Source organism: Thalassophryne amazonica, chromosome 20, assembly GCF_902500255.1.
Source record: "Thalassophryne amazonica chromosome 20, fThaAma1.1, whole genome shotgun sequence".
Taxonomy (NCBI): Eukaryota; Metazoa; Chordata; class Actinopteri; order Batrachoidiformes; family Batrachoididae; genus Thalassophryne; species Thalassophryne amazonica.
The window spans coordinates 28,095,985-28,240,163 of NC_047122.1; the positions used below are offsets into that span (position 1 = coordinate 28,095,985).

Genomic DNA, 144,179 nt, shown 5'->3' on the forward strand with positions numbered 1-144,179 from the left:
CTTATGTGTCCAACCTCGTACGTTGATCGTTAAAATTAAATTCGTTAGTCCTAAAAGCCATCATAATTATTTATAGGAAAACGTTCTATTTTTCTTTCTCAAACAAATGTTTGGGCCTGAAAACAGGTTGGTCTTATTTTTCTACTCAGGTTTGAACTTTGAGAGTGTTTACACATGAGAGAAAAGTGAGAAAATGTTCATGCCTGATTGAGAAAAGTGTATAAAGTGTGTAGTGAGGGGTTTTACAGCTTTAAAACGTGTATAATAATTGTAAAAAAATAACGCTGGCCACTTCGCGGATTTCGCATATCGCGGGCTATATTTAGAACGTAACTCCCGCAATAAACAAGGGACCACTGTACATGCTAAACCTTTAGGGGAGAGAATATGTTGCTATAAACACGTGGGGTGACCGTGGTTGAGTAAGCTGATTGGACAGTCCTTTCACGCAAAAGTTAGGGTGTCAATCTTTTGTGACTGCGGTGTGTCCAAATGTCCTTGAGCAGAACCCAAAACTGATCCTAGTGCACATCATCTCGTTTGAAATGCTTGTCCTTTTTTTTTTTTTTTTTTTTGTAGTGTGAATGTCAGTTGCTTTGGATTGAAGCATCTGATGAATAAAAAAATACCCAGCGTTTACCATTTCCTGTGTTTTCAGCGATTTCCCTTTGAGGATGGAGGTAGACAGGCAGCAGACACCGCAACTGAGTACCGCCATGCTAAAGAGCACTGTCACAGAGCTGGAGTCAAACTACCTCTGGTGAATCTGCGAACACGCCAACCCAAAGCCAACATCACTGTGCATCATTGCTGTGTTGTGGTCTAACAGCTGTTGTTCTGTCTGCAGGGCACTTTGAGCAGATCAGAGTGGGAAGCAGCCAGTAAGTGTCATCACACATCACGTTCTTAAAGCTGGTAACGTTAATGATTCTGATGATGATGTCCCTGATTACATGCACATAAAAATCCAGTTGATATCTGATTATTGCCCTTTACCGCTTATTAAGTAGTCATTTAAACTGCAAAAGCTGATATGCTTTATCCGATACTGACTGTTATCTGATTATGAGAAATGGAATTAACAGACCTGGATTTTTTCCCCAGTACTCTTATTGCTTTGGTACATGTATACCATGAATCAGATTTATTTAGTGCTTTAATATGTATAAAAGCAAACGGTAGTCACATTGCCAGAGGTACAGCGGGATGGACTGCTGTCTTGTCTCGCCTCATAACATCCTTCATCAGATCACAAAGTTCAGTCCGTTGTGTGTTCAAAAAAATAGCGCTTCAGTGGCACCATATTTTTTGTGTTCGGTCTTGCCCCAAGTGAAGTTCTCGAGTACCTCAGGGTCTTGTTCACAAGTGAGGGACAATTGAGCATGAGATTGGATGGGGAATCAGCGCAGCAGGGGCGGTGTTGCATTCGCTCTACCGTACTGTTGTGACGAAAAGGGAGCTGAGCCATCAGGTGAAGCTCTCAATCTACTGGTCAATCTTCATTCCTACTCTCACCTATGGTCATGACCGAAAGATTAGATTGCAGGTACAAGCAGCCGAAATGGGCTTCCTTAGGAGGGTGGCCGGTGTTTCCCTTAGAGATAAGATGAGAAGTTCGGTCATCCATTAGGAGCTCGGAGTAGAGCCGCTGCTCCTTGGCGTTGAAAGGAGCCAGCTGAGGTGGTTCAGGCATCTGGTAAGGATGCCCAGGAGGCAGGAGGGTGCTGATATTTTTCAAGAGTGGTAATAAATTATGCAAAGTTTCTGTAATGGTTTTAACTGAAAATGCAGAAAATTAAAATGAAAAAATGTTGTGAATAATTGTATTTATTATATGGTACATTTACTTTATGTTTTCCAACTGGCAAAGTTGCAAAATTAACTTTGATTTGCTGTTTATAGCACTTGAGGATAGACAAAAGAATGTATTTAGAAAGGTATGTCCATTAAAAGTCCAGACAGTGTCTCCCACAGCCGTGCAACAGCATGAACAGAGGAGACTTATGCTAAATTTTATTTGCTGTGAGAAATATCCCTTCTTGTAAAGATTATTTGAATTAAAACTACTGTATTGGTTTTTACAAGTCTTGTAATACTGAACATTTGCGTATGTGGAGTGTGTCCCGAAAAAACCCCCCAAAAAAACTTGGTCTATACAGCGGTCATAAATTCCCCCACCCCTGAGTCCTTATTAATCTTATCAACATTCCACTTTCACGACATTCATCCATGACCCAAAATACATAAGCATACAAAATGGCAAGTGCAGGGATGAGAATTTTCCGCAGATCTGCGGATTTCAGACATTTTCTGGGTTTCTGGGCCATTTCTGAGATCGGTGTAAATCCGTTGAGAAAAATTGTGTGGGGGTGGAGCAGTGCGGTGATCTGTGCATGTTAAACCTTTCCTCATATACAGTGGACCCATAATACCACTGCCAAAACTGTAAGCGAAAACCCGTAATATAATTGGTTATTTTTTCTACAACAGTGAACTTTCAGGCAATCAGAATCTCGGTAATAAAGTCACTGAAAGTATCCGGACATGGATTTTCTGCAAGTTTCAGTCTGTTGAGCTGTGTGTTTAGCAAGTAACACAGTGATAAACATACCACTGTCCCAGCTTTTTTGAAATGTGCTGCAGGCATCCATTTCAAAATGAGCAAATATTTGCATAAAAACAAAGTTTATCAGTTTGAACATTAAATGTCTTTGTGGTGTACGTATTCAATTGAATATAGGTTAAAGAGGATTTGCAAATGATTGTATTCTGTTTTTAATTTACATTTTACACAACGTCCCAACTTCATTGGAATTGGGGTTGTATAATGCTTGGATTTCAGTAGACACAAAATTTTGTCAGTTTTGTGAAATGTATGAAATTTGAAATTTGCCAAAATTACACCCCTCCACAACAAGTCAGACGGAAACTAGTAACTATAGGCCTGTCTCTATTTTGTCTGTCCCTAGAAAAATCTTTGCGAAAGTTGTTTGTAAGTAACAATCAATATCTGAAAGATCACAAGCTTCTCTATGAGCTCCAACCAGGATTCATGTACTGTTATTCCACATACATGACTGATACACCTTACAGACTTTATCAAGCTTGAACAAGACGAAGGTACAAATATAGTGTTTCTTGTTCTACAGAAAGCCTTTGACACTGTGGGGACCATAGTATCCTAATCTAAAAACTCTAGGCGATTGGCCTCGATGAGGCTGCTATCAACTGGTTTAAAGCCTACATATATGGAAGGCAGCAGTGCGTTGGGGTTGGTGAGGTTTACGCCTCACCTACAAAAGTGATCTGTGGTGTACCTCAAAGTTCTATATTACGACGACTTTTGTTCATACTCTATATGAATGCTATGCCAGCGGTCGTTAGCTGTAAGGTACTTATTTATGCAGATGACTCCACCCTCATAGTTTCAGGCAATAGCACTGTGGACATTGAACGGAAATTGTCTACTGAGCTGCAGTCCATTAGGGACTGGCTTATGAATCATAAACTGTCTTTATATTTAAGGAAGACAGAATCCGTTCTCTTTGGCTCTGAGAGAAGACTTGGCATAAATTTCGCAATGATGGGTAAGGCAGCTGCTGCCAGTGATGAATCTGAGAGCACAGTGATACAATGGAGGCAAGGACTGCAAACACGTGCTAGAAGCTTGGGACTCCGACGAGGGCGGTCGCATCTCCTCCACTCTCCCTTATCTCTCTGCCTTTAACCTTCAAGTCCCTACTTCACCAGACTGTGAATTCCTCAAAACTATATTGGATTCTGGATCTATTGGACTACTATTGGATTAACCATGGAATTGATCAGCTGGTCTCTGAACGCTATTGACACCATTTTTTTTTCTACAAGAAGGTCAGGACCGGGGGATCCTGCCTACCCAGATGGAACGTATCCTGTGGGCTATGTCCTCGACTCCTGGGGGTCTTGGCATGTTGCATGCTTGGCGCCTTTCTCCATTGAGGACGTCGAGGATTTATTCATTTTTGTTCTCATGGCAGCAGTGCTGGTACTTTTTGGCTTATGTGCTGCCCTGATCTACCGGAAAATTGGCAAGACGGCAGCATCAAGAACCACAGGCTCTCCCTTGTCCGTCATGATTAACGACGTTGGCAAGGCAGTGCATTCTCAGACTGCGTTGACTCTTGAACTCAGATGACACCTTGGAGCTGATGCGTGCCTTGCAGTTGAAGCTGAAGGTTTCAGAGGCCGGTGAATATTCTTAATTCATAATTGGGAATATTCTTAATTCATAATTGGGGTTTGGTTGTTCAAGTGGAACTGTTAAGTGTTTTTCACTGCTCAGCTACAACACTCCAGGCTTATCTAGCCTCAAGGACAAATTGCCCACTGTTTACCTCTAGAGGAATTTATTCAGGCCTTGGTGAGATTATTTGGCTCCATTCTTATCTCAACCCACAAAGACAATAAACTGACAGACTTACACATGGACTGAAGCATGCTCCAGCTTTCCCTTACCTCCCTTCCTGCCCCCCTGTGGCAGGCCCCCGTTCTTCCCAAGCTGGCAGGCGGTGCGACTCCAGTTGCAGCGGCTACCACACACTCACATAGCCTCAGTTTGGAAAACGGACTGTTTCAAGTTTAGTGCACACAAACAATGTCAAATGTACAACCCCTGGCAAAAATTATGGAATCACCAGCCTTGAGGATGTTCATTCTGTTGTTTAATTTTGTAGAAAAAAAGCAGATCACAGACATGACACAAAACTAAAGTCATTTCAAATGGCAACTTTCTGGCTTTAAGAAACACTATAAGAAATCGGGAAAAAAAATTGTGGCAGTCAGTAACGGTTACTTTTTAGACCAAGCAGATGGAAAAAAATATGGAATCACTCAATTCTGAGGAAAAAATTCTGGAATCATGAAAAACAAAAGAACGCTCCAACACATCACTAGTATTTTGTTGCACCACCTCTGGCTTTTATAATAGCTTGCAGTCTCTGAGGCATGGACTTAATGAGTGACAAACAGTACTCTTCATCAATCTGGCTCCAACTTTCTCTGATTGCTGTTGCCAGATCAGCTTTGCAGGTTGGAGCCTTGTCATGGACCATTTTCTTCAACTTCCACCAAAGATTTTCAATTGGATTAAGATCCGGACTATTTGCAGGCCATGACATTGACCCTATGTGTCTTTTTGCAAGGAATGTTTTCACAGTTTTTGCTCTATGGCAAGATGCATTATCATCTTGAAAAATGACTTCATCATCCCCAAACATCCTTTCAGTTGATGGGATAAGAAAATTGTCCAAATATCAACGTAAACTTGTGCATTTATTGATGATGTAATGATGTATATCTCCCCAGTGCCTTTACCTGACATGCAGCCCATATCATCAATGACTGCGGAAATTTACATGTTCTCTTCAGGCAGTCATCTTTATAAATCTCATTGAAACGGCACCAAACAAAAGTTCCAGCATCATCACCTTGCCCAATGCAGATTCGAGATTCATCACTGAATATGACTTTCATCCAGTCATCCACAGTCCATGATTGCTTTTCCTTAGCCCATTGTAACCTTGTTTTTTTTCTGTTTAGGTGTTAATGATGGCTTTCGTTTAGCTTTTCTGTATGTAAATCCCATTTCCTTTATTTGGGTTCTTACAATTCGGTCACAGACATTGACTCCAGTTTCCTCCCATTCGTTCCTCATTTGTTTTGTTGTGCATATTCGATTTTTGAGACATATTGCTTTAAGTTTTCTGTCTTGACGCTTTGATGTCTTCCTTGGTCTACCAGTATGTTTGCCTTTAACAACCTTCCCATGTTGTTTGTATTTGGTCCAGAGTTTAGACACAGCTGACTGTGAACAACCAACATCTTTTGCAACATTGCGTGATGATTTACCCTCTTTTAAGAGTTTGATAATCCTCTCCTTTGTTTCAATTGACATCTCTCGTGTTGGAGCCTTGATTCATGTCAGTCCACTTGGTGCAACAGCTCTCCAAGGTGTGATCACTCCTTTTTAGATGCAGACTAACGAGCAGATCTGATTTGATGCAGGTGTTAGTTTTGGGGATGAAAATTTACAGGGTGATTCCATAATTTATTCCTCAGAATTGAGTGAGTCCATATTTTTTCGCCTCTGCTTGGTCTAAAAAAGTAACCGTTACTGACTGCCACAATTTTTTTTTTCTTGATTTCTTATAGTGTTTCTTAAACCCAGAAAGTTGCCATTTGAAATGACTTTAGTTTTGTGTCATGTCTGTGATCTGCTTTTTTTCTACAAAATTAAACAACTGAATGAACATCCTCCGAGGCTGGTAATTCCATAATTATTGCCAGGGGTTGTATATGTGTTGTCTTAATTCTGATGTGTGCCATTATTACAGTAAACAAGTAATAATTGTGGATTAATTGCTGTTTGTCTGTGGAATGTGAGTGTGGCAATCTCGTTATGACAATGATAATAAAGCTATCTATCCATCCATCCAAGCACATAAATACACAGCATTGCCATAGTCCAATACAGGCATAAAAGTAGCATTTATCAAATGCTTCATGGGACAAACAGGACTTGTTTCTATAGAAGAACCCAAGCTCCTCAGCCCCCCGCCCTCACTCTCACTGCCTTTAAACTGTAAAATAAACCATAAACATTTGAGTATATCAGCATCTGCCGACACAGAAGCAACTCTGGATTATGAAACATTTTTCTGGAGGATTTTTTTCCCCCTTTAAGTCAGAGTGGAGTGCGTCTCTATCCGCTCTGATCTGCTTTCAGTGTTCTGTGGCTTCACAGAGCGCTGAAAGCAGCTGACTGCTGATCTCTCTGCTGTTTGCACTTAGATACAAAGAAAATGAGAAATATATTTCTTATTTCTTTAATTATTTGGTTGCAGTACTGGGCGGTACCTCCTGGTGTCGCCCACCGTAGCTAGAACCCTGAACTGGTATGCTCTCCAAAGAAACCGATGAATTTGAAAAGCGTTATTTTAGATCTTTCAACATTTAAGGCCAATTTCAGTTTCCATAGGTGAGACTGGACTACATCAAAGGCTAACTGCAAAAATTTGAATACCTGAATAATTGAGTTGGAACAACAACAAATTTCTGTGTCGTCAGCATAAAGATGGGAAGCATTTAATAAATATACACACAAGCCATTTATGTAAATTGTGAACAGAATTGGACCTAAAACCTTGAGGTACACCTTTTGTGACTTCCTGGAAGGAGGAACTAATGCCATCCATCTGACCACATTGCGTCGTACCCACCATATAATCTGCAAATCAAGCAAAGGCTTGGTTGGAAATACCTTTTCTTAAAAGAATTTCATGCAAGAGACTGTGATCCACAGTATTAAAAGGCTTTGATAGGTCAAAAAACAAAGCAGCACAAAACTTCCTTAAGTCTAATGCTTTGAATACGTCATTGAAAATTGCCTGTCCGCCTCAGATTTAGTTTTTCGCATGATTTTCGATGCCCAGGCATGATCTCTTTCTTTAAGAAGGTTCCAACCTCTATGGAAAACCAAGGATTACTCCGCCCCTTTACTCTAAACTTCGGTAATTGAGCATGTTTATTCACTAACTTCAAGAATTCCTCATGAAATAAATGCCAGGCCAACTCAACATTGCCTAGAATGGAGATTCCCTTCCACTCAACACTTAGCATATCCTGCAAAAAAGCCTGCTCCTGAAAATGTTTAAAATCTCTAAGTAAAATTCATGGTTTGGCTTTAGAAAGTTTGGCATTTCTGACCACTGCAACTGCACAGTGGTCACTCAGATCATTCCCAAAAACACCAACACTAATATATTTATGAGGGGCATTTGTTATTATTAAACAAGCAGTGATGATCGAGAAGAGCTTTGTTAGGCCGAGTTGGACTATCTATTAATTGTCCTAAATTTAATAAGTCACAGATAGACTTTAACCCATCAGAAGCTCATCACAACCAATCAAAATCAAAAAGTCCCCACCAGCATAAACTCACCAGATCCTAACCCTGAGATCTAGTCATTTAAGGAACTTGGGGCATCACTACGGGCTGAGGGAGGTCTGGAGCAGCCCATAACTGTGAGGGACTGTCCCTGTTGAAACTTGTATGTAAATAGCTACACCTCCACTTTTCCTGGGGCGATCACAAGGGAAAACATTGTAACCATGAATGGCAGTATCATGATCTGAGATTGACTTACTCAGCCAAGTCTCAGATAATACAAGAATATCAGGTTCCACTGTCTGTACCCAGATTTTCACTAAGTCAATTTTAGAGAGTAGGCTCCTGACATATATGCAAAATACCAAGACCTGATCTAACTCTAAAATTATCAGGAGTATCAGTATTCCTCAAGCAGGGGCCAGGGTTAGGCTGAACATTTCCAGATAATAAAAGCAAAAGAAGAATAAAATATTTCTGTTTTACATTAAAAAAAATTGACTCCTTGTGAACAAAATTAGAAATTTCCAGGTCTACAAGTGAGCTTTCTGTGAGAACAAAATTATCCTGCAAAACAGATAGGCATATCAAGGAAAGAAGTGTTCCAGCAGGAATGGTTCCCAGGTGGACTTGAGGAGCAATTTAAATAAATTGATTTGCTTAATCAAAATTTGTAAGGCACTGTGACTTTTTTTATTTTTCTGTTTGAGGTTGCAGGAAATGGCTTCCATTGGTATTTGAAAAAGGCAAAATACTAGAGCCTGTGCCAGACTGGTGTCCTGTCCACGGTGTGCCCCACCTCGCGCTGTGACTGCTGGGATAGGCTCCAGCCCCTGCGACCCTCAGTTGGACTAAGCGGTTGAAGATGAGAGTGAAATACTAGAGCTTTGTGCGGTGGCGGGTGCTGCTCACTCCACTGACCTCTGGCACCATCATGCTGTAAATTTCTGACCGGGGGGAAGACATGTACAGCTCATTTTAATAAAGAGACCATAATACATAGGGAATACTTTATTTTCCTTCTAACAGCATCTACAGGAGGAAGTGCGTGTGTGCATGCCTGAGGGTTATGTTTTTGTTTTTGTTTTTTTAATAAACACCCTTCAAATATCTTGTCAGTAACTTCAGAGGTGATACCTGGTTTTAAAAACAACATTTTTAGATTTAAAAGTTTTCTTGTTGGAGCGAGCAGCCATCTGACATCACGCTGCCTTTCTTTAATCTGATTAGTATCTGCAAGGTCTTTCCCAGCATCCCTGTTGCAGCTTAGGGGAAGCCCCACGTTATCGATGACATCGCTACCAAATGTAGGTCATTTCATCTGATTGCTTGAATTTCTACCCTTCAGTGGTCAAAAATTCTAAATTATTTCCAGACAGAGCGAATTTTGATCATATTGGCAATATCACATTTTGAATCCATTATTTAAAGGTTAAGGAATTAAATTCTTGCCAAAGACAATTATTTTTATGACTTACATCTTTAAAAAGCCCAAAGGCTGTGCAGCTTTATTTATTTATCTATTTGTTCCTGTCCTCAGGTTAACACCCAGAGGTTCAGTCGCTGTGAGATGGAATCTGTGAAGACAGAAAAAGAAGTTGAGAGCGTATATAGATCAGGAGTGAAGAGGAAACACAATGAAGAGGAGGATGAAGAGGAGGCGTCAACCACCAAAAACTGGTACGATGTTTTGATGTGATATCTGCTGGTAGATAAGTGTTGAACGGTTTATCAAATTTAAATTAAATCATCACAGTGAGTGACTAATGCAGTAAACATATTTTAAATGACATAATAAACTAGAGCAAGCTGATATGACTGAATGAATATCACTTATTTCAAACCTTTGCCTTGATTACAGTTGATGATTATTTTACAGGCTTTTTTTGTTTGCAGTTGTATCAAAGTTCTCTGACTATTAAAGCTGAGATGTGTTTCTAATAGAGTGTAAATCTTATCTATTGCTATTTATTAAACATTTCAAAGGAGGCATTCATTCTCCATTTATGTCTCCATGAAGACATTAAGCAGAAATGAAGTCCCTAGAGTGTACAAATCGTAAATGTTCTTAACTTTCCTGTTTAGGCCACTGATCACAGCGTGAAGGTCGCCCAACCTACAACAGCCTGCAGGAGGTCGGTCTGGCCGTTCGCAGTCAAAGCCGAATTTTCTACATGAGGAACTTCAATAACTGGCTGAAGAGTGTTCTGATCGGTACGACTCATTGACATGTATCACATCTCAACCAGTCCTGATCAGTACAGTGTTGTTGATAGATCACCTGATGACTAGCTTTTTAAATTCCGTGCATGTGGATAACTTTCAGGTGTCTGTTAGCTCTTGATTAGCTGAGCACACCTGAATGAGCAAATCCCAAGGACCACGTTTGACAGTTTAGCGTCCTGTCATCAAAACATAATCCTGACATTTTAAAGAAATATATTTGGTTTGCAAGTCCAGTTGCACAAGAAGTCTGGCGGCTCAGCACAGATCACCAGTATGGTGTTTGAATGTTGCATTTGCCAAGCTTAAGTGTGTCATGAACAAACGCTTAGTAGCACCTTGCTAATGCATGTAGTGGAATTAGGAAGAGCTTGCTGCAACATGTTAATGATGATGATAAAAAGCAAATCTGACCAAAGAAAAGTGTCACAGAGCCATACTGGATATGGAATATGAGACTGTTGGGCAGTATGTCTCTTGGCCTATTTGATAACTTCATATCTCTGGAACGCCATGATGCATACTGTTCTTTTGCTTACCAAGCTACGCAGACAAACACAGTTTTACTTTTACACATACCATTTCAGATAATACAGTGCAAGCAGTTGCCACATATAAATGTCATTGCAACATTTTCCAACCAATTGCATAACATTACTGATCCACGCTGAGGGCAACGGCCCACCCATGTGGGGGCAGAGCTGAGGGGCAGGCAGAAGAGACAGGCTGTGTGTGTGGTCAGCTTGTTCAGTGAAGGCATCTTTTCAATACAACATTTAAGATTGAAGTCTGTTTCCTGTCAGTTTTTGAGTGTTCTGAGTCAAGTCACTCACAACCTGCACATTAACCCTTGAAGACTGGTTTGTTTATCGTATGATGATGTCATCACACTGACATTTTCTGGTCAAATAACTCAAAGCACACACTTTGATATAGCATCTGAGTTATTTTGGTTTCTGCAGGATGCGTTATTATGGTTATTACTGACTGGATGGAGAGATGGAATGACTCAAGATCAAATCGGACTTACTTTTATTGATTGATCTTTATAGATTTAGCTTTTTTTATGTTCATCTGTGTATCATATGATTTTTTTTTTTTTTTGGCATTGATACAGACTACTAAATTTTTGTTATCATGACATCTCTACAAGTCTTGCACTGCTTTTTTTTTTTTCCTTCTCCTGAACAGGTGACATCCTGGAGAAGGTGAGGGGACTGGAGGTTTGCAAGGTGTCAGTGTTGGATCTTGGCTGTGGAAAAGGAGGAGATCTGCTCAAGTGGAGGAGAAGGAATCGATCATCTGGTCTGTGCAGGTAACTGATTACTGGACATCAGCCGGCTTGTGCAAGTAATCGGTTTTTCATCATCAGATAAGCTGAGCTTTGAAATACCATACATAGAATACATGCTACGAAATAGTACTGTATCTTTTCTTGGTTCCTCCCATTCGGGGTCGTTGTCACAGCAGACCATCAGTTTCCATCTCACCGGGTCCTCTGTATCACCTTTAAAATCAGAGCATCTTCAGCTTTGCCACCTCCAACTCCGACTCCTGTCTTTTTGTTAGCACCACTGTCTCTAACCCTTATACCATAGGTTGTCTAACTACCGTGTGTAATCTTTCCCTTTTTCCCTCTTGCAGTTATCTGTTATCACAGATCACTCCTGCCACCATTCTCTACCCACTCCACCCTGCCTGCATTCTCTTCTTCACCTCTCTACCACACTCTCCGTTACTTTGTTAACCCCAAGTATTATTACCCCAAGTGGTAATAAACACTCTGAACCATAATGACGCACCCCCCCACACCATTGTCAACGTTTCCTCATGTTTCAGTTAATAGATCAGAGACCGACTGTACAGAGACTTTATTTAATCACTTCCTGAACATGCAAGTTGTCTCCAAGAGTTTGCATCTTGTTTGGAGACTATCTCTCACTCATAGCCAATCTAGAGGCCGAAGAACATCACATGGCTAAACCTTGCTCGGGAAGAGTGGATCAGAGTATGTTAGTCCAGCTTTCTCCATAACAGTAGATGGGAATAAACCCTCAGTCACTCAAAAAAGAGCCTCGTCAACAACTGGAATACACTTGAATTTTTGTTGTCTTTCTCAAAAGGTAAAAACGTGGGAAAAAAAAAATTATATATATTTTTCCCCCCCATGTGGATACAGCAGCAGTAGCTTTACACTGATGCATCAGTGAACTGTGGACTTATTCTCTGACTTTACCACAGTGTCGAAACGGTCTTCTGCCAGCAGAGCTACGTTGGTGCTAATGGGTGCGCTAGCCACCCTGACACTAAGCTAATCTGGAGTGCCTGCAGAATCTGTCAACTGAAATTAGTTTACGGACACGACTCTCTCACGGAGCCAACCTGTATGTCAACATTGTGCAACTAAACAGACCTTTATGCAAGAAGCAACTCTAAACAGAGTGCAGGAAAACTAGCTAAATAAGCTATGCTAAGCACTCCTAGAGTACACAAGCAAATAGACTACTGAGGTTAGCAGTGTTAATAAATAACTAGCATGTTGCCTGTGGAGATCCACAGGGTTTATATTGGGTAGTGTTTATCAAATAGGTAGGTGACATTTTTCAAGGGTGGTAATAATTAAGCAAAGCTTTTATAATGAGTTGGAATGGTGTGTGAGTCCAGAATGTTTTAGAACTTTAGACCTCAACAATTTTTAGAAGAGGAACTCACCCTTTTATTCCTGTTAATTATATCATTTTTAATGTTAATTTTCTATCTTAATGTATGATAAATTGTTTAGGTTATCATATACACACTATTATTATTCTGATCAGTATTATTTCTATTATTATTTTATTATTTATTCTATTTTGACTTTTAATTTGTAAATGGACCACAATGGAAGTAAGTGTTTTCACTTTCTTGTGTCATCCATGTATTTTACTGTATTTACAATTATATTATGTACCTACATTGAACTTACTAAATAAAATCACGCAATCACGCTTTTAATATAAAGATGATTTGCCGCCCCCTGCTTGAATGGCGTGTGAGTCCACGCCATTCTGTAGCTTCTCCAAAAATATTTGGTCTATTAACGTTCTGTTTTGGTGGCGTTCATTGTTGACCCAAAAGACATAGCAAACAGCAAATGTCAGCTCTCTCCAGTTTATCTATGAACAAAGTTACATACACGCACGCACGGAGGGCTTTTTGTCTTTTCTGCATTCTGCTGCAAGCAGGTGCTTCTAATTGTAGTCATGCAGAAATGGAGACGGTGGTGGAAGACAACAAACGCAGTCCTCTTCTCACTTATGGTACCGGCAACATAAGACTTAACTAAACTGACTAAACCAATTGAACTACAAAAACACAATAAATCAATAACACTAGCAACACTGTTAAACTAACATGAACCACAATAACAACATTTAAAACCCGAACTCTCATGCTGCACCACAGCACAACATCCATTGTTTACTGGTTAGATAATTGCTAATTTCCCCAAAAATATTAGTTTTATCAGCTTTCCATTTTCACAGCATTCATCCTTGACTCAAAAATACATGAGCATACCAAACGGCAAATGTCAGCTCTCCCCAGTTACTGTATGATCGAAGCCGTATGCACGCACACAGGGACCACTTGGCTTTTATAATATAGATCTTGTGGGCTTTGAGAAGGACTGTCTGGGAGAAAGTAACATTTGATCACCTTTTTTTCTTTTTTTTTTTTCTTGCAGGACATAGCGCAAGTGTCAGTTGAACGTGTCAAAGTCGTTATGAAAGACATGCAGAACAGAAGTCAGTCAAATGAGAAACTCTTCAGTGCTCAGTTCATCACTGCAGACTGTACCAAGGTAGAACCACAGTGCCGCTATCGACTCATGAATGCAGTTATAGTAGTAGCACCTGGACTTGTTCCTGTCATTTTGACAACTCACATCTTTGTAGTAGAACTACAGTTCCTAAATCAGAACTGCAGATCAACTTTTTGGTTGCTGTGGAAATGATATAACTAGTTATTTTTGCTTCTCTCCACATTTGAGCTGTGTTGTGGGTAGAAGAATTGTTTTCAAACTGTGGCCAACTTGACCTTGTTAAGTTTTGACATCTGTTTGCAGGAGCTGTTGTCTGACCAGCTGGATGATCCACAGCTGATGTTTGACATTTGTAGCTGTCAGTTTGTTTATCATTACTCATTTGAGAGTGAGCAGAAGGCAGACATGATGCTGAGGAATGCCTGTGAACGCCTGAAGCCTGGAGGATTCTTTATAGGAACCACACCAGATGCCTTTGAACTCGTGTAAGACAGTTTGTCTTCTGAATGCCAAAAGTGTTCTTAGGCTGTTATCCTGCTTAATCTAATTAGTGTGATTCTCAGACTTTCTCCTCAGCCGATGATTTGAGACTGTGCTAGAAGGTCCTGAGGTGTTGCCTTTTAGTGGCTACAATGAGGTTTGATTCTTACTCTGAACTGAAACCTGTGGGCTTTCACTTATGGACAACCAAACCCAAAAGCCTTGTTTTCTCAAGTGATTTACTGCTTTAATTGTAAGTGAACTTTATGACTGTATTGACTGTGGTACAGTACGGTGCATACGGTGCATCCAGTAAGTATTCACAGCACTTCACTTTTTCCACATTTTGTTATGTTACAGCCTTATTCCAAAATGGATGAAATAAATTTTTTCCTCAAAATTCTCCACACAATACCCTGTAATGACAACATGAAAAAAGGTTGTTTTTGTTGTTGCTGTTTGTTTTGTTTTTTGAGATTTTTGCAAATTTATTTAAAAAGTTACATGCAAATAAGTATTCACAGCCTTTGCCATGAAGCTCAAAATTGAGCTGAGGTGTATCCTGTTTTCACTGATCATCCTAAAGCTTAATTGTAGTCTGAGGTAGATTCAGTTGATTGAACATGATTTGGAAAGGGGGACATGATGGTCCCACAGTTGACAGTGCATGTCAGAGCACTAAGCATGAAGTCAAAGGAATTGTCTGTAGACCCCAAGACAAGATCGTCTTGAGGCACAAATCTGGGGAAGGGTACAGAAACATTTCTGCTGCTTTGAAGGTCCCAGTAATTACAGTGGCCTCTATCATCTGTAAATGGAAGAAGTTTGAATCCACCAGGACCCTTCCTATAGCTGGCCAACGGTCTAAACTGAGCAATCGAGGGAGAAGGGCCTTAGTCAGGGAGGTGACCTAGAACCTGATGGTTACTTTGTCAGAGCTCCAGCATTCCTCTGTGGAGAGAGGAGGACCTTCCAGAAGGACACACACCTCTGCAGCAATCCACCAATCAGGCCTGTATGGTAGAGTGGCCAGACAGAAAACACTCTGTCAGGTTTGACCTCGCCTAGACATACAAGAAAGAACTCAGAGAGTTGAGATGTCTTTAGTGAGCTTTGCAAAGGGGAGACACAGCAGAGGCTGGCAGCTTGTGCAGTTCTCCAACTGTGTCATTCTGTGCGAGGCCCTTTTATTGAGTAAAAAAAACAAAGATAAGGGTGGGGGGCTACATGAGTTCACGGTTACAACATGTGCTATTAGTCATGTGCAAATACATTTGCAATCAACTGAATCATTCCAATCTTAGGTACAGAGTGAGCAGTTTTGCTGAAGCTTGCTAAATGTCAAACTGTAAACAGGCTGAGTTGGCTCCTGCAGCTGTGCTATCTATCTGGGAATATCTGAGAGAAACAGTTTGCAGAATTTAAAAGAGCAGATGTAATAATAAGATAATAAATGAATCATGTTTGTACAGTACATTTTATCTAACACACTCCTTAGTAAAAGGCACATGGCAGCACACCTGGAGTTTGCCAAAAGGCACCTGAAGGACTCTGACCATGAGAAACAAAATTCTCTGGTCTGATGAGACAAAGATTGAACACTTTGTCATGAATGGCAGGTGGAAACCAGGCACCATCCTTACAGTGAAGCATGGTGGTGGCAGCATCATGCTGTGGAGATGTTTTTCAGCGGTAGGAACTGGGAGACTAGTCAGGATTGAGGAGAAAGATGAATGCAGCAATGCATAGAGACATCCTGGATGAAAACCTGCTCTAGAGCGCTCTTGAACTCAGACTGGGGCAATGGTTCATCTTTCAGCAGGACAATGACCCTAAACACACAGCCAAGATATCAAAGGAGTGGCTTCAGGACAACTCTGTGAATGTCCTTGAGTGACCAAGCCAGAACCCAGACCTGAATCTGATTAAACATCTCTGGAGAGATCTGAAAATGGCTGTGCACCAATATTCCCCATCCAACCTGATGGAGCTTGGGAGGTGCTCCAAAAACTGCAAAACTACCCAAAGATTGGTGCGCCAAGCTTGTGGCATCATATTCAAGAAGACTTGAGGCTGTAATTGCTGCCAAAGGTGCATCAACAAAATATTGAACAAAGGGTGTGAATACTTACGTACACGTGATGTTAGTTTTTTATTTTTAATACATTTGCAAAAATACAAAAAAAAAAACTTTTTGATGTTCTCATTATGTCACCTATGGACTCTAAAATAGTTTAAAGGTATAATTTTGAGGGGGGAAAAATGATATTTTGAAATAAGGCTGTAACATAAAATGTGGAACAATGGAAATGCTGTGAATACTTTCCAGATGCACTGTAGTCATCTCAGTGTTGAGGAGACTGAAGACAGGCCCACATGACCTGACTGCAGTTGGTCACTTTCTGGATCTAGCGATGGACAGCTGGTGTGCCTGGGTCCTCTGTAGTTTGGTGGATTTGACAGTCTGCAGCTCTAACACTTGTTCTTAGAACAGATTGTGTTCTGTTGCAGTTCCCTGGTGTAGTATCACTGGGTGAAGTGAATGATGTTCATCTGAAAAATTGTGATTAATATCAGTGTCTTTGTCTTTTTATAATAATGCTGAATGTCACTTTTCTTTGCAGAAAACGTTTGGAGACGTCTCAGTCGCTGTCATTTGGCAACGAGATTTTCAGAGTTTGTTTTCAGTCCAAAGGTTCATATCCGTTGTTTGGCTGTCAGTATCACTTCAGTCTGGAGGATGTTGTCGACGTTCCAGAGTTTCTTGTCTACTTCCCACTTTTTGAACAGTAAGAATTCTTTTATTATTATTTTAAGTATGAATTAATCTTCTGACACATCTTCTTCCATTGTTTCTGTAGATAATCAGAATAATTGAAAATTGGAAACATGTTTTACAAATTTGTCAATCAGAATGAAAGAATGTGAATATAAATGCTCTCAAAATGACAAGGGTGGTGCAGTCCTACAATAGGACACCCCCCTGAAATACAAGTTAAAAAAGAAATCCATAGATTTTCTCATAAAGGAGTGAGGGAAGATACTCAAGCTTTAATCAAATCAAATCAAATCGTATCAATTTTATTTATATAGCGCCAAATCACAACAAACAGTTGCCCCAAGGCGCTTTATGGGTGATTCTTTAACTACGGGCACTATTGGCCTCGTAAATGTAATTTCCACCACACCATTTCCTTACAATATAAAGCGCCTTGGGGCAGTGATTTGGCGCTACATACATGTGCTCTGATGTCACTGTTTATCTCCATAGAAACTACCCAAACAATCTTTCATACAAACTGTTTAAAGGGACATTAGTGTTGTGGTGGAAATTACGGCAATAGTGTGGGAGAGAACCACATTTGTTTAAAAAAATCACAACAGTTGTATGACATTGAATACCCCAATTATGTTTTGATTATTTTACTGATATTTTATTCAGAGATATTTTAAAACATTAGAAAAAATGTTTCTTTACCATTCATTTTTATCATTGAAGATCAAAAGTCTGGGTGTGGGACAAGCACAAAACGGCAATATTTGCATATAATGATGCTGAAAAAAGGTGAAAAAGTCATCATAGACTACTAGAACAAATTTCTTAACACACTTTCATTGTAAAGATAACTATAAAAGTGTGAAATTTCCACTTTTTTCGGTTTTTCATACAATATGATCAAAGGACATAATAAGTGCCCGTAGTCTAAGAATCACCCTTATATTGTAAGGCAAAAGCCATACAATAATTACAGAAAAACCCCAACGGTCAAAACGACCCCCTCTGAGCAAGCACTTGGCGACAGTGGGAAGGAAAAACTCCCTTTTAACAGGAAGAAACTTCCAGCAGAACCAGGCTCAGGGAGGGGCAGTCTTCTGCTGGGACTGGTTGGGGCTGAGGGGAGAGAATCAGGAAAAACACATGCTGTGGAGGGGAGCAGAGATCAATCACTAATGATTAAATGCAGAGTGGTGCACACAGAGCAAAAAGAGGTGAATAAAAAGAAACACTCAGTGCATCATGGGAACCCCCCAGCAGTCTGTCTATAGCAGCATAACTAAGGGATGGTTCAGGGTCACCTGACCTAGCCCTAACTATAAACTTTAGCAAAAAGGAAAGTTTTAAGCTTAATCTTAAAAGTAGAGAGGGTGTCTGTCTCCCTAATCCGAATTGGGAGCTGGTTCCACAGGAGAGGAGCCTAAAAGCTGAAGGCTCTGCCTCCCATTCTACTCTTACAAACCCTAGGAACTACAAGTAAGCCTGCAGTCTGAGATAGAGTGAAGCGCTCTATTGGGGTGATATGGTACTATGAGGTCCCTAAGATAAGATGGGACCTGATTATTCAGAACCTTATAAGTAAGAAAGACGAATTTTGAATTCTATTCTGGAATTAACAGGGAGCCAATGAAGAGAGGCCAATATGGGTGAAATATGCTCTCTCCTTCTAGTCCCCATCAATACTCTAGCTGCAGCATTTTGAATTAACTGAAGGCTTTTCAGGGAACTTTTAGGACAACCTGATAATAATGAATTACAATAGTCCAGCCTAGAATAAATACATTTTTCAGCATCACTCTGAGACAAGACTTTTCTAATTTTAGAGATATTGCGCAAATGCAAAAAAGCAGTCCTACATATTTGCTTAATATGCGCATTGAAGGACATATCCTGATCAAATGACTCCAAGATTTCTCACAGTATTACTGGAGGTCAGGGTAATGCCATCCAGAGTAAGGATCTTTAAAGTAATTATTTTTTGTAACTATGGCTAGTCTGGTAGCTCTGAGTTTTAGGCTGTTTGGAAGGCAATTTGACCAGGACTTTGAATTAAAAAGAAAAAAAATTAAAATCCGGTGAATAAACATGTTAATGAGACTCGGGGTGCATATTTAGATAATATAATGAATGAGAAGAGGGTAAAGATGAAATCAGTTCCTTTGTGTTTAATTCGTATTTTTGGCTGAGATGTGCCTGTCATTCACTGCCCTCATGTGGAAGGGGCCTTTGTGTTTTTTCTGTGCTGAACACAAAGTGTACATGTGAGTGCCACCTGTGTTGTGATTGTCATCTGTGGACTTTAAAGTCACTTTCATGTGGAGGCTGTCTCAAATTCAAGAAAACTGATAAAGCGGATCCATCATCAATTCCATTAGTTAATTTTGTACTCACCCCGTGACACTCATGGTGCATGTGTACCCACTTTTTGTTGTGTTACGGCTGATAGGCTGCTAATCCTATGTCATGGCGCGTCGTCCATTTATTGTGATATCTCAGAACTGTCTAACTTTTTTGGTGCCTATTTTATGCCAGAAATGACCTATTTGGTGTTTGGACCCAATTTTCTCAAAACCTGTCCAAAAACATGTCTCTTAATTTAACAAGGACACAATATTGGTCATTGACATTGTTCCCGTCTCAAAATTATTTCCGTGGATTTCTTTGTTTGGAAATGGCTGCCATTTTTATGCAGAAAATGGCAATGTTTCCTTTGGCTTTAATTGACCCACTGGGCCCTTGGCACTCCAGGGTTTTTTTTTGTTTTTTTTTGTCTCTCAAATTTTTCTCTCTCTCTCTCTCTGCCTCTGTCTCTCTCTGTCTGTCTCTCTCTCTCTCTCCTCTCTCTCTCTCTCTCTCTCTCAAATTTCAACACCAGACATCTGATAAGGTATGTGGGGCACAAAAGTAGGCCAGACCAAATGTGGCCCCACGGAGCATTAGTTACAGAATTTTGAGAGGTTCTCTCCAAAACTGAGCTCATTTTATTGTAATTTAGATTCATTGAGTCTCCTTCCCAAGGTTGAGTAGGATTACTTTGAAAGAATACATGTGGATTACATGTATGTATGTACATACATTTGGATTACTTGTAATCTGATTACTTTTGGATTACATTTCAAAGTAATCCTACCCAACCCTGCTCCTTCCAACCGCACATCAGGCGTCAGTATCTCTACTCTTGTTAAAAGGAAAGATCCTCAAAATTGCTCCTCCTGCAATCCAGTAAGTCTCTTTAATGTTGATGTTAAGGTATTGGCTAAATGATGTCTCTGTCTCAATACTGTTGGACCCACTGAACAAACAACCATATTTTAATGTCAGTCATGTGCTTTATTGTATCTTTCCCACTTTAGGTGGGAACATTGTCAAAACCAAATTGCAGGGGACTAACAGGAGCTGCTTTCTGTGCATGTCAAATGAATACATCTATATAGTTTTTTTTTTTTTTTTTTACTGCACTGACATAGACACCTGCATGTTTACCAACTGGAATAATTCCTTTCTGACTGGAATGTATCCAAATGGGAACTCTTTGAATGTAGTTTCTGTAATTTCAATCACAAATGTTTCAAAGGTAAAATTTATTGGCTCTGATTCTGCCACCCTTTACTTCAGTACATAATAATAATAATAATAACTCCTGTCTGTCTGTCATGAAGTGCTTCAAGAGACTAGTTCTCTAGCACATCAAGGTCTATCTTCCACTGGACTTTGACCCTCACCAGTTTGCATACCGTGCGAACAGATCCACGGAGGATGCCATCGCCGTAGCTCTCCACTCTGCGCTGAGCCACCTAGACCAGCAGCAGAGCTACGTTTGGATGCTCTTTGTGGATTACAGTTCAGCCTTCAATACAATAATCCTGGACATTCTCACTACAAAACTGGCCATTCTCGGCCTTCCCCCTCCCACATGTGCCTGGATCAAGGACTTTCTGACCAACCGGCCCCAGACTGTGAGACTTGGCCCCGACCTCTCCTCGACCTGCGCACTGAGAATCGGCTCCCCACAGGGCTATGTGCTGAGGCCCCTCCTATACTGCCTCTACACCTACGGCTGCAGTTCGGCCTACCAAAACAACCTGGTGGTCAAGTTTGCTGATGACACCACTGTGGTCGGACTCATCTCTAAGGGTGATGAGACAGCTTATTGAGAGGAGGTCCTGAAGCTGGCAGCCTGGTGTTCAGAGAATAACCTCGCACTGAACACCAAGAAAACCAAAGAAATCATCATTGACTACAGGAAGCATCGACCCAGCCCTCCTTTTCATCAGTGGCGAGCGTGTGGAGAGGGTTCACACCTTCAAGTTTCTCGGCGTCCTCATCTCCGATGATATCTCCTGGTCTGTGAACATCACAGCAGTCACCAAGAAGGCTCAGCAGCGGCTACACTTCCTGAGAGTCCTCAGGAAACACAAGCTAGACTCCAAACTGCTGCTGACCTTCTATCGAACATCCATTCAGAGCCTGCTGACATACTGCATCACAGTATGGTACGGCAGCTGTACTGCTGCAGACAGGGAGAGGCTCCAGAGAGTCATAAAGACAGCCCAGAAGATCATTGGCTGCCCTCTCCTCTCCCTGATGGACATTTACAGCTTCCGCTGCCTTAGCAGAGCCCTAAACATCACTAAAGACAGCTCCCACCCTGGCTTTGAACTGTTTGAACTGATGCCCTCAGGGAGGCGCTACAGGTGTATTAAGACCAGAACAAACAGACTCAAAAACAGTTTCTTTCCCACAGCGGTAACCATCCTGAATTCCCGCATGCACCGACGATAATATGCAGCATTCCATCCCATAATGTGCATTATTATAATTTTTTTTTTAACAATGTATATAATAACATACTTATTCTGCAATGTACATACCATCCAGGACCGTGCACCTTACCTTCTAATGTTTACATCGTGTATATATATATATATATTTGATATTGCTGCTTTTTCTTCTTACTTGCTTGCACTGATTTTTGAGTTGTCTTTAATCTCGTTGTACATTGTATAATGACAATAAAAGGCATTCTATTCTATTCTATTCCATTAGAATGGCGAAGAGGTACAACATGCATCTGGTGATGAAACAGAGATTTTCTGAATTCTTTGATGAGAAAGTAAAGAAGGAACATCATCGAAGCCTCATGATGAAAATGACTGCTTTAAGAGGTAAATGTTACTCTTTCTCTCCCTCCGTCTGTTTATATTAGTGGTGTCCAAAGTATTCCAGAAAGGGCCGAGAAGGTGCAGGTTTTCTTTGCAGCCACTGACTTCAGCGGTGATTTCACTGATTAACATCACTTTGAGCAGGTGGGATGAGTTCATCAGTGAAATCACCTGCTGAAGTCAGTGGCTGCAAAGAAAACCTGCACCTTCTCGGCCCTTTCTGGAATACTTTGGACACCACTGGTTTATACCCTCCAGTATGAGTTGCAGCTCGCTCATATCTTTAAGAAAATAGACAGTTTTAATCTTGCAGCAGCACTTTGCTGCCTCCGTTTTACCTGTTAGACAAACGATGATGGTGGTGCTAAGAGTGACCCTAACAAACGATGGCAGAAACTCTCTGTAACCACCCATGATGCTTACATGATAAATTTTTAAAAAGAACATGTAATAGAAAGAAGTGCTCATGATGATGGCAAGCATACGACTCTGGTTTGTATACAGTGGTCCCTCGTTATAACGCGGTTCACCTTTCGCGTTTTTTTTTTTTAGTCCAATTTTGCATGCTTTTTTTTTACAGTGCATTGTGTTCCGCGGCCTCATCAAGCAGCCGGTCCCGACACCGCAAAGGGAGAGCACGCGCATTGTGTTCTGCGTGTCTGTTTATAAGAATCTTCTCGCCCAGAAGAAAAAAGAGCACCACAACTACCCATAACTGTTCTACACTCAGAAAAGACACCTGCAGCGAGGTGTGAGTCAGTGGAAAAGACGTGACAGCGCAGCAGCGCCAGGACGAAGAGGCGCGATCAGAGGAACTGTGAAATACTGGTCAGTCACTATTAATAATTTCTTATGTGTCCAACCTCGTACGTGATCGTTAAATTAAATTCGTTAGTCCTAAAAGCCATCATAATTATTTATAGGAAAACGTTCTATTGTTCTTTCTCAAACAAATGTTTGGGCCTGAAAACAGGTTGGTCTTATTTTCTACTCAGGTTTGAACTTTGAGAGTGTTTACACATGAGAGAAAAGTGAGGAAAAATGTTCATGCCTGATTGAGAAAAGTGTATAAGTGTGTAGTGAGGGGGTTTTACAGCTTTAAAAAAACGTGTATAATAATTGTAAAAAAATAACGCTGGCCACTTCGCGGATTTCGCATATCGCGGGCTATATTTAGAACGTAACTCCCGCAATAAACAAGGGACCACTGTACATGCTAAACCTTTAGGGGAGAGAATATGTTGCTATAAACACGTGGGGTGACCGTGGTTGAGTAAGCTGATTGGACAGTCCTTTCACGCAAAAGTTAGGGTGTCAATCTTTTGTGACTGCGTGTGTCCAAATGTCCTTGAGCAGAACCCAAAACTGATCCTAGTGCACATCATCTCGTTTGAAATGCTTGTCCTTTTTTTTTTTTTTTTGTAGTGTGAATGTCAGTTGCTTTGGATTGAAGCATCTGATGAATAAAAAAATACCCAGCGTTTACCATTTCCTGTGTTTTCAGCGATTTCCCTTTGAGGATGGAGGTAGACAGGCAGCAGACCCGCAACTGAGTACCGCCATGCTAAAGAGCACTGTCCAGAGCTGGAGTCAAACTACCTCTGGTGAATCTGCGAACACGCCAACCCAAAGCCAACATCACTGTGCATCATTGCTGTGTTGTGGTCTAACAGCTGTTGTTCTGTCTGCAGGGCACTTTGAGCAGATCAGAGTGGGAAGCAGCCAGTAAGTGTCATCACACATCACGTTCTTAAAGCTGGTAACGTTAATGATTCTGATGATGATGTCCCTGATTACATGCACATAAAAATCCAGTTGATATCTGATTATTGCCCTTTACCGCTATTAAGTAGTCATTTAAACTGCAAAAGCTGATATGCTTTATCCGTACTGACTGTTATCTGATTATGAGAAATGGAATTAACAGACCTGGATTTTTTCCCCAGTACTCTTATTGCTTTGGTACATGTATACCATGAATCAGATTTATTTAGTGCTTTAATATGTATAAAAGCAAACGGTAGTCACATTGCCAGAGGTACAGCGGGATGGACTGCTGTCTTGTCTCGCCTCATAACATCCTTCATCAGATCACAAAGTTCAGTCCGTTGTGTGTTCAAAAAAATAGCGCTTCAGTGGCACCATATGTTGTTTGTGTTCTACAGAGCAAATTTCTCAGCGATCTGTGCGGTTTATAGGCATATTTATTGAAGTTGACCGGAGTTTGCTCAAAGAATGTCACATTTCCTCAGTTTTTGTCCGTGAGGGCATCAAATCTACACACCTTTTTGCAGAGAGAGAAAGAGAGACTGTGCTCTTTATCTCTATACAGTCCATAGTTTCTCTTCAGGAGCTGCCCTTTCTTCTTTCTCCAATTCCAAAGAAATCCAACTAATGAACTGAAACCACATCAACCCAGTTTTTTCCATTTATCGATTATTGAAGTGTATGTAAACTCATCAGGTCGGTTTATTATGTCATGTAAACATGCTCAGTGTTGTTAAGAAAAGCTACAAAATTTTTTCATATGAAAACAATATATAGAACTTTTGCTCATACGTAGAATAACCTTGGGTCAGCCTCCTTTGAGTGCTGCGATATTGCAAGCTCAATATTGACAAGATCATTTTAACGGCATGCACTCGATTGTGTGTTCTAGAGCACTGTGCATAAACAAAGAAGCTCATGGATACGCTCTTTACACCTCGTTAGGTAGAGAAGCTTGAATCTTCGACTGGACTGGATTGCTTGACGCGAGGACGTTTCGCTTCAAATTGCAGAAGCTTCCTCAGCTAAAATTCTTGCCCTGGTAGTGTGACTTCTGTCTGACCCTTCTCCATATGGTGAATCATATTTCAGCAGCAACGCTCTTTTCTGCCACACAGTCCTGTGCACGGCGGTTTGTACACCCGTTTCAAAGTGTAACCAATCTTCTTTGGAAGTGTTTGTAATTCAGCTTCTGCAAATTTGTGTTCATACACAATGAATTATTCTTTTATGTGGGTAAATGTAGTCATGGTGAAGAGGTCTAAGAAACCTGTTGGATAAAAACACTCAGAACCTGGTGGTGAGATCAGGACCAGGATTGTGATTCTTGTGTGTGCTGATGCTGTGTGCTTTCTGTGCAGGTATCTACCTGGTTTTTGTATTTCAGAAGATGTCGTGAAGCTGCAGATCCGTCTGACTCCATCTGAACTCTGCACAGTCATCACCGATACTGCACGAATTCATGTGCACCACTTGTCTTTGTGTTTAGGTTTCTTTTCCCTGAGAGCCACCTGACAACTCAAACTTACCATCAGGTGTTTGTTTATAAGAATAAAATTACACACTCAAATGGAGTTATGTCCATAAGTATTGGACAGTAACAGTTTTTTTGTAGATTTGATTCTGTACACCATAACGGAGTTGCAAATAAACAGTTTGTTGTTGTAGTGTCAATTTTTCAACTTTGATTCAGACAGATTTTCTGTACAGTGTGCTTGTATTGGATAATTATTTATAGCTGCTACAGCACATCAATTTATATACGTATCTTATTTCAATCACACTTCCTGACACTCATTCAGTCAGGGGTGAAGTCAGACTTTCCTTCATGGAGAACCCAAATAAATTTTGATTTTGCACAGCTGGCACTTATGATTAATTTTAAAATTTTTAAAAATAACATGAGGAGAAATGGTTTAATTTGAGACATTATAAAGAACAAATTTGTATTTTGTGCAGATTGGTGAATCTCAATTATGGTGTTTGGAGGCCCTCTAGTGGCACAATTGGAGGACTACACTTTAAAAAAAATCTTTTTTTTTTTGTGGCGTGATTATGGTTTGTGGTGGTCAATCTCACACGAGTCGTGTCAGCTGGAAGGCCACCAAAAGACCCTCACTCCAAGTAAAAGTTACCACTACAGAAATTATACGCTAATATTTCATATGCAGTGGAACTAAGACCTCTTCCAGAGAACTGCAAGATAATAACAAAATAAGATGGATGAATGTGGCGCTAGAAGTGCTCCTTGTGACTGCAGCAGTGCCTCTGAGTAAATGAACTCCAGTCAACTCTACTCTGTTCTGGAAGAGAGCAGGAAGGACATCAAAGTTTAAGAAGATGCAGCTGCAGTGACTTTAGATGTACCAACGTTCACAGCATTCATCCTTGACTCAAAATACATAAACATGCCAAACTTGCTAATCAACCAGGTTAGTCTCATTGAGCTCAAGACCTCTTTTGCAATGGCGACCTGGGCAATTATAAAGTTTCCAGTTCAGCCAACTTGCGTGTCTTTAGATTTGGGAGGAAACCGGCTGCACCTGGAGGAAACCCACACAAACATGAGGAAAACATGCAAACTCTACACAGAAATGCCTCAGGTGGGAATCGAACCCACAACCTTATTGTGAGACAACAGTGCTAACCACTAAATCGCTGTGCTGCCATGTCAGTGCGCCACAGTTTCTCTGATCTGAGCCATATACATACACACAGATGCCACTTGGCTTTTAATATGACTACTAGTTAGGATGTAGATAGTCATTTCAGTCCAATTTTCACAGAACATGTTATCCCTGCTATGCACAATTTCAATTTATTTCCTTTATATAGTGCCAAATCACAACAGCGTTGCCCCAAGGCGCTTCACACAGGTAAGGTCTAACCTTGCCAACCCCCAGAGCAACAGTGGTACGGAAAAACTGCATTTTGGCACTAACTGGAAGATGGACAAACAGGCATAAAATTGGAGCCTCCATCCAGTTTTGGTGGTGTAGGTAAATCCATAACAGGAAAATGAGAGTGATTGAGGCGCTCTTGATTAAGATATAATGCCAATGTACACCAAATGGGCTTTTCAATATTAAATTCAAATGTCCACAATATCCACAATCTAAATCAGGTCCGGGTTGAACTTTGTCAGGTGATAGTGGGTGCCAGTCTGCACCTCATTTTCAAATATGAGTGTGATTGGGGCACATTTGATTAAGATATAATGTAAATTATACATTACATGTGGTTTTCAATGTTAAATTTAAATGGCCACAAAATCTAGAATCTGGATCTGATCCTGATCAAACTTTGTCAGTCAGTAAAGGATATCATTCTACATAACATTCAAATAAATTTGATCTTTTTGATAGTTATGAATTTTGGAAATTTGTTGAATGTTAGAGATAGGGATTTTTCCTGGCTTTGACCTTTGACCTTGAAAATTGAATCAGTACTTGCCGATAAGGATATGAATCCTCTGTAAAAAAAAAAAAAACGTTTTTGGCAGAGGTAAGAGCTGTTGAAAGTGTGTGACCAGGGGGTGGATAGTCTCCCTCCCTGATATTATACACGTGTTGTTTGAGGGCGGTATGTATAGGGTGTTTTGTTTCTCTTATACAAGCGAAGCGCCATGCAGAGGTGCAAAGCTCACTCTATGGTACAGGGAGTCCCAAACAGGAAGTGCCTAATTTTGAGACCACAGTGAAACAGCAAACGTCAGATGTTGAACACTTCCTGGCATTGGTGGAGCTAGAGTGGAGGCCAGGGTTGCACTGGACTCCCCTAAAATCTGATTGGACACAGATGATTGACATGTCACAGCACCATACATCTGGTTGAAAAGAGCTGCATTTTGAAATCAGTGAGTCAGCTAGGTTGCTAGGTTCCTCCTGTCCAGTAGTTGGTGGTGTGTACCACAACAAGTTCTAATCTACCTTGGTAGAAGAAGAAAAATGTTAGCCTCAGATTTGAACTGAACATGTTGAACCATGGACTAATAATGACACCAAAGTGATATTGGTGAGCAAACGACCATATTTTATGCCAGAAATGAGGTCCAGGTTGTTAAAAGCGACATTTCTCTCCTTTAATTCGGGTTGCCTTATGCATTTGTCTCCAGTGATTTTTAAATGAGAAGGCAGCTGTTGATTAAATGACCCCTTAGGTTTGCTCTCTGAGTGACACCAGGATGATGCATTTCACTTAAAAATACACATGCCACAGAGTGTTTCTCAACTGTACTCAAAAGTATTGGAGCACTTGGCATTTCACACATTTTAATTTATGTTATTTCAAATACAAATAAATAAAGTTATCTCCCTTAAACTCAAACTGAAAGCAAATGTCTACAACTTGATATAAATTAATTAAAAATATAAAATCCAGCTTCCTGATGAAGTGGGGTGGAGGAGGATTTCCTTCAAAGAAGACATGAATGTTTAGCTACAATTTGCCAGAAAGTACATTTGAGATGAAAGCCTAGATTTGATGTTTTGATGAAAGAAATTTTTGTATTTCTTCATGATTGTTGTGAATAAAGTCCAAGACATATTCAGTGACTTGGAAATGTTCATGTATCCATCCCCTGACTTGTCTGAAGAAAACTGGCAATAAAACTGATTATTATGTACAGGTATTATCAAGTTTTAGAGATTTGATTTCAGTTTGAGTTTGAGGAAGATCATTTTAGGATTTTTTTTTCTTTATATTTTTTGTATTTTTGTATTTAAAATGGCATAAACAAATTAAAATGTGTGAAATACCAAGTGTTCCAATACTTTTGGACGGCACAGTATCCTAACCTTATGGTGAGTTCAAAATGAGTGTGGTATTATTACTGTTTTGTTTAAGAATGTTTAAGTTTCACTGTTGCTGCACTTTGTGTGAAGTCATAGTCATATCGTATATATTGATATGACAATATTGAGATACGATAATTTGGCCATATTGTACAGCCCTGCTGTCAACTAGCTGAAAACTTTGAATATTAATTCAAGGTTAATTACACTTAATTAATTACATACCTACATTTTAAAAAAATGCTTAAAGTGGTAGGGGGTTACGAGGGCTGCAATTAGGGGGGTCTGGTCCCAGAAGATGAAAGGCAAAAAAAAAAAACAAAATTGCTTAAAAAAGGTAGGGAAGGGAGTATTAGCCGTACTCATGCTCCCCTGAAACATTTGCTCACAGTCTGAAGGACCTCAATGACATGTGAGATGCTGAAGAGCTTCACTCATTAACGTCTGGGACATTATGCATATTACAAGTAAATGAAAATGTGCCTAACAAATGGCAGGTAGCCCCCGCTGGAGCGGTTCTCAAAAAATTGAGATTTTTATTTATTTATTTTTGTGCATTGTTCATATTGTATGTGGGGGTGTACATATATTGACCAGACATTTGGATTCAATCAAAATATTGTGTTATGTGGGCCGCTGAAGAGGAGGTACTGCTTGCCCACCACCACCAGAGGGCGCCCTGCTTGGAGTGCGGGCTCCAAGCACGAGAGGGCGCCAGACCCAGAGGAAGTGACAGCTGTCACTCATCGCACCAGCTGTCCTCATCGCACCAGCTGTCACTCATCTACACCAATACATAAACCGGACTGCAACTCCACCTCCCCGCCGAGAAATCGACTACCAAGAGGTAATTTCTCTGCTGACACATACGGTTGTGTAATAATCTGAACTTCTGTTGCAGCCGTTTTCCTGGTGGTTTTCTTATCTGCGGAATTGGCGTTTGGTGTGACAGCGACGGCTTCGCCTCACACCCCAAACCAGATAAGTGGTTAATCAGGAGCTGCACGAGTGTGTGATTGGAGGTGGAGGTGCTCCCTCCTAACTGTGTACAGACTGTGGACTACTGAGTGTGCGGACTCACACTCATTCATCTTGTCCTCTGCTTCTGCCAGCAGTACCAGGGTCGACAGCCGAAGACAGAGGCCACCTGGGGACTCGGGACTTGGCGGCTCCGGTGTTCTTCAGACCGTTGGTGGTGGAAGCCGTGTGGGACGCGGCTTCTCTCTCGTCGGGGGTCTTCTATCTTCGAGCCTGCCCACACGTCACCTGGTGTTAACTGACTTTACAATTTTTGTGTGTTTAGTTGTGTGTTGTCACAACATTAAATTGTTACTTTTTGGCTTATTCATTGTCCGTTCTTTAGCGCCCCCTGCTGTGGGTTCCGTGCTACGACACCTTCCCAACATATTGTGCCATTGTATTTTTTTCCTTTTTCCCATGAGTGCTGTACACCTGAAGAATGGGATGTTGTGATCACGTGTGGAAAATTTATTCTTAATCTTCTGATGAAGTCCTGTGATTGTCTGGGAAAAGGGTTGGGACAGGGTTTGGGGTTGTGGCTGGGGGTTAAGGGTGAGTTTAGAGTTAAGGTTGGGGTTATGTTGGGGTTGGGGCTAGGTTTCAGGTACAGGGTTATGGGTTAGATGGGTTAGTGTCGTAGGTCAAGTTTTTGGGTAGGGGTCGGGTTAAGTCTATCCCAGTGCTACCAGTTGACTTACTTCTTACGATTTAAAGTTTTTCCTTCCTTCTATCCTCTGAATGATAGACAACCACTTCACGGTGGGTTATGATTATGGATCAGGGCTGAAGCTGAGTTACAGTGATGTCACATATATGATGTCACATATATGAGTTTGACATGCCAAATTTCAACATGCTAAAGGAGTCCAAAACCACACCCACTTTTAACTCCAATAAGGTTTTTCCAAAAAAAAAAAAAATGGATGGATGACTCACAGAAATAGGTTGAATTTGCTTGAACTTGTGATTGTGACATAACATCTGTAACATCTTCCTCCCAAACGCTGAGTACGAAGCTGTAATGTGAGAACTCACACAAGAGATAAAGGCAATTTATTGACATATACACAAAGTTCACAAAGCAGAATTATGAGCTTTAGCAAAAAAATATCTTCAGTAACATCTTAGTATGACATTGCTTTTACCCTTCAGTTACATAAAAGCATTAAGACATAAATACACGTAAAACGTGGAACGCTGTGTTGCACTCGACTTTGCTATAAGAATGGAAACACATTAGTACACAAAACCACAGTATGTAGGTAACAAGAAGCCGAACGATAAACTGGAATAACAGAGAACATGCCAAGAGAATCCACTTGAGTAAGGATTTTTATATTCTTATTGCTGTTCACCATCAACTGGTCTTTGGATTATTTTACATTCTTTCAGACTAATTTGACCAAGCGTGTTGCATAGCTTCCAGGTGTAAAAATAGTCAAGCTTTTCCAGAAACTGAGATGATTTCAATCTTTATTAAAAGTCAGTTTTCTCAAAAAAAAAAAAAAAAAAAAAAAATCAAGTTTGTCAATCCAAACATTATCAGTATGAAGTCTAATGTTGCTAAATATACTATAAAATGACACTATGAGTTTATAGATGCAAGTTATGATTCAATGGAAAATTAAAAATAAATTGGCTGTTCATGTGCAACTTTACCTCACATTCATGTTTTCATGAAATAACTAATACTAAAAGGTTAGAAGTTAAGTGTTAATTGGTGTGAATACATAAAAAATGTATTCAGTGTTATTACCTCCACCAACTAATGAAGGAGGGAGGGGTCTATGTGAGCACCTCTGCTTTTTATACAACATATATCATGGACAGATTTTTTGAAATTTTGTGGTGAGATGAAACATCTTACAAAATTTAAAAGTTTGCTGTTGTTCTTTATCCTTGCAAGAAATGAAATTTTGTAGTACAAAATTTTCTTCTGTAGAGATTCCTGTTGAGGCAGACTTGGGACTTCTTGGACATTGATTCCCTACACAAACACCTAACCCCAACTCCTAATCCTAATGTTGTAATAACCCCAACCCTTAGAGTAACAGCCCAACTAAAACAGTCTCAACTATGAACCCAAACACTTAAGACCAGGCTTTAATCTTAAAGTAACCCTAGTTCTAATCTGCAACCCATCATCTGTACACAATCCCAAATGCTAAACCTAACCCAAACAACTAACCCTAATCCTAATTTAATCCCACCACAATCCCAGCCTCAAACCTAAACCCACCCCTTATCCCAGCAACTAAACACAATCCCAGCTACTATTTCAAACCATTAAACCCAACTCCAAACCCTGTTCCCAACACCTTACTCCAACTGCCAACACTAAACCGGTGGGCAGCGAGGGCTGAGACACTGCAGGTTTTCCTTGCAACCAATCACCTCAGCAGGTGAGTTGCTGATGAGCTTCACCTCTGAGCATAAACACCTGATCGTCAATGAATCACCTGCTGAGGTGATTGGTAGTAAGAAAAACCTGCAGTGTTTCGGCCCTTCATGGCACGATTGCCCACCCCTGTACTAGAGCCAATTTTAAACAAGCCACAAGCATTGAACCTAACCCAAGCCCAAAAGTAACCCTTTTCACAACTCTAACCCCAGCCCTAAGAACTGTATCTCAACACATCACAAATATTAAACCCCAACTCCAATCCCAACACCTAATGAAACCCCAGTACAACCCAAAAACTAACATCTAAACCTAATGCCAATGACTATTCCTAATCCACCTGACCCAAACTCCAACCTCTATGTTTAAACCAAACCTGTAACAGCTAATCGTAACATATTTGAGACATTCACCTAAATCAAACATCATTCAAACATCAAGTGAATCAGTGCCCAAAAAGTCTTAATCGGACTAACTTAGTCATGGTTAACTTGTACTAAACAAACCTGTGTAAAGCGCACTAACTGTAAGCAAAATGAAGCTTAAACGGGTCATTTGGACTTCATTGTAATGATACACAGAAGACACATTGGAAATGCTCACTGTGAGACACGCCACTTTGCAGCACTGAGTGGGGAGGGGGACCAGCCACTGCTTTCCATTTAATGTCAGATACTTGAAGTGGGGTGTTTTTATGATGCAAAACATCTGCGTGTAAGGTACATCTGGAAAGAATTCACAGCACTTCACTTTTTCCACATTTTGTTATGTTACAACCATATTCCAAAATGGAGTAAATTCCTTTTTCCCCCTCAAAATTCTACTCACAACACCCCATAATGACAACATGAGAATGTTTTTTTTGTTTTGTTTTGGGTTTTTTTGCAAATTTGCTAAAACCGAGATCACTGTGCTCGTAAGGTACAAACCTCCTCCAACGCTAGTTTCCAATTCCACAAAATTTTACCTTGGAAAAAATTTTTCAAGCTGAAAGTCCTGTTAGAAGTGGTTTTTCATAAGATAAATTAGATGTGATCAAATGTCAGACATATGTATATAGTTCATGCACTTGAATCAAAGGGGTTTTTGGTGGGGTTTTTTCCATCTTTTTGGTTTCTGATTCTTTTTAGGGATAATTTTCACAGAACATTGGTTATCTCTGCTATGCACAATTTGTCATTGCTTTTTTGACACTTGGTTTCCAACTGATAACTGGAAGCTAAACAAACAGGCATAAAAATGGACCCTTCATCCATCCAATTTTGGTGGTGTAGGTAAATCCATAACAGTAAAAACGAGTGATTGAGGCACTTTTGTTTAAGATATAATGTAAAATATACATTAAATGGGTTTTCAATGTTAAATTTAATAGCCACAAAATCTGTAATCTGGATCAGATCTGGATCAAATTTTGTCAGTCAATAAAGGATACCATCCTACATAACACTCTCATATATGAAAGAAATCTGATAGTTTTTGACAGTTATGAATTTTTTAAATTTTGTTTGATGTTAAAGATGGGGATTTTTACAATTTTCCAAGATTTTTCCTGACTTTGACCATTGACCGATACCTTGAAAATTGAATCACTTCTTGCCTCAGGATATGAATCCTCCAAAAATGTCATAATGATGTATGAAAAATTGTGGGCTCCAGGCTGTTCACACACAGACAAACAAACAAACAGCGAAAACATAATCTCCAACTTTGTTGGCGAAGGTAAGAAAAAAAACTAAGAAATCACATGTACATAAGTATTCACACCCTTTGCTCAATGCTTTGTTGATGCACCTTTGGCAGCAATTACAGCCTCAAGTCTTCTTGATTATGATGCCACAAGCTTGGTGCACCTATCTTTGGACAGTTTTGTCCATTCCTCTTTGCAGCATCTCTCAAGCTCCATCAGGTTGGATGGGGAGCGTTGGTGCACAGCCATTTTCAGATCTCTCCAGAGATGTTCAATCAGATTCAAGTCTGGACTCTGGCTGGGCCACTCAAGGACATTCACACAGTTGTCCTGAAGTCACTCCTTTGATATCTTGGCTGTGTGTTTTGGGTCATTGTCCTGCTGAAAGATGAACTGTTACCCCAGTCTGAGGTTAAGAGTGCTCTGGAGCAGGTTTTCATCCAGGATGTCTCTGTAAGTTGCTGCATTTATCTTACCCTCAACCTGACTAGTCTCCCAGTTCTTGCTGCTGAAAAACATCCCCACCATGCATGATGCTGCCACAACAAAGAGTTCAATCTTTGCCTCATCACACCAGAGAATTTTGTTTCTCATGGTCTGAGAGTCCTTGAGGTGCCTTTTGGAAAACTCCAGGTGGGCTGCTATGTGCCTTTTACTAATAAGTGGCTTCCGTCTTGCCACTCTATCACACAGGTCTGATTGGTGAATTGCTGCAGAGATGGTTGTCCTTCTGTAAGGTTGCAGTTAATTTGGTTGTGTTTTGTATGAGGAACTCTCTGAACTACTGTTGCTGTTAATGTGGTTGTGTTTTGTAAGAGGAATTGCTCTGAACTACTGTTGCAGTTAATTTGGTTGTTTTGTATGACGAACTCTCTGAACTACTATTGCTGTTAATTTGGTTGTGTTTTCTATGAGGAATTGCTCTGAACTACTGTTGCAATTCCTTTGGTTTTGGTTGCAGGGGAACAACTCTGATCTACTGTTACAGTTACTTTGGTTGTGCTTGCAGGGACTGCTCTTACTACTGTTAAAGTTAATTGGTTGTGTTTTCAGTGGAACTGCTATGAACTACTGCTCTCTCCACAGAGGAATGCTGGAGCTTTGGACAGAGTGACCATGCGGGTTCTTGGTCACCTCCCTGATTAAGTCCCTTCTCCCCTGTTCATTTTGAACAAGAGGCCAACTCTGGAAGAGTCCTGGTGGATCCGAACTTCTTCCATTTAGGGATGATGGGGGCCACTGTGCTCATTGGACCTTCAAAGCAGCAGAAATGTTTCTGTACCCTTTCCCAGATTTGTGCCTCGAGACAATCCTGTCTCAGAGGTCTACAGACAATTCCTTTGACTTTATGCTTGGTTTGTACTCTGACATGTGCTGTCAACTATGGGACCTTACATGTATATAGGCCTTTCCAAATTATGTCCAATACACTGAATTTACCCCAGATGGACTCCAATTAAGCTGTAGAAACATCTCAAGGATGATCAGTGGAAACAGGATGCATCTGAGCTCAATTTTGAGCTTCATGGCAAAGGCTGTTACTGCTTATGCACACGTGATTTCTTATTTTTTTATTTGCATTTTTAATAAATTTGCAATTTTTTTTTTTCGTTTTAACTTTTTTCCCCCACATTGTCATTATGGGGTATTGTGTGTAGAATTTTCAGGGGAAAAATTTATTCCATCCATTTTGGAATAAGGCTGTAACATAAAATGTGGATAAAGTGCAGTGATGCGACTACTTTCTGGATGCACTGTACATCACAGTTCTGCTTTCAAATCCTAATATTGATTTTAAGAGACCTACTGGCTGACCTACATTAGCTTGCCAAAATATTTAACATGGTACATTTAATGAAATAATTTCACTGTAATACAAATAGTCAAAAACATGCAAAAGTGTCGCTCATCCCAGTGTGTTTATGTAGGATTGTTCAGCGTTTGTGGAGGCGTGTGTGGTCAGAGCCTCCGTCCAGTTCTCCAGTTACTCTTGTCAACAAATACAAGCAAAAATATGAGCCGTAACTTTGAATTCTGATGCTGAATGTGTGAAAATAAATGGTTTCCAGTCAAAGGCACTTTTCTATTAGCCGCATGTAAAAATCGAAGCGCTACATATATTGCATATACATAAGATGGAACTCAAACTCAGACACAGAACTGCTTACGCACAACAGCAAGAAAAAACAAAAAACAACCGACATACAAACCAACATTTGGTCCTCGAAAAGCAAACTTTCATTTGGTTGCTGCAAAAGTAATTTACATTATTTAAAAACTGTCCATCTGTGTTAATTTCTGAAAGTAGGCAACATACTATTTGAGAAACAAGGCACAAGGTTGGACCCGGGTCACTTTTGTTCTCTTCATATTTTTATTTATTTATTTTTTGTGGCTTCCAGCACTCTGCAGTCCAGGCGTGGGAGGCACAGCATCAATTTTACTTTGAGGTTTCCTCTTTGTGTGTCTGTTTTTGTGGTGGCAGGAATCTATGCGTGGCTTTGGACGGAGATGCTGGACAGGTCATTCCTGATGATCTCATTAACTGCAAAGGAGAAGAAGAGAGTTAAGAGTGATCAGAAGCTTCTGGAGTAAAAGCACTGTGATGAGAGCGTGCATGAATAATTTTAGACAGTTTAAAGGACATGTCGCACTGAAATTAGAACAATTTAGATTTAGGCTGTTCGTGGCCATCCGATGAGCCACCGGGATTACTTTGTACACTTCCGTTACCAGTTTCAAAGTATACGGCATTCGCAGCAAACAGCTACGTAGACTTCCAAAAACAAAGTACTCGTGAGTACTTGAGTGTTTCTGACAGGTGACGTTGTTACTGGAAGTGTCCCAGTGTGCACTTCAATGTAGCTGCTAATGTTAAGAACTGAGGCACAGATTAATTCCAAAGTTTACACAAGTGTGATGTCGTGTTATGAGGAATCATTTTTAAGCGATAACTGTTCATTTTGATGCAGTCACAGTAAAAGCTGCAGCTGTGAGAAGGTTTTGTGCACCTTAGTCATAAATGCAGCCTATTAAAAATGCTAATAAGTGTTGTATATAACTGTGAAAAATCTAATATATATTTGTGTCATCGCGGAGACATTTCACATTCATTAAGCGGCAATAAACAACTGACGTGTGGATTAAAACTGCATAACAGCCGTTTTAACCAGCATGTCAGCTGTTTTTTTTATTAAGGGATTATTCAACATCAATTCTCTTTTAAAATGTTCCTTATAGAGATTGACAGACAGTTACTGATTATATATATATATTGTTCAAATTCAGCCACAATTCCGTCTAAATTGGGGTTAAAACAGCTGCTGCGCGCGCGCGCACACACATACACACACACACGCATATTCTCAAAGTAAAAAGTACTTTCATTGAAAGCTCCATTAAAAAGAACACAAAACAAAAAATGAAAAAAAATTAACATTCCACTCACCCCAGTGTAAACATTTCCAAATTAGTCCACAACAAAAAGAAGCCCCCACACATGTCACACGCACGTGATCCTAACAGCAGTCACCAGCAATGGAACAGTCCACTTGTCCTCATAGATCCACAGCCAGTGATCAATTTCAAGCTCCACTCAGCCAGAGAGTAGTGTCCTGGTCCACTCGCTCTCAGGTTCTGATCAAGCGCCCGTGTGCGCGCATAATGTCCGATTGCAGCTCTGCCTTCAACTCAACTTCTGTCAGGATTGTTGCACATTAGAGAGTCAATTAGCTCCTGAAAATAGCGTCTTCTGGGTTTTTCCAATACGAGACATATATCTACGTGTCCAGGCACGTCCGCAGCAGTAAACCAGCAGCTGTGACACAAACAGCAGCACCACGACACTTTAAGTTCCAAAATCCGACAGACTCTGAAAAGGTTAAGAGGTTCGGGGTGAAGTGTGTCATCTCCTCTGTAAATCCGAGCCACTGGTTTCAAAGAAAAGCTCTGAAGCTTCGTTATCAGACAGAACCTCCCTCGTTTCCCTCTCTGTCTGTCTCTGTCGGGGATGTTTCCGCTTTGCTCTTAACTACGTCACACGCAGAGAAATGCCGAGAATTACTGAGCGAGACGTTTTCCAGAAATACACTTGTTTCCTCGCTTCGGGAGAGGAATAAAAAACACCAGAAACCACTAATTATGAGCGCTTGTGCCCAGGGAGACAATCATGAGTACTTTGATGTTGTGTTGCTAACTGGGACGTTAAAACACACGCAACGTGTCCTTTAAAATGAGCAGAAATGGAATATGTCATTCATAACAATGACCTACAACAACAAACTGATGTATTGTCAGCATCTTAGAATTACACCTTCATAGTACAAGGGTACTTCAAAAGGTTCTTGGCCGCCCCTCCCCCCATGAAGGCTGCCATGTTGCGCGGCCATCTTGATACGGTAGCCCAAAAAGGACATACTGTATTTATTCATCCATTCACATTTTGCAGTGTGGCCATAATCACTGAAGAAAACAGAAGCAGAATCACTGATTGGTTCATTGAACCCACTCTACTGGTGGATGCTAACTGATTCGAGAACCCTCATTTTTGTGAAACAAGGCAGCAGTTGGGTGAGGGGGATCATGTATATTGCTTATCACAAGAAGACGGCACACAAGAAGGAAAAGGGGCTTGAAATTTCAAATATCACAATCTGCAACCTCACCACTAGATGACACTAAGTCCTACAGACTGTAAAGCTCACTTTTGAAACCTTCCTCAGTTCACATTCAAGCTCTCAGACATGAGAAATGCAAGACGGGAAGAGGGAACACCCCGGAGCTGGTGGGCCGAGGAAGGAATTCCCTCTGAGTGGACACAGTCAGGTCTGGGAAGCTGAGATTCTGCTCCACACAATGGAGTGAACCATTCCCTCATCGAGCCAGCACTGGCACAGCCGTTTCCTGTCAAAACTCCAAGTCACTTCCTATCACCAAAAACATGACGGTGTGTACATGCCTCACAACCGTTCTTTCCAAAAGACACACACACACAGTTGTTTAGAAGTGGTGCTGGAGCTAAACTGTTGTGACACTGTTTATTTAAAGTTGTCCTTTTTTTTTGTGAGCTTTGCTCTGATATCAGATGTTTGCACATTTTTCAGGAGATGACTCTTACAGGAAAAATTCACTTTGTGCAGCCTGCACCATATCAAAACATGGACAGCAATCAGGCCTATGAATTCTCACATTTTATAACTGTTTGTGAGTATTTTGTAATTAAAAAAAAAAAAACTATTTAAGGAATGAATGAATGAAAGAAAATAAGTAGGCCATGATCCATCCCAGAAGTAACAACCAACCAACCATTCGTCAAAACAACAAAAATACACAGATAACCTCGTTCTGTAACCACTGGCATTTAGTGGTACAGTGACAGCTGAAGAAATATGACCAGTTTGGTGACGAGATGCAGCAGTTAGTGCGCTTGGTTCCGAGAAACAGAAGGTTCTTGGTTCAGAGCAACTTGCGCCCCAATATATTTATGCTTGTTTAACATCTGCGTTGTGTTTCCCCCTCTCAAGACACAAACTCACAATCTCCCGGACGGGAGGCAGACTCTCTAACCACGATGCTAAAACCCATGGGCTCTAGCGTCTGTCGCTAGAGCATCTTTAGGTGGTGGGGAGTGAGGTTTACAGACTTCAATTGCACAGTGACTCCTGCTGGTCGCGTCACACTTGTACATCTGGAGTCACATCAGGAAGGACATTCAACATAAAACTTGTTCCAAATCAGTACCCGGCTTCATGTCAGAGCAAAATGGAAGTAGTCAAAAGCAATTAGTAATAAGGATCAGGATTTAATAAAGATTTAAAATGTATATAGTGAACAATGTCTGAGCAAAATCTGGTGCTTTTGCCATAAAATGCACTATTTCACATATCTGCCCACTTACTTGTGTGAAGCGCCTTGAGGCAGCTTTGTTGTGATTTGGCGCTATATAAATTAAATAAATTGAAACTGAATGGAAAAAGTATACTAAAAAAACGAAGAAACAAAAAAGCAAAAAACCAAACTGGACGCTACACCATCGTCTCTCGCAGATGTACGGATGCCAGGGATGTCATACAGTGACATTTTCTGTGTTCTTACACACTGAATCTATTCCTACCACAATTTGGTTTGGTTTTAAATGGGGCTTGGAGCCCATAGAACGCACAACTGCAGTGATATTTTAGACCCCGTCACACATAGCAAGAATGAGCAGGAATCAAGCAGAATCAGCCGCAATGGGAAAAAAAACAATACATGTATAATGTATATGTATAATGTGGGCAGATCCAGTCCAGACTGAGTCATGCACACCTGCATAACCGCAGCCCAAACATTGTTGGACAACAGTACGCAGACATGGACTGTTGTCAGTCTGCACCTGAATCAATAATAAACCGCACAGACTACCAGACAGATGCGCCCAAATGCTGTCACTCACTCACTCACCCACTCCCTCAATGATTCACTTGTCCACTCGCTCCCTTGCCCACACTGACCTCTGAGCAGGGCATTGCGCTGCCAGGATGAACATGTGTGTCCCACACATGATGGACTGTCAGCACTGGGCTCATGGACACAGCACGGTGAGGGCAATGTGTTGACACATTGACACACGGAGTACACAGAGGGGCTGTGCGCAGCGCTGTCTAGTCGGATCTTCGGCGCGACATGGTATATATTTATGTCATGTTGGACGAGGCATTTGTGAGCTGACGTTTTCAGCACACGGTGCAGCCGGGGCGAGAGGGCCTAAACCACAGGCTGCAGTGCCTGGCCGGTGTCCGCCATGTGCTGTGACACGCGTCTGGGGCCATACAGGAGATGAGTTTACATGTTTATTTATGGTGTCATGGGCTGGTAGAACAGCTCCAATATCATTTGTCTGACAGAGTTAGATGGTGAACATGTCATAATGTGTGTATTATGAAGGTCCCGTTCAGCTATGTTGACTCACAGTGACATACATACATGTTGCATATCAACATTTTCTTTGCGCTCCCTAAACGGGATCCAGTGGAGGTGCCTGTACATGGCACAAACGGGACATGCCATCAGGATTTGACGCGCCCGATCCATTTTGAGGTTCCCACGACCACGTTCACATTGTTCCGAATGCTGTTATGATGCTGTATGAATATGTAGATTGCGATCAGACTGCGCATAGACTGCCATTCGAGGGGTGTCCCATCTGAACTGCGCCGTGAGTGTTTTTCACATGTGCAAAACATTTGAGGCAGCCACGCGAATGGGCCTGCCCGTGTCGACTCCTCTGAGGTTGTCCAATGCTTTCAGACCGCACCGCGACACTTTTCGGATGGTGGGTCGATTCGTCATTCGGATGCCATTCAGCCCCACTCGTGCTATGTCTGACAGAGGTCTTACATTTAGCTGCCCCACTACACACACAGCTACCAGTTAGTGGAAATCACCTTCTGAATAAGAATGCTTTTGTGGAGGATTTCTTTCACGGATTTGTGTATTTGTACAAAAAGCATATTAGGGCCATATTTGTAGGTTCAAAAATGTGGGGGAGGGGGTTAATATAAAATCATCACGTCACTTTTTAACACAGATGCCGTCGCTAACGTGTAGACACCACTGGAGACTCCAGTAGCAAGACACAGTCATATTCCTAATACATATCACAAATTCTTGTGAAGCTGATTACATAAGAATCCCAGGTTACTTTTTTGGCTTAGTTTTCTATGTTTTGGCAAGTATCTTGTGTATAATAAAGCGTAAAACATTCGCAAAATGCAACATGCCAAAAAATATCTTATGTTGTTTGTTCTTCTTTCTTCTTTATTGTTTATTTGATGAGGACAGTGCACATTAATGAACACTTTGTACATTTTCATGCCATAGTGTAAATATGCCAGATTTAGCTAAAAGTTACTTTCCATCTGTACTCCTCAGACACACAACAACAAACAATAATTACAATAAATACAAAACATTAAATTATGTACAGTGCATCCCATCTGTGTTGACAGGTTTGATTGTTTTGAGCCATTTTTAAGCTCATTTTTAAAAGCACTCAGGGTGGGACTGTCTCGTACAGTTGTTGGAAGGTTGTTCCAGTTTGTACAACCCTTCACAGAAATGCTGTTTTCTCCTGTGGCAGTTTGTCTAAAGGGCCCCTCACAGTCCCCGCTAGAAACAGACCTAGTCCTGAGGTTACGATCTCTATGTCTAATAAATTCCTCCAGAGGAGGAGGGGCGAGGCCATGGAGAGTTTTGTAAATGAGACAAGCACGCTTAAACATTATAAAATTGTTAAAACTTAAAAGATGGTATTTCTCTAGAATTTCACAGTAATGAGTAGAATATGGCTTTTTGGCAAACACGTTGATGGCTTTTTTATAAAGTTGCTCTAAAGGTTTTAGTACTGTCATACCAGCAATATGAGACAGGATCATACAATGAAGGTACGATCTAGCAGCATCAGTCGAAATACAAAGCCTGATTTGTTTAAAGTTTTGAAGGTTAAATTTTACAGCGTTGACAACTTTTTTCACGTTTTTTGAAGGAAAGATTTCACTACAAAGATGCTCATTCACTCTGAAAATAGATTCATCCATGAATTTGACCCATTTTAATCCAAAATACACCAAATAACATCTAACCTGCTCAGGGGGTTGGTAAGGTTAGACGTGACCCTTGTGAAGCACCTTGGGGCAACTTTGTTGTGATTTGACACTATATAAATAAATTGAACTAAGTCTACGGACTGGAGCTACAGCAAACAGCAAAACCGTCCTATACCAATGCAGCTGTTGCTAGTCTGAGTAATATTAGCAGCACAAATACTTGAACCTAAATAGTAAGATTCAGCTCCGTGCAGCCATGTGTGCCCCTCCCGGCACCGAATGAACTGCCTGACCTCCTCTGTCATCTGGCTTTGACCTTGTGCACATCTGGAGGTGGAAATGTGTCATCTTTAATGCTTGGGGCCTTTAGCACACCACATCACCCCAGTATGGTGAGTGTAAAATTAAGAAATTTTCTGATCTCCACATCACCTGTCTGGTGAAAATCATGGAGGAATTACAAAGTTTAAGTGTTCTTACTTTGATGACATTCATGTAATAAAAACGCTGACTTTTGGAGTGTCCTACAACTATTTACATGCAGTGTAACTGATTTTATGCACTGTAGTCTAAATGATTTTAGACAGGGCTACACAAAGAAAATTAAAGATGAAGAAAACTATGACCTGGTGTAAAAAGATCACAGCAGTAACACATCGTGTCATTGCAGTGATGCCAAAACATTTACTGTTTACATGTCTGTTGCCATGGCCCACTTTTCATTGTGCTGCCACATTTTATGTTGAGGATCTAATTGAAACAAACAAAGTCAATCTATTGATCTCCAAGTCTGTTTACAACAAAGTCCTAAAAATAGGTTCAACACCGGCGTGCCATTGGTGTCATGTGGCTCTGTTCAAATCAATTCAGTGAACGAGACAAATGAACAGAGAGGCGCTCCAAACAGAGTAAGCATGATAATAATAAATTTTAATAAACTCAGTTATCCATTCAGAACGAAAAGCTGATTCCAATTTGAATAAGAGAACATAAGATTACAGGAAAATTAACTTGTTGAAATGATAAAGTTGCAGAACAAAGACAGAAAATGAGTATAGAGAAAATGTTTTAGATCTTTGAGTTCAGCTCATGGAAAATGGGAGCAAAACAAAAGTGTTGCGTTTATATTTTTATTCAGTGTGCTTTTATTATGGATGTTGTGGCAGAAAAAGAAATCCTGTAAAGTATTACGAAATTCAATAAGAAAAGGTTAAGTCCAACCTGGGAGCAAAATCCTTAAATGTAGGAGAAGTGCAAGAAAATTTTAAATCTATTTTAAAAATTAACAATGCTCTAAATGCTATTTTACACAGAACTATAGCAGCAAACAACTATTTTCTCTATGTAAAGAGTTGATGGCATAATGGCATCCTGCAGAAAATGAAGCAACACTCCCTCTGTGCTCTGAGATGTTCCATCCCGTTTACATTATAGTTCTTGCTGTGCAACCATATATAGAGCAAGTTTTCCCCATGTACATATTTAGTGAATGGAGTTCCACCCTGTCAAACCGTTGTTTTTCCCACATTTACAAAGACACAGTAATGCTCACTGCAAACCTATTACATTTTTTTCCCCGAAGATGGTAGACAGTAGTGACTGCCTAGAAATTCCTCCAACAACTACATTCAGAGGCTCAAAATGTCTCTAATCAAGAACATGGACTGACTAGAATCCATATGTCTGGCTTTTTTGACATAGAAAGCCATTAGATCTTTTAAATGGTTCCCACTGGCATTCTTTCTGCTTAATGTTTAGCAAGGAAGCTTAGGGAGAAGTCGCAAAAGAGGGAACCATTGTTTTGGTCGTGAAATTTCAGTTAGTGCGACATTTAGTGGCCTAAAAAATCCATAGCACCTTGAAATGAATTTTATCTTCCTGTAAGACCAATTGTGGCCCTGCAACAGAGTGGCATCCTGTCCACGGTGTACCCCGTCTCACACCCTATGACTGCTGGGATTGGCTCCAGCCTCCTGTGACCCTTAATTGGAGTAAGTGGTTGAAGATGACTGAGTGAGTGAGACCAGTTGAGTTGTAATGACTCAGTGGAGAGCAGCACTATAGACAGCAAGGCTAAGGTAAGTGCCTAACTGGATAATCGGCCATTTTAAAACATTTTGTGACGTTTAGTGAGGGTAATATGCATGTTTACCTCTCCATGCTATCAGACAGTTCTAATGACATTCTTGCCTGTGACAAGAAATGTTTTACTGTGAGTGTTTCTAACCTGCCCTATGCCATTACACTATATAGGGAGTTAGTCAATGGTGTTTACATTTTAAATCAGTATAACACCGATTAATTTGCTCTCTGAGTGCAAAGATGAACCCCACAACATCTAAAAATGAAGCCCAGCTTGAGAAACATTGAACATCCCCATTTAAGAAATAGGGCAGACTGGAGCATAGCAAAAGTATGCACTTGAGTGAGTGCTATTTAAGTTTAACATAAAAAGACAAATGTGCTAAACACTCACGCCTCAAAACACTTTTGATTATCTTGACAGGGCTGTTATTAATTTCAAGGTAACGCATTGGTGCAGAGTTGTTATTCGAGTGTAGAGCTGATGGTGTTTGATATGAAGTGACACAAACTGTTTTGTTGCCGAGCGGAACAGCTGGAGCTGACTGATAATTCTCCCACCAGGAAACCCCTGACAAATGAGGAACTTCCAAACAATTAGCAGCACAACGCTGCTCGGCTCATTAAGGGCTCACATGCATCAACACGGTCCAGACTGAAACAACAGCCTTTTATAACACAGTGCAATCACATTACCAATACACCATTGAAATATTCAACAGTTTCTTTGAGCACTATGAATAAAACAGCCAAGGAACCACAAATAAGACCATAACAGAGAAAAACATGGATGAACAAAAATGCCTTAAACCCTTGTTTTACTGCTGTCAGGCCACAATCAATAAAAAGACTATATGTATAAACCAGACAAAATCCACTATATGTATAAACCAGACAAAATCCACTATATGTATAAACCAGACAAAATCCACTATATGTATAAACCAGACAAAATCCACTATATGTATAAACCGGACAAAATCCACCATATGTAACAAAATGGACAAAATCCACTATATATATAAATTGGACAAAATCCACTATATGTATAAACCGGACAAAATCCACTATATGTATAACATGGACAAAATCCACTATATATATATATAAAATGGACAAAATCCACTATATATATAAATTGGACAAAATCCACTATATGTATAAACCGGACAAAATCCACTATATGTATAACATGGACAAAATCCACTATATGTATAAACCGGACAAAATCCACTATATGTATAAAATGGACAAAATCCACTATATGTATAAAATGGACAAAATCCACTATATGTATAAAATGGACAAAATCCACTATATGTATAAAATGGACAAAATCCACTATATGTATAAACCGGACAAAATCCACCATATGTATAAAATGGACAAAATCCATTATCTGTATGTAATGGATTACGTAGTTACAGTCAGGAGGTGCCGAACGATCTATGGCAAATACCCAGCATCAATTATGCTTATGTATTTCCTTGAGTAAACACCTGACCTTGAATAGTGGCCTGTCTCATTTAATGGCCGGATCAAAACCTCATCTAAGAAAATAAACGCCTGCCATAAATAAGCACCAGGCATTATGTGCATTAAAAAGATTATATTTGCACGAGCTGCTCTTTTCTTGAAGTCCGCTACCTTAAAAGCCTAAAGCCTGATTTATGCTTCTACAACTCCATAACTCCATGGCCATGCATTGACGTCGATGTGCGCATGACCCTTTTAAAGTTCTCAGTTGCATGCTGAACTTCATTTCGTACCTGTGTTGTGACTGGGCACACTCAGACATCTCTGTTTGGTGCACGTGAGGGGTATTTAATGGAAATGCATTGCAATGGTGCTGGACGTGTTGTCCAAACTGAGCGAAAATCCATTATGCAACATCCAGTATATACAGTGTTTATTACATGGAAAACCCAACCCAGTCTCACTGCAGTTTGTGGGACTGGGTAACAAAAAGTACATTAATCTATGGGTTTGTGATGGGGTGAAGGTGGGGTCTGGAGGGGTCATGGTTAACGTTTGGGGAGGGTACACACTTATTGTGGTTATGGTTAGAGTTAGAAGGGGAAGTTTATAAATAGCAAAAAAAAAAAAAAAAAAAAAAGAGTCATGAAAAGCGTGATGGTGCATGAAAAAAAAAAGGTGAGACCAGGCTGGGAAAACCATACAAAAGCATTGGGACTTTTGCTTTTGTGAGTGAGTGCGAATATCCGGTTTAGGTGAGTTTTACTGTATTTGTGGGTATAGTGTGGTTTTACGGTTAATATCACATGCATTACCTCCACATCAAAATTTCAGGAATATGATGGCCCCAGAGCTGAAAACATTTCTTTAAAGGGTGTTCCCTGCAGTGGGAAACTACACTGGGATCTGGTGAGTCTCATGGAAAAAGTTGCATACGTTTGTCAGATTTTGGAGAAGTATGACCACAAAAAGTCAGAGAGAAAGTCATGAGAAAGTCAAGCTCTGATCGCGATCTCAATGGAAGAGCTGTGATGTGGACACCGGACTCGAAATGGCTACCAGCCATCCACAGCCAGTCATCATCCAACCCAAATGTGATCATGACTATCAGACTCTTACTGACCACCGGCATGTGGAACCCGTAGCACTTGCAAGTATCAAAGGGGACAAAGACTTTGTTTGCATACAAAGTCGTGTGACGCGCCAGACAGAAGAACGATATTCTACATACTAACACACGAGAAGTGAAATCAGAGGGATGTGGTTGGGTTTCAGGGTATGTATTTATTACTACTTTGTGCTTTCTGAATAAACCACAGGCTACAAAGGAGCTAGAACCAGAAATACGTTTGTTGGCGAACCTTGGAAAATTCAAGCAGAAACAAATAACGTGCTCTCCTGTGATAGTACGTAAGTACCTACTGTATATGCGGTAGGGAGAAATGTCAAGTTCTGACATTTATCAAAACCACAAGTTATAAAATGTCATCCATGAAGCCTTTTGGCTGAAAAATAATGGATATGCTTTGCTCGTGTTACTTCAGTACTGGCAGAAACCTGCAGACTACTGTGCACTATAACGTATGGCTTTGGCCGCCTCTGCCAGAGTGTCTCTGAGCCAAAGGGAAGCTCCGGTCCACAGCTTTTATAACGTGTGGCCGGACTCCATCTCCTACTACTCAGCCTGCAGCCGATATCTCGGGATTTACGCCAGACACCACGTTCCAACTTTCCATGAGCAAACGTGCTGTAACCTCCCAGAGGACACTGGGAAAATGTTGAGAAGAGGACAACCTGATGAATATCTGTGCAAACACGTGAAGAGATAACACTTCTGAATAAACGTGCAAGAGCAACAGCAGCTTTGTTCCTCTTTGTGATGTTTTAAAAATTGAATCAAGCAAATCAGATCGGCTTTGATTCTTTCAACAACAGTTACCCACATCATAAAGTCTCACATTTCGATAATGATTTGAGTCAATCACATCAGTTATGACACCATGATGGGTCATAAAACAGCCTGCTAAGGAGGGGCGGGCGGCTTTAGATCCATGAATATATGGATTTGCAATTTTCAATTAAAAAAATATATTTTTTGGAGCACTTTACTTTTTACTCCATTATTCAGCATATCATATTAAAGTAACGTTCATTGTCTCTACTTAACAGGTTCAATAAAATTAAACAAAAGCATTCAAATGTTGTACCTTACCTTATGACATGCACACTCTTAAGGCTATGAAATTGGGCTATTAGTAAAAAAGTAGAAAAGGGGGTGTTCACAATAATAGTAGCATCTGCTGTTGACGCTACAAACTCAAAACTATTATGTTCAAACTGCTTTTTTTTAGCAATCCTGTGAATCACTAAACTAGTATTTAGTTGTATAACCACAGTTTTTCATGATTTCTTCACATCTGCGAGGCATTAATTTTGTTGGTTTGAAACCAAGATTTTGCTCGTTTACTAGTGTGCTTGGGGTCATTGTCTTGTTGAAACACCCATTTCAAGGGCATGTTGTCTTCAGCATAAGGCAACATGACCTCTTCAAGTATTCTGACATGTCCAAACTGATCCATGATACCTGCTATGCGATATATAGGCCCAACACCATAGTAGGAGAAACATGCCCATATCATGATGCTTGCACCACCATGCTTCACTGTCTTCACTGTGAACTGTGGCTTGAATTCAGAGTTTGGGGGTCGTCTCACAAACTGTCTGTGGCCCTTGGACCCAAAAAGAACAATTTTACTCTCATCAGTCCACAAAATATTCCTCTATTTCTTTTTTGGCCAATTGATGTGTTCTTTGGCAAATTGTAACCTCTTCTGCACATGTCTTTTATATAACAGAAGGACTTTGCAGAGGATTCTTGCAAATAAATTAGCTTCACACAGGCATCTTCTAACTGTCACAGCACTTACAGGTAACTCCAGACTGCCTTTGATCATCCTGGAGCTGATCAATGGGTGAGTCTTTGCCATTCTGGTTATTCTTCTATCCATTTTGATGGTTGTTTTCCATTTTCTTCCATGCGTCTCTGTTTTTTTTTTGTCCGTTTTAAAGCCTTGGAGATCATTGTTGATGAACAGTCTATAATTTTTTGCACCTGCGTATAGGTTTTCCCCTCTCTCTCTTAATCAAACTACACTGTTCTTCTGAACAAAGTCTTGAACGTCCCATTTTCCTCAAGCTTTCAAAGAGAAAAGCATGTTCAACAGGTGCTGGCTTCATCCTTAAATAGGGGACACCTGATTCACACCTGTTTGTTCCACAAAACTGACGAACTCACTGACTGAATGCCACACTACTATTATTGTGAACACCCCCTTTTCTACTTTTTTTTTTTTTTTACTAATAGCCCAGTTTCATAGCCTTAAGAGTGTGCATATCATGAATGCTTGGTCTTGTTGGATTTGTGAGAATCTGCTGAATCTACTGGTACCTTGTTTCCCATGTAACAATAAGAAATATACTCAAAACATAGATTAATCTTTTTAGTCACATAGCACTACTATTATTCTGAACACTACTGTAGCTCCTCACGTCCTTCTTAACACACCACACATGGCAGGAATATCTGATAAGATTAGATTTAGCGTCATCACGATTGTCGGGCGTCCTTAAGATTGTCGGAAGGGGAAGATCGGGTCCGATATCGGCCTAATTATCTTGCCATGTGAACCAGGCTTGATGTTATGACGCCTCACGGAGCGACTGATTGATGCGTTATGACACCGCACCGAACATGTTTTCACTATTATTTGATTTCTTTGTGCGACTGACATCATTATTCAAGCATTCAAAAGGCAATTCCTATCACCACACAACTTCAACACACGAGAAAGTTTTTTTTGACAGTTCTTGTTATTGAAAGAAACCTCGTCTCCCTAACCGGATAGAGTTGTGATGTCATCACGCATGCGCTTAGGCGCTGTCTAGCGGGATCTTGAAAATTTCTTTCTTTTTTTAATACAAATGAAAAAATGACATATTTTACAAAAGCACATTTATTTGTAAACATCAACACGTTACATTGATTCACTTCTGTTGGTTTTTACATAGAATGAATGAATCAACCAATCAGTACGAGCGGAGGCTTAGTTACCCATAATCCCCTCTGGGCATCTGTGTGTTAATGTTCAAATCTTCAGAATTAGTGCATTATTTTAAAATTAACAGATATGTGTTATATATCACTTTGTACATTTTAAGAGTTTACATTAATGTAGTTATTCTATCCGGAATAATTTTATTTTTAAAGCAAAACCATAACTCAAACCTCCTTTCCATTTCAAGACCTCTGCCTCATTGCAGGACCACTGTACCCTGTCAGGGTAAATGATGTTCTCTTACAGCAGGGGGCAGAGTGCACAAAGACAATCATTGGCTGTTAGGTTTTGTGATCGCCATTGGTTCTATCAAAGTTTTGGCGGTGTTTAAACTCAAAATCAGTTTTTTAGTAGCTGAGAGTGTATGGGAGGCAAAATGTAAAGTTATTGGTTATCTGCAGCTTCCGATAAGTTTTTAGGCAGTTTATCGGTTTAGCGTTAAAAAATATAACTTTTCAGTTAGCTGATTACCAGTTATCGAAGCTAACTTTTTGGTTAGCTGTGCCCACCAATGCATACAGCCTATGCAAACATATCACCCAATCAGTGTCCCCTGAGAACATAAATTACAGGCTACTGCATGGGCTGCAATATGACACCTTACCACTAGATGTCATCAAAACTACCTTCAACATTATTAAATACCCCTTTAAATAAAAAAGCTGTTGCTTGCCACAACTCCTCTATAAAGACGTATGTGACATATGTCACCAAACGCTAAAACTGATCCCTTGGGAATACTCCCTCAGGGAAACTGAGGTTCCAGCAGCATTGTATAGCAGCACACAGGGTAAGAAGCACACAGAGTATCAAAAGTGAAAGTAAAAAAAGAAAAACAGTGTGCAAATGTAAATATATAAATACACAATATAAATACTAGATATCAGCCTGATCCCGTCAGCTCACAGAAGCTAAGCAGTGCAGGATCTGGTTAGTACTTAGATGGGAGACCTCTTCAGAACACCAGCATCTGTGTATGTTTCTCCAGGTAAAACTGGAGTTGCGTCAGGAAGGGCATCCGGCGTAAAACCTGTGCCAAATACCAATGCAGATCTGGTAGTATCCGTGTATCTGTGGCGACCCCGAACAAACGGAAGCAGCCGAATGGAAAACAATGACAACAACATAAATACTAGACATACTGATCAGTATTGGTTTACTGGCTACTACTGCTCCTCTCCTTCCTGTCCACTGTCTTCCTGTTACTCCTCCTCCCCCTGAGTGAGGAGTTGTACAGTCTGATAACCTGAAGGACAAAAGAGTTTTTCAGTCTGTTCTTCCTGCACTTGGGAAGGAGCAGTCATATTGTGTAAACTGATTTCCTGTAAGTACCTGTAGTTTAACCTCAAAAATAGTTTTGCGGAGATAAAGTAAATAATAATGATGGCTGAATGTGAACTAAAGCACATTGGTCGCTGTTCCGCCAACACAAACATACAGAACGGTATTTTCAGTGAAACCTTTCCCTGACAAAGCCTCTAAAATCTCAGCTTTTCACAAGTGCAGTCGACCCTGAATTACAAAAACGCCACACCTGAGTGAAACTATTTAGCAAATAGTCATATCAAACTCTGCCAAAGATTTTAACGAAGTGAGAAGCCACATTCCCTTTGGAACGCTGCGCAAAATCTCCTTCTGCCAAAGAAAACAAGTGTAACTGTGAGGCTGTCCGTTATGGTTGTGGTGGTGTACTTTAATGCTATGACTTTCTCCTTGACATTAACCATACCTTGGTTTAAAACCTAAAAAAAAATCTTCACTAGTTCAGCAGTTGTGGTAGAATGTCTGAACTTAATTACAAATCTCCACTGGCGGTGCTCGTGCCACTTAAATTCCCCTCCCGGACAGATTTAACAAGTCTTAATGTCATTATGCTGAATGACCACAGGAAATGGCACCACAGCAATCGGAGCTATGAAGTACGTGCACGGCACCGAGAATCACATGCATGGATCAGAGAAGTACATGCACGGCACCTGACATTACATGCATGTGGCACTGGGCGTTACGTGTGCACAGGACCGGACATTACGTGCTAACGACAGCGTGTCACTCACCATGGGCAGCTGAGCCAGACGATTCGGCGGGAGCTGACCGAGCCGCGCTCATATCTACTGGATAAAGTTTCCACAGGCGTGTTGCTGCTTATGACTTACTCTGGGCCGTGTGGAGGTTTTTTTTTTTTTTGGTTTGTCCCAAGAAACATCATTTATCCAATTTATTTCAAATCACAGCAGTGCAGAGCACACGGCCCCAGAACCACAGCGGCTCAGACCAGTGAGATCATCAAGTCTGTGCCTCTAAAATCCTGACCTTGCTTTCTCTCTGAGATAAATAGTATGGGTCACAAAAACTGCATACATTTTATCAGCAAGCTTCAAGAAGGCCTGGATGTTAAGACAAACACAGTATATCACACCACGGACCCCCAGGATGATCTAATTACCTCAGAAGGTGGACAATAAAGGCAGACAGCATGGGGGTGTGTGTGTGTGTCTAAAGAGCGATTAACTTATGATTTAAATATAAGGATGAGGTGGAGAGATTATATCTCCACACTGGCCTGGGAACACCTAGGGATCTCCCAGTCAGAGGTGGTGGGAAGTCTGGGTTCTCCTGCTGGAGCTGTTGCCCCCGTGTACCGATCCCGGATAAGTGGTTGAAGATGAGTGAGTGATGAGTGTGATTTAAATACAAGAAAAGTAGGGCAGCACGGTGGTGTAGTGGTTAGTACTGTTGCCTCACAGCAACACAGCAAGAAGGTCATGGGATCGATTCCCACCTGCGGCCTTTCTGTGTTGAGTGTTTGTGTGGGTTTCCTCCGGGTGCTCCGGCTTCCTCCCACATCCAAAGACATGCAGGTTAGGCGGATTAGAAACTTTAAATTGTCTGTAGGTGTGAATGTGTTTGTGGCTCTGCGACAGACTGGCATCCTGTCCAGTCCGTGTACCCCGCCTCATGCACTATGACTGCTGGGATAGGATCCAGCTCCCCCGTGACCCTTAATTGGAGTAAGCAGGTACAGAAGATGAATGGATGTATGAAAAGTACAAATTGCAACAGCAGTGATAAACAGTCTGGCAACATCACCAGCTGTTTAGCATAATAGAGCTAAAAGCAAACAAAGTATGAGCTCATACTGCAGACTGAGAAATATGCATTTTGCAGCCTAGAAAAACTCTGCAAAGCTGGTTAGTGTCAGTAAAAATGACCTTATCTTCAATGTCAAACAGCATGACACTGTTAATACACATCATTTCATAACTACAAGTGCAGATCTTCCTACATTAGCATTGTATTTAGAAGTGTACAAGGTTCCACTTTTTTGACAAAGTGTAGGCCAGTCCAAGATTTGCTCAGTCCTGTTAATGTTTGCTGATGTCATAATGCAGTGTCATGAGCTGGGAGGCCCCACGATGTGCGGTGATATTTTTGAAAATGTTCAAATCTTATTTGATGTCTTGCCGTTTAATCATTTAGCATCATGTTGTGATGATGCACCGGTGCAGCCGGTCGATGTCTTGGCAAACTCATGACTGCATCTTCCCCATTCTTGAGTCTTCCTGGTGATATGTGAGGAAAACAAATAGCCACAGTGCTATCCAGTCCAATCTCATGTTTTTTTTCGTCCTCCCGCCATGAAATGGGAATCATGGGAATAAAAACTTGGCTTGACATTAATAAATTATCACTTAACTTTGACAAAACTAATTTTATGATATTTAGTAATAGAGATAAAAGTATGAATACCCCAATTATTATAGATGGTGTAGAAATTAAAAGAGTGACGGAAACAAAATTTCTGGGTGTCATGATTGATGAGAACCTGAGTTGGAAATCACATATTAACTATACAAAGAATAAATTATTAAAAATGATTGCTATACTACACAAAGTAAAAGAGATGTTAGATGAGAAAGGACTATATATATTATACTGTTCTATGATTGTTCCACATCTGTCCTACTGTATTGAAATATGGGGAAATACCTGCAAAACATTTACACATTCACTTTTCATTTTACAGAAAAGAGCAATAAGGTTAATTATTCGGAGGCATTATAGAGAACACACGAGTCCAATATTCCTGCAGTTACATTTGTTGAAATTTCATGACCTGGTTGATTACACTATTCTCCAGACAATGTTTAAGGCTCACAAAAAAATACTACCAACTAACATCCAGAACAAATTCGACAAAAGAGAAAGCCAGTACAACTTAAAAGGAACAGAGATATTTAACAAACCAAGATTCAGAACTAAATTGAAGGAACGTTGCATTTCTATCAAGGGAGTCAGTTTATGGAATAATCTGAACAAGGAAATTAAACAAGCTAAATCAAGCAATATATTTAAAAAGGCAGTTAAAATTAATATGATTCAGAAATACGACCTGATGTAATAATGAAACCGCATGTATATTTTTACTGTTTATTTTTCTTTTCCTTTGTAGATATTGTGATTGTAATGTTAATAATGTGATTATTATTTAATTTGGAAGTTAATTTTCTGTAAAAAGGGGTAGATAATATAAGTTCGCTTCTTTCTACCCCTTTTCATTCAGGTGTATTGTTACGTTTGTTATGTTTTCTTTTGGAATGAGTTTTGGTTGTGTGGTTGGAACTGAATGAAATAAAATGAATGAAATGAAATGAAATGAAAAAATGAGTCAAATTTTTGTGACAGGTTTTTTTTTAACTCACTATTACTAACCCTACTCCTACCCCGAACCCTAACCTTAACCATAACCTAGTCTCCTTCCCCCAACCCTAACCATCTTGCTTATTTTAGAATTATGGTACACAGTACAAGCTGAGGACTTTCTGGATAAATCCACTGTTGTGTTCTGCATCCTTATCCATCTGACGATTTCTGTCATCCAAACTGCATCAAATAACATCCATGTGGTCCATAGCATGTTTATTTTTCCATCTTGCATACTTTTGGAATTTAAAAGTCCTTATGTGAAGTACAAACACATGCTGTGGTGTGCACATGTGCTACTTTGTTCCTGTACATTATTAAACTTGCCAACAGCAAAACAAAATGTTAAAAAGTGAGATCAACACACAGAATAAAGGTGCAACTTATATGTACTCCGAAGTGACTTATACTCCGGAAAGTACAGTATACATCGTACTGGAATCATAACATGTTTGTGATGTGTTGTGTTATTTTTTTGTAACAATTTGTGCTGATGTTTCTTTCACATCTAGGTGAGGTTGTGGCAGTGTCTTGTGCCGCTACTACGCTTCTCAGTGTTGTCACTACATGGTTGGTGGGTGGGAGGGACATTTGATCCAAACTGTTGAGAGCAGGGACAATCTGCAGTTTGACTTATAGATATTAATTTGTGAAAAAGGAAACCCCACTTTGCACATTTCACTTAATACCTGCAGCACTGAAACAGAAAATGGCACAACTACCTGTTACAGTACTTCACTTACCCTGCTTTTTGTTTTATAGGTTAAAAGGTTTATGTACTGAAATTTGTAGGTGAAATGCTGGTATTTGTTTTTTTCCTTAGTCATTGTTAAACAACCGTTTGTACTGACTGTTTTCTCCTAAAACAAACCTGCAAAATGTAATCTGACAGCCTCATGTGTTCGCTCTGGGTAAACTGACAGTCAGCAGTTTTCTCATCATGTCAAACATAGTAATCTTGGTGGAGAAGAAGTTAAAACCTTATTGTTTACTTAACGTTAGGATTAAATAGTTGGTTCATGTTTGAGCTACTCTGATGTACTTCAAGATTAGAAAAAAAATGCATTATTATGTGCAACGAAAAGTGCACCTGGTTGGTTAAATCAAAGGAGTGTGTGTGTGTGTGTGTGTGTGTGTGTGTGTGTGTGTGTGTGTGTGTGTGTGTGTGTGTGTGTGTGTGTGTGTGTGTGTGTGTGTGTGTGTGTGTGTGTGTGTGTGTGGGTCTGGGTCTGGGTCTGGCTTTTTTCACTCACCATCATCAAGGTACATCTGATCCAGCTCCTGTGGTTCCTGTTTGATGCTGACTGCCAGTGTTGTGGAGCCACTGTCCTCCTGCAGGTGGGAGCGTCTTCGCTCTGGCACCTTGGGATGCTGCTGGGCCCGCGGGCTGGTGCCGCCGCTGACCGGCTGAGCTGGTGTCAGGCAGTGAGCTGCAGAGAAGGCAGGCTCTGGGCCCGTGCTTGGGGTGGATGGCTGGGAGGCTGGCGAAGTGCTGGAGTTGCTGGGCGGGTAAAGACCGGAAGGCTGGTAGCGACCGGACACTTCCTGGATGATGGAGACGTGGGGTATCGGTGACTGTGGGCCTGGATGCTGGAGCGGGACGAGCGGGCTGACAGAGAGACACTTGGAGAAAGGTGTGGGCGACAGGTCATGCAGTTTGGGGCTGGTGCTGGGGGAGGAAGAGGAAGGTTTGGCTACTTTTCTCTGCTGGTTGACAGAGAAGGTCCCGCCCACGACACATGGTCTGAGGTCAGCGGTCATCATCGGGGTCACAACTTGCGGGGGGAAGTACGGTTTTGGGTGCAGAGAGAAGCTGGGGCTGTGCTGGGTGCAAACCAAAGGGGGGTCGTAGTCGTCATGCGGTTCCGTCTTTATTGTAGGAACTGAAAGAGAGAAGACAACAAAGGAGTAAATGCATATTCCTGCTTTCCTGTGAAAACAAGTGAGTGGGTTTGTGGCTAGGATACCCGCTGCTAAACAAACACTCTCATCAATGAGCATCTGTGTCTGGCCCTGAGTGCTCCCTGCTGAAAATATTCACAAAGCTTAAAAAAAAGGAGGGATGAGTCATCAACACATGAAATGCCCAGTTGATTTTCTAATAAAAGTCTTATTTTCTTTGGATCTGCTCTGGTGCTAATATGCGATATGAAATATGCTTCAGCAGGCGCAGCTTCACACACAGCAGGGTTGTGCGATTCTCAGTAAAATACTGTTCTCTGAGCGACAAAGTTGGATGTGAAGGCTGTTTTCTTTTTTCTTCTAATATTTAAGACAAAACGGCGGTAAGTCCAGCTCAGATAAAGTCTGCCTTGTTCTCTGATACTGAACCGTCCATCCAGAACACGTTAGGCTGTCAATCCGCTGAGATTTAGGACATGACATCAATCTTATATAACGAGCGCTGCAGTCCAGTAACAACCGCACAGCAGCACGACTCCGAACCGTCACCGCTTCAGCACGAAGACCCGCCTCCAGTCCAACTTTTTGTGGTGTCAGTGAAGCTGTTTCAAGTTAAAATGTGGTTTCTAAGTTGAAGGAATAAGTTTTTATTGGCATTCTCTTTACCTCCACCAACACAGTGAGGATTTCAGTGGCGGTTGTCTTTTTTTGATTGTCTGGTGGCATTATTATGCAAACATTTGCAGCCGATTGCCACAACATTTGGTGGAATGACTTCAACTTTATTGATGAACCTGTCAATCCTACATAATCCATGATGGAGAAGAAGGAGCACTTAGAGTCAGTGAAACCATAATATTTGTTTCTGTGTGGCTGCGATATTTAACCAGTTCTCTCCAAAAACTGAGTCACTCTATCCTTCCACTATTTTTAATCAATATTGGCTCCAAACCTATTAGAGTTAAACATTTATGACCTTGAGTTTGAGATCTCAAACCTCCCCACACCCCCTAAAGTCAAAGATCATGTGACCAATAGAAAGGTGATATACAACTTCATAGATGTAACTTTAGCCAATTCCTTGGAACAGTCCTTATAAATATTCCTTGTATATACGTAAGCAATTAACCCTAAATTCCACTTCGGATTTTTCTGAAGATCAAATCACTTTGTCCTTGGCTGATCATCAATCATTCCACCAACTTCAGTCCATATCTGACAAAAAATTCTTTGAGAGAGCACGTGTTGGTGCAGTGTCACTGCATCCACCACACCACAGAACTGCTTTGGGTCCTGATTGGGAACCACCCATGCAGACAACCGATCCATCCCTGCCTCTTGATAATCTATCTGCTGCAGCGAGGTGAAATGTGGGCATCAACTGGACCTTCTCCAGCTCCTGAGGTCCTGGGTCACGCACAGGAAAATGTGCCACATGGCCAAAATATCCAAGCTGACGTTCCCTCATAATGCAAGTGATCCTCATCATCGGAATCTCCCTAAGTAACTGTTCATTTGCCAAAAAGTCATTCCAGGATCCCCCGAAGAAACCTGATACCAAACACATCTATTGGGCAGCACAGTCTCATTTGAGGGCAGGCGCTAAAGGGGTAAAATATGACGCATATTACATAATTTCTCTACTTCCGGGGATACAAACACAGCACTTTCTCTGAGTTTTTGGGCAAATTACATGCAAACAAAGTGAAAATGCAAAGAAAAAGTGACAATGTGGTGCCAAGTGGACATGTGTCGCGGTTTGTTTCTGACCCGGAGTTCAAACATGTCAAGGCGGTTGTGCAGGCGGGAGAATGCAGCTACTCTGGTTAGCTGTGTAGGCTAACATTTACTGACACGACCGCTCCCATTTGCCTCATCTTTTCTTCTCCACTGGGAACCGAAAAAACTGCACTTTTTGCGACTGCTTCAGTGATTGCAGCCGAAAACAAAATTACACCATTTTCCTGTTAGAATTGATGCCGTTTGCTGTGAGAGACTAATCCCTGGGTGGAGTGTGGGAGTGTCAGCACAAACCATTTGGAGGATGGGGGTTTCAGCAGAAACCACCGGCAGGTCTGCTACGTGCGAGTATGCTTTTAAGTTACGGAGCTGGGTTGAATGGTTTGTGCTGAAACCCCCACACTCTGCCCGGGGATTCTTTGCCGTGACCGTGCTGGCTGTCCTCACATGTGGTCAAATCCCACGATATCACATAGGGGTTCAAACGAGACTGCGCTGCCCTATAGGCTTTAGGTTAGCATTCAAGTCTTCCAACCATACAGTAAAACAGGAAGCACCACAACCATAAAGATTTAGGCCTTCATTCTCCTGCAGAGAAATCTGTGACATATGTCACAGACAGCTGTGTTAGGCCTAAATGATGTTTACTACAGTGTAGTTTCTACATGTACAGACATACAACTGTGGAACTTTGAGGATGTTTAACATGAAACCTCAAACATATCTAACTGTAAAAAGTAGTTTAAATTATTTCTGCACAAAAACCCCTTTAAATATAAGTTATAACAGTGTTATTAATCCAAACAAAGTCTAAGGATGTTTCAGCCTTGGCTGCATTATGCGTTCTCACAGTTTCCGCGTGCACTCGGACATACTGGTTGTTTGATTTGGTGAGTTTTTGTTTTGTTGCACCTTAGTTAGTTGTTGTGTAGCTACACGGTCATGGCTTTGCTGCCATAAGCAGAGTCAAACAGGCTAAATAAGAAGTCAAAGCAGGCCACGTCACCCAGCTTGGAGTTTCACTGTCGCCTCCGCTGTCAGCGTCTGTATAAGCGGAACTGCAATGAGATAATTACACCAACCACACGACTAAAATAGTGTGCGCGCGACTATTTTTGGTTTGTTTGGAGGAAGTGTGCGCCTGTGTGAGTATCTATGCGTGCATAGAAACGACGAGATGTGCAGATGTTTGCTTTCTGCTTGCTAAAACTGTAATCTGGGTTGCAAAATAATGTGAATGTATCCTCTTGTTGACTTTAAATTCATGAAGAACATTTTCGACTCCAGTTGATCTACCTCTGCTTTTCCCTCCTCTGTGTTTTCACTCCATTCTGCGTTCTAGTTTTAAACTTGTCGCTTCTTTTTGCTTTGGCGTGGATGGGCAGATCGGGTCACTGGCACCGCCGGTTGTCACCCTGCAGGAGACAGTGACCAGACTAACTGCCCCTCAGTCTGGCTCCGCCCTTTCTCACCCAGCATCCTGAGGACAATGCTCCACTTTCACAACGGGGCACTCCATCGCCCACGTACAGGGTTGGGCCAGTTCAGTTGAATCAGAGCTTTGAACCACCCACTGGATGCTCGCCTCAAGCCCAGAGTGCAATTAGCAGCGGTTTTTACTTTTCAGTTGGTGGGTCAGTGTTTATATTTAGCTTGGCAGCAGGTTTCCTATTCGAATAACATGCTGTTTTTTTCCCATGGCTCTTTCTCCATCCCTATGTGTCCCGTCTGTTCTGTCCTCATGCAGTTACAGGTGAGGAAAGGAACCCACTCAATGTTTTTACTTTTCTTTCTTTCTTTTTTACAGTGGAGGAATAACGGCTTTGCTTTGTTCCTCCCCAACAAACCACCAGACAAAGACGAATAGAAATTATATTTTGTCTCCTCAGATGTCAAAAGCTGACTGTGCTGTTTCTAATTAGGTCAGGAAATGAAATGCAAACTCACAGTGAAGTGCTTAGAGATGACAGAAAATTTTTCATTTTCTATAGCACAATAGCACAGTGGGGCTTAGTCGCACCGCTTCATTAAAATATATATATATATATATATATATATATATATGACTAAAACATGTTTTGGCCCTTTGTCTTGTGGGGTCCAGTTTTTTTTTTTTTTTTTTTTTTTAATGAAGCGGTGCGACTAAGCCCCACTGTGCTATTGTGCTATAGAAAATGAAAATTTTCTGTCATCTCTAAGCACTTCACTGTGAGTTTGCATTTCATTTCCTGACCTAATTAGAAATATATATATATATATATATATATATATATATATATATAATATATATATATATATATATAATATATATATATATATATATATTATATATATATATATATATATATATATATATATATATATATATATATATATTATATATATATATATGCCCCCCCCCCAATAAATAAAAATAACATTTAAAGGAATAAAGTGTTTAAATGTGGTTATTCAGGCAGAGTTTGGAATCACTAGTAATACATAACTGTCTTCGCCATGTCTTGCTTCAACTATTAACTAACCCCACCTCCACAGTTTACGGCCATACTGCTCCATTTCATGTGCAACCCTAAGCTTTAAGAAAACGCACACAAATATGGATGAATGCAGAGTGGGGACAGAAATTTCACTGACCCCACCAGACTACTATGCTGTTTGAGCAGGACCAAGGTGTCAAGGAGCGATCAGCAGTCTTTTTTATCTGGATTCAGCTGCAGAAACCACTGCTTGACTGCAGTCAAACATTCATTCCAAGGGACAGAGCAATGAATGTCTTTAGTACTCAAGGAAAAATATAAGTGGGCAACATTAGTGTAAATATGAAAAGAAATAGCATGGTCTAGCACATACAAAGAAAAGAGAATAGGTCCAAGAACAGAACCCTGTGGAACTTATCATGACAAGCAGTGTTGCAAGAGTTACTTTGAAAAGTTATTTTATTAGTTACTTTATACAGTTACTTCATAAACACCTTTATACAGTTACTTGATTGGCAGCTGCCGACAATTTGTAACTAATAAGTAATGTAACTAATAAGGCAACTAGTAATCTAACTTGGTTACTTTTAAGATTGAGTAATCAGCAAAGTAACTAATTAGCAAAGTAACTAACAGTTACTTTTCTGAGTACTCAAATCTTAAGCATAATCAAGTTAGATTACTAGTCAGACATGAGATGAAAAGTCACTGTCAAGTCATTCTCAAGTCATGAATCAGCAAGTCCCAAGTCAAGTCCCAAGTCAATCCCTCATGACAAACTATACAGGGCTGGGGAGCACAATGAATTTATTAGATGAAGGACTATCATTTGGCATTATTATATTTTAGTGGCAATGAATATCACTATCCAGATTACTTCACTTAGCAAAAGCAAAGTGATGAGTCAGCAGTAAACTCAGCAGTGGTTAAGTTCTGGTTCAGTGCACATCACTGAACAAAGTACACAAGGTGCAAAACCCACTCCCAGGTGTTGATGAATCACGCCTAGGATCCAGAAAACCCAGAGGCTGACATCAGCACCTTACTGTCGCATATATTCTGCTTCGGTGCACTTCACTGAATATATAGAAGGTGCACTTCATTATGTAGCACATGCAACACTTAAAAATAGTTCTATTTCAGAATTTACTGTTATTTATTTAGAGAAGTGTTTCATAAATGTTAAAAAAAATCATATATTTGCAGTTTAGTTGAATAATAAATTGAATTTTGTCTCTTATTTGTTTTTGTCTATAAGCACATGCAATATCAATATCAGTGCTCAGATGACAGTAGCTTCTGGGAAAGGTGCAAGTTGCAATAAACTGTGATGCCAAGCACTAAGGATACATGCTATCCAGTCACAGCAGATGAAACTTTTTTTACTACTGAGCAAACATCATTGTTAGACTTTTTTAGGTTCAATGATTCCACGGTGTGTAGATGTTATGGTGTCAGTGACCCCATGGCCTTGGCAGAGGTTTGCACTCTCTGAGTGCTTCTAGTTACTTTATTAGTTATAGTCAGCAGCTGCCGACAAGTTGTCCACAGCTGCTAATGAAGTAACTGTATAAAGTAACTGTAAAAAGTCAAGTAACTTAAATAAAGTAACTTAAATAAATAAAGTAACTTTTCAAAGTAACAACACTGATGACAAGGCAGCACTGTCCAACAACAACACATTCAGAAGGACAGAAAATGTCCTGAATCAAAAGGTACATGAGCAATTATACAAAACACATCAAGAAACTCTCACCAACTGCTTCAGCCTTTCTAACATAATACCAATAAAGAAAAATGTTTAAGGCGTTATTAATAAAAGTAATTATTTACCACTGGCAGGGACGTAAGTGAATCGCTGGTACTGGCTTCTTTTCCTTTTTCCATTGCATACATAGAAGTTGACGTGGACAGGCGTGGATATTCTTTGGTTCCGATATGGGGGAATTTCAACGAGGAGGGAATTCTGTAGCAAAGAAAACAGAAAATCTTATTAAAATTATTCTTCTCATCCTACATAGCCTGAATGTAAGTTATGTGTTTTGAGGTAGGGGATAAAATCTGAAAATCTGGTTATAATCCATAAATGAGTGGACTGGACCACAGAGAGACCATGAAGTAGAAAACTTTGGTTGTTTTCACAGTGAGTAAGTCAGCTGATGTGAATAAATTCAAATGGAGAGTGTCGAGATAGTTTATTTCCTCAGCAGAGCTTCCTGCTTTCTGAAGGCCAGGAGCAACCGCGTTCCTGGGTTCAGCCTCAGGCCGTATCAGCTCCGTATGTGTGAAATTATAAACGCCTGCTCGGTAACCAGTGAGGATTATCATCTGAAGAAAAAAAAAAAAAAAAAACACACACACACACACACAGTGCTTCTGAGGTCGGCTGGCTCCGGCGTATACAGGTGGGAGGTGACGCACGTTATATAAAATCCCTACGGCCGTAAAGTCGAGTGAACCCAGATGAGGCTCGTCTTTTCTTTCTCGACTCATTCCATCATTAGTGAATCTGGAAACGGTTGATTACTTGCACGCTTTAGGTTTGGAAGGAAATTTATTTCCAGCATTTCAGAAGGAGTCTTGTCACTCCAAAAGAGAAAAGAAAAATATTCACCATTCACCCTATTGATGTATCCCATAATCCCTTGCACACCAGAGAGTTGCTGCAGTCAAAACAAAATAGAGAATCCACATGATGACAATTGTAAATGAATATTATACTAAAAAAATGTAATTTTTTATGCTTTTCGTCACATTAATAAGAGACTGCTGCATGATACCCTGAAAACTTGCTAGAACAATTAACAAATAATCCGTGTCTGCTACGTTTAATCTGCGTGGAATTTAATAAACACAAACCGAATTTCAGACATATTATATATATTAGTCTGGAACAAAGAGGACAAACAGTGTTGTAAAGGACAATAATCAAGACGTTAAAGAGCAAACTTCACTTTCCCCCAGAACGAAATGATCAGGAAGTGAGCGAAGCTCACAGCAGCTCCCATTGAAAATAACGGAGAGACAGACTGTGATTCTCACGTTTACATAAAACAAACACAATAAAGTCTCAGTGCAGATCTCAGTGTTACTGAGATCTTGCAGCACCGTGACCTCTTAGAAGTTTTGCGGGATTTGAAACCTTAATTGGGCGAATAGGAATCAAACACTTGCTTTCTGAATGGGGTTTTAAAAATGTGGCTATGGTGGCCAAGAGAGGACACAACTACTCCAAACTGAGACAGCACCAGCAAATGCAGAAAACACAAGTACAAACAGTAATAATAATAAATAAATAATTCTCCAATAGGGAGTTGCATAAAAAGTCATGCAAATTGAGACAAGACTTGCAAACACAAAGAGCACAAATATAACTTCCAGTGTAACAACTGGATTTGAAAATGTGTCTGCTGCAAATTCACATAACGCACATGAAAACACAAACGCACTGCGAAGCTCCACAGCACAATGGAAGTACTAACAACACAAAAAGAGGTTTCCTCCTGCAGGACTTTGCCGAAGGGCAGAAACCTCTTTTTGTCTTAGTACTTCTGTGCTGAAGGGCTGTTCTGTGCATTGCAGCCTTTATCTCAGAGATGAGTAAGTTTCTATATTCACGCTCACCAAGGACGTAATAAAATCATTGGCATCTATTTATTTGTCTGTCTGATTTTTAGCAGGATTACGTCAAAACGACTGCACGGATTTTGACGAAATTTTCACCACAGATAGATATTAGGACATGGAATAACCCATTAAATTTTGGAGGTGATCCAGATCCAGATCCGGATTCTGGATCAAGATTTCACTTTATATAGGCTTTGAACGACTGCTTCAAAACTACTTGATGATGCATTGAACAGTTCATTCGTAAAAGGTCCACCGGGCAGGAGCCTCTTTTTGTGTTGCTAGTACTTCCACTGTGTTGTGGCTATTTGCAGCACATCTGTGTTTTTGTGTGTATTGTGTGGTTTTGGAAATGATCAAATTACTGTAAATTCTTGCATGTGCTATTGTTCACTGTTTTTCGGTACTCTGGTTAAATAATTTCCTTCGGGATGAATAAAGCTGATCCTATCTTATCTTAGGGCAAATTTGAATAGGTTCCATGTGTTTGCAAGAATTTTCTCAATATGAATTTTTTGTATTTTCTATTTGGACGTGTAGACTTTCTTGGCCGCTGTACACGATGTCGGTTAAATCATCTCCTTTCAAAGACGACTGTTTACTTCTTCATTGTGCACTGACATGAGGATTTCACGTGACAACAGTCAATCTCGTACGGAGGAAGGTCAGCGAGTTATTTTGAATTTGTAGTTTGGTTTGTGCAATAACAGGTTCAATCTGCTCACAGTTCCAAATGGGGCGAATCCAGCAGACTCCGTTTGGGGGGGGGACCATTCAGACAGACAGATGTGTCCCAGCGGTCACAGATATTGTGATGTGTTCCAAAAGGGGGGAGCAGGTGCTACTCTAAATATATAGACAGACTCAAATCCTCTATTCCTACAAACTCCCACCTCTCCCACTCCATCCCCCCTTCCCTCTATCACTTTGTCTCTCACCCTCCCTCCCTCAGGGGCTCGGGGCCAAGACGGGACACACAGCCAAAGCACAGACTCCCACCGGTGGAAGGTTGAACTTTAGAAAACCTTCTTTTTTTGGCACATTTTAAGCTAAACCCTGCTGCTGTCGCGATGTCAGACAGGCTCCAGTTCTATTCCACTTACACTCTGACGGCGCTCTCTGGAGACACAAACAACTTCAGGACATAAATCCAACCAAAATGCATCCGACGAAAAGGAGATGATTCAGACAGTCTGCTGTATGTAAAGTTTGCAAAGTTTAATTTGAAAATTGGATTTGATCATTTTAGGTTTTGTATAACTCATCAGGGGCGTGGTCGATTTGAATGAAAGCGAGGTGTGAGCAGCACGCTAGCAGAAGCCACTAACATTGGACTGGGCTATGTTTGTACTAATACAAATATTAATTTAATATGGCTTACTGTGCACTTAATTGTACTAACAGAACATCTAAGGACAATGTGTTCCCGTATGTTCAGTGAGCAAAATTTTAGTATTCTTTAATTTCTGTTAGCACCATTATGGGGCCATACTAAAATACGAAATGGACAAAATGGAGCAAAATGGGGACTGATAATCATGAAATGGGGTAAAATGTAATGAAATGGAGCAGACTGACCCAGACTGACTCCAAATAAGTACTTTTATTATTTTGGAGTTTGTTTTTTGTGAGATGCACTCAGTACATGTACTCGTGCCATGTGGTGTTCAAGAGATGAAACTTCAGTCAATGGGTCAGTCTGCTCCATTTTGTTACGTTTTACCCCCCATTTCGTTAATATCACTCCCCATTTTGCTTAAAGTAATTAAATAAAAGTACTTAATTGATTCATATTTGGAGTCAGTCTGGGTCAGTCTGCTCCATTTCGTTATTATCAGTCCCCATTTTACATACATGCTGATGCTGTATTTCCACATGGGGATAAAAAAAGGAGTTTTTCTGAGACATGAGGCCTCAAATTTAATGAAAAATAATCATGGAAGAAGAAAAGACTAAATGACAGCAAATCTACACGTTCAATTCAGAAATCACTGACAAGCATAGAAAGACAGAACTCGCTGTTTGTGGAAGTTTGTACTTCGTCTTAACTCATTCACTTAAAATATGGAAAATTTTACTATTTAGTGCAGCAGCTCTAAGTTTGGCTCTTCAGTCCTGAAACTGTCATTTTAATGTCGTCGGTACTTACAGTCTTCGAGGCGTCTCTGTCGACTTTGGCCTCAGACTCCCAGAGGTGGTGTCCATCTAAAACAAAAACAGTTTGACAATGATGACATCTGATCCACCTTGTTGACTCCTAATAGACAAGAAGAATGAGTGTTTTTCATATTACTGCTGATATATCAAACAGCTACAGCGAGTATCGTAAACGGCGTGTTTTCTGACCCCCAGATTATGAGCTCATATCATATTCTTAGTAACCTGAGAAAGAAAAAGAAGAAGCGAGAGAGATCTGAGACAATCCTGCAAAACACCCAAACCATACCAAAGAGATGAGAGAGATCTTTGGTCGATGAGAGAAACCTTGGCTTGACTGTTGTGTGGAATCCCAGCATGCACCAGCAGCTGGTGGGCTCGTTAACAGAGAATAACTGGAAACTGAAAACTTGACTCGACTTTCAGACTTATTATTCCAGCTCATGTGTTCACGCAGGAATCTTTCCGTTATCCCCGCGGAACGACTTCTTTTAATATTTGCTGCTTTATATTTTTAAATTAAACTTGCAAAAACATTTTCCCATCGGTAAATAAAACAGGGCATCATAAAATCTGTTCAAAAGTTTCATTTGTCGTTCTGCCACTAACCACTTTCAGGCTGTTTATTAGGCACAAGAGGAAACAAGCTTAATTTCTGTAGTCCCTCAGTCATTAACAAGACTTTAAATAACTGTGAAAAAGACTTTACGTGGAAAGCAAACTGCAGTTTAAAGGAAACCGCTCAGCTGTGGCCATACCATAAGCCAAATTTCTCAAAGAATAGTAAATGAGCTTTGTGCTGCGTTGCTTAACGTGCTCTCTGCAGTCTGATAAGTTAGCTGTTAAGAATGAATGTGCACCGCCGTGCACACGGATGGCATCTTGCTCAATCCTGTAGGTGGGAGTTGTGAGGTGGCCCATACAGAAGGTGTTGCAGTTTGGCGTTGACAGCTGGTGCTCTGTGAAATGAAAAGAATGCTGCATTTTTGTCTTTCAGTGGGTCAAACACAGCACTATGACACACGGGTTAACACTAGAAAAGAAGGACGCATGAGCAGCGTTCACTGATATACAGTCGGGTACATAAGTTTACATGCCCAACTACTCGACCCAGTGAAAGCCTGAGCCAGTCAGTAATAAGGCTCTAGAAAGACTGAATAACTGCAAAAAATACTGGGTGTTGGGTTGGGATGTGGAAATATTTATACATCTTTCTTACTTGAAATTGTAAATATTATCAGATATCAAGTTGTTCACCAGTGAATATGGCTTTTTACACCCTTCATATACCTATAAATGATAAATTTTGTATGGTTTTCTGAAGGGTGTAAAAAGCCATATTCATTGGTGAACAACTTGATAACGATTTTATCATATACAGTGGTCCCTCGTTTATCGCGGGAGTTACGTTCTAAAAATAACCTGCGATAGGCAAAATCCGCAAAGTAGTCAGCGTTATTTTTTACAACTATTATAGATGTTTTAAGGTTGTAAAACCCCTCACTACACACTTTATACACTTTTCTCAAACAGGCACTAACATTTTCTCACTTTTCCCTCCTGTGTAAACACTCAAAGTTCAAACTTTAGTAGAAAAAAAATAGAACGTTTTCCTATAAATGATGGCTTTTAGAACTAATGAATTAAATTTTAATGATCAACCTACGAGGTTGGACACGTAAGAAATTATTAATAGTGACTAACCAGTATATCACAGTTCCCCTGACCGCGCCTCTTCATCGTGGCGCCGCTCCGCTGTCCGGATTGGCTGATTACTTGGGTGGTATGAAAAATATTACCCGTCCGTGAAAAGGGTGTATTGCTATTTATTCTTTAGTGTTTTATCCAATCATATTGGCATATCATTTATAGGTATATGATAATACAATATATCTCTCAGGTTCATCTCTGGATTAATCTTGTAATAAAGATTTCAGACACCCCTAAAGTGGACCACACCATTTCTTGTCTTTAGTTGAAGATCTCGTCTGCCCGCCTCACTTTCATCAATGCAATGGCTCGTTTAAGTTTATGGTCCAGTGTGTGGTGCAAAGGCAAGCCAACGCATACTGTAGGAGGTTAATGCAAGTAGATAGAATTAAGTCCTATATAGACCCTGAGGCCCGTTGGTGCCCGTGCTTATTGCCAGATTCCATAGTGTCAAGCATATGAGAGTCTATAACTCCCCCTGGATAGGACACCAGTCTAACCTTGGTTACTTCCCCAGTCAAGGCCAGTACCCATTTACAGCTGGATGGACTGAGACAGTGTAGATGAAGTGTCTTGTCCAAGGACACAGACAGGTAGCATAAGCAGGAGTCAAACCCAGGTCTACATATTGGCAGACTAGCTCCTTATCCACTGAGTTACCTGCTCTACATATGTTAGCTAGCTAGCTAGCTAGCTACTTGTTTAATACACTTTACTTTTTCCCTTCAGAAGTTGTGAATTAGACGTGTCAAGTGTCTACAGATGAATGCTTCCTGTTAATGCTAACATTCTAGCTAATGCTAACATTCTAGCTAATGCTAACATTTACTTTACCTAACATCAGCGACTTAAGGTTAGGCTCCACCCCTGGATTGTTCCTGCATAATTTGCACTCTGGTCATAGTGACAGCAAAGTTTTATCTACCTTTAAAATATATATTTATTTTGAGCCGCTAAAGCATGCAGGCCTGTCTCTCTCTTTTGGTTTCTGTCTTCTCTTTGGGAAACTGTCCAGAATAAAAGCCTTCAAAGATAAACATGTTTTTCAGATCTGTCCTTCAGACCTCTTTCTGACTCATGTCCCATTTCACATCATTACACAGATAGAAAATTAAACTGAGCAATTTATTTTCTATGCCCGGGTTACCTGATGCCAGGAAAAACTTCAAGAGCTGAAAAAAAAAAAAAAAAAAAAAGAAGAGCTCCCAAGAAGCTGAATGCGTGGGATACCTTAGTTTGAAAAAAGCGTACTGGATAATTGATAATCACAGAATGTAACTGAGAACCACAGAATGTTCCAGAGTTCCAGGGAAACATCTGCACAATGCCTGCACCCATCCAATGAAAAACTTAAAAAGCGGTTATTCTCCAGCTCCCCCCCCCCCACCAAATTTCAGTAAGCACAATACAGCTTCTAAAGCTCTGGCTCACTGTGCTGGATAACATCCAATATTATCTAAGTTAAACAACTCAGGCTGAAAGCTCTCCTCCAAACCGCCCTGACCATATAAATCCAGCGCCGCTCTCCAAGTCTCACAACGCCCAAACTCCATTCGCCTTGGCTGCATCCCAGCCTCGCACAACTCTTACAATTCACATTTTGCTTGCGACGGTCTACACAAGTCATTAGTTTCTGGGAGCAGACATAACACAGAGTCGACAGCGACACGGCGGCGGTGTGCTGCGCCTGGTCAAGCCAGCCGAGGGGGATCGAACAATATACAATACGCTTATTTGTCATGCTAGGTTTATAAAGGGAATCAAACAGCTCCTTGTGCTCCCTAATTGGCTCGGGGTGGAGTAACGGTGGTGCCCAGAGTGAAACAGCAGGGTGGCGTGTGCCCAAATCCCTCCTAACCTACGGTAAATACAAACACATGCTCCGCTCAGGCCCATGTGGCACACTCAAAGACTTTCCTTGTCCTCCCTCTGATGACTAAAACATCGTCCTTCCTACCACCCTCAAAAAACAAACAAAAAAGCGTGGATTTTGGAAGTTACACGTGAGACCTATGTGGTGTGGAAGTGGGTGGCGCCGGAGCTGAGCCGACTGTCCGACACAGCTTTGATAAACGGTGGCTGATGAGGAGATACCGCCATCCAGTCGTCAGAAAAATGCAGTTGCTTACAGCTACAATGGGTCCGTTACCGTGTGACATCACATGGATGCAGGCATCGAAAAGAAATTTTCAAAAAAGGAAATTGATTTCTGGACTTTTTCAAATGGAGCAGGATTTTTTTATGAATAATACACTGTAATTTATGAAAACACAATCTCTCCCGTTTGTGGGTTTGTTATTAATTCATGAAAAAAACCCATTGTTCTCTGAACTGTGTGAACTGAACAAACTAACAAACAGCTTCCAGTTGAAGTCATTGTTCTGTCAAATGAAATAAAACCAGTGTCTAGCCCGGTGACCGCGTGTGCCACCAAGCTAACAAAGCTAACGACGACCACGTGCTTTAGCCTGCCTCCTCTCCGCTGTTACGCCCTGCTCGTGGCTCTCCTGGGCTTTTCCTGTTCGCAGAAGATGGTTATCTGTAATTTTCTGCTGGTAACTGCAGACACCATTTGGCAGCTTTGTAGCAGGATAATCCTCTCGCAGGTCAGTTTTCAATTCTTCCAACTGTTGCAGCCCCGCTAGCCAAGAGCAATTACACAAAATCATCGAGGTTTTCATGTTTGTGGAGGAAACGCGTACGGGGCAGGCAGCAGCTTGCAGCATCAATAAAAGAGGTTTCAAAAAATAAAATTTAGCCTTTTTTCTATTAAAAAATCTGAACCTGCAGCCTGATTTAGCAGCTGCTAAAATCTTTGTTCCCTCAGGCTGCTATTTTAGTTCTGTCTATTGTCACAAAAAATATCTAAACACAGGATAAAGTAATGCACAAAAACTCAGACCGAGGAAGAAAGTCATCTTGTGTTTCTTCCATTTTCTAATAATTGCACCAAAAGTTGTTGCCTTCTCACCAAGCTGCTTGCCTGTTGTCCTGTAGTCCATCCCGGCCTTATGTAGGTCTACTGCAGACATGGGGTCAAATACTTTGCATTATATTTAAATACAAATAATTTAGATTTTGGAATTCCAAATACAAATACAAATACTTTGTACTTTTTCAAATACAAATACAAATACAAATACTTTATATTTTGAGTATTTCAAATACAAATACTTTCTATGTACTATAAACAACAAATCAATACAAAAACTGATAAACCGGTGACAATTTATTGTGAAAATAGCATGACCAAATACTACTGATAAGTAAAGGATTGAATGTTTTATCACAAATTCACTATTATAATATCACATGCAATAATCAAACTATCACAATCTATATTCAACACAGTGTCACAGAGATTCCCAAGTTTGAAAAGTATTTGAAAAAGTATTTGTAAAAGTATTTGGAAATACTTGGGATCGGAGATGTATTTGAAATACAAATACTTTGAATTCAAAATCAGAAAATACAAATACAAATACAAATACTCCGAAAAATGTATTTAAGTATTTTCAAATACAAATACTTTTGAATTTGGCCCCATGTCTGGTCTGCAGTTTTGTCCCTGGGGTCCTTAGACAGCTCGTTGGTCTTGGCTATGGTGGACAGGTTGGAGTGTGATTGATTGAGTGTGTGGACAGGTGTCTTTTATACAGGTAACAAGTTCAAACAGATGCAATTAATACAGGTAAAGAGTGCAGAATAGGAGAGCTTCTAAAAGAAAAACTAACAAGTCTGTGAGAGCCAGAATTATTGCTGGTTGGTAGGTGATCAAATACTTATTTCATGCAAATTAATTATTTAAAAATCATACAATGCCATTTAATGGATTTTATTATTATTTTTTAGATTCCGTTTCTCACAGTTGAAGTGGACGTATGCTAAAAATGACAGATCTCTCCATTCTTTGTAGATGGGAAAACTTGCAAAATCGAGAATGGATCAAATACTTATTTGCCTCACTGTAGATACAAAATAAACTCCAATAATAAAGGTACACTACAACAATGCACAAAAACCCCAAATTCAGTGGTGTGCACAGCTAACCAAAAGGTTAGCTTCGATAACCGCTAATCCGCTAAATGAAAAGTTAACTTTTATCCAATGAAAGGCACATTAAAAGCCTGCTAACGAGCCTTTCATTGAATTCAGGTGTATTGGAACAGGAAGACAACTAAGTGTGTCAGGAAGGTAGATCTTGAGGACCAAACTTGAGCACCCCTGGTCTAGAGTCAGCAGTTCTCAAAAACTGAGTAACTGTGCAAGAAAAAGACAACTGATGGAAGCCACCAAGACACCTATTAAAATTTTGAAGGTGTTATAGGGTTCTGTGGCTGTGATTGTAGAAAATGTGTTCATATACAACAATAAAGCACAATAAAACCCTGTGAGTTATTTTATTTGACACTGGAGGCTGCTGACCAGGCAGCTTTCCAATATTCCAGGCCAGACAGGGGGAAAAGGGGGGGGGGGGGGGGGGGGGTTCTCCTCTGAAAGAATTCCTTTCAGGATCTCCAAATCTAAAATCCATCCAAAAGTGGGATTTATTAGTAAATACGAGTGCTGGAGATGATTATTCATCCAAACTCTTACAGTCACTGCACAGGTCTCCTCTTCACAAACAGCTTCACGTGTGAACTTCTTTATAGTTTCCATACGTCCGGCCTTAACCCCCGTTTATACACAAATTTCAGCTGAGGAGGCAGAAGCCGCACGAAACGGAGGTAAATAGAGGACAGCTGACCCTCATTTCCCAAATGGAGTGACTGTGACTTATCAAAGACGGCATCTCCTGAGCCGGCCGTGACAAATGAAAGCACGGTGAGAGCGAGTCGGGTTTAGATTACAGGCCGATGTCTGTGGCGCTGTGGTCGTACAGTAATCTCTTATGACTGACTGGCTGTAACCAGGAGCAACAAGTGAGCCGATGCTAATCTGAGTTATTTGTACTGAGGCGGCACTGACATCAGCGACAGCAGAGCGGGCTGACTGTTTTCAGAGGCTGTGCTCTGCCTGAGAAACAGGTGACAGCGTGTGCGTCTCCACGGGGAGACTGGGATTTCCTCTTGCATGAGTCATGGCTAGCAACAACATGCACATACAAAACAAAAACCATGATATATTCACAAAGAAAAATAAGTCTCTTTCACCCCAGCGAGCAAACTACGGCTTAAGAAAGTCTGAAGCCAAAAACAAAAGCAACATCAGTTTTTGTGTCTGTCACTTTAAATGGAAAGGAGCTGCTGGTGGCCACGCCCCTACTCTCACTTTAGAGAGGGGGTGTCTCTCCTTCTGTCTCCCACAGAGTGTGGGGACCGTGTCACACAGTGCACAGGAAAGCTCAGTAGGTGTGTCTTAAGCAGGAATCCAGATATGGACTTCTGTTACATATGTCACAGGAACTGAAAACAGGCTATTTTGGGCCTAAACTTTGCTAAACAGCACAAGAATTTCCAAATGCACAAAGAATTCTTTTAAATTTGGGTTGTTTCATGAATGAAACTCTAATCATATCCAACCATGATATAAAAGTAGATAAAAACAATTTTACATGACTTGACCACTTTAATGGTCAGTATAATCACAACCTGGGAGTAGGAAGAAGTCAATTCTATCACCAGAATCATCAGGTCCCAACTGGAAGTGGACAACGGTCTTAAGAATTCCACTGGCCTGGACGGGACACCAGTCTATCACAGGTTACTTCCCAGCCAGGATCCGTACAGATTTACATCTGGGTAGACTGGGACAATGCACACGAAGCGGTTTGTCCAAGGACACATAGAGGTACCAACCCCCCAACTGTAGGTTGGTAATCCAAATCCAGTCCCACAGAGCAAAACAGAACATTTCAAAATGTTTCTAGCACCATAATCACTTGCTGATTTTGTACTATCAACTACGTCTACCAACACCTGTGCAATAATTTTACCATATTTATACATACGTACTTATACTCACTATATTCTGTTTCTCACATAATCTGTTCACATCAGTATTTATGCACCCACCAGCAAACATCACAATATACTTTAGTCACCTTTCTTTAATGTAAATATTTTTCTTTTTTTTCTTTACTACTATATGACTCTTGATGCTCTAACAAGTGATATTTCCCACTGTGGGATCAATAAAGTTTATCTTATCTTAGCTTGTTAGTATGTTTTGAAATGTGCAAAACTCTGGTTTTCTGTTTTTACACTCAATTCCAATATAGAATTTTTCATATGTCAAATGATTATAGAGTTATGAAGTGATAAAGGCAGGTCATAAACAAAGAGGTTTAAAGTCTTTTACAGCTTTCTAAAGCAGAGTTCATTCTGTGCACACACAAACACGCAGATTGCTTGCACGTGTTGATGCCCACGTGCTCCAATACCGCGGCTTTGCGAGTGTTTGATTCGTGAGAGTGTTTCATTGGAAAAATCTGTAAGAAAATTGTCCATCGGTAAAATTAAATGGTCTTTATGGCAACGCAGCCTGCCACTGTGGATTTATGAGAGCGATCGTTAAAGCGTTTCTCAGCACGCTGCTTTCAGCAAAATAACAATAAACGCGTGTCAGATTTTAAATTGCACTCAGTCCCATCACATCACATAGAAGAAGACGATATGCATGTTTTTATATTTTCATGCATTATGATGATGATTTTTAGTTTTTTGCAATATATCAGTGATGCTGTTTGACGCTAGAGACTGATGAAGCATCTGTGTGTCTACGGCCTCTATTTAGCTGATTATTTAGACAGCGAGCAGCTGTAAGGTGGAAGCCGTTTGCTCTGCAGGGAGCTCACGGGGTTAATGAACTCAAATCTGATGGCAAACAGGGAGCTTGGACAGAAGGATGGAGAGAAGTGGAAGGGGAGCAGTGTCGTGGAAGACTGGCTTCAGGGTGTTTCCATGGCAGGACTGCCCAGGAATCTGATGCTGGTGCCAGACATGGGGAAGCCCTCATCAAAACCAAGGGAGAACCCCCAGCAAAAGCAACCCAGAGCCTGACACGGGGCCCTAAAGACAGCCAGATTCACAACTGCTGTCTTCTACCTACACATCTGTTAACTTTAATAAAAAATCCTCTCTCTTTGTCCCACAGAGCAAAGACACTCAGTTTAACTTTTATAAAGCAATCAATGTTAAAAATCTAGAGGCAGAGGTCACGACTGCAGTTATTACCAGTGTGTAAAAAAAAAAAGAAAAACAAAGAAAAGAAAAAACCCCCATTAGATCAGAATGAAAAAAACATTACAAAAACTTTGGCACTAAAAAAAGAAAATGAAAAGAGACACCAAATCTCTCTCTCTTTGTAAGATTAAACTGACTATTATAAAATGAATTAGCATGAGTTTAGACATTCTCAGGTAAAATAATAATTTAAAAAATGTATTTAAAGAGCACAGGATTTTATTTTAAGTTCTAATTTATGAAAATGCAATGTTTCAAGAACACATGCCACATGTATTAACTTTTGTGATGTTGGTAAATCTGACAACTCTTTCTGCAAAAAAGGTAATTGGAAAAACAAATAAAAAAAGCATTTGACATTATTGTCCCTGTTTTGGCAAAAAACGGACATGATTTCTGGTGTGTGCACCAAAACTAATGTTTGCACAAAATAAATATCACCACCACCACCACCAATAATAATAATAACAATTATTATTATTATTATTATTATAAAATCAAATTAAAAATATAAAACAATTAAGCAGAATGTTAATTCACATAATTTTACACACACTGCAAAGAAAAAAACCTTTTCCATCTTTAGCTTTGCCTATTTTTGTTGTATGCAGCTGTTTGTCCCACAAAGGGACCTGTCATTTCAGGCGTATTTTATGCAGAGGGACATGTGCCTGCTGCCAGAGCCCTTGGGCAAGGTCCTTAGTTTCTGAGTTGCTCCTGGTGTGTAATGAGCACCTTGCATGGCAGCACCCTGATGATGGAGTGTGAATGTGAGGCATCACTGTAAAGGGCTTTGACCATAAAAGTGCTATATGAATGCAGTCCATTTAAAGTTACTAAGTTTATCCAAACAAACTTGTTTTAAGTTGTCATCACCCTGAACCATCCCTTAGTTATGCTGCTATAGACGTAGACTGCTGGGGGGTTCCCATGATGCACTGTTTCGTTCTCTTTTTGCTCTGTATGCACCACTCTGCATTTAATCATTAGTGATCGATCTCTGCTCCCCTCCACAGCATGTCTTTTTCCTGGTTCTCTCCCTCAGCCCCAACCAGTCCCAGCAGAAGACTGCCCCTCCCTGAGCCTGGTTCTGCTGGAGGTTTCTTCCTGTTAAAAGGGAGTTTTTCCTTCCCACTGTAGCCAAGTGCTTGCTCACAGGTGGTCGTTTTGACCGTTGGGGTTTTACATAATTATTGTATGGCCTTGCCTTACAATATAAAGCGCCTTGGGGCAACTGTTTGTTGTGATTTGGTGCTATATATAAAAAAAATTGATTGATTGATTGATCTTTGAATGACAAATTGTGCGTATAGTCATTTTATAGACTGAAGGTTTAATTATAAAAAGCACAACTGGATTAATCAATAAGTTGTAGCTCTTAATATCCGAGTAAATTTCTATTTTTAGTTTGACCAAAAACAACAACAAAAAAAACAAAACAAACCCCAGTTCTTTCCAGCTCGCTCAGTCCTATAAATGGAGTCAAATAAGGTTTAATCCAAACAGTGACATTATTTCTGCGTCCAAGAAATGTTATATGACTAAAGCTAAAAGCTGCCCTCGTCTCAGGAAGAGATCAGGGTTAATCAAAGTGAGCGAAGCCGCACTTAAACAATCACGTCCTGTTTGGATAAACAGTAATATCACTGCGCCGGAGGGGTGAACACGAGCTTCCAAGTCTTCTTTTCGCAGGTGGGACGGTGCAGAGGCTTCCCTCTGGTTTCAGCAAGTCCCTGGGATCACGCGTGTTTACGCCACTCGCTTTTAGACCGAACCCAACCTCATGTTACTCCGCTAATCAAGGAAATTGCAGTTTGTAAACCTCGTCGCATCAACATCTGGGAGCAGAACCATCTCGCTCCAAACCAGAGCTGCTTAAAGAAGAAGAAGAAGAGAAGAAAAAAACAAACAAACACTGAGGCATGGCACACGTGCACGCGCACACACAGAGACCTGTGCGTGCACAGCCGCACTATGTGCACACGTTTGTGATCCATTCCTCTGGCGAACAGGCAATGGAAACTTCTGCAAATGTAAATCTACTGGGTTAAAAATACTGCGCATTAATGTGCACCACATGTGGCACTCTGGCAGCACAGAGGATATTTTGACGTCGGTGGGAGAGGAAGGAGGTGAAGGGGAGGAGATCCTGGGGTTTCTCCAACAACGGAGACACACACACACACACACACACAGCTGCTCCAACTCACACAACTCCTCCTTTACCTTGAGCCTTTTCCACAAACACCACCTTGGAGTCGTGCTGGAAGTTGTGTCCTTCGAGGAGCATCCTCTCCCCTCCGGGGGCGGGGCACGTCTCCGCGCTCTGCTTATCCACCAACGGCAGCTCCTGGGCTGATCTCTGGGCTGTGGGAGGGAAAGAGAAAGTGGCTTCCTCGCTGTGCGAATACACACCCACTCCCCATGCAGACCTGAGCATCCAGCCGGGCTGATACACTACCGCGTCAGATCTCAGAGAGCCGCCCGCGCCTGCAGACGTTAGAATTACCATCTTAGTAAAGAGACGCTTCCACAGCGTGTTTATGTGAGACGCTGCTGTTTGCCTAAATTATGACGAATCTGTCTCAAATATTTGGTTTAGAAGTATCTCTTACTTTGTGGCTACTCTCTCACTTTACATTCTATGGGTTCCTTCGGTTTTTACACCCACGTGCAGCAATAGCACGTGCAGGGTTGTTGTTGCTGTTGTTGTTGTTATGACCACATGTGTCTGTCGGTCCATCTGTGTTTGAACAAAATAACTCCAAGAGGTTTGATCTAATTTGGACCAAACTTGGTGGACTTACTGAGGATCAGCTCAGGACAAAATGATTTGAAGGGCAGAAAAATTGGTTAAAAGTGAAAGTCATAAGCAAAAGTCAAGATTTGGGCTCAGTGCTTGTATATAGGGGATATTTAATGTGGCTATTCTGAGGTGTAAGTTAAAGATACAACTGTGGTTACTATTAAACATTAACATGAAGTCATTCATCATGTTTTTAATCATGGGCACAATTTGGTGGGGGATAGGGGGAACATGTCCCCCCCACCTTTTCAGGGGGGACAGAATATGGCATGTCCCCCCCCACCTTCTGACATATATGTGTGTACTTGAAACATGCTATGCCAGTCTTATGTGCAAATCATGTCAGTCTTATGTGCAAAACGTTGTCAGAATAGTATCTTTGTTTCTGCAAGTTTGTATTTTTAGCAGCATTGACTTGTTTACAACACCTGTTTCTTGTTTGTCACATTCTGAATTTTCTGGGACTGCATTTGCCCAGATTTGAAACCAAAAATAGTTGCCTCTAGGGACTAGTGTCTACACATAAGTATCAATGGACCATATACTAATGGTAATTTACTAAATTCTGAAAGTTAGAAAAGAAAATCAGAAAATCTATCTGGGACCTCAGAAAGTCCATCTGCAATTATTGCTTGATCTCCAAAATCAGTCTATGTAAGTGAAATTATGTTCAGTATGAGTGTTGTCATTAGTGCCACTTTGAAAATTAAATTCATGATAAGTAATTTATCCTAAATGAAAATTAAATTCATGATAAGTAAGTAATTTATCCTAAACTTATGATCTGTTGTTTTTTCAAACTTATGCAAAAACAAATCTTGAGAAAAAAAATACAGTATGCAATAGTTAATAATTATTAAGAGCCTGTTCTGTCATATTTATGAATACATTTTACCACATTGCAGTTGTTTTTGTTTTTTTTTAATGAAAACTCAACCTATCATTCTTTTTGAGTTCTCCACATGTGGTGATACCTTATTTACACCAGGATGTTAATAAAATCAATGCTGGCTATTCTCAGAATAAAGTACTTATATCCACAGTTTCAAATTGCGTAAGTCAAATGGTGTCCACTTTATGTTCTTCTCAAAACATTAAAAGTACTGTTCTGGATGCTCAGAATGCATCTGAGCTTATCTAGAAACGGTTGGCTTCTGGGGGCCGCTATGGGCTACAGCCCTGCGGGCCTCGCACTTTCTCCCCCCCAATTTCTTGTTCTAAATTACGCCCTTGTTTTTAATGGTCACATGACCTTTGTTGACCTTGAATAGTCAAACTCACAGTCATTACAGCTTAACTCAAACTGTTTGGAGCTAAATATGGATTAAACATAGTGGATGGGTTCTGTTTGGTAAAGTGGTTCAATTTAGGACTGAATTGATCAAATGCCAAGATCTCACAGAAACATATTACAGTACACTGAAAAAAGTGAAACATCAGTGCACTTCATTCAAAATACTTATTTACATTGGTCTGATGGAAAATTGTGGTTTCCAGTTTAAATCTGCTGGAATCACTTTACCAAATCATAAATATACATTATCTGTAACAAATTACAGAATTTTTTTAAGTTGATCCAAAGTATAATTTTTTTCAGTGTATCACTGAATCATAAATAACGTGGTGCACAAATCTGTGTCAGATATGTAAGACACTGCTGTTGCACTCTGAGTGCCAATTCTATAAAAAAAGTCTATGACTTACCATGAAATATTGGTTTTCAAAATGGAATGCTGATGTGTTTTTGCACCATATATCGTCATTGAACTTTATACCATGCAAACTGACGTTTAATACAAACAAATATTTCTCTTGTCCTCTGATAATTTGATGCTGCTGCAGTTTGATTTTGATAAACGATCTTTTTGTCTGTTTCTGCCTCTCTCATATGCACGCAAAGTAATTTTTGGTCAAAAACAATAGCCTTGTGGCAACTGTGTAACAATGGTCTATTTCAAGGGGCTGAGATCTACTACTGTCTTTCATTTACTTCATAAGACTTAATCTGTGGGCGGCTCTCAGTGCCAGAACCACATGAAGTGACTGATCTGCCTGAATCCGTCCCCGTCCAGTCAGAGGACAAACATGGAGCAGAGACTTTATCAAGCAAACCGCAAATAGCCGTCGCACAGTCAAATGCGCGATGGCTGCAGCAGCTCTACTTTAGAATACTGCTGGAGGCATGAAGTGATAATTACCTCCGCCCCCTAACAGAGGAGGGGCGGGGCTTATGTCATCACCTGAATGAATGCAGCAAATTGCAAAAAGAAAACCTTCTTGGGTTCATTAAATTCTGGTTTTGCTCCATTGTCTTGTCTTTTACTTGAACATTATTGCCTTATGACATCACAAAGGTCTGATGAGGAAAAGTCAGCTTGCTATAGTGAAAATACTTGTCACTTGGGGCCAAAATGCAAAAAAAAAATGTTTACTAGAGTTTATGAAATGTTGGAAATCTGGGGAAAAGCCCATTAAAGCTTGCCATGTATCTTCAAATCCCTCAAATACTTTGTGTGTAACCGATTGTTAAATACTTTTAAAATGATATGGGAAGTCATGTACAAATACAGTCATTATTATTACATTGTTACCACACAGATTTGGCTTCACATATGGAAGAAACCAAGCTTAAATCAAATGTGACTCATTTCCACCACAGTTTGTCAAACATCTAGTAAGGGTTGCTCAATGGCAAAGTCTTCATGGAACCACCAGGGGGCAGTATACGCTGATATTAAATTTTAAAGCATGACCTTTCTTGGCCATAAATTTGCAGTATGTCCACATTTTTTGTTATAATATGATGCACGTGTCAGCAGGGATACGTACTGACAGCACACTAAATATGAACGAAATTCACCAAATGTTTGCTGAGATCTCTGAACTGAAACATTCCATTTTGATCTCCATAAAATTGGCCATACAGCCAAACTTTGATAAAAAAGGCATCAGGCCAGAAAATCTGCTAATCTTTTTTTTTTTTAAGATCTAGCTCTGGCTGGACGGTCTCCCACATGAATGGTTGTAAATCCCACATGTGGTGCCATCACCCAGTGAAGGCTAACAAAGATGATGAAGTGTACTCACAGCACTCGATGGGGTTGGATGCAACCTGCAAGGACACAGTTCTCCCTGCAGCCTGGTTGATGTGAACTCGGAAAACCATCCGCACTCGCGTGTTCTTCCGTCCAATGTCAGTCTCCCCCTTTCGCAGCTCTATGTCCGAATTACGCAACTTCAAGATCCCTGCACAGTCGATTCTGTGTTTCATGGAGACACAAGTTGAAGAGGTAAGGTTGGAGCCCGCCAAAAGCTGTCCACGAAGTACATGTGTGACACACAATGTCTCACTTAATCAAGTTGGGATTTATGCTGCAGCCAAATGAAAAGTGACCCCACCCTGTAAGTACCTCTGCACAGTGTCAGAAGGCACATTTTCAGAAAACATTCACATTGCCATCCTCAAAATAGCTTTCACACCTCAATGCATCCACTCTTGGGCAAAATTCACACTGGCTGGGAATGAAGCATAAATAACTTTATTATGATTCATAAGAGATGGAGCAAAAACACATCAAACCCTTCTGCAAGTCTCATGGAGACTTGGCGGTAATTATTATTAGATTTTTTTTTTCAGTCTTCATCCGACACTTAATAAAAGCGCCCCCCCCCCCCCCCCCCCCCCCACGTCTGCACAGCACTCCGCTCACTTCTTCACACGTAAATAATGCGAGTCTTTCCGAATGGTTTCTGGATTTTCCATCATGGTGCTACTTGATGCTGCATTCCTAAAAGACTAGTTAATGTCAACTTTTATACACTTTTGGACACTCCCAAACATTCCTCCAGGCAGACACCAGGGTTTTCTTCGCTGGTGAAGTAATCAGGTGTAGATACCGAGGACCCCAGCTGTTCAGCTCCGCGCCAATGCTGCACTCGCCACTAAGTTCAGAACCACATAGTGATGTCTCGATTGATTGCCTCGGAAAACTTTCATGGTTTAGTTTTTTTGCGAGTTGCCTTTGTGTGTTTGCCGGTTGGATTGTCAGTAACAGAATAATGAACAAAATTTCACAAAATCTCATATAACATTTCAGGCTGTTCTGCACCCAATGCAATACTGACACAGTGGTGGAAAAATGTTTTAATTCTAATATTGCAAAATTGAGTGTTTGCACCTTTACGTCAAGATTAAAGTGACTGGCAACTTGATTTGGGTGTGGCAGGCTCTGAGTTCAAATCCCACATTGAAGTGCAGATAACTGAAACAACCCTTCAATTTGGCACAAGTACACCTTAGAAATTACTCTTTTGAAAAAACTGACTGGCCACTTGAATTTTCAATAGGCGGTCAAGTAGGGGTCAATTGAAGAATTACACAGGGGTCAAAATTTAAAAATGCTCCAATCAAATTGAAAAATATACCACATTATTTGTCTGATCATAAATACTCCAAAAAGGTATAGTTTGGACTATCTATGACTGAATGTTTTGGAGTTATGAGGTAAAAACAGCAAGAATAGTGACAGTTAATTTCAGTTTGTACAGGGGTCAAAAGTTACAGTTGCTCCAATTTTGGTAAAAAGTGATGGAAAGTATTGGTTGAGCTAATAGGATTAATAAATGGAATAGTTTTGACAGTGTTGAATGCTTGGTCTCCAAAGTAAAGGTCAAACAAGGTCAGCGTCCATTGGATTCTATGACATTATGTTACCCCGTAACATGATAACTAAGCATGATACATGGTCCAAACTATTCCTTTTTAAAACCCTTTTAACTCAACTAATAAATTGCATTTGGAGGAACTTTAATTTTTGACCCCTGTACAAACTGAAATTAACTTTTGTCACCATTCTTGCTGTTTTTATCCTAAAACTCCATAGAGTTCAGTCACAGATAGTCCAAATTATACCTTTTTGGAATCATTATGATCAGGCAAATAATGTGGTGTAGTTTTCAATATGATTTGAGCATCTTCTAATTTTGACTCCTGTGTAATTCTTTAATTGATCCATCCCTGACTGCCGATTGGAAATTCAAGTGTCCAATTGGTTATTTCAAAACACCTGTATCACCTTTTGCAGGATTCTGCTCAAAATATTCTCTTATCTGCTGCACTAATGAGCCAACCACATGCTGCAAGAGCCAAATTGAGCAGATCTTTACCAGTGAAAATAAATATTATGCTGTTTCTTAATATCAGAAAGATGGAAGTGTGGGCATAAGATCACTAGGTGCTCTGCAGAAATGGATCGCCAACTTGGTCTTCATTTATATTTTTGGATTGAGTATTGCAGCAAGTTCTTTGTTACCTGAATGGTTATTGGATCTATCACTCTCTACTTTTGTCTATGTCTTGAAGCATACACACTACCCCTTATTGCTCAAGGTACACAAGTCACTTCCTGGAATCTGTGAATGTATTTCATGAAATGTCAAGATCTAGATGTTAAACTGTAGCTGTAACTGCACCATTCATCTTGGTAAAATGCCCCACCTGTAATGTTAAGACGGCACCACCACAACACCGCAGCAGTGTTGCGAGACACCGCTGCAAACTCATTTAGACCTGATGAAAGGTCACCAATAATCACTACATCACATATTCTGTCTCAACCTTTTCTGATTTGGGGTTGTAATGTCATCATTCAAGAGGTATTATGATTTGACCCATGGGACTCCTATAGGTATAGGACTATGGGTATAAGACTCCCAGGGGGTTCCCCCAGGATAGACCGTTCTCTGACCTATCAGATAAATTTGAACTGATTTTGGTTTATAGGTGAATTTAATGCACATTCTTTTAAATCCTCATGAATAATGATGACAGAAACACTAGAATGCTTGTATTCTACAGCATAACGATAAAACATCTGTATGTTGTTGTATGTCAAAACCAATAAATCCGGTCCAAATCCCTTGGCCGCACTGTAGCTACTCTCCTCCTTGCCGAGAAAACAGAAACCGTATCCTGTAAGTGAAGTTGTTGCATAAACAGAGCTTATGCGTTACATCCACTAAAACACTGACAAAGTGCTGAGCCCAGCAGGCTGCTCCTGCCTGGAGCTCAGATACAAACTCCAGGTCCCTGTTAGCAGTTTTAAGCTTCCCCAGCAAGCTTGTCTCTGAGGTTTATTACATAGCAACCCCACCCTCATGTGCACAGCGTGCAGTGCATCAAAAATCCAAAGAAAAGGAGAAACCCTCAAGGTGCAAACCTCATATCTGTTGGCAATTGACATTTTAAAAAAGCAAAAATTGGAGCAATATGCATGTTTTGCAGCTGCACTCACATGGCCCGCATGTTGTTCTCTGGCAGCAGAGGGATCTCCAGTAACTTGGTGTTGTTGTACAGAGCCTCGTGGCTCGGGGTGGACACAGTCTTCCCAGTGATGCGGTGGACCTGGTAGAAGGCGTGAGGCCTCAGCAGCCGGTCGTCTGCTGTGCCAATGAACAGCTGCAGGGTCAGAGGCTCGCTCTCCATGTAGCCGTGGAGCTAAAGAAAATTAGAGGAAGTGACGGTTAAACTTTTTAAATCACTGTAATAAAGCAAACACAGGCATTTCAGAGGTCATGCTCTCAGTGCATGATTGATGTCAAACATAGAAACCATTTGAGATCTTGCAATTACACTTTTCGTGATCTTTAAATTACCACTAACATATCCAGTTCCACTGTCAGTTCACGTCAGACCTGCCAGCATGTTGATCCGACAGTAGCTGAATCTCAGAGCAGTAAAACCTCTGTCTGTCATTAAGAGCTCACCTGGTGACGGGACTGAATCAGTGCCTCAGTAAAGGTCACATCACTTCTACAAAGCTTATCACGATCAAGGAAAACTACCGGCAGTAACTCTGCTCTGATGTCAATAAATCAGAGCAGCAAAATAATCCCGCCACAGTTTAGTTGGAGACGCTACAGACATGCTGCTCAATGTAGCTGCATTTATAAGTACTCGCAGAACTCCATAGGCGTTCCTTGACAGGAGGCTTCCTGTTAGAATGACCTCAACCACCCAGAGTGCAGAGCACTGGCATGGAGCCCAAACCCACAGCCCGAAACCTGAGAACACTGGCAATACTGACATAGAGCCTGACAACATGCATCTTATCCATACACTGTGACAGGTGAGAAATTAAAGCACGATGCCGACATTTTCACAAGAAAACTACCGAATGACACACAACATTTGTGTCTGCAAAGTAAAGGATCCTTATTTTCTGGAAAAACGCCATGTATAGAAGGTTTCCATCATACGGACTCACTGGGAATAAAGTCTGAGCTGTTAAAGCAGCACGACACAACTCTTTATATTCAAAGACATTAAAGACTCCTACATTTCTATTTACTGCACACAATATAGTCCTTTATGTTTTTAGCCCACGCTTGGTTGAAAAGTCTCTCAAGATTTTCTCATAGTTTCCACTAAAAGTTGGAAAATTCAGAATAATCTGAATTGAATTTAAGGTCGCTGCAAGACTCCACAAAGAGGATTGAGAAATCTGATGGTTTTAAACTAGAGGCAGGCGATACCGGGAATTTTGGTATTGATCTGATACCAAGTAAATACAGGCCCAGTATCGCCGATATCAATACCGATACCGATACTTTTTCATATTTAAGCTTCATAGATCCAAAGGATCCAAAAGACCTAGGATAGAATTTCGCCAAACATTGTATGTGACAACAAAATACTTTATTATCACAATCAACATTTTTTGTTTAAAAAAAATATCACTTAACACAACTTAAAACAAAATCTCCTGAGGTCGGGGGCTGACTCGAGGAGAGCGCTGAGTGGGCAGGCCAGGCTGAGCCTACCTGCCTGGCCTGGCTGTTGGCTGGCGCCGCTGAGCCATGTGACGCGCAACAACAAAAGACCACAGTCCATGTTGTATGACACAGCGCAGCGCTGCTCTTACAGACAGAGAGTACATTTTGATGAATCTGCATGCGCAGCAGTCAGTGTGTGCGGAAGAGAAAAAAGCTTGAGCATCGATCTTTTTACACGAGGATTATTCAACATCAATACCAGTATTGGTATCAATATTATCAATATTAGGATTGATCCGCCCACCTCTATTCTAAACTAGCTAATCTGCTAAAAAGTGTGTACTCACAGCAAAAGCTGCTGCTGGTTAAAGTCATGAATATAAAAAACTGAATATATTTAATTAAGCACAAACATATCAGAGTAAAAAACAACTAAAAATGGATAATTTAATATAAAGCTAATTTTTAAAAAGCTAACTGAATATCAATTGTGAAATTATTAGAAAACTACCTGAACAGCTAACTAAACACAATACTAACTGAAAATAAAGCTACCTGTATCAAAAGTAATGTATGTAGAGGTGAAACTACCAGAATATCAAGCTAAGTGAAAATAGTTAACTTAATATACAGCTAATTGAAGTAAGCTAACTCAATATAAAGCTAAGCTAAATACTGTAATTCTATAAATACTCATTAAAAATCTCATTAAAACTAACAATATTTTATAAGAAATATTCCTTATGTTCAGTTACCCTGATATTCAGATTTCAGTTTTATAGCCAGTTAACTTTATATTTTAATACTTTTATTCTCAATTTTTTATTTTTTTTTTTTACATTCACTTCACTTTAGATGCAGTTAGCTTTAGCATGAAGTGAGTTTATTTTTGTTTTGCATTATATTGTTAATTATATTGTTAATTTATAAAATGCATATATATATATATATATATATATATATATATATATATATATATATATATATATATATATATATATATATATATATATATATATATCAGACCTGCCATGACCCCGAGGAGAAAAGGGAGAAGCTGAAAGAACTTTTTAAATAATATTGTTAGCTTGATATACCAATAGTTTAAACACACTTTTATATTCATTTTATTTAGCTAGAGTTAGCTTCATGTTAGTTTTCACATTCAGCTAGTTTACATTTGTTTTGCATTATATTCAGTCTTTCGGGGACCCATAATGCAGCGTGTGTTTAAAACGTTGCAGTTGTTACGGTCTCATTGAGAGATGTGTTAACTGGAGTTAACATTAAACTTAATATTGTTCTAACATTACATTTAAGCATTGAAAGACCAGTACTTGAAAAAATATTTTTGAATGGCAATGAATTTTATGAATGAGTGCTATGGATTTTAACTGAATCCAACTTAACATCTTATAACTCCCTAATTATTTCACTCATTTTTCCACTCTGATTAATGCACACAGCAAAAATTCTGAACATTTGCCTTGCTTCGGAAAGCTGTAAGACCGAGTTTCGCCCATTTGTTCAAAGCTAAGTGAATGCAGGCTATTTCCTGAAGACCCCATTGTTATTATTAAAGGATTATTAACCTTGTTTGCTTGGTTTATATGGGGAAATATCAGGCCGAGGTGTTAGCACAAACCGAGCGCCAGCAAGGTCCGTGCGAGAAACACCGAGGTCTGATAGCCTCATACAGATCAAGCAAACAAGGTTAACAATTCAATTATTATATGGCTATTATATATATGTAAACACGCAAACTTACAGTATCGGCCGAATAAGCTGCTGACGGTGTTGAGCTTGTTCCTTTTTCTACACCTCCATGAAGAACATGCTAATGGTCATTAGCTGGTAAGCTTTCAATCCGTGTGTTTTTTTCCGATGCTGTTTGGATATTTATAGAGTACATTCAAGTCCGACTTGGTTTTTCTAATCGTGTTTTTAGCTTCCTGGTTTGTAACGAAGATACGTGTTGAGGACCGACTGTCATGGAAACCAGTCCGATATGGGAAAATATCCGACCGGTAATCAGCCAATCAGAGCGCGCGTAGCGTCGCAGTCATATAATGAATTGTTATATTATCAGTTATCAAGTTGTTCACCAATGAATATGGCTTTATAGACCCTTCAGAAAACCATACACCCTGAGGCCGATTTTATCATATACCTATAAATGATAAATGTTGTATGGTTTTCTGAAGGGTGTAAAAAGCCATATTCATTGGTAAAACAACTTGATAATGATTTTGTCATATAACTATAAATGATAAATGTTGTATGGTTTTCTGAAGGGTGTAAAAAGCCATATTCATTGGTAAAACTTGATAACGATTTTGTCATATGCCTATAAATGATAAATGTTGTATGGTTTTCTGAAGGGTGTAAAAAGCCATATTCATTGGTAAAACAACTTGATAATGATTTTGTCATATAACTATAAATGATAAATGTTGTATGGTTTTCTGAAGGGTGTAAAAAGCCATATTCATTGGTAAAACAACTTGATAATGATTTTGTCATATAACTATAAATGATAAATGTTGTATGGTTTTCTGAAGGGTGTAAAAAGCCATATTCATTGGTAAAACTTGATAACGATTTTGTCATATACCTATAAACGATAAATGTTGTATGGTTTTCTGAAGGGTGTAAAAAGCCATATTCATTGGTGAACAACTTGATAACGATTTTATCATATACAGTGGTCCCTCATTTATCGCGGGAGTTACGTTCTAAAAATAGCCGCGATAGGCGAAATCCGTGAAGTAGTCAGTGTTATTTTTTACAATTATTATAGATGTTTTAAGGCTGTAAAACCCCTCACTACACACTTTATACACTTTTCTCAAACAGGCATTAACATTTTCTCACTTTTCTCTCCTGTGTAAACACTCAAAGTTCAAACCTTAGTCTAAAAAAAATAGAATGTTTTCCTATAAATAATTATGATGGCTTTTAGAACTAACAAATTTAATTTTAATGATCAACCTACGAGGTTGGACACATAAGAAATTATTAATAGTGAATTAATAATACTATAATATTATAATATTATAATTATAATACTGTGTATTTCACCGTTCCTCTGACTGCGCCTCTTCGTCATGGCGCTGCTCCGCTGTCCGGATTGGCTGATTACTCGGGTGGTATAAAAATATTACCCGTCCATGAAAAGGGTGTACTGCTATTTATGCTTTAGTGTTTTATCCAATCATATTGGCGTATCATTTATAGGTATATGATAAATTGTTATATTGTATTGTTGTAATTATATTTTCATGTTGTGAACTTGTATGTTTATTTACCTGTTTGGTTAGCTTTCTGATCAGTTAACTTTAACATTCAGCTGGTTTATTTTGCTTTACATTATATTGAGTTAGCTTTACCTTATTTCATAGCAGCACTTTTGCATCAGTTACAGCTTTTATCTAGAGATCAGTTAGTTTGGCCAGAAACCAGTCAGCCCGGATGGGAAGCAGGTGAAAACAGCCTCTCATTTGTAACCCACTAATTGGTGACCAGCTTTTTTAGAAGCTGTAGCTCACTTAGCAGCTGGGTTACTGCTGGATATTTTGGGTTTTGCTTGTACACTCACTTTGGCTACAAAAATGCAGATATGTTGTAAAGGTCAATGTGGACATCAAGCACAAAGGTCAAATATGTAGAGTGAAACCATGCCAGGATCACACATTGCCACATTTGTCTGGGTCTCTCTCTCTCTCTCTCTCTCTCTCTCTCAATATCTTTTTAACTTCTTTACATTTTAAGATATCAAGATGAACCATTGAAAAATCTAAATTTTAAATCTAAAAAAAGTCATTTTTGAAAACATCTTTAGGTTGCTGAACTACACTCTACACTATAACTACACTCAACTATAAGATCATGAGGAACAGTTAACATATGCTAGAAAAAAAAAAAAATCTTTATTAAAAAAATGAATTAGAAAGAATGGCTTAAAATGAACAACATGTGTACGTCATGCTCCACGTATCCTGTCAAAGTGTTTTAAAGGCAGATATTGAACTCAGCCTGATTAGAAGGCACTCTGGATACATCACTTACATCTCAAAAGTACTGGAATCGAGGCATGCCCAAAGTCTCAGACTGTACTGGGGGAGGCAAATCAGGATCCCTGTCAGAGTTAAAACCACGCAAAAAGCCCTGTATATTTTTATAAACAAAAGGGTTGCTGCAGAGCGATGCTGTTTATTTATGCAGCAGGAAGAGTGATGAAGTGAGGTAGGCTGATTACAAAGTTGGGTAGTCACTTTCAAAGATGAATTACTCACAGATTATCAACTTTAAACCATCACAGTTAGCACACTGACTGCTTTCAGCTGTTTCTGGGCACTTTACTTCCAAAACATACAAAGTATGCATTTAAATAAATATTAATCACCAATAACTGCACAATGGTTCATCGTGTCTAATATTCAGGTATCAGGTAGATTTTTTTTTTCCCCTTTTCTGCAGCACTGAAATTTTGTTTTTTGGCCTTCAAATAATGGATTTACAAACTTACATCACCAATATATGCTCAAAAATGTCCTTTTTTTGGAAACACTTTACAACAACAACTTTGACCCATCTGGATTAAAATAAAGCAACAAGATGAAGGCCAAATGACACCATTATATTACACATGCTAGTGTTTGTAGCATGAAACCAAAGAAAAGAAAAGAAAAAAGAAGTAAAATGAAAGCAGAAAGACTGTGCGAGTGGGCTAATAAGGACATATGCCACCAGAGATGCTAGCAGAAAGAACTCCAAAGGTTTTGCTGGACATCTGCTACTTTACAATAACTAGATTTCAACACAAAGTAAATTTGGTCAATTTAGTGAAAAAATGAAATGGACACCATTAAAGGTATAGTGCCACTGGGTTTCTTTAAGATTTAAGTAATAGAAAGAAATTTATTTGGCACTACTATAATTTTATTCCTTAGCATTTAGATAAGGGATTAAGAACATGATATTGCCAATATGATCAACATTCCTGCTGTCTGCAAAAAACATTTAGAATTTCAACCCCTGGAGGGGAGAAATTCAAGGGATCAGATGCTATGACCAACATTTGGTAGATTTGGAAGTGATTTACAAGAAATCTTATGGATATTAACATAAAATGCGTCAGAGTAATCTCAAAACCTCACACGTGCACACATGCACTTCCTCTTGTAGTTAGTCTGCTTGACAGTGATGAAGGAAAAGACAATATTCATCATGGAATTCCCCCCAGATAAATATGTCCTCTTTGTTAAAATGAGCTATAATTTTGCAACATGTTACAAAATAAACTGACATTATAATGCTTAAATTTCAGTAGAAACTAAATTTTCTCAGTTTTGTGAAATTTGAAAAGGCTCTATAGCTTTAAGAACGCATTTAGTCACACCAGGAAGGGCATCCGGAGTAAAACTTGTGCCAAATACCAATGCGGATCTGGCCTTAACCGCTGTGGCGACACCGAACAAAAAACAAGTTTGAGGTTTATTTTTATCCGAGAGAAATCCTGTTTCTAAATAACTGGTAAAAAGGAAATGCACAAGTATAAATAGAGCGGTAGCAGTTAGGCTCTAAATGAATTGTGCAGTGCAGTATTAATGTGATTCTGCATTTTATGATTACACGTGTACTGTATTTCTGGTGATATGACTAAATTAATATAAGGTCGAGTCGCCTCACGATGTCGGCTGTCTAACAATGATTCAATGTTCAGATAAACTGGTACAAGCAAGAGAATAAAAACAACACCAAGCTGGTTGTATTTCTTCAGCCATTTAACAACACCAAGTGCATCAACAATTTCAAAAGTAGGTTGCTAAGCATGATTCTGTTGCCACTTTGAGCATACGGTGGATTTTTAATTCTTGGGACAACTGGCCTGTAGGCTCTCATGAATCACCTTCCAAAACTGTAATTTTTCAATAAAACAAATTCTAGCAAACAAATCAATCACTGAAGGTGACTGAAGCACTCTGAGGCTTGACTCCTAACATTTTAAAACGACTAGGGTTGTGGGGTTTTTTGTTTGTTTGTTTGTTTGTTTGTTTTGAAATGAGCTTATCTTGTAAAGCTGCCACAGAAAACATGTTTGATTTGTTGTTAGATTTAAATTACCGTGATAAGATTTCTTGCATTGTCATCCTGTTATTTTTTATCTGATATTGGTAAAGTGGCCACACCTTCCTGTCTCATATCACCCACATGAGGAATGTGGAGACTCCAGGTGCTCAAGGAACTAAAGAGGAGAAGAACAAGCTGAGAGTGACGGGAACACTGTCACAAACCATTGTGAGGGACGTGAGAAGAAAAAGCATACAAATTTTACACTTTTTAGAATATAAAAAGCAGCTCTTTCATCCCACAGTGAAAACTGATATCTACCACATAATATAAATAAAGTACAAATATAAAAATATGAAATATAACGCAATGCTTAATTACCCTTGGCCGTATGAGCATTATCTTATTTATAATTTACAGTTGTTTAACTGGTATCTCAGTGCAAACTATATACAATTAATTATACATTCATTGTTATTTACAGCCCCTGTATTTTGTTACGTTTTAATTTCAGAAGGACCACAATGGAAATATGCGTTTATGCTTTATTGTGCTATCAGTGTATCACTGATACATTCACCTTTGAATGTTTATTTTGATGTTGCAGAATAAACTCAATCAATCAATCATAAACAATATTTTATTTACATTTCAACGGGGTCTGCAGGAGGATGTACGTGTGCGCATAAATGAGCTTTTGAAAAGAGTGGAAGTTAGCTTTGACCGTGTGTGATGCGTGTGCACGCTAACATCCACAAGATATCTTGTAAATCACTCCAAAGGTGTTATCAGGTTACAAAAACAGCATTTTCAGTTTTAGAAGTGTTTATTTCTCACTTGCTTTTACATAATATATGACAAAGAGGCTATATTTACACAGAAACTAAGCATAGGTAGCTAGCAAGACCAGTCAGTGATGTCACCAGGCTAACGGCCGCGAGATGTCTTGTAAATCACTCCAGAGGTTAACAAAACAGCATTTTCAGTTTTAGACAGTGTTGTATAAAGTACCGAAAAATGACACTTAAGTAAAAGTACAGATACCCATTTAAAAAATTACTTTGGTAGAAGGTCAAGTCACCGATTGAAATTCTACTCAAGTAAAAGTCGTAAAGTGTCTAGTATTTATTGTACTTAAGTATGACAAGTAATGTACAACTAAATGTACTCAGGTATTGAAAGTAAAAGTACAAGTAAATGTTAATAATCAAAAACGGACTGATTTTTTTTTTTTATAAAAGTTTATCTAGGCTTGTAAATGACTGGCAGTATTAGTCAAAATACTGAAAATTGTGCACATCACACAAAAACACTTCAGAAACAAGGTTTCAAAACCTAAACGAGAGTAGGCTACTCACTAGGTGTTCACAAGAAACAGTTATTTATTTCTATATGTATTTATTTATTTTCATTGTTACATAGTTTTATCTTTTCTGTTGTGTTTTGTTTCATTGGGTTCTTTTTGTCTCTTTCGCTAAAATTGTATTGTAACATTATTAGTCTATTATTTACTATTATTGTCTATTATGTAGACTATTATTGTTGTTGCTATAATATGAATAAAAATACATTTAAAAAATTACAATTTGACTCTTTTATGACAACGAATGCTGAGTCATTAATTTTACAGAAAAAAAATCAACACAAACGTGCTGATGCGAACAGCTTAATGCTAACTTTAACATTGAAAATGCCAAAGACATGCTAATGCGTTAGCATCGGTCCCGTTTTTAAGTTATAAAATACGTCTATCAACTGTTTCAGAAGACTATAACAGGTCAGTTTAACATAAAAATATTAAATATTATTCACAGACATATGCTCTTCAGAGTTTTAGCAGGAAAAAACTAGGATAAAGCGAAATAAAATCCACGAATCATAGATCGAAGCACTGCTTCAACCTGCAAATCACTGCTTCGATTGGTTCAAGATTCAAAGCAAAGCCGCACTGCAGAAAAGTTGATTACAGACCCGATGCAGGTCTGTAATCAATGTAGAAAAATGATCATTTTCCTGACGAACACCCCCCAAATGTGCAACTGCAAAAACCCTATCGGACATGCCTCATGACAAATCGGCCTGACTTCATTGCAGTCACTAGTAATCAGTGGTGTCTCTGGGTGAAAACACGACTTTTTTCGTGTGTGTGTGTGTGTGTGTGTGTGTGTGTTGTTTTTTTTGTAAGGAGTAACGGCATAGTGCATAGAAAATGTATCGGAGTAGAAGTATGCAATTAAGGTCGGAAATGTAGTGAAGTAAAAGTGAAAGTAAGCTGAATTAAAAAAAAACTCAAGTAAAGAACAAAGTCTCCCAAAACGTACTTAAGTACAGTAGTGAAGTAATTTTACTTTGTTACTATACAACACTCGTTTTAGAAGTGTTTATTTCTCGCTAGCTTTTACATAAAATATGACAAAGAGGTTATATTGACACAGAAACTAAGCATAGGTAGCTAGCAAGACCAGTCAGTGATGTCACCAGGCTAACGTCCGCGAGATGTCTTGTAAATCACTCCACAGGTTAACAAAACAGCATTTTCAGTTTTGGAAGTGTTTATTTCTCATTAGCTGTTACATAATATATGAGAAACGTATTATATTTAGCCAGAAATGAAGCGATTCTGGAGCACCAGAGAGACCACCCAGTGACCTCACTGTGCCGCTCTAGTCTGATTGCCTGTCACCCCCCCCCCCCCCCCCGCACACACACACAAAAAAATGGATTTGCATGATTAATAACATAAAAATAGAAAACAATGTGACTGTTTAACCTCTTAAAATACCTCTTAACATAGGTCAAGTTTAGCCATCTTTGAACTTGTCCAAAGTCTGTGTCCCAAGAATGTTCTTTGTGAATTTGAAAACTCTGACAGTAATAGGACTGGACTTATGCTGGGCACAGACAGACAGACAGATGGACGGACGCAAAGCCTTCGCAATACCTGATGGCCATATTTTGATGGCCTCGGGTAAAAGTTGTAAATGTTCTCTGTCGATACCCTGACCTGTCTAAAGTGATGTGTACATATGTATGAAACGAAGTGAATAATTAAGTATTAATTATTTTGTGTTTTATAGTTTTGTGTAATTTAGACCAAGTTGAAGAATTTTGTCTTTCACTTTGAGATTGAAAAGCATAATATTTAAATTTTTGCATAAACAAGCATTTTCATTTATTTATTTATAAATCTCCAAAATGATATATCCTCCGGCTTCTCTATTTTTTCACTCGAGATCACCACAGCAGGTCTGAGATGCATTTGGTACAGGGGAGGGGTGAACAGCTCCATGTTTTAACCACTGGGGTTTGATTAATGCTCTATATACTTATACTATATACTCTATATACTTGTAACAGTCGACTGTTCCGTTGATACTATCAGTTATCAAGTTGTTCACCAATGAATATGGCATTGAATATTCATTGGTAAAACAACTTGAAAACGATTTTATCATATACAGTGGTCTCTCGTTTATCGCGGGAGTTATGTGCTAAAAATAATGCGCGATATGCGAAATCCGCAAAGTAGTCAGCGTTATTTTTTACAATTATTATAGATGTTTTAAGGCTGTAAAACCCCTCACTACACACTTTATACACTTACCTCAAACAGACATTAACATTTTCTCACTTTTCTCTCCTGTGTAAACACTTAAAGTTCAAACCTTAGTAGAAAAAAAAAGAATGTTTTCCTATAAATAATTATGATGGCTTTTAGAACTAACAAATTTAATTTTAACAATCAATCTACAAGGTTGGACACGTAAGAAATTATTAATAGTGACTCACCAGTATATCACAGTTCCTCTGACCGCGCCTTTTCGTCATGGTGCCGCTCCGCTGTCTGGATTGGCTGATTACTCGGGTGGTATGAAAAATATTGCCCGTCCGCGAAAAGGGTGTATTGCTATTTATTCTTTAGTGTTTTATCCAATCATATTGGCATATCATTAGGTATATGATAAACTTCCATACATTCGTAGATGACAGATCTTAGTGTGTGATATTGATCACATAACTGAATGCTTTTTGTACTTATCAAAGATAAGTGATTATCACCAGGAGTGCTGAAAAGGGGAGAATAAGGAGAAGGATTCTAGGGGCCCATGATTGGCAGGGACCCAGAGAGGCCCCTAGTACAATTCTTTTCATGGGGCCCAAAATCCCTGGTGGCGCCCCTGATGATCGCACACTTGATGCCTTCCTGTGCTTTACTTTTTGCAGGTTTCAGCCTCTTTTTTTTCCTTCAAACATGTTATTTTTCAATTATATTTTGTTTTAAAAATCCATATTTGATAACAAAGATCAAAGTAAACAATCCACAAGTCAAAAAGAAAAGACGTAACTCCAGAATTCTTCACAACTGCAAATGTGCACATTAAAAATAAGTGATTGGAGGTTTTTTTTATTTTTTTGACAGATTTTTAGACAGGGAAAAAGACCTCACAGACTTGTGTTGTGGGTATTTCCTTTCCACCAAAGTACAGCATGAAACCGTGAGCACTGACTGCGGTGAGGACTGCACACGGCACTTCAGAAGGCCGTGCTTCAGTCTGCTGCCGGCTTCAGGGCGGGTGTGGTCGCGATGGCACTGAATAAGAACAGAAAACAGCCGACTTAGCTGAGCTGGACACTAACGTGGAGAAACGGGGAACCACACAGGAAAACGGCTTCCAGAATACACTGAAGTCTGGGCAGCGTTTGACTCAGATGATCCAGAGCGGCTCCAACGGCCAGAGGCTGCTGTGCGGCGCACCATGTAATCAGGAAGTCACAGAGATGGGGCTGCCTTGTTTGAGGCTCCCTCCAACATCTCCATCAGAGCCTGCCAGAAACATGTGTGGTTTAGTCGCCGCCGCCTCCGCAGGACTCCGTGCGCGATGATGTCAACCACACACGGGAACTTTCCTAAACAAAGGGAAGTCTGTGTGCTTGGGGTGGGAGCTGGACAAAAAGTAGATGGAGGTTTGGATTTGAAGAGAAAACTCTCTGTTTCAGCTGGGGTGAACCTGGCCCCCCCTCATTAAAACATTAGCGCCTTCTCCTGAACAAATACTCGCTGTAACTCGGTGGACGGTATCTTATCTTCCACTGCTGCTCTGTCAAAGCAACCTTACACTTGGTATTTGAACTACAAACACTGAATCATATGGCTGATTAGCTTTGTTAGCATTCAAAACAAAGGGCTAATCACTTAGCAATTAAAGAAAATGTCATAAATTTCTTTAATTTCAGATCATTTTCATGAAAGCTAAAGGAACGATCAAACGTATTGAGAGGAAGGTGCCATTAAGTTCTGGATTAGATCGGAATCCAGTTGTAGAGTCTAATGTTCTCTTCTTTTGCATATCCGTTTGGGGCATGAATCAACATTGTCCAATCCATCAAAAAACCTTTTAGCCAACTGCCACAAAAATGAAAGGAATGAGTCAACTCAAGGAGGAGAAGAAGAACCCATTAAACTTTAGTGTTGACCAGGATGCAGATATGGATAATTCTGTATAATTCCATTACTTTTTTAGGGCATAGCGAAGACAGAAGTTAGACTATTGATATATTGTGTATAGGGTTCAGTTCCAGGGGTGTTCTTCAGGCTACCTGTCTGTGTCCACATCACAATGCTATGGGTCCTAAATGGCAACTACCTGTAGCAGGATGAAGGTCCCGGGTCCTGATTGAAAAAGACGTTCCCGCTAGCTTGGCTAACGGGGAATTCCCTTTTGGCTGACCTGGTAGAGGAATGATGTTTAGTGCGAGCTGTCCGGGATCGATCCCACCGCTGTCCCGGCCACAAAGGTCCTGCGGTCACAATCTGGCATCACAAACAGGATCTGGGTAGTCACAGAACATGTTTAAATGCACCTGTGACTTCGGGACGAAGTCAAAAATGGTGGAGAGATATGTAGCGGGATGAAGGTCCTGGGTCCTGATTGAAAAAGACGTTCCCGCTAGCTTGGCTAACGGGGAATTCCTCTTTGGCTGACCTGGTAGAGGAATGGTCTTTAGTGCGAGCCGTCCAGGTTCGATCCCACCACCGTCCTGGCCACAAAGGTCCTGCGGTCACATACCCAAGCAGACAACTAGTCTATCTCCACATCTCCAAAGTAACAATCTATCCATCATAGCCAGGAGAAACTTGGGAATCCCGTTGGCCTGAGGCACCTGTGTGCTGGATCATACCCAGACAAATGTGTTACATGGTCATAATCTCATAGCTGAAGCTCCCTCACAATGCATTTGATACTCCTCATCAGAGTCTCCCTAAGTAATCTTTTTTATATATACAAAGTCATTCCAGCGGTATCCAAGAATCCTCCAAAGTGACCAACCAAAGACGTCCACTTGTTGCCTTAGATTGATTTTACTGGTTTTATCTTTTATATGCTGTATTTATTTATTTCTGTTGATTTTATCTCTGCATGTTTTATTTTTTTTTTTTTTTTATGGAACGTCTTTGTTGTTAAATGTGCTATGTAAATAAAGTGGATTGGATTGGATAGATTACAGGTTCAAGCCCAGGAAGACAGGAAGACAGGAAGCATTGTGACCTTAAAGACTTGGACCTTCATTCTCCTGCACATATATATCAATATACAAATAATGAATGTATGTGTTCAATGGTACAAATATTTCATGAGATGAAAGATCTTTCACCTCATGAAATATATGTTCCATTGAAATAATGTAAAAACATTCATTATTTGTTTTATATAAAATGCTGGTCATTTGATATTTTATAATTTATAAACAACAGAAAAGGGACTTATATTTTAGTGTGGTACTTTGACATCAATAGTCCAACACGAACTTTAAATAGGAGTCAAAAATTGTTCACGGTCAACTTGGAAAAACAGTGAGATAGTCCGTGATACTTCAAAAAAAAAAAAAAAAAAGACTTTCTCACTTACTTCCTCAGTCCAGCGCAAAACTGCTTCAGAAATTTGTCCAGCTTTTCATCCTAACAGCTCGCATACCTGTGTGTGTGTGTGTGTGTGTGTGTGTGTGTGTGTGTGTGTGTGTGTGTGTGTGTGTGTGTGTGTGTGTGTGTTAGAAGAATGACCACGTCAATAAGCTCATTCATATCGTCGTCAGTCAGCAAAACAAAGGTTCGCTCTCTCTTAGTGCCTGAGAACTGAAAAGAAGAAAAAAAAACCTGCCTCATATGTGAAGAATATGAAACGACTGGTGAATTCTTCGGCGCATTGTAATACATTCAGAAAACCTCGCAAGGCATCAATTAAACTGACAGCACGGCTTACCGCTCACTTTGCCCGAATCCTCGTTGCAGCCCCTTTATTTATACAGAGACTGAGGTCAGTGTGGGGAAACGGTTGGGGTACCAGATGGTTTTATAACCAAAACATATCTGCAGTTGTCCACATTTTTTTTCTTGAGACTCGACCACCGGAGCTCCTGTGGTTAAAAGCTCATGACTAAGCTCATGCTGGCCATGCTACATCACTTTGCAATCGTCTACGCTGCACTTGAGAACGCAATGGAAAAGTCTGACTCACACTCGTCTGGACAGGAACTGACTGAGTGGACTGGTCTGTCTATAAGCATACCTATGGTACGCCGCTCAGAAATGTCACTTTTTTTTTAATAATACAGCAGCCAGGTCATGAAACACACGTTGCCTTGGCTAATTTAACACGAGGCTTTACAAAAAAAAAAATCTAGAGGGTGAAAGTGTGGCGAGACGTGATGAGGTAAGTAATGTGATAATAAATGATCCTAATGGCTGCACCATGTGTTGCTCTGATCACTGCAGCAGACCTGAACCACGGGGTGTCCTCCTGCCAGAGCTTTGACCGCTCCCCTGCTGCCCTCCGTCTCGTAGTGGGCTCGATGGTGGGATTTGGGCTGCACCTCGATCTGCAGGCTGTATGGCCCCGTGGTGGATGGCAGCTGCCAGTCCAGAGCTGGCAAGGATGGGCTGAAAACATATCAAAGATGTCAGCTCAACAAGGCGGGAGCAGTGCTTATTTTAGACGCACTTATCAACTCAGAATGTGCAGAATGCGAGCGCCATGATATGCCAGACCTCGTGATAAACTTGTGTTGCAATCACAAATATGCTTAATTCATCTTCGGTCAACATTTACTGTGCACCCATGCAGACTTTGTGATTGTACAACCCAGGCTCACGGCAAGTCGTGATTCAGCAGCACGAAATATACATTAATCCATTGGTTTTGATATTGTGACGAAAAGCGCCTCATTTTCATCACGGCAGCACAAATTCATTGTAATTCATTCCGTGATGGCTGCGCGGGGGGGGGGGGGGGGGTCGGTCAGTTAGGTTAGGGTGAGGGGAAGGAGTAGGGTTAGGTTATGGTTAAGGTTAGGGTTGGGGGTAGGAGTAGGGTTAGTAATAGTGAGTTTTAAAAAAATCCCTTACGAAAATTTGATTAATTTTGTGACGGGAGGACGAGAAAAACATGAGACTGGGCTGGACTGTATCTGAAGAAGCTACAAATGTATTTGCAGCTATATGCTTTAACTAGCGCAGTCACCGAGGTTAAACCCACTGTAATCTACACAAAATCACCCAAAATATATACTTCAAAATAACAAACATTACAGTGCATCCGGAAAGTATTCACAGCATTTCATTTCCACATTTTGTTATGTTACAGCCTTATGCCAAAATGGAGTAAATTAATTTTTGTTCCCTCAAAATTCTACACACAATACCCCATAATGACAATGTGAAAAAGTTTTTTTTTTTTTTTTAGATTTTTACAAATTTATTTTTTAAAAATGGACCTAACTAGGGGCTTTAGTCAGGGAGGTGACCAAGAACATGATGGTCACTCTGTCAAAGCTCCAGCATTCTTCTGTGGAGAGAGGGGACCCTTCCAGAAGGACAAACATCTCTGCAGCAATTCACCAATCAAGCCTGTATGGTAGAGTGGCCAGACAGAAGCCACTCTTTAGTAAAAGGCACATGGCAGCCCACCTGGAGTTTGCCAAAAGGCACCTGAAGACCATGAGAATCAAAATTCTCTGGTCTAATGATACAAAGATTGAACTCTTTGGTGTGAATGCCAGGCATCATGTTTGGAGGAAACTATGCTCTGTCCCTACAGTGAAGCATGGTGGTGGCAGCATCATGATGTGGGGATGTTTTTCAGCAACAGGAACTGGGAGACTAGTCAGGATTGAGAGAAAGATGAATGCAACGATGTACAGAGACATCCTGGATGAAAACCTGCTCCAGAGCACTTTTGACCTCAGACTGGGGCGACGGTTCATCTTTCAACAGGACAATGACCCTAAGCACACAGCCAAGATATCAAAGGAGTGGCTTCAGGGCAACTCTGTGAATGTCCTTGAGTGGCCCAGCCAAAGTCCAGACCTGAATCCAATTAACCAACTCTGGAGAGATTTGAAAATGGCTGTGCACTGATGCAACGTCATGGAGCTTGAGAGGTGCTGCAAGGAGAAATGGACAGAACTGCCCAAAGATAGGAGCGCCAAACTTGTAGCATCATATTCAAGAAGACATGAAGCTATAATTCCTGCCAAAGGTGCATCAACAAAGTATTGAGCAAAGGGTGTGAATATTTATGTACACGTGATTTCTTAGGGGTTTTCTATTTTTAATAAATACGCAAAAATTTCAAGAAAAACAACTTTTTCATGTTGTTATTATGCGGTGTTGTGAGTAGAATTTTGAGAGAAAAAAACAATTTACTCCATTTTGGAACAAGGCTGTAACATAACAAAATCTGGAAAAAGTAAAGTGCTGTGAATACTTTCTGGATGGACAGTAGCTATCTTAGTAAGCTTCTCTTGTCGTAGCATTTATGGAATGAGTGGATAAATAAAATATTTTTATTATGGTCACAGCCAATAATTTTAACCACAATCTATTGAATCATGATTTTTTCTTTAGAGCAATTATTGTGTCCTAGATTGTCTATATTTCATCCAGTTCCTGTCATTGTGTTGCAGCACTTCTTTCCTGTCAGTTGTTCCCGCTTGCTTACCTGACATACTGCTTGGATTTGGACCAGGAGTACGGGTGCTGTGGCACATCCAGAAAGCTGCTGCAGAACCCCTCCTTCTTAAGGGGGAGGCGGTTGGAGGAGAGCTCATCCGGGCAGAACTCTCCTGGACTCAGCTCATCACCACCAGGCTCAACCTTCAGACTCACTGAAGGGCTGTGCTCCAGGCTGGTTTTCCGAGCCTTGGTGGGGATTCCCTCCCCGAGGTCTGCCACACCATCTGTGGTCAATGCATTGATGGCTGCCAATATGGCGGAATTGGTGTACTGGTTGGTGTTCGGCAGCCAGGTTTCCTCTGTAACGCTGAGACGAGGGGACGTCTGTGGTGAAGGGGAGTGGTTGGGCGAGTATGAGTAGTGCTTCTGCGACCCCCCTCCATTAAAGCTGTACTTCCTCTTGGCACCACATGGGGAGTTGGGTCTGGAGCCACGCTGACCCATCCAGGTGTCGTCTGTCACACTTGTGCGAGGGGAGGTGGAGGGGGAGTGGCGAGGGGAGCCCCCTGTGGTGCAGCCGTCACCCGGCAACATGAGGGTAGACCCCTTCGGGGACACGGAGGGCGACTGCCAGGGCGAATTCTGGGGTGAGTTGTCGTAGTTGTAGGAGAAGCCTGACTCGTAAGAGGAAGCTTCGGAGTGGCAACTGCGGGAAGAGACACTGCTGGCCGGACTCAGACAGGTGGGATCGCGGTAACCATCTGCACTGGGAAGGGTCAGCGTCACTATGGAGTTGACCCGTTTGGCAACAGGCAGGTTGCCGCCCTCCAGCTCATCCTCAGGAAACTGACTGTAAGCTGTGATCTCGATGCGAGGGCTCTCCAGCGTCGGGGCTCCGTTGGAGCGGACGCTTGGTGACGAGTAGAAACCGCTTGATCTCATGTCATCTTGTGTGTCGTAACTGCGAGACTCGGTGACCGAGACGGAGATAGTTGGGCTGGACTGGAGGCTGTGGTACTGCAAGGGAAGACACGGGTTGGCCAGCGGGAGGGAGAGACTGACGTTTGGAGTGTAGCCATATGCATCTGGAACGCAAACAGATTGAGTTTGTTACCATGAAAATCAAACACACATTCACTGGTTCCCTCGCTGAGAAGCTGCCAAACCGAGCCGAGCGCAGTCTTACAAGAGCTGCTGCCGAGAACGGCAAAAGAAACGCTTGCCTACTGAGCTTGGCTTTGGTTATACGCAGAAAATATTCACATTTCTGCTTTAAAGGTGAAGCTCGTGACACCAGGCATCAAGTGGCTCGAAATGACCCAAGTCGGTTTTAGTGATACGTGTGAATAATGAGCCAAAAATAACTCCCTTCTAAAAATAACTAAATGACTGGGTGTTTCTTTCTTCCCACTTCGAACTGCAGCTCATAAAGTGTAACATTATAAAAACACACACCGATGCTGTTGTTGGACAGTTTCACATTTCAGCGTCCACTGAAAATAAACACAGGAGGAACACCATTAGTTTATTTGCACGCGACGCCCAACCAGGGGACGCGCGCAGGTCCACGCCAACAAGCCGTGCAAAACGGCCCGCCTGTGGTGCAGGTCTCAGGTCACAACTGTGACCACGGGGGTGGTGGTGGGGGAGGGGGGGGGGATGCATGGGAAAGGGAGTTGTGGTTATATGGTGCACGAGGCTGCTGTGCATGAACGTGACCGCAGCAGAGGAGCGAGATGATGAAGGAGGCGACTGCTGCAGACAGATGCATGCAGTCACCCCCAGCTCCTGTCTGCTGCAAATTACAGAGAATCAGGGGCCCCACCACCATAAAGGCGATGACATCAGCGCCGCATGACTACATGTAATAAAAAAGAAAGTCACGCTCGTGGTTAATGTGTGTGACACAGTGGCACAGTTTGTTTCTATAATTAGGCGGCTACAAATTAGCAGGGGTGGGTTTGGGGTGGGGGCCCTTGCCTTCCAAACAGGTAGCCTCACACTATTACCCACAATTCCACCACGCCCACGTGGACCAAATGTGCAGGGTGGGGCCAAACACACACACACGCACATATATATATATATATATATATATATATATATATATATATATATATATATATATATATATATATATATACGCATGCACTGAAAATATAAAAATGTATTAAATAAATTTCATGTGAGTTTTTTTATAGAATAGTTTTAACCTGCAATGACAAAAACACATGTATTATAGTTGCAAAGTCAAACTTACCCTCTTCAGCAGATTTCATTTTCTTTCTTTCTTTTTTTTTTGTTTGCCCCCTTCTTTTTATCCCCAACAGAGAGCACTTTATGACGTCAAAGTTGTGAACAGGATCACTTCCTTATCCATACAGCGGACTTTAAAGGTCAAATATCCTTCTTTTTGTATCGCCGCGTGGCCACAACCAGCTGGAATAAAGTGCGAAAAACGTGAAAAGAGAGCGGTGTGTGTGCAGGCGTTGTGCGCGCTTCTGGTGCCGGGGGTTCCGGCCTCGTCTGGTTCGCTGTGACGCACTGCCCCGGCGCAAACGGCGCTCGTGCACTTTTAAACCCGGGGATCACCTCCGGCGCAGACGCCCCGCCCCTCCGCTCGATGACGAAGCTCCTCGTCGGACCACAGAGAGGGTCTGAAGGAAATCCTCTGTGTCAAAGGAAAAAGCCAGTTTGAAGCCGTTAGAAACCATCAACACAGTTTTTTTTATTCGAGACAACAATTTATCGGCGTCTGGAGAAAGTGTGTTCCCGTGTAGGGGAGACCGGGCTTGATTTCACACAGTCTGCTGTCACAGATTTTTATATAAACTCAGCTTTGGCTCACAAATATTTTCTCTTAAAACCCGCATCTATCTTAGATTTAAGTTTTTATATGTTTTTCGTGCCAGCTAACACATTTTATCATTCTTTACATTGTTTGTTGTCCTTTAAAAACTCATAAACCCTAAAATAAGAAGATAAAAAGAGGTTCAACTTTGGTAATTGTTTCCTTTCTGGCCGACTGGTATAATTTCATGTTCAGTTTATTTAGTTTGATCTCTTTGCAACAAAATACACACACACACACACACGCACACAGTCATCTTCAACCACCCAGCCCAATCAAGGGTCGCAGGGGGCTGGAACCCATACCAGCAGTCATAGAGCGCGAGGCGGGGTACACCCAGGACAGGACACCAGTCTGTCACAGGGCCACAAACCGACAAAGAAACACAGTCACACCCACTCGCACACCTATGGACAATTTAAAGATCCCAATCCACCTCACCCGCATGTCTTTGGATGTGGGAGGAAACCGGAGCACCCAGAGGAGAACATGCAAACTCCACACAGAAAGGCCACAGGTGGGAATTGTCCTCTGTATCTTCCTGTGTCACACCAACCGCCTGCATGTCCTCCCTCAGCACATCCATAAACGTCCTCTTTGTCTCCCTCTTCTCCTCCTGCCAGGTGGCTCCATCTTCAGCATCCTTCTCCCTATATACCCTGGGTCCCTCCTCTGCACATGACCAAACCATCTCAATCTCACCTCTCTGACTTTGTCTCCAGACTGTCCCACCTGAGCTGTCCCCCTGATATGTTCATTCCTAATCCTGTCCATCCTCGTCACTCCCAGAGAGAATCCCAACATCTTCAGCTCTGTCTCCTGTGTTTTGTTTGTGCCACCATCTCTAAGCCGTACAACATAGCTGGGCTCATTACTGTCTAGACTTTCCCCTTCACTCTTGCAGATATTCTTCCTTCATAAATCACTCTTGCCACCTTTCTCCACTCACTCCACCCTGCTTGCACTCTCTTCTTCACCTCTCTATCACACTCTCCATTACTTTGGAGAGTTGACCCCAAATATTTAAACTCATCTACTTTCACCACTTCTACTCCTTGTAACCTCACTATTCCACTGGGCTCCCTCTCATTCACACACATGCACTCAGTCTTGTTCCTATTGACTTTCATTCCCCTGTTCTCCAGAGTGTATCTCCACATTTCCAGACTAGACTCAAGCTAACCTTGACCTATTTTAAGAGGTATTTTAAGAGTTTAAAAAGTCACTTTCTGTTTCAATGTTCAATTTTGTTTTTGAGTGGCAAGCCTGACAGCCAGTCACAGTCGAGCTTCACCGTGACGTCAGTGGCTGGTCTCTTCAAATTTGCTTCTTTCTTTGTGTTTAAATACGTGTTTCTCATATATTTTGTAAAAGTTAGCAAGAAGTAAACACTGAAAATGCTGTTTTTGTAACCCAATAACACCCCGGAATCATTTACAAGACATTTTGCAGACAATAGCATGCATGCTAACTCAAAGCTAACTTCCTATGGTGTTAAATTTGTCTCATTAATGCCCACAAATACACAGAGGGTGATCTACAAATATTCCTTGATTTGCACAACTTCTGCTCTTAAAACATAAATATTGTTTTTGATTGATTGATTGACTGATTGAGGGGCTTTATTGAACATGTACAAATTGTACGTAAGACAATAGGATTTTCATAATTAATTAAACAACTGCAAATTATAAAGAACACAATGCTTATACAGATTAGCATTGCGTTATATTTACAGATTACATGCCAAGATTTGCTTAATTTTACTTCTTATGTCATCCAGTGAAATTATATTTAGCCCTGTTTGTTTGTTAGCATGATGTCTTGCTAACATGTTAGATCGGGCTGCAGGCTGCAGCGGCTTTATGGGGTCCATTGTCATTTGTATTATACCGCCCACGGATTTCCATTATATCTGTACTTGACAAACATCTTATTTTCACTCAATTTTTTTAAATCAAAGTAAGCATAATGTGAAAAATATGTTTATGACATCATATCTTTTGGTATTTTCTTAAAAGAACTTCACTGAGATATTTCAAAATAAAGTGGAAAAAACTTACCAACTATTCCCAGCCTCCCCTACACAGAAATCACCATGTATTACCATGAGATTGTGCACATGGTGACTTAAACATCTAGATTAATGGGTTGTTTGACACTCATGAGCATTTTGCATTAAACTGCTGACATTTCCAACCCAAAAGAGTCGTTCATCATGAGTTCCAGTTTCTGGATGTTCAGCTGAAGGCTGCTGGCAACAGCAGCAGATACAAGAACAACAAAGTGAGTCAAACTTGCCACAACATATACAGTCGTCTGAGTGCTGCCTCACCAAACAGACGTCCTCAGTCAGAGTCTGCAGCTTTTGAAGCATTTGCAAATAGTTTTCCTCTTCCTTCTGAAAGACTACACATCTGCAGGACATAAAACGCATAATTATCCGTCGTTGCTCAGAAGTATGATATAAAAATGAAGCTGTATAACCGGTGATTTGGCACGGTGAACTGAGCATCTTCATAGAGTTTTCCGTAGGCCGTGCTCTGTGGTTGGTGCCTTCAGCCCCGTGCAGGCAGGCCTGCTGCTATCTTTGGCACGTCTGGACGTTTCAACAGCTGGCAGTAGGCTTGTGTTTTATATGTGATGACAATAGTTACATGGCGGCTCTCTAAAGTCTGTCCATCCCTGTGTGTGTGTGTGCGTGTGTGTGTGTGTGTGGGGGGGGGGGGGAGCTACTTCACAGCACCATGGGATCTTATCAGCGGCCTTATTTGATACCATCCTTAAATCATTAATGGATTCTAATGGGTTTAACTTGCGATGTGTCCACAGTCGTTTGAGTCTAGTGAACCTGAATTATTTTTGGGCTTTGCATCTTTTTCTAATGAGTTTTAGGATATTTCCCTCTTTCTCACTCTTTTTTTTTTTTTTTGCTCAACTAAAGTGATATTGTGCAAAAGACAAGTACTTAAAAAAGTGTAGACGGTACAAACTGATACAAACTTACAATGGACTATTTCATATTTACTAAATTAACCTGCTTATATTCAGAATAGGTAAAACTTTGTGCAGATAAATGTGTACCATAAGACATGTCGTGCTTTTAATTTAGTGTTACTTTGTAATGAGGCCCTTACACGTCTGCATAAGATGCTTGTTAATGTTTGTGTTATTAATAGTATAATAAAGATGATATTAAATAAGATTTTTAAAAAGTACCTCCAACTATTTAAGAGCAATTATTAAAGCTTTATGAGTTTCGTGTCATTGCTTATAATTTAACTAACCTACCTTAAACAACTTAATTATCACTTTTACCTTTACTGAGATTAATACATAATTAATTATGTTTTCATTAACAAGTAGCTATGCACTAATTAATCAACTATGATTTACAGCTACTAGATGTAATGTAATAACAATGTATTTTAATCTAAAAAAATGTGTCTGATGCAATTACTAACACTTTTGTAGTCTTATTAACACATAATAATAATTTCACATGGACACATAATTATTACACAATGACCTTAATATATAAAGCATGAGAGAGTAAATTGTATTTGTAGCAGTATTAATGACTAAACGTCAAGTCTGAATCAAGTGTCAAATCACCAGTGTTTAACCCTCTGGGGTCTGAGGGCATTTTTTGGACAGTTCACTCGCCTGGCATAAATGTCTTATTATTGCTGTTAACGGCTCTCCCTGCATCCCACAATCAAGTTTTATGTCTCTTTTTTCAGGACAACCTGTACTTTCAAAATATATATGCTATAGTTGTGTTTTATAAGTGTAATAAAGGCTTACAATCAGAAATAAGAAAGGAAAAAGTAAAGCGGAAATAATTTTCCACACACATTTATTCAAAACACACAGCAAACTATAATAAACAACTGTTTTAACACTTTATAAAGGTAATTTGGGCTCTTGTGTGAAAGACTGTACAACAAAAGGTTCAAACAATAAACACAAATGCACATTTTGAGCAATATATACAAAATAGTCTATGCGTTTTGTTTGTCTTCATCGCAAAGCAATTTCTGTCTGCTATTACACAAAGGTCACATCACAAACTTCTACTTCTAAGTTGACTGTGTGTTTGTTCTCTCCTGCTCTGAAAGCAACATTCACACTTTGAGGCTCATTCAGTTTGAGGAGCAACCCCTCCCCCCTCGCCCCATTGATATGGTTCTGTACTCTTTTGCTCCGGCGGTGCTTTATGCTGGAGCAAGAGAGCTTGCCACAGGCTTATCCAGTAACATTCACAGGAAAACTAGTCCAGTAGTCCTGATACTCACACACTGTTTGAGCACGTGAGATTGTATGAGAAGCTCTCCGTCTGCTCCGTCTGCTCACTTTCACTTTCGCTGTGCGTAATGGCGCAGGGCGCACTGGAGCAGCCAGGGGTCTATCCAAACGGGCCAACTAGTAACACATCACTCCTAAAACAATCTTTGGTGCGTCACTTGAGGTGAATCTGCCCTACGTTTGGATTTTAGAAAACCATGTGATGATGAACCAATTCTGATTGGATACTCACATTGCTCACATCATCACACAGCTTCTATGAGGAGTACAAAGATGGTGGATGGTGATTCGAAAGTCCGCGGAGTTAACTTTTCAGCAAAAAAAGTAAGTTTCTATCTCATATCATTAAAAGTTATTTAGAATTTTTTAAAGCTTGGCTTGGCCCCAGAGGGTTAAATCCAAATTCAATCCATCACTAAACAAGAGTCAGAGTTGAGTCAGAGGTGAGTTTCAGTATTAACCATATAATTATCAATATCGTATGACATATTATTATATAAAATAATAAACAAGACCAAAAATGTATTTATTTTATCTGAATCTTTTTGTATTCACCAAATGTAGGAATCCTCGAGTCCGAGTTCAAGTTTAAGATATCGGTGCTCGAGTCTAAGTCAAGAGTCCTGAAAACAAGGACATGAGTTGGACTCCAGTCCCAGTCTCAGACTTGAGTACTACAAGTCTGTCAGCTGGGCCTGGTTCCTGATCAGCATTTATTAGAATACATAGAGGATTTGATGAAGTTGTGTTTAATATGTATAACGCTGAGTTTGCTATGACGTGACTGTACTAGTCTATAGCATCAAAACCTGACTTTGCTCTGCTTGTCGGCTGCACGTTCAGACAGCTTTTGCAAACCAAGAAGTTGAATATTTTTCAAATCTCATAAACTGATGTTGTAATGTGCACGTAATATATTCTAAAATGTAAATGCTACAGTGTGTTTGCCCCCAGTCTGTGACTCCGCCTCTTGGACTTTACAGAATCTGTTGCAGAAATGCTTGCTTAATCCGCATTTACTGCAGAGCGGCCTTCATCCAAAGTTTCCTGCTCACCCACTGGGATATCATTCCAGCAGAGTGAGTATCTGAAGGTTTCATCACGGGGATGTGGCTCGGTGACGTCGCAGTCATTTCAAGAACCTGCTGGTCCCTTTGAGCTCATGGAAATCTGTCACATGAGGGCCTAACTTGGGGGTGGGGGGGTGGGTGGGGGTCCACTCTCCAACTCTGTGTAACTGAAACATGGTGCAGTAAACACTTCCCCAACGTCTGCAGCTAATAAATAGCTCAACTGCTGCTGATTGACTCGTGGACCCTTCTGCGTCAGGGCGTCGCAGCTTTTCCGTCGAGGTCTGCTGCTGGTTAGCGGACACCTTGGCAACAGACCACTACAGTCCAGAGGATCCAGATCCAAGAGGAATTAGAGTAGATAATGAGAAACAACACCAGCGTCCAGACACGACAGGAAGAACAGCAGACCCTGTTTGATATCAACAAGGCAGCTTTTCCCCGTCTGTGATAAAACAGACATGGAAGAGATTTAACGTGACGCCCAAATACAAAATATCAAACATTTGAGGCCCAAATACAAAACTGCTGCTGAATTATAAGATTTAAGATTCTGTTTAAAACGAGAACGATGGACCTTTATCAACTCTGCCAACTGACAGACGTTTTTCTCCTTTTCGCCGGCTAATTTTTATGATGTCATAAAGAAAAAACCGTAAGGAATTTGAGGAAAATACCTTTTGAAGTGTGGATTGCTGACCCAAAGGTGGTTCAGTTCTTTGGGCAAGACACATTGGGTGCTATTTTGATATTCTACACCACATGGTCTGAAGTGCATTTCCAACTCTACTACTATTTAAACAGTGCATTATGTGAGTTCAAAGTAAGGCGCACAAAGGGCCTGTATATAGTCACTTCATCATGGGTGTGTTTTGGGTGCAACACTCAATTCAATTTATTTAGTTTATATAGCACCAAATCACAACAAAGCTGCCTCAAGGCACTTCACACAAGTAATGTCTAACCTTACCAATCCCTAGAGGAAGAACACAGACAACAGTGGTCAGGAAAAACTCCCTCTGATGATACTGAGGAAGAAACCTCAAGCAGACCAGACTCAAAGGGGTGACTCACTGCTTAGGTCATCCTACCAAAACTGTTTACAGTACAGAACACAACACAACATGAATTAAATCAATTAGAGTGGCATCTGTCAATTCAAACAGACACATTGCTATTTAGATGACAGACTACATGTCTGTTACAGACTACAGTTAATGTTAATGGAATAGTTTTGAATGTGTTGAATGTTTAGTCTCCAAAGTAAAGGTCAAATGATGTCGACATCCACTGGATTCTATGGCATGTGACATATGTTACCCAGTAATGTGATAACTAAGCATTACACATGGTACAAACTATTCCTTTTTAAAACCCTATTAACTCAACCATTTTTTAAACTAAAAGTAGAGCAACTTTAACCTTTGACCCCTGTACAAATCGCCATTCTTGCTGTTTTTACCCCATAACTCAATAACATTCAGTCACAGATAGTCCAAACTATATCTTTTTGGAATCTTTGGGATCAGACAAATAATGTGGTGCACCTTTCAATATGATTGGAGCATCTTTTAATTTTGACCCCTGTATATACTGAAATTGAACTTTTTCACCATTCTTGCTGTTTTTACCCCATAACTCAATCATATTCAGTCACAGATAGTCCAAACTATACCTTTTTGGAATCTTTGGGATCAGACAAATAATGTGGTGTACCTTTCAATATGATTGGAGCATATTTTAATGTGTAACTGTGTAACTGTTCAACTGACCCCTACCTGGCTGCCTATTGAAAATTCAAGTGGCCAATTATTATTTTTTTTTTTTTGTATTAATGCCAAATTTGGTGATTCTATGTCCATTTGCAGGATTCCTCTGTAAATATTCTGTTATCTGCTGCACTAATATACTGATCAGCAAAATATTTGTGATTGATTGGTATGAATGACTTCACAATGAAGTCACATGATGAAGTCATATGTATTCAAAAACACTCCTGCATGTGATGGGCACATGCAGGAGGAGTCACAGACTCTCATTCACTTTTCTGCACAAAAATCAGAGATATGTAAGCCTCCAGAGCTCATATGGATCATAATTATATTATCAATTACACAGAGAGGTCACATGACCTCCACTCTCTGTTGGCCGGCTGAGCAGAAGATGGGACTTGGAAAACCAAGCAGCTGTGGAACTTTGCATTGAGCTGACAACATGAGGGAATGTTTGTAGCTCTTTGGGAAACATCTGGATCCTGATGAGCATAAAATGTCACTGCTTAGTTATGAGATTATGTGCAACTGACTGCTTTCGTTAAGATCTTTGTATTAGGTTTGATTAAAATGTTGAAGACTGACGCAACCGATTAGAATGCTTTGCCTTCCAATGAGAAAGGTTCTTGGTTGAAGGCCATCCAATTCCCCCCCCCCCATCCTCCTTGTACATCTGGAATGATATCAGTCTTTAAAAAGTTGTTATAAATCAATATGTGTTTTCAATAATGGAACCATTGTGGCGACCTTGAGCAAAACAGAAGTCTAAAAGAAATTTTTTAGATTGAAATACCAGAAAATGCCTCATGTTACTCAGAACCCACCTCTTGGTCAACAACTACATTTAGTGAATGATTCTGCCTAAGTTTTCATGTTTATAGATATACATTCCAGAAGTTCACGGTTATAGACCGTGCGATCCTGTGATGATCATAGTTGTGCACAAATACGATCTGGCACATTTATCTGATGACAGAATGTACCAGACTTGCACTATGTGACGTGCAAAAGCAACCACAGCACTCCCATAATCTAACGTGGAAAACCACGGCATGTACGGCAGCATTACAGGCTCTGTGAAAATGCAACGTCTCAAAGCTCACAATGGAAAACAATCAATTTTCAAACATCTTCACAATCTTGCTGCTGTTAAACTAAAATCATAGCACAATGACAGAATATCCTGGTTTATCACTGAGCTTCCTGGAAGGTTTGAGATTTTCCAAGGAATGGATAAGGTTTCAAACCCTGACCTTCTGGGATACATATCTGTGAAAGTGGGAATGCGACTTTAGAAAGATTTGATAGTTCTACTACGTTTGGTTTTTCCACATTTTGGCCCATGTAGTGTGTGTTTCTCTGTACATTTTTCAGCATGCAGGTGCCCCACTGTTGAGGACACCAGCGGTTGGAGAAGGACAAGGACACGCCCACAGCACATAGATGGTTACTTTTTAGAAATGAGGATGGACCAATTGTCTGTCTGGGTGGTTGCCACCCAGGACAAAGGATGACATGAATATGTTTTTTCCACATTCAGAACACTGCTGAAGTTTTTACCCCCTAAATTCAAACCATGTTTACACGTCGACACATCTGACCTCCGCTGTGCGCTGACCTGAACAACACTGACGCCAAACAATCCGTTTGTCTGACAAGCGACACGATCACAATCCTGACTGAACCACATGAAGCTTTTGAAATGCCTTTTTTCTCTCTCCGTTTCCCTGCTGCCACCAGCTTTGGCGTTTTAAGCGTGGGAGGAGTAAAGGTCGGAGGCCTCGCCGTCACATTTTTGTCGTCTGCCATCCCACAAGTGGCCGCTGCCAGGCTTTGACGCGGTTTGGCTGCCGCGCGGTGGAAAAGACCTCAACTTGCTTTTTTTTCCCCAACAGTTTGAAACCCCCAAAATCCAGTGCCTGGCTTCATTTGTGTCTGAAAAAAATAAAAAAAACACGATGGAAAACTGGACGCCGGTTGTTCATAAACTGAGAAAAGGCCGACCCGAAAGTCGACTTTCCTGAATCACCTGTTTGTTTTGGAAAAAGTGTGTGTACTTTTGTGTGTGTGTGTTTCTTGGAGTCTGCTTTCTGTTTGTGTACTCCTAATGCCTGATTAATAAAGTGTGGCGTTAAAAAGTTTTTAATCGTTTCTATGACGACAGCTTGAGTTCAGGCGGTCACAGCACCATGACCAGATTTCTGTGTGTGTGTGTTTGTTTTTAGAGACACGGGAAAGATGAGTAACTGAACACTTTGTGCTATTTCTGTCTGTGAAATGGAAGTGTTGGAATCCACGAGTCTGTCCATCTGGCGATCAATGAGTCAGATTATTGATCGAGCCTGCAGACACGTGGTCGTCCTCTGTGAACTTACATTTAACACTGATTAGAAACAATAACATTAAAGTCATTTTACATAAAAATGTTTATTATTTAGTTTGGGGTGTACGCTGGGTGTGGTGACCCCACCGCCGTCCACGCTTCAGCCTGTACAGTCAGACTTCCTGTCTCACATCAATGTCCTCTTTTTCTCCTCGCCGCTGTGACGGAATCCCCTGCTCTGTTTCCTGTTGTGAAGGCCGGTTGCTAAGTTACAGTGTGAGGGAGGAGGGACGTGATCTTCAGAATTCCTCCCCAATGGTCCCACCAAGCTCCCCGAGGCCCAGAACATCTCACTGTGACTCTGCTGCTGGACTGGTATTCCTGAGTGTTTACACAAATCAGGAATACACTTATAGTAAAACCACATGGTTCTGATGTTTACAAAAAGTGCTGAGTCTTACAGCTACTCAAAGCTGGCGGATCCACTTCTTGAGCGCATTTCCTGCATTCAGGTTTGTAAAATATAACTAAGGTGTGAGGAGGAATAAAGCCTGGTATTCCTACTCTTTGAGAAAAGCCTGCAGATAAATGAATGAATAAATAAACAGATGCCCATCAGATTGTTAATACAATAACTCAAAAACAATACATGCCATCATATGATGCATTTTCAAATTAAAAGGTCACATAATGAGGATGAACTGATTAAAAGTTGGTTAACATTCATGCACAAGACCAACAAGAAAAGCAACTTTGTTTTCCATGTTTAATATACCCTGTACCTGCCTGCCATCTGCTGGACATGTCTGGGATTGTTGCAGGTATTAATCTTATCACATGGATAACAGAAATTAGGAGCAGGTGTGCTTGAAGTTCCATGCTGCTTGAAATGATCTTGAGTGTCAGTTTGTTTCATTTTCAAAGCCTGGATCTGGTACCCACCAAGGCTGCATTTAGAAAAGAGGTGGGAAAACAGTATTTTGACAACTTTAAGGAGCACTTACAGACACAGAACCTGCTTGCATTTTGGAAATTAACTCAGCCAGCAGTATATATTTGAATAAACAAATGAATATTTCAAATGCTAAAAATGTGAGGAGTCTCTCTCTCTCTCTCTTCTTCACTAAGGCAGCCAGGGAATATCATTACTGGTAATTTTATCTTTACTGGTTGTTGTTTCTTGATATAAAAAGGGTGCAGTGGAATTTTATGGAATATAACCACAAAATAGCATAATGGTAAAATAGCAGCACATATAAAAAAGCAAAAATGTTTTAAAAAATGCTAAATTGACAAATGTTCCTTAAGTCTGTCATTTCTGTGGTTTGGTTGAAACCCAGTTCAGTTGAGACACATCTGGAGAAAGGCATTACGTTCGCACATTTCATTATTCATTTCTTTTTGGACCTCATGATTCACACGCTTCCACTTGCCAACGATGAAAACTGAAATTATAAAGCAGAAATATAGCTGCATAATATTTTTATACTTTAAAGTGAAATTATGCAGCATTTTGAATCTGTAACATTTAAAATGTTCATACCAAAATAAAAGAGCTAAAAAAAATAATAATAATGTAATGTGACAGCATTTCATTTCTACAGTGCACATTAATTCATGGGGTTGATCTTCGACCTTACTGAAGTTGTGGGTCATCATAACTGCACAAAATGTGCACACAAAAGTGAAATTTGAAACCATTCAAGACAAATGTACAATTGACCAAACTGAAAATTTTTATGTAATTCTGTTCAGTAGTTTATGTTGTAGCTTTTCCTAAAAAAAAAAAAAGAAAGAAAGAAATAATAATAATAAAATGCTGGTAACATTTGACAGACTAGATGTTGATTTTTGGTGATCGACTGTTCGACTGCATTTCCCTTTATTGACAAAAGTGAGGAAGGTTTGTTACCAAACACCCCAAAAATCTGTAAAAACAACAAAGATCTCTTGCTTGCAGTTAGGTCACCGGTTAGAGTCCAAGGCTCACAACCACATAATAAGACATGAAGTTTGGCAATGCAGATGACCGACCACCTTACTGATAATTGTTTATAGTGAAACATGTCATCGAGGGTGTTGAGGACCACCGTCGTCGATTAACAAGGCATTCTGTGGTCACACGAGTGTGTAACCATAACCACGTCTGCAGCTCGTGTACTCTCAGGTGGGGGGGGAGACCTACAGCTGTCTATTGTTTGTACATCGTTTATAAGGATAACATGAGCAAAGAGCCGCCTGCATCTGCAAACATGGTGATAGAACGCCATATTCTCAACATGTGACCTGCTAAAAAACATAATCCAAGGTTTGACAAGACTTTTAATCAGGTCCTTCAACAGAATAAGTCTGTAATTTGTTGGCTTTGCACTTTGACATTTATTATATTAGTGCCCGGTTTCATAAAGCAGTCTAATCATTTAGTCTACTAAACTTACTTAGTACACTAAGGTTAGTTGCACAGCATTAGCCGTCTAATCTCCGTTTCACATCGATGGCTAAATTTGTAGATTAGCCGTCTCACAGTCGATTTTCTTGGGCATAGCGGCCTCACCAGTGCCGTTGTCAAGATACGCTTCCAATGCGCGAACCTTTATTTACTTCCGAGTTGGTCGTCTGCTACCAACATAGCTAAATCCACTTCATCAGAGAAGCGCTCCCGGTCTCGGCATCTGTAAGCATCTCCAATGGACTATTCTGGTCACGGAAGACCCGCTCCCTCCACAAGGTTCTCCTTCCTCCCTGCTCCATCAATTGGTGGTACATGATAGCTGCCATTTTTAGTGCAGCATACAACTGCAACAATCCTTCACATGTTGATACAAGCATCAGTTTTGGCATGAATGTTCTTCATAAATCAGTGTTTGATTAAAAAAGTGCTGGCTACTTGAAAATCAAATATGGCAGCCAGGTAGGGGTGAATGAAAAATTACACAGGGGTCAAAATTTAAAAATGCTCCAATCATATTGCAAAGTACACCACATTATTTGTCTGATTATACATATTCCTAAAAGGTATGGTTTGGACTATCTGTGACTGACTGTTGTGGAGTTATGGGGTAAAAACATTAAGCATGGTGACAAAGGTCAGTTTCAGTTTGTACAGGAGTCAAAAGTTAAAGTTGCTCCAATTTTGGTAAAAGTGGTGCAAATTATTGGTTGAACTAATAGGATTAATAAATGGAATAGTTTTGACTGTGTTGAATACTTGGTTTGCAAAGTAAAGGTCAAACAATGTTGATGTCCACTGGATTCTATGACATGTGACCTATGTTACCCTGTAGCCTGACAACTGAGCATGACACACGGTGCAAAGTATTCCTTTTTAAAACCCTATTAACTCAACCATTAATTTGCATCACATTTTTCAAAAATGTGCGCAACTTTGACTCCTGTACAAACCAAAACTGACCTTTGTCACCATTCTTGCTGTTTTTAATCCCATAACTCCATAACATTCAGTTATAGTCTAAACTATACCTTTTTGGAATCTTTGTGATCAGACACATAATGTGGTATAGCTTTCAATATGAGTGGAACATTTTTAACAATTCTGGCCAAAAGCCATACTTATCTGCTCCACTATTTTGACGTAAGACGCTGAAGTTTTGTCAGCTAAAATTAGGTTAGCCTCCTCTGTACCAGACTAAAAACTTTAGCCAACTAAGCGCTTTGTGCAACGACCAACATCAAAAGATTAGTCGGCTACACAAGATTAGACCACTTTATGAAACCAGATCCTGGGTAACAATGGGTATAAAATCATCTAAACCTCATTAAAGTGACCTCACCTCTCTAAGGTCATTATAACAACATGAGCTCTGGATGTTTTTGAATTTATTTCTGTTAAAATGTGACAGGATCTGGTTTTGAGGCACCTTTCATTTCTCCAAATTAAACCTTCTGACTGCTGTTATTCCATCTGTTTGCGCTTTGAGCCGTCAGAATAATACAGATTTAAAGAAAAGTGTTTGTTAGCTGTGATTTAGGAAGAGTTGACTCTTTAATCCTGCATAGATTAAACAGTGTTTGCGTTCGCCTCAACACATCCATACACTAAAAAGTTCTGCGCACTTTAAACAACAAACATTCTATAGTTTTAATATCCACATATTTATTCATGTGGCCTCTAAATTACAGAGTAAGAAATTAAAAGCTATATTTATTTATTTATATTTTGTCAACTGGTGCAACAGACCCTGGTTGTTTAAATGGGAAAAGCAAATTACAGTATAATTAATTGTATGCTGTGTTTTGTGGGACCAGATGAGAGAACTAGATTAAAAATAAAATATAGCACTTCATATTTAAAGTGTATAAAAGGTACTCAAATAGATAACATTCACATTACATTTTACATTTTTAATTTAAATGACAGACTCAAGAAAAATATTACATTTTTTGGATGATTTACAACTAAGATCAATTCTCACAAAATGCTTCACTGTAACAAAAGTAATTACAATACTTTCTAGAGTATAACTCACAGTTTGGGAGATCATGTGACTTATACGTTGCTGCAATTGATATACCAAAATAAATAAATAAAATAAAAATCACATGTCCATTGTTAATAAAACTATAATGGCTTTTCTTTCTCACCCAGAAAGTATTCACAGTGCTGCACTTTTTAAAATTTTTTTATATTACAGCCTTATTCCAAAAAGGATGAAATTCATTTTTTTCTTCAAAATTCTGTACACAATACCCCATATTTTTTTTCTTTTTTTTGGTTTTTGCATGTTTATTAAAACAAAAAACTAATAAATCACATGTACATCACATTCAGTCACATTCACATGCACTCAGGTGCATCCTGTTTCCACTGATCACACTTGAGATGTTTCTACAGCTCTGGGGAAGGGTACAGAAATATTTCTGCTGTTTTAAAGATCCCAATGAGCACAGTGGCCTCCATCATCCATACACGAAGAAATTCAGATCCACCAGGACTCTTCCTAGCGCTGTGAGTGATCAGGGGAGAAGGGCCTTAGTCAGGGAGGTGACCAAGAACCCGATGGTCACTCTGTCAGAGGTCTAGCATTCCTGTGTCCAGAAGGACAACCATGAGTGACCAGACAGAAGGCACTCCTTAGTAAACGGACTGCATTTATATAGCACTTTTCCATCTGCATCAGATGCTCAAAGCGCTTTACAATGATGCCTCATATTCACTTATTCACACACACACACACACACACACACACACACACACACACACACACACACACCAATGTCAGGGTGCTGCCATGCAAGGTGGTCAGTACACACCAGGAGCAACTTGGGGATTAAGGACCTTACCTAAGGGCCCTTATTGATTTTCTGGTTCAGGCTGGGGTTTGAACCGAGGATTCTCTGGTATGAAGTCCAACGCTTAACCACGAGACCATCACCTCCCTAGTAAAAGGCACATGGCAGCCCACCTGGACTTTGCCAAAAGGCACCTGAAGGACTCTTAGACCACGAGAAACAAAATTCTCTGGTCTGATGAGACAAAGATGGAACTCTTTGGTGTGAATTCCAGGCGTCATGTTTGGAGGAAACCAGGCACACTTTTTCATGTTATGGGGTGTTGTGAGTAGAATTTTGATGGAAAAAAATTTATTTACAACATTTTGTAATAAAGCTATTTCATAACAAAATGTGGACCAAGTGAAGTGCTGTGAATAGTTTCTGGATGCACTGTATGTAGAACTTTCCAAAGAATTAAATCACAAAACAAATGAAACTGCAATGATGAATGAATAAATGACACCCCCCGCCCCCCAAAAAAAATACACCAGCAACGTACAAAAATCCCAAACTGAAGAGCTACAAATACAAAAAAAAAAAAAAAAAAAGGGGGGGTTCCCTCATCGAGAGGCATTTTTTAACAAGTGCAACTTTGCAACTTAATAAAATATGGCTGAATGTTTTCAAAAGTGATATATGTGTGTGTGTTTATCACACACACACACACACACACACACACACACACACACACACACACACACACACACACACACACACACACACACTTTAAAACTGGAGTACGTATAATTTAGGGCCATCTAGTGGTGAAGTTACAGATTGCATCAGGTCATTGCCTCTCACAATCGTGTTTCCTTTGATAAAAAAAATTAAGACACCTTATCTTGTATTATGAGAAAAGATCTCGTAATTGAGATCAGGAAAGGTGCCACACTGACTACTGGTTCGCTCAGAACCACACACTGCACATGCATTTCAAATTCATGAAGCAGCCTGTATTGGTGCAACTGCTCCTGCAGAAAGACAGTGACATCCAGCATGTCAGACAGGGCCTTCCGCCTCAATAAACCAGGCAAATTGAGATTCCTGCGCAGTGTTGATAGGCTAACAATGTCATCCTCATTTTTAAGAAACATCAATATTTCCCAGGGTCTCAAAACAAGAAGGTAGTAACAGCAGATCAACTATGTTAGTGCCATCGTTGACCACTGATTAGCGAGGATTTCCATGCGACAAGAACTTTTTCATCTTATCTTGTAATAATGTGATAATTTTCTCGTAATTACGAGATAGTCTCATTTTTTCTTTTATCCATTGAATACACTTCTGTACCTCGACCTTCTCGTGTGATGTGTACAGTTCTCCACTTCACGAAAATGAAGGGTCTCGAACTCATTAACTGCACTAGCAACTTGTAGATGGTGAATAACAGTCACTGATTCTTTTTTCTTCAGTCTTCTGACTGCAGTGCAAAATGCAAAAAGCAGAGTATGTATATTACTTTTGGAGAACTGTATCAATATGGTGGGCCTCCATGAGGGGGCGTGCACCCATCTAGATAAAATCATGAGTGAAGAAGGAGAAAAAAAAAAAAGAGGTTAACAAATAGTTCTGAATGCTTTAACCCATTTATGCTAATAAACACCCACTAAATCATACGTATTATGGTGTAAACCTACCAAGATCAGCCAGGAAATCAAATGAAAGCATGACAAAATGTTTCAGTTTCTGTAATACTCACAATTATTTTTGGCCCATCACATCACTTTACCTCTTCACTGTATCTGGTTTGGAAACCTGTTCAACACAGACTGCAGGGTTCCACTTTTGTCCTCGCTGCGAATGAGGCAACAGAGTGAAAACGAGGAGATGAAAGAAGATTTAACATGTTCAAACCATCGGACCATCACATTCATCACCGGGTCACACGCCATCCACAAAGCGCTTCCTCGTCTGGGCGGAGAAATTGATACCACATTGTCTGTTTGCTCACATTACACCGTAATCATACCTCAGCTTTTCAGCACACATTTAAAGGAAACACATTATCTGCACATAAACTATCAACGTGCTTGAACTACTGCAGCACATGACAGAGACTTTAAATCTGAAGGTTTCACAGATTATCATCAAGGCTTTAATCGTACACAGCAATACTTCATCACGTCATCCCCACACAGTGAAAATACTGTCGTGAAAAACCTGACACACTGAGTTTTAATCTACAGTGGCCTCGACAGGCACCAGACAGAGGCTCGGAAATTCTTTCAGCTGGGTTGTGTGGACTAGTGTTTGTATTATCAGAGTTTTATTGCTGTTAAACAATCAGAAAATAAGTTTATTTCTACAATTTACTCTTTTTTTTTGTAGGAAGTCTCAGTTTCTCTCACGGGGCCCATTCACTGTGCACCTCACTGGACCACCTCCCTCGCTTTCATTTACGGTCGTGGCTGAAGTTATACAAAATCCTTTTTGTGAATGTACAACTGTGTTACTGGAGCTTTAAACAGAAACCACTGTGTAACAATCAGGAAATTACAATTTCTCACTGACAGCCATACCCTCATCAATACATTACATAAGTAAAACAAAGTCAGTTTTTGCATTGATCTACTGCTGCAAAGTTCACCAGATTATAAACAGTGTTTCCTTGTTACATGCATTTTGAATGTAGAGACACATAAGATGACAATAGTTATCATTTTCAAATTATGTCAACAAACTGGAGAGGATGGACTCATACAATTTAATCTGTCGAGCCTAGGAACAGATTAGAGAGAAATTTATTAATCCCCTGGGAAGACTCCCTCAGGGAAATTGAGGTTCCACCAGCATTGGATAGCAGCACACAGAGTATCAGAAGTAGCAGTAAGACATAATTTGAAAAATGAAAATACAAATATAAATACCAGAAATACTGTCTCACTGGCTACAACTGCTCCTCTCCTTCCCGTCCTCTGTCTTCCTGTTACTCCTCCTTTACCTGAGTGAGGAGGACTGGAACAGACGAATTAACCAAATTCCGAATGGTTATAACTGAAAAAATAAACTAAAACTGATGTCTTTTAAAATGTTCCAGAAAAACTTGTATTTGTAAATGAATTTATTTTATAAAATATGATCAATATACAGTGCTGAAGAACTCCTCCACAATAAACTATATCCACTGTCATTTTAAAAGTGTCGCTACATTTTAAGAAACAATTGCACAACAACAAAACAAATTAAATACATGTATACATAAGTGTACATATTGATCGGTCAAACTGAGTAAAAAAACAAAACAAAAATCAAACATTTCAATCCAAATGAATGAACATTTAAGCTACGCCAAATTTCACCTCAAAGCTTGTATTTCTTCTGTTTTTATGACTGAGATGAACAAACTTTGAGCAAACAGCACGAATGATAAAACTCATTCTTCCAAAACCCTCTGGGACCCTGCAGCCACATACAAGGACGTCATGCATACAAATAAACAAACAAACAAAGCTTGGGTCTTTGGAGATGAACACAAAGTGGAATCGTAGTCACCTGCTGGTCAAAGTCACGCCAAAAATACTTCAAATGTTTTCTGCAACTTTTCAAGTGGTTTGAACAATCAGAAAAAAAAGTGGTTTTGTTGTAGTTTTTAAAAATACATCATGCTTTTATTTCCTATGTGACGAACAGAAGCACTGAGAGAGGCAGCTTCACGATGCGAATGAGGCACAAATCAAGCCGACGTATCCTGAAAGCAGAAACGCCTTTTGGATAAAGATCAGAAATGAAAAACTTCCAAAGGATCAAAGGCGACTCTGCTGACAATAACAGCGATCAATGATACCGTGACGAGCTGGCTGCGAGGAATAAATTGACACAGAATGATTCAAACCCCTCCCACCACTTTATGTTACTATAAATGTTGATATTTTTGGTTAATGCGTAAACAATCTTAAAAGCAGGTGGTTAAACTCAATAACGTATGTAAACAATTTATTTACAAAGGAAAACACCTTTTTTCTCCTTTACAGCAAAATCAACACCTTCCAAAGATGCAGAAAAGCAACTTTAATTAACACCAATAATTAAAAATATAGATATTTAATACTCCACATATAAAAATCTATCACTAAGTTTATAAAACGCCACGTGAAGCTGATTTGTTGGAAATGATTCCAAACCGAAGAAGGCAGATTGATGAACTTTCACAAAAACAAGAAGTCAAGTGTTTCAGGCTGTCTCAGTGCACGTTTGTGTCCTTCCACAGTTTTCAAGTAATCCAAAGTCCCACAAATGTGCCCATAAAAAAAAAAAAGAAAAAAAATCAGCGCTCTGTCAATTGGATTGTTCCAGTGGTCCCTTGACTTCTGACCTCTGCGGGTCAGCAACCCATCAAAAGTGCAAAACACGAAAGCTTAGAGATGCACGAAGTGTGTTGGGCTCATGAGGACAGTTTGGAGTAACTGGGCGGAGAAAACTTGCGCTTCAGGTATTTGATGATGTAGAGAGGAAGACAGCTGACTAAGGTGATGGCGCACACCTTCCACAGGAACGGCCACGTGGTGATGAACGACAAGTCTGACAAACCAGGAAGAGGAGAGAACATGTCAGTCACACGTCCTGTCTTTGCACAGGATTGTGGGTATTAACATAAAGCCAAAACACACTTAGAAAGAAAAAAAAAAAATGACAAAGGTCAGACGTTTAACTCTGGAACAGGTCTTGGTGTCGTAATCTGGTATTTTGGGTCTTACAGTACAAAAGTGAGAACTTCAAGGTGGAATGATAGAGAGATGCAAACAACAAAAATAATTACAGATGCACCTTAAAAAAAACGCACCATGGAAGTCGGCACAAATATCAGCACAAGAAAAGAGTTTACAGGCTGAAGACCTACCAAGAAAAGCTCCAAAGGACACTCTGCCCACACCTGTTAGCAACAGACAGCAGCACAGACCAGCCGGTGTGGAAGAGGAGAGACAGAAACACAAGACAGACAGAAGATCAAGGTCGGAGCACCACCAACAGGCCGCAATCCAGCAGCACTAACGCTCAATGTGACGTCTTTTGCCGCATTCTCACCAGACGCACGCGAGCGACGGCGGCAACAGATTGCCATGTAATCCCTACGGAAGGATGCGTTGTGGCGCAACAAAAGTTCAAGCCACGCAGTGCCACGCGATGGACGTGAATAAAGCCATTTTGAGCGACTGGCGCATTTGTGGCGTGATATCGCGTTGCATCGTGTCGCCCTCTTCCCCAAGTTGAAACATCTGAACTTTTTCGTCTCATTGCGCCGCGATGAACAATCAGGGACTGGATATGTAGTGTTGTGGAGATGTCAGCCAATTTTTTTTTTTAAATTGTTCACATGTGTGCGCGCGAACGGGACAGGAGGTCCTCAAACTGGGTCCTGGAGAGGCGGAAAGCGGCCGTCATCCAGACGCAGCTCCTGCAGCAAATAATGAAACTCCCCGAATTGGGAACGTCTCATGAGAATGTTGTGAACCCAGGGACGGCGAATCTGGCAACGTTTGTCAGCTTTTCACAACAAATAGAGCACAGCAACTCGCTCCGTGTGATCAAGGTCCCCCAGGTTGACTTGATGGCGAGAGGAATGGAAGATCCTCCTATATGATGACGCATTGGGGTGAATTTTCGCAGCGAAAGCAGAGCGACACACCAGGCGATGGTGGCGCGTCCATCGTCAGGCGAGGTACGCAAATTTGTGCTGTCGCGTGGCGTCCGGTGTGAACGCGGCATTTCAACGATCCTTCTACATGGACGGACGGCTGAACCTGATCAGTCTTACAGTCAGGCCCTTAAGTATTTGGACAGGTAGGTGTGTGTGTGTAAAATTTTGTGCACCGCTATAGTGGAGCTGAAACGCCATGAAACAAAGAGGTTTTGTAGTTTAGATTTTCAGCTTTAATTCGTGGGCTTTAACAAAAACCTCACAATCATTTAGGAATTACAACCATTTTTAGACACATTCCCTCTGTTTATGGAGCCAATGATGAATTGGACAAATTAAACATAAAAATTAGTGTTAGTTGGACAGATCAAACCTAAACCTGGACTCCAACTGTCGGTCGGACAAAAGAAGAAATTTACAGTAAATTAATTTGCTGTTTGTACGTATGATTTGTTTTGATAGTTCTTGAAGTTTTAGAATTCCTTTATAACTTTTATGTCTTTAATTGTATATCACTTTGTAATTGTTAACCTGAATGTGCTATAAATAAAATTAGTATTAAATAATTATAAGAACTCACCTTGGGCTCCAGAAAACTGTGACTGGCATTTTTAAACCATTTTCCCCACATAATTTACTGTCTAAATTTGTCCATTTAAAGGACATTTAGCAATGTTTAAGGTGGTTTCAGTGACATCTAGTGGCAACTTGTCAAACTGCAATAGCAGGCATTTGGAGATACATGGAGTTCCCCCCTGGACAGGACGCCAGTCCATCATAGGGCACGCACACATACGCACACGGTCAATTTAGAGTCACCAGTTCACCAAACCTGCAGGTGTTTGGATGTGGGAGGAAGCCGGAGCACCGAAGGGAAGAAGCAAACCTGGGAACAGCCCGACAACCAGCCCGGCAATGAATTGGGCTGGATACTGGCCTCCATGTAGGAGTAAGATTTCCCACTCCTAAACAACCAACAGGAGAGCAGCTCTCACGCCCCATCAAAGTTAGGCTGACGTCAGCGTCTCGGCCACCAACCAATCACAGGCTAGGAGAGAGAGGCCAGTATCTGACCCAATTCAGTGCCGGTTGTCGGGCTAACCTGGGAAACTCTCACTGTGAGGCAGTAGTGCTAACCACTAAGACCATTATTATTATTATTATTATTATTATTAAGGAATAACTACAAAAGTATCATCGCAGGAAAAGCAGAGCTGAAGGTTGAACTAACACAAACATTTAACTGTTCCAATAATATAAGAATGGCAATTAATAAGCATTACTTACTAAAGTTACAGTAAGTACACCACACAGAAAATTCTACCAACATGAAAATTCTTGGGGGGGGGGGGGGTTACTTACCAAAGTACTCATTGAGGAAGGCGAGCGAAGCCAGGTAACAGCCCAGACTGAAGAACTCAGCCACAACCATGAGCCAGTGCCAGGTTCGGATGGTCAGTGCCACCATCAGCAGCTCGGTCAGGATGAGAGCCGTGAAGGATATGGCCACCACGTGCACGAACTCCGACTCAAACAGCACCAGTGCACCATACATGAGGATACCGCCTGGTGGCCCCAAAGCAGACAAAATCGAATTAAGCAGAAATGTAAGTGGTACCAACTAAAACCACTGACTCGCCAAAATTAGCAACTCAATGCCTTAATTTATGCACTCGACATGTAACATTCACAGCATCCACAAAATTCAATACATCGACCTGAGAAGGCGACCACTTTGGACAAATAGTCTTCAATACAGTCAATCCAATACAGAATGTCAGCCATTTTTTTTTTAGATCTTCATTTGATATCTGTCTCCATCAAAGTTTATCATATCACCTGTTGCTTAAGGGTGCACTGCAGCTCCCCCTAGTGGCATAGATTATTTGAGCTGTCTCTGAAAAGTATCACTTGGATGTAATTTTGTAAATTCACTCAGTCAAATCTGAGCCAGAACATTCCTAAAGTCAAGATGCTATAAAAAAAACAACAAAAAAACAAAAAACCCAACAACATAATAAAATTTTAATTAATTGAAAATTTGCACTACACCTCTCCTAGTGGCAGATTACACAAGCCTAATTTAAAAAGCATTACTCGAGTATTGTCTGAGTTTGCATGTTCTCCCTGTGTTTGCGTGTGTTGCGGTTTCCTCTCACATGTAAAGACATACAGGTTTGGTGAATTGGAGACTTTAAATTGACCATAGGTGTGTGTGTTTGTCTATATGTTGTCCTGCAATATGCTGGCATCCTGTTCAGGGTGTACCCAGGCTGCAACCCCCCGCCTCCCGTGACCCTTAACTGGAGTAAGTAGGTATAGAAAATGGATGGAGTGTTGTCTGTAAATTCAGTAAGACAAATTTAATTTAATTTAATGATGAAGTTTAAAATGAAAATAGTGTGGAAAAAACCCCAACAACAAAAATCCATAAAATTAAATTAAAACGAGCGCATTGTCCATGAGGATTCACGGGTTCTAGATTAGGTTGCGTTTATAAAATAGGTAGCTGACATTTTTCAAGAGTGGTTAAATGATCAAAGTTACACACACACATGCACTTTTAATATATAGATATGCAAGGCACCTCTCCTTGTGGCACAGCTGTGTGTGTGTGTGTGTGTGTGTGTGTGTGTGTGTGTGTGTGTGTGTGTGTGTGGTGGGAGGGGAGAAAAGTCCCTTCAAATTTTTTTTTCAAGATGGCCTTGACAGCTTCTAATGGATGGTCATAAGGGCAAATAGAGGTTTGTGCACTGATGATCATCAAACCACGCCCTCAGATGTTATACCTTCAAGCTGGATGAGAAATTCCTCAAAGAGATCATTTGACTACAGCCTGCCAAATGGTCCAAAATTCCGCAACCCAAAAGCAAAATCCTTTTATGTGGCAAAGTCAGCGAAGGATAGGGATATGATAGACATTGTGTGCACTGGCCTACAGGAGCCATTTTTTATAAATATTTTCAGACCTGCTGGCATGTGAATCTCTCTCTGATATTCAGTACACAGATAACTACAACTATGTCCTCAGGCGTACAAATACTTTGTTGCGGGGTCGTGAACAAGATCATCATAAGACGTATCTCAGATCATCACAGCAAAGGCGAGTTGCTTAGTGCACGTCTTGTTTTGTTGAATGGCAGCAATGAAAATCGCGTGCATCCACAGCACACGGGTTAGATTATGTTGTTCCACCCGCATGGCGAGATGTGCAGGTAAAATACATGTTTAATACGTTTCATACCAAAGTAACCTGCTTTAATTATTGTCATTGTTTTGTCACAAATGCAGGAGTTTTTGCGTTTACTGATGTTCATGACAAAATGTTATTTTGGCTTTAACGATCATTATTTTAAGCAGCCTCATGGAGCCCCAACAAGCTGAAAACAGTCTATAACTGTTTGATTCATGATGTTTTTCTTCTGTTTGAGTTTAAAACAGTTTGATTCCTGTTCTCACAAAGAGTGACTGTCCCATTGTCCATCTTGTGAGAGCTGACAACACAATTTATGGACAAGCGAACACAGCTGCTGTCGCTTTGTTTACCATCCAGCATACTCGAATACTGCTGGTTTCCGGGTTCGACTACGTCACGTCACATGTATACCCTCTATACATGGGATATTTAAAATGGCCATTTCAAGGAACTGGTTCCAGGTATGTCCATGGTTATTAAGAAACACTATTATTAGGTCTGATGCCACTGATGTCCTCAGGTGGCCTTGAAAGGTCAAATTCAAGGTCATAAACATAATTCAGACAGTATGGATCAAATACACCCCAAAAATGACTCACTGGATAAACTCAATTCAATTGTGAGCAGGATTTCAATTTAATAAATATACGTAGCCCCAAATCAAATAACGCACATCCATGCAAGATAATTTAATTTAGTTGGGACTACATATATTTATTAGATGGAAATCCTGCTCATAACTGAACTGAGTTCATCCAATGAGTCAGTTTTTTGAGTGTATAGAGTTCCTTGGTATTAGTAAACTCCCATCCCCTTCAATTGGGGTTCTAACGATACCTGGGTCATCAATTAAAAACTGGAATAGCATAGCATTTTTTTAAACAGTTGCACAACATCTCCAACAAACTTCTATCTGCAGTAAATGATCCTTAATATTTCTTTTAACCAGGCTGAACAATCTAAGGTGTCGATTTTATCGGCAACACAACTGATGACCTCAAAAAATACAAAAGGTCACTGAACAAAACCCACTGGAAAGCTTTTAAAGGGTTTAAACCTCATCACCGCTGTGGGTTTAGTCTTTCAGATACGGGTTTGTTCGTCACAGCAGGTTTACCGCCGTCTGGAGATAAGAACATTAATGAGGGTAAAAGATGGAAATTATCTTCCAGTATGTCAGACGCTCATCTTTAGGCGCCTGCGGTACTCCGATAGCTGCTCGTTTCATCATAACACGACACAAATTGAGCTTAATAGCGTAAAACTGATCACATAATTACCTTTTCATACACAGAACATTCCAGCGAGTCAGACGCTGTAATAAATTAAGCAGCAGTCAGTCGGTCGGTGCCTGACGTTTTTTTTATTCCGCCGTTGTCTCCTCAAACGGTCTCCATATTTCCCCCCATAGACTCGGTTCTGGTCTTTAATTAAAAACCTGGAGCTGTCAGGAAGTCACGCTTGAGCAGGAACACAGATCTTTCTCACGCACTGCATGGCTTAGTGATTACAGAAATATCGATTACTGGACACACAAAAGCCTGCATGTAAAAGTGGGTGGTGGCCAGAAACCTAAGCTACTGAGAACGAGCCGCAGAGTTTGAAGGGACCAGTAGACCCTGGGATCAAGGACAGTAGGAGCGATGAAAGGGAATACGGCAGTTTTTTTAAAAGGCACTGTTACACTGTTCTGAAATATTTGACCACAAATAGACCAAAAATATCTGTTTTAAAAAGGTGGGTAATTTGTTTTGACAAAGCTGTGAGGAGGGTGGAAGAAACTGGAGGTCAAGAACAACTGATGGTTCCAGGAACACTTCAGGCGGAGATGGAATCATTCAAGCCAAATTTCTTCTTTTTTGATCATGGCAGCTCTCAACCACAAACATCATGGGCCTCATTTATAAACCACGTGTACACAAAAACAAAACATGCACCTTTTCCCTTCTCATGAACTAGAATTTATAAAGGCAGAACACACAGTGAAAATGTGAGTACCTCAAATGGCCCGAACATGGGTTTCTGAGCAAAGTCTGATATTGTTACGTGGAAAAGACATAAGACAAGACGCAATTTAATATGAAACAAAGAATCTTAGGTTTCTTATTAAAATATTAGTTCTATTTTCTCTCTCTGACACACACACAAAGTTGTACAATTTACCATTAACTGCATACTATATAACTGTGTGTGTGGTAAATTTTATTCAAGCCACTTATTAATAATCATTTATGTTATTGTTTGCGGGTGCTATCAACATTATGCACGGTGCTCCAGTTGGTCACCAAATAACAGTTTATTTTTCTCCACACCTCTGATGACCATCTCAATTTCACATTTGCTGCATTTGCACTTCTATTGTGCCTTTTTGTTAGTTTTTTTTTTTTAATTACCTGATGTTCTCTACTCCACAGAATGGATCAGTCAGCAACAAACACAAACAGGCTGTATATGCAAATGAATATTTGAATGAAGATTTCATGGCTAAATATGGGAGTGGACAACATGCTCTTGCATGAGCAGAAAATGTTACAATGAATGAAATTTAGAAATGTGTCCATGTGGCCTTATAACGTTGACCAGAAGGATCCACGTGCACTTTTCTTCTTTTGTGCATACTCAGATTCTGTAGAGTTTTATAAATGAGGCCCCAGGTGTGTCCAACAGTTTAGTGATGTGGTGCACGTCACAGCATAGTGTGCATGATGAAATAAGAGCGAACCATTTCACGGCTAAAACGACATCTATCAACATTCCCTCAAATGAAACAACTTCATACGTTAAACAAAAAGCTCATAAAAAACACACCAGGTCACTTCAGTCACCCCCAACATTTGTGTTTCCTCAAATACATGGAATCTGAAAGAGTGCAAGTGTCTGCAAAAATCACCTTGATACACACTGATCAAAACCCAAATGAGGAAAGTCTTGAAAGATAATGAACGCCCCTAAAAGAGAAAAAGAGAATTAATTAAATTAAACCCTTAATAAAAGAAGGGGGGAAAATGGGAATTTGTTTTCATTTTGAGCATACTTGGGGGGGAAAAAGCATTTTACCTTGGTTAGGTCTTTGTAAAGCTCTGGGTAAAGGAGAGCCATTTCTGGCTTCACATCCTGGTCCAGAACAAGTGAGAAGACTGGAAACATGGTGTAGACTGTGGCATAGCTGCACAGACCAGTAGAGATAAAGAAATGAGCAGAATCAGAGAATCTTTCCACACATGCGGAAAGAAACAGCATCATTTTGTGTTGCTGTTAAGATATTGAGAGCTTAAAAACATCCGCTGTCAGGAGAATTCAGGATTCGAACTGAGGACAACATGCAGCAGATTTTGTGCACAGACAACATCTACGCTGTGGGAGCAAACGCCACAATTCTACCTCATTATTAGTCACACTCATTGGGTTTATAAAATTTTTAGAGAAGCTACGAACCCAACCATGAGAAAACCCTGGTACAAGGGCACGGAGGCAAAGTAGAATACAGACGAGAAGACGGCCTGAGGACAGAAAACAATAGCAAAACAGCCGATTTTAGCTTCAATTTATCAAAACAAGCTCTGTTTTAAGTCGTTTTGTCAGAGTGTTTGTGATGTCAGTACCTGCATAGCGGAGATGATCATCCCTCTGTGCATGACAAACTGACCCAGTGATGCAGAGCGCTTGTAGCTGTTCCTGCCGTGAACCATCAGCAGGCGACCGATGTGCTTAAACTGGGTGATGGAGAAATCTGCAGCCAGCGACGCCTGTTTCCCTTCCTGAGTTGGGGAAAATAAAAAATTATAACCATGTAATGCTGCTGCTGAAATGCATAGCAATGTGGGTACGGGTGGAATTGAACCCCAGACCTTCTTGCTGTGAGGTAAGAGTGCTAAGCACTGAGCCAAAGTACTGCTCACCCACAGAGACAGTATTTATTTTTCCAAAAACAGTACTTGATGTTGCAATATTCTAGAAGTCTTTACCTTTCCCTCTATTCCGATGCCACAGTCTGCAGCCTGGATCATGCTGACATCATTTCCTCCATCGCCTGGTGGCGCACAAGAACAATAATACCGATAAACACACTCTATTTAAGAGTCTATATGTAGCATGTGGTGGTGATTCTCTTAAATCTTGCTGAGTGCCCTCTAGTGGCTCAAAGAAGAAATATCTGCAAACTCATGTTTAAGTTGTACACATTTAACTAATTTGTTTACTGGATGGTTTTTCACGTCATCTAACATTTCTCGACTGTTAGCAGGAAAACGTTTGTGCTAACTCAGCAGGCCGGCGTTCAAAACCTTGCATGTGAACATTACCGCCACCGCTCATGGCTCACCTATGGCGCAGGTTCTGTTTGCCGTGTGCTGCTGGAGCAGCCTGACGATCTGGGCTTTCTGCGTCGGTGAACAGCGACAGCACACCACAGCCGGACACTGACAGGCTAACTCCACAAACTCATGCTCGTAGTACCGCAAACATACCTTCAATACCACAAAGAAGAAACACCTCATCTGCTTCAACCAACATTTTGCAAAAACTCCTTTTAAATATTCCTGTCGAGAGGAAAGTTGCTGGAATTGCGTGTTTAGTTGTGCATCTGCTGTGACATGTTGTGTTGATGTACCTCTAAGGAGTCTCCGGAGATGACCAGAGCACAGTCGTGCTTCCTTCTGAAGGCGTTGAGCTCCAGATGGGCCTCTCCTCGATTTGAGACCTGCTCAAGAGAGACAACACAATAAACAAAAAGCAGTTTTGTTTTTTTTTCAAAACACCGTGTTAGAAAGGACCATTGTGGTTACAGGGACAAGTGAAACCGTTTACTGGTTTGAAGACGTGAATGTCCTGGTTCCTGGAAACCAAATGGGAGCTTTTGGCAATGCAGGTTGCCGTCTCAAGCTTGTCTCCGGTCAACATCCAGATCTAAGCACAACACAACAAAGGCTTACTCTCATTACTCATCGTCAAATCAGTTCCAGTAATAAGACAACCAGGAATCAGCTTTACCATTTTGTGATTTGTGGAAACAGAATAAGTCAGATATCAGCGCTTTCATTCAATATAATAATTGAAACTGTGTACATTTGAAAGTTATTTTCTAAGTATGCTGAATTTATTTTTTAAATCAATATATACCACGAATTTGGTACCAAAATTTCAAATAAACTTAACCCAAAACAAAGCAGAGCACGTTTTTAGAAATAAACATTAGGTGTACATGATGAACATTTTTCATACTGGTTGCATCAACTGACGATCATTTCTTCAGGTTTATAAACATTCTTCATAATTTTCCATAACCACCAGTTTCAGCCTCATTTTATTGGGAAAAATATCTTTTGATAACATGAGTGAACAAATAATGCACAATGACGAAATGCCAAATGTCCCAACATTTAAGACTTCAGCATTCTGATTATTTCCTTCTGTGATTTGGATATCCAGCCAGTATTACACAGGCTTTAGTTTTCATCCTGACCTTGATGCCGGCATTCCTGAGCAGCTCCAGCGTGGGTCTGACATCTGCTTGGAGTTGATCTTCTACACCGGTCAGACACAGAAGCTCCATCTCTCTCTCCAAGCTCTCCACCACAGCTGCCACCTTCAGGACCCGGTCATGGATACTCAGCTTCGCCTGGTTGTAGCGGCTCTGAACAATGACGGAGAAGGAATTTTTTTTTTTTTTTTAAATGAAGGAAGAGAGGGAGTCAAATTTAATTTAATTTAATGACAAAAGACTGGGAAAGTTGATGAATAATCAAAGAACACCTAATTGGAACAGGTGAGTGTCATGATTGGGTATAAAAGAGCATCCCCAAAGGCTCAGCCATTCACAGCAAAGATAGGGTGAGGATCACCACTTTGTGAACAACTGCGTGAAAAAATAGTCCAACAGTTCAAGAACAATGTTTCTCAACATTTAATTGCAAGGAATTTAGGGATTCCATCATCTACAGTCCATAATATAATCAGAAGATTCAGAGAATCTGGAGAACTTTCTACACGTAAGCGGCAAGGCCGAAAACCAACACTGAATGCCCGTGACCTTCGATCCCTCAGGCGACACTGCATTAAAAAGCGACATCATTGTGTAAAGGATCTTACCGCGTGGGCTCAGGAACACTTCAGAAAAACCATTGTCAGTTAACACAGTTCGTCACTACATCTACAAGTGCAAGTTAAAACTCTACCATGCCAAGCGAAGCCAGACATCAACAACATCCAGAAATGCCACCACCTTCTCTGGGCCCGAGCTCATTTGAAATGGACGACGCAAAGTAGAAAAGGTGTGCTGTGGTCTGATGAGTCCACAATTCAAATTGTTTTTGGAAATCATGGACGTTGTGTCCTCCGGACAAAAAGGAAAAAAAAACATCAGATTGTACCAGCGCAAAGTTCAAAAGCCAGCATCTGTGATGGTATGGGGTGTGTTAATGCCCATGACATGGACAACTTACACATCTGTGATGGCACCATCAATGCTGAAAGGTACATCCAGGTTTTAGAGCACTACATGCTGCCATCCAAACGACGTCTTTTTCAGGGACGTCCCTGCTTATTTCAGCAAGCGTTACAAGCATTACATTACAGCGTTCAGCATTACAACAGCGTGGCTTCGCAGTAAGAGAGTGCGGGTACTAGACTGGCCTGCCTGCAGTCCAGACCCGTCGCCCATTGAAAATGTGTGGTCGCATTATGAAGCGCAAAAATACGACAACGGAGACCACAGACTGTTTTAACAACTGAAGTCGCACATCAAGCAAGAATGGGAAAAGAATTCCACCTACAAAGCTTCAATCCAATTAGTGTCCTCAGTTCCAAATGCTTATTGAGTGTTGTTAGAAGGAAAGGTGATGTAACACAGTGATAACATACCACTGTACAGCTTTTTTGAAACGCGTTGCAGGAATCCATTTCAAAATGAGCAAATATTTACACAAAAACAATAAAGTTTATCAGTTTGAACATTAAATATCTTGTCTTTGTGGTGTATTCAATTGAATATAGGCTGAAGAGGATTTTCAAATCGTTGTATTCTGTTTTGATTTACATTTTAAACAACGTCCCAACTTCATTGGAATTGGGGTTGTAAAAGAATCAAGATTCTCTGCTTGTGTTCCTGATTTTGCCTGTTCATGAAATATTTGTCTTTATTATATGGCTATGACAGTACGCGCGTTCTGACTGGTTGATTTCCAGTCTGATATTTTCCCATATCAGACCGTTACCATGACAATCAATCCGGATAGCGTATCAGATTTGCAACTTAGTTTACAATTTTCACAGAGTGAAATGAAACGAAACAAAAAACAAATTATGAACAAATTAAGAAATTATGAGTAACGAAGAGGACCATTCTCCGCGCAAATTTTATTGGACTGATGAGTCTGAATTTGAGGAATTAACAGCAAACGAGCTTGAAGTGAACAAAATGAAGACCAAGAAGATGAAAACACAGCTCCGAACAGCCATATAATAAACAAATTACTAACCTCGCTAGCTCGGTCTGTAGGAGAAAATATCAGACCTCTGTGTTTTTTGTCAACACCTCGGTCTGACATTTTCCTGTACAGCCCTCGTGCTCTGTTAATAATCCTTCGATATATTCACTGATTTATGTATCAAGACATGGGAGTTTTATGTTATTACAAAGATAATAAAGAGTTATTTAATCAGAAACAATAATTATTGGAATTTATCACGCAGCAGATAATACTGGTCTACAGTCAAAATGCTTCTGAAATGAATGTAGTCTTACTTTACTAATTTTGGGCCACTGAGAATGAAAATGATGTTTGAAATGGATGATTGGCTCTAGTTTTAAGATATGTTATTACTAAGTTACTCAGGGTTACCTTTGATTATTTTTAAAGTGTTACAAAAAAAAAAAACAGATGAAATATTATATGAACAGTCAGAGGAACATGAAAAGACCTATGTGTATGATTTATCATGAAAAGTCTACTATCAACACAATATAATTATGTTGACTTAAAATGTAAAAACTTAAATATCTTAGAAACAGTAGCCAGCCAGTCATTTTTAATGTCATATCTGAATTCAGCATGCCAAAATCCATCAATGTAAATAGCACATTATTTCTGAAGCAGACAACTTCTTAAAATTAGTAGACCAATATAAGTGGTTGTCACTAATGTCATGTATATTGTGTTCTGCCCTAGTATGGCCATAGTTCCATCACACCTCAAAGTCCTGATACTGCTCCTCCGACAGGGACTTTTTGGCCACTACAAGTGTCCTCAGGCCCTCTCTCGCCATGTTCCCACACTGAAAGGACAAACACAATGCTGTAATGTAGGGAAACTTTAAAAATGAATAAATAAAAATGTTAGTGAAGCAAGACAATTTAAACTATTTTCATAGAAATCATCAATGACTACAATGATTATAAAGTAAATCTGATATCATATACAGGACCAGTCGTCCTGCTCCGACAGAGCATCTGCTGCTGTCACACAGACCGTCAATAGTGACATATTGCCTCAACACCCAAAAGCAATCAATAGAGGAATAACATAACCTCTGGTAGCATTCAGAGGACATTAAAATGAAGGGATGGACTGCAGCTTATTTTTGATATGAAAGGACCAATGGGGCAAATCTATCTGGTTGATTGGTATTGACAGGCAGAGTAAACTGCCACGTGGCTGATCTGACAGCAGGATATTATAGCAACAGGAATCATTAGCACCAGTACTCAGGAATATGACATACTGTAATTACTTCAACTTTATCTAGGTCACTAATTAAATCAAAAGCTGCCCCTGGTGGTAAATGGCTCAATAATGCCAATATAATTATGAAGATATGCACACAAGACTATCAACCATCAAACAGGTTGAGATACGCCCATTGATCTCAAGATGAATGCCCTAATTAAGAGAGGATATTTGACTTAACGAGGGCCTGCGGCATGAGTTGACCGGGCAGGACTATTATTTGTTTTACTGACAGCGCTTCCATATATTTTTATAACAGCAGAGAAGCCAAAAGACATGTGTGACTTTTTAAGTTGTTACTCTCCAGAGTCTTCCACCTCTTCTCCAACCAGTCGTTATACTGGACAATGTCGCCATAGCAACATAGCTCCCTTCATGTAGAAGGTGATGTCTCCCTGTCAATTCCTCCTGCAAAATCAAATTATGAGAAACAATTAAAGGTTTGTAATAAAAAGACAAACACAAGAAAAGAACACACAATAAAGGAGGTTTCGCAGAGAAGAGGACACACCCTGACGATGATGCCCATGCGTTTGCTCTCGGAGGTGAAGGGGAAGATCTGCAGGATGTAGTAGGAGAGAATTTGTCCGGAAGGAGTCTTCAGCTGCAGGGAGGTCAGGTCCTGTCACCAGGGTCAGGCCGACGCTCTCCGTCCAGCGCACCAGCGCCACCTAAGGAAGAGCAGATGACAATTAACCATTTCAGTTCTGCTATGCTTTTAGCTGGATGGAGCATTAAGGACTGAAACTGCAGATACAACTTTTCAAAGGTGGAAAGCAGAGTACTGCAGAGCAACAGGAAATCTGATGATGTAACGGCACACTGTTCGAACAGGGACTTAAGAAGGAAAAACAAAACATTATTAAATGGTAAATGGACTGCATTTATATAGCGCTTTTCCATCTGCATCAGACGCTCAAAGCACTTTACAATTATGCCTCACATTCACCCCGATGTCAGGGTGCTGCCATACAAGTAGCTCACTACACACCAGGAGCAATAGGGGATTAAGGACTCTGCCCAAGGGCCCTTAGTGATGTTCCAGTCAGGCAGGGATTTGAACCAAGGATCTTCTGGTCTCAAGCCCAACACCTTAACCACTAGACCATCACCTCCCCACAGCGCAGTGCAGCCACAAGCAAACGCTTTGACACACTGGCCAATGACATCGCTGTGCAAGCTGCAACCAGTGATGTGACAGACATGAACAGTTACCTGACTCAACAGGAGACATTCAATTCAATTTAATTAATTAACTAGAAGCACTAAGAGAGTGCAAACCTCCACCAAGGCCATGGGGTCATTGACGCCATAACATCTACACGCCGTGGAATCATTGAACCTAAAAAAGTCTAACAATGATGTTTGCTCAGTAGTAAAAAAGTTTCATCTGCTGTGACTGGATAGCATGTATCCTTAGCGCTTGGCATCATAGTTTATTGCAACTTGCACCTTTCCCAGAAGCTACTGTCATCTGAGCACTGATATTGATATCGCATGTGCTTATAGACAAAAGCAAATAAGAGACAAAATTCAATTTATTATTCAACTAAACTGCAAATATATAAATTTTTTAACATTTATGAAACACTTCTCTAAACAAGGCCATAGGGTCACTGACCCTAAAAAGATTCCCTCCTTGGCACAGTGATCTATTTCTTTTTGTCTCTTTCTCTAAAATTGTATATAATAATTATTAGTTTATAAATATATAAACAAAAATAAATTTAAGAAATATTACAATTTAAAAACAAATGCACCCGAACGTGATGACAGCTGAAACTGCTTAATGCTAACTTTTAACATTGAAAATGCCATAGACATGCTAACGCGTTAGCCTCAGGATCCGGATCGTGATCCAGATCACCACTAAAATTTAATCACTTGTTCCTCTTGTCATTTCCAACCACTCCACAAACTTTCATTAAAATCCGTTCAAAACTTTTTGAGTTATCCTGCTGACAGACAGAGGGCTAACCCTAAGCAAAAATAAATTTAAGAAATATTACAATTTGAAAACAAATGCACCCGAACATGATGACAGTTGCAACTGCTTAATGCTACTTTTAACATTGAAAATGCCATAGACATGCTAACGCGTTAGCATCGGGATCCGGATTGTGATCCGGATCACCACTAAAATTTAATCACTTGTTCCTCTTGTCATTTCCAACCACTCCACAAAATTTCATCAAAATCCATTCAAAACTTTCTGAGTTATCCTGCTGACAGACAGACAAAGAAACTAAGAAATAAACGCGACTGAAAACATAACCTCCTTGGCGGAGGTAATGAATTCATTTTATTTTTAATTTAATTTATTTCGCGCCAAATCACAACAAAGCTGCCTCAAGATGCTTCACACAAGTAAGGTCTAACCTTACCAACCCCTACAGCAAGCACACAGGCGACAGTGGTAAGAAAAAATTCCCTCTGATGATTTGAGGAAGAAGCCTCAAGCAGACGAGACTCAAAGGGGCGACCCTCTGCTTGAGCCATGCTACCAACACACTTGGTAGCACAGACATTTCAGCGATTTTAAATTTCATCCAAAATATTTTACAATTTGTAGAAATTTGTGAATTATAACTTAGAATAAAGTAACAGTTTAACACATGGCAACTGACTGATTAGTAGGACTGCTACTAATGTTTCTTTCTGTAATTGATTAATGCATCAATTATTTTTTTGATTATTCTAATGACTTTTTTTATTGATTATTTCCAGATTAGTTGATTACCCTTTGGTTAATTTACCAATAACTCATAATTACTACCAAGAACTGTTAACCTTGCATTGTAATATTGTCAGAAAAGTATTTAATTTACAATTTTAAAAAAATCCCAACATATAAATGGCACTACATTCCAAAAAAAGGAAGACAATCTTGCATAAAGCTTTCCCACTTCCTGAGACACAAAAAGACAGAAAATAAATTCCTAACATATTTTATCAGGTCGCAACTAACAATTATTTTCATTATTGATTAATCTATTTATATTTTCTGGTTTAATCTATGAGTTATTTTGTATGAAATGTCAGAAAACAGTGAAAAATACCAGTCAGTGTTTCTCAAAGAAACCAGAAAACATCTGCATTTAAGAAGCTGAAATGAGAGAATTTGGACATTAAAAAAAGACTAGCTGGCAATTAATTCAATAATCAATTAAGTGTTGCAGCTCTACTGATTAGATAACAATTCAAGCACAGGCACTTGAACATTAAAAATGTGTAGATTTTGCATTTCAATGTGACTTAAAGTAGACTTTCCATAAAAGCTGAAGTGAACGCACAGTATCACTTGCAGTTGAAAGACGAGGCCATGAGAGAGTCCGGGTGTCTCCAGGGCTGCTGAGCTTGTATCATTCAGCTCCAGATAAGTGTTGTTCTGTTTCTCTTTCCTCTTTTTTCCCTCAGCAGGAACCACAGCCCCCCCCCCCCAAGTGAGCGTTCAGCTGCACACGACTCAATTCTCAATGGGTTCATTTTCAATTTGCTCACTCAAAGGTTGTTATTATTCTGCGACCTACAAATTGGAACTTCCTGGTATTACACAATCATTTCTCCTGCTCTCCCTTTGAGCTCAGTAAAAAAAGAAAGAAAGAAAAAGAGCTGCTTATATTTACTTAACACACATCTGTGTGTCATTAACGTGGGTGTGCATGTTAGCGAGCAGGATTGAACAACATCAACCTTCATTTCAACTATTTTCAATACACAACTCTACACTGAATTACTCCGAGCGCTCCCTCCCAGTTAACCACAACAAGCAACAGATCCGTACAAGTGCACACACACACACACTTAGGTGAAAATGATGAAGACCGCTTCCATCCCACATGGCTGACTTTATTTTCCCAAATTCTTCGTCTGCTGGGATCTGAAGGGAATCTGCATTATTTTGAACCCCTTGTTATGTCTACTGTCGCAGACCGAACGGTCCGCCCTGCTTTCACTGCGCATGCATGTCATCAGCTGCGGATCACCGATTATCACCTTGTTTCTGCTTAAAACTGCACTCCAGTCATCATCTATCTCAGTGACAGATATCTGAAGCTTTTGTACAACAATCATTTCCACATAAATTCAGCATTATTTTATAATAAAAGATGGGGGAAGCGATCAGAGCGCTGTAGCTACACAGGCTGCTAGCTGTTGTGTTCAATGCGTGTCCATCATTTCAAAGAGTCACTGAATATCGCCTTGTTTCTGCTTGAAACTGACTTTACAATGATTTAAGAGGTTTTACCTTCATCATCTGATGGTTAATAATCACATTAATCCATTTGATCCCTTTGGGTGAAGAGACTGTCTCAGACGAGCTGCTGAGCACCAAAATGACCGGCATTTTCAGTGAATAAATAAATAAACTCGATATACAAGCAGATAGCTTATGGGCCATGAGTCACATGACTGTTTTCTTCCTCGTCATGTCGCTACTCTCTGTATAAGGGATGCTTCTTCCCCCATGCGCCCCTCCCCTTCTCACTGCTTCTGTGCACCTTCTCAACAAGCTGCAGGGGGCGCCAACTTGCCAATTCTCCACACAATGATATGACACATAATAGAAAACCACTTTGCAGCGCAGATACATTTTTTTTTAAGTGCTTGTGCTGCCCCCATGTGTCATGAACAAAATGCCACCCCAGGCAGCTGCCCAGTTCACCCACACCAAAAACTATCTGCACAACTGTAATTTGTCCAGGGTTGTTGGGTCGATAAACTGTTAACATAAGGACAAATCATACCTTTTCACTGGCCCCTAGTGGTGGAGACAGTTCACTCTCAAAGATTCATTGCATGAAGGTGATTAAGTCTGGCTACATGTGCGATTTCTTTTGCTAGTGTGTCAATAAGCATTTTAAAACCCATCATGATTAAAAATTTAACTTTAAAAAAAAAAAAAAAACGATCCAAGAAAAGCATCTCTCAACTGATAAACTGCATTCCAAAAACTGTCTTTGCAGCTTTTGGTCAAGATCTTGTTTGAGAAGCTCACTTCTCTCATTATTCTCATACACCACATACGCCTCATGACTCACCAGCCACAGCCAGTTACAACACATCTAATTTTACATGGTGAACACCTGCTATCTGGGAGTTGGGAGTCATTAAAAGCTACAGCCAAATGCTCTAATCTGATAACATAAGGGTCAAAGGTTGCACAATGACTGTTTACAGCATGCCAGGTGACCCCTGTTGTAACCTCAGCGCCCGGCTCATTTCATCTGTGTAATGACGGTTCATTACTTTAGAGAGGCTCTAGAGAGACACAGACCCAGGTTCAACAAACTACCGCCAACAGAGACATGGCGACCACAACCAGTGAGACATACGAGAGAGAGACTGAGACAGAAGGAAGAGAGAAATAAAAAGACAGTTAAATAGCAAAATGTAGTTCAAGAGGAAGGGAAAGCACCACAAACAAGCAAAGACCTGCACCTCTCATTGTTTCAGAGAAATTAAATATTGATCAGTCCAAGCAGCGTGAGACAACAGACAGAGTGAACAAAGATAAATATATACACATCAACCTAAGGCAGGACAACTGCTAAAATAGAAAAGTGAGACAATCATTCCACACCTTTTTATCTTCACTGTGACTATGAGAATCGGCCTGAGCTAAACAGAACGTGTAAAGTTTTACTCAATCTGGAAGCAAATGACAGCAGCCTTTCTTGTTAAAAAAACAAAGCAAAACAAAAATAGCAGTATCATCGTTGGATTTCTTTCTTACTGCTTCACTTTAGAAAGAGCTTTACAGAAAAGTTTTACTGTTAAAAGGCTGCTGTATCTCCACTCTGAGCCACAAAACCTCACAAAATCAAGTAGCTTAACCTCTACAAGGAGCTCACCACCTCAGACTTTAGTCCCAGATTAAAAAGAAAAGCTGTTAAATGTACAACCCTTTAGTAATCAGTGTTGCCACAGTAACTTTGAAAAGTTACTTTATTAGTTACTTTAAATAGTTACATTTTACAGTTACTGTATACAGTTACTTCCGCAGCTGCTGAATGTAACTAATAAAGTAACTCGTAATCTAGATTGGTTATTTTTAAGATTGTGTAGAGCTGAGTACTCAATCTCAAGAGTAACCAAGTTAGATTACTAGTTACCTTCTTAGTTACATTATTTATTAGTTACAAGTTGTCGGCAGCTCCTAATAAAGTAACAGCATAAATCTGCTAATGAAATAGCTATATAAAGTAACTGTATAAAGTAACTATAAAAGTAACTAATGAAGTAACTGTGGCAACAATGTTAGTAATATACAGTAAAGTGACTGTGAAATGTGTGGTGCACAGAATAATTTCTCCTTATTTTATGGCTTAAAAATGTAAAAAGCATTTCTGTTGCTAGAAGATTTGATTTTGATTACACATTAAACACAAAATTTTACTGAAAGATATGGAGATATGCAGCATGATTAACGTCTTGATTATTAAAAATGCTTTCTATAAAAGTCATCTTTAAGTCCACCTTTAACAACCAATCAAAAGTTTGTTCAACAGAAACACAACAAAGAGTTAGTGACGGTCAAACACTGACCCAGTCCAGCTTCTTAAATACTGCTTTTCTCAACTTATACATACAATCATGAATTGAATGTTTGCA

At 40.2% G+C, this 144,179-nt stretch overlaps 3 protein-coding genes across 3 annotated transcripts in view; 1 reads left to right on the forward strand and 2 right to left on the reverse strand.

Annotated features, from left to right (window-relative positions):
* The first annotated feature begins 9,198 nt into the window (after positions 1–9,198).
* Positions 9,199–25,808, forward strand: rnmt (RNA (guanine-7-) methyltransferase). The gene is given in 15 exon segments (XM_034160378.1): positions 9,199–9,231; positions 9,465–9,611; positions 10,010–10,037; positions 10,040–10,138; positions 11,339–11,462; positions 12,389–12,419; positions 13,872–13,988; positions 14,253–14,434; positions 17,054–17,218; positions 22,252–22,366; positions 23,869–23,914; positions 23,917–23,943; positions 23,946–23,971; positions 24,059–24,092; positions 25,496–25,808. Coding segments are annotated over 15 exon segments (1,197 nt in total). The 5' UTR covers positions 9,199–9,213; the 3' UTR covers positions 25,534–25,808.
* A 10,047-nt stretch (positions 25,809–35,855) lies between these two features.
* On the reverse strand, positions 35,856–105,035 carry LOC117501609 (nuclear factor of activated T-cells, cytoplasmic 1-like). The gene is made up of 10 exons (XM_034160526.1): positions 104,655–105,035; positions 102,441–103,479; positions 100,222–100,381; positions 84,894–85,096; positions 81,688–81,860; positions 78,021–78,161; positions 66,893–66,948; positions 62,950–63,082; positions 56,251–56,880; positions 35,856–36,580 (listed from the first exon to the last, which is right to left on the reverse strand). The coding sequence occupies exons 1-10, from the start codon at positions 104,671–104,673 to the stop codon at positions 36,525–36,527; spliced, it is 2,610 nt and encodes an 869-aa protein (XP_034016417.1). The 5' UTR covers positions 104,674–105,035; the 3' UTR covers positions 35,856–36,524.
* Positions 105,036–123,604: 18,569 nt separating this feature from the next.
* Positions 123,605–144,179, reverse strand: part of atp9b (ATPase phospholipid transporting 9B) — an 83,531-nt gene continuing 62,956 nt past the window's right edge. The window contains 17 exon segments of the mRNA XM_034160251.1: positions 123,605–124,528; positions 124,848–124,880; positions 127,008–127,211; positions 131,732–131,789; positions 131,899–132,007; positions 132,277–132,341; positions 132,444–132,599; positions 132,807–132,871; positions 133,163–133,307; positions 133,451–133,540; positions 133,648–133,746; positions 134,303–134,473; positions 137,029–137,115; positions 137,884–137,929; positions 137,931–137,969; positions 138,074–138,190; positions 138,192–138,235. Of these exon segments, the coding sequence (XP_034016142.1) occupies positions 124,392–124,528; positions 124,848–124,880; positions 127,008–127,211; positions 131,732–131,789; positions 131,899–132,007; positions 132,277–132,341; positions 132,444–132,599; positions 132,807–132,871; positions 133,163–133,307; positions 133,451–133,540; positions 133,648–133,746; positions 134,303–134,473; positions 137,029–137,115; positions 137,884–137,929; positions 137,931–137,969; positions 138,074–138,190; positions 138,192–138,235 (1,665 nt within the window). The 3' untranslated portion in view covers positions 123,605–124,391.

Coding starts and splice junctions, on each gene's coding strand:
- LOC117501609 (XM_034160526.1), bottom strand. Junction 78,162..81,687: donor ATCCAACCCCATCGAGTGCT/GTGAGTACACTT, acceptor TCCCTCCCACAG/CCCAGAGATCAGCCCAGGAG. Junction 63,083..66,892: donor ACAGAGACGCCTCGAAGACT/GTAAGTACCGAC, acceptor TCTTTGCTACAG/AATTCCCTCCTCGTTGAAAT.